This window comes from Podarcis vaucheri, assembly GCF_965113315.1.
Source record: "Podarcis vaucheri genome assembly, chromosome: 1".
Taxonomy (NCBI): Eukaryota; Metazoa; Chordata; class Lepidosauria; order Squamata; family Lacertidae; genus Podarcis; species Podarcis vaucheri.
This window is the reverse complement of record NC_138759.1, coordinates 132370448-132495435: the sequence shown is the minus strand read 5'-3', so window position 1 is coordinate 132495435 and position 124988 is coordinate 132370448. Positions and strand designations below refer to the sequence as shown.

Below are 124988 nucleotides of genomic sequence, written 5' to 3'. Positions count from 1 at the left end.
ACCCTGTAGCTGGATAAACTCATATCTGCGCCCATTTCTTATGGACATGTTAGGAAAAGCACAGCTTAAGTGAGGGCATAAGGTTGTAATACATAACAAATGAAACTCACAGACTTATATCCAACTTGTACATTACTGTCAGCAAACAGAAAGGTCATTCATATATTTTGTAATGTGCTTCTGAACACCATGATCTGACTGAGCTAAAGCTAGCTACAATTAAGTCCCATTGAAATCAATAGAACAAGTTGATTGCTACAGTGGTGCCTCGCAAGACGAAATTAATTCGTTCCGCAAGTTTTGCCGTCTAGCGAATTTTTCGTCTTGCGAAGCACAGTTTTAACGGTTTAACAAAGTCGCAAGACGTTTTCGTCTTGCGAAGCAAGCCCATAGGGAAATTCGTCTTGCGAGGCAAATCGCAAACGGAAAAACCTTTCGTCTAGCGAGTTTTTTGTCTTGCGAGGCATTCGTCTTGCGAGGTACCACTGTATCACCTTTAGCGCCATTGTTTTCAAAAGCACATAGCCACGACCAATTTTAGCTGTATCAAGACTTGTGAGTGATACACAATTGTGGTATCCACTTGCACAATGGACTTCCACTTGTTGGAACATGGCTTATCTTTCCTCATCTCCCCCTGCAGACCCCCATGCCTCCAAATCTGCTCCAGAAGGTTAAATGGAACTCCAGAGCAGACTGGGGGGCAGGCGCAGGGGGCTGCAGCGGGGAGGATAGGAAGTCCTGTCACAACCACTGGCATGACAATTGAATCTTGCCTTTTGTGCTTTGCTTTAAAAATGGCTTCCTGTTTAAGATAAAGAAATTAGAACTGTAATTCTCTGGGGTCCTCTGTGTTTGTGACACGGAAATATTACATAGTCATTCTACCAATGTGATTCTATTTTTCTCAATCAGGTAAGCTGGATGGAGGGGGAAATATTTTAGGCCTCTAAAGAAACAAGTAAACCATGGTTTGAACTTCAAGTTTTGTTCTGTGGTAGCAGTAATAATCCTTGAAATTTGACAAGGGTATTGTTACCTGCAAGGTCTCTTGGTATTTGAACCCTATTTTTTGACTGACGCATCTTTCAGACCCAAGAACTGTGCAGTGAATTCTGAAGCATTACAGACATGCTGAATAAACATTCTTAAAGTAAGACAATCCCTCAAGAGACATGACTATTTTGAGTCACAGTACTGTATTGCTTTTATTTATTTTTTAAAAAAACACCTTACCTTATTGTGTTTTTGCTGGTGCCTTGTCCTTGTATCCAAGACATGATAAGGACTTTCAGAGTCTCTATTGAGATAATATACAAGTCTTGAAGGCAATGTGATTTCTTTCTGGAATGCACTGCTTCGACTGTTATTTTTGTAGCTACTGCTGTTAGTCTGTTGAAATGCAGTATCTTCGTCTGCCTGGCTTTTTTCTATTTCTTCTGCAGTTTCATTCCAATGCAGAGCTGGGGAAGACAGACAAACCTACCATGAATTCACAGAGGAACAGAACACTTTTTGTAATATGTTTTGCATCTTGCTAATTTGCTAAAATAAATATACAGTAACCCTCATGAAACCAATTTATTTGATTAGATTTTGTACTTATTTGTACATATAATTCCTTATTTGATTTTATATAGTTTTGCATCATGAAATTCAAAATGCAGGGATCTGAACCCTTGAAACAAGTTCTTTTAAGGACAATCCAGCCATTCATGACCCTATTTCTGCCACTTTTCCACATAAATTTGGCTATGTACAAATCAGTGATTCTACTGGAAGCAACTCAAGCCATGAACCCATGTGTACTGAATGTTAATCAATTCCCTTTACATAAGGGCAACTTTTCACTCTTCCTTTAACTTTAGTGATGGACTCCTAAGCACACTTGCCAGAGAGAAAGTCTCAATAAACTCCCGTATAAACATGCTTCATGGGATAAGTAACAAGCACAGATATCCCTTTGCAGACAAAACCCCAGGGTTCTTTGAGAACACCGCAACCCCCTTCTGTTTGCAAAAGGTAGGCTCCCTCGGATAAGCAGTGCAAGAAAGGGCAGTATCCAAAACCCTCATTATCCTGCTTGTCTTGTTCTATTTTGCGTTAAGACCCTGCACAAAAACAGCACCCTTGAAAGCCTGCCAGCAGCGTTTTGCTGCATCAGAGGCTCCCGAAACCATTTCATGCCCATCCTTATAAACCAGTAAGCACCAGTCGCCGTAACACAGTAAATATACAGGTCTGCCATGTAAAAACAATTTCATATTCGCAAAGACAGACACACACATATATGATCTAGACGTGGGGGGGGTGGGGGGGAGAGCGATCAGAGGAGGAATCCGTCTGCAGTCACGATCAATTATTCCTACCCAAGACCAGGCAAGATGCCATGGAGGTAAGGAACTGCGTCAAGACCGAAACAAATCGGTGCGGACGGTGCGGAACGAGAACTTCTCGCCGGTTGTCACGAAGACTCCGCACGGCAAAAAGGTGATTTTTCTCCCCCCCCCTTCTTTTTCTGGTTCTGTTATTAACCAACATTAAAAAGCCAGGGCGGTGGGAGCCGCAGACTAAAACAGGCTCCGAGGTTCGTTATGTGTAGTTGCATTGCAACCACATGCCAATCCCCCCCCCCAAAAAAAGAGAACACCCCACCCCCGTTTATTTCTTAGCGCATTGGCACCACACACGAGCGCGCAAAAGAGAGAGAGAGAGCAAACGAAGGGCTGCGCGTGTAACGGAGATCCAGGATCTGTCCAAGCTCACGCGCACAGTACAGGATCCCTCCAGGATCTCCCCCCCACACACACACACCCTCAAGCGGGCACTCACCGGCGTCCGCAGCGACCCCACAGATCCTGGGGGACCCTGAGCAGGAGAAAAGCAGGAGCGCCAGAAAGAGGAGGGGGATGGAGCTGGGCAGCCGAGCCGGGCAAAGCAAGGCGGCGGCGGCGGCGGCGGAGCTCGAGAGGCGGCGGCGGCGGCCGGAGAAGGGCGGCTGCTGCTGCTTCTGCCGCCGGAGGGAAGTTCTGCCAGGCGGCTTCATGGCTCATAGCTTCCCCCGGGGTAGGACGGGCGGCGGCGGCGAGGGGGACGCCTCGCCCTGGAGGACGGTGAGGAAGCGGCCGAGCAGCTCACGGCGGCGACGGCGGCGCCTCTTCCCTCATGGTGCAGGGAGCGAGGAAGAAGGGGAGGAGGAGGAGGGCGGTGGTAAGGCGCGCCAGGGCGCAGCGGCGCTTCTCCCCTCAGGTGGACGCGGCTGCCACTGCCACCGCCGGCACCTGCCACACACACGCAGGCGCGTCCACGCGCAGGCGCGCTCCCTCTCGCCGGCGCGGCAGCCCCACCGCCCGCCCGCCCTCAGGCCCCGCGCGCCGCCGCCGCGCCGCGTGACGTCGAGAGCCGCCCACCCAGGCCACGCTCTCCTCAGCCCCGCGCGCGCGAGGCACCTGAGGCGAGGGGGGGGGGGAGAGAGGGCGCGCGCGCGCGCTCGAGGGAAATGGCGGGGCGGGGTTTTTTTGTGTGTGAGGGGTGGCGGTGGTGCTTCCGTGCCTTGCTTCTTCTGAGTGGCCGCCCAGTTGAGGGAGAGCACCTGAGGTGAACCTCAAAATGGGCCCGCCCTCCCTGTCAGGGAGTAAAAGGGGTGAATTACGTCAGTGACGGGGAGGGGGTCCTCCTGCTGCTGCTGCCGCCGCCGCCCCTGTGGATCCTGCCGCCTGAGGCAGCAGCTTCATATTGCCTCATGGGTGGGCTGGCGCTAAATAAAGAGGGCATCATCAGGGTCTGCTGCCCCAGTGGATCTTCCTGTCTGAGTGGGCTGCCTCATGAGGAGGGGGGTCCTCCTCCTGCTGCTGTTCCTGTGGATCCTGCTGCCCGAGGCAGCAGATTCAGATTGCCTCATGGGTGGGCCGGCGCTAAATAAAGAGCTGCGTCATCGGGGTCTGCTTCTCCTGTGGATCCTGCCGCCTGAGGCAGCAGCTTCAGATTGCCTCATGGGTGGGCCTACCGCAAATAAAGAGGGCATCATCAGGGTCTGCTACCCCAGTGGATCCTCCTGTCTGAGTGGGCTGCCTCATGAGGAGGGGGGTCCTCCTGCTGCTGCTGCCGCCGCCGCCCCTGTGGATCCTGCCGCCTGAGGCAGCAGCTTCAGATTGCCTCATGGGTGGGCCGGCGCTAAAAGCGCTAAAAGCCACGTCATTGGAGTCTGCCGCCCTTGTGGATCCTGCCACTTGAAGCAGCCGCTTCACCTTGCCTCATAGATGGGCCGACCCTAAATAAAGAGACACATCATCAGGGTCTGCTGCTCCTGTGGATCCTGCTGCCTGAGTGGGCTGCCTCACCTTTCCTCATGGCTGGGCCGGCCCTAAATAAAGAGCCACATCATTGGGGTCTGCTGCCGCTGTGGATCCTGCTGCCCGAGGCAGCAGCTTCATATTGCCTCATGGCTGGGCCGGCCCCAAATAAAGAGCCACATCATCGGGGTCTCCTGCCCCTGTGGATCCAGCTGCCTGAGTGGGCTGCCTCACCTTGCCTCATGGCTGGGCTGGCCCCAAATAAAGAGCTACATCATTGGGGTCTGCTGCTCCTGTGGATGCTGGTACCCAAGGTGGTGGCATCGCTTTACCTCATGGATGGGCCAGCCCTGAATAAAGAGCTTAATCATGGGGACCTGCTGCTTCTGTGGATCCTGCTGCCCATGTGGGCTGCCTCACCTTGCCTCATGGGTGGGCCGGCCCCAAATAAAGAGCCACATCATCGGGGTCTGCTGCCCCTGTGGATCCTGCTGCCTGAGTGGGCTGCCTCACTTTGCCTCATGGCTGGGCCGGAACCAAATAAAGAGCTACATCATCGGGACCTGCTGCTTCTGTGGATGCTGGTACCCAAGGTGGTGGCCTCGCTTTGCCTCATGGATGGGCCAGCCCTGAATAAAGAGCTACATCATGGGGACCTGCTGCTTCTGTGGATCCTGCTGCCCATGTGGGCTGCCTCACCTTGCCTCATGGGTGGGCCGGCCCCAAATAAAGAGCCACATCATCGGGGTCTGCTGCCCCTGTGGATCCTGCCGCCCATGTGGGCTGCCTCACCTTGCCTCATGGCTGGGCCGGCCCCAAATAAAGAGCTACATCTTCGGGACCTGCTGCTTCTGTGGATGCTGGTACCCAAGGTGGTGGCCTTGCTTTGCCTCATGGATGGGCCAGCCCTGAATAAAGAGCTACATCATGGGGACCTGCTGCTTCTGTGGATCCTGCTGCCCATGTGGGCTGCCTCACCTTGCCTCATGGGTGGGCCGGCCCCAAATAAAGAGCCACATCATCGGGGTCTGCTGCCCCTGTGGATCCTGCCGCCCATGTGGGCTGCCTCACCTTGCCTCATGGCTGGGCCGGCCCCAAATAAAGAGCTACATCTTCGGGACCTGCTGCTTCTGTGGATGCTGGTACCCAAGGTGGTGGCCTCGCTTTGCCTCATGGATGGGCCAGCCCTGAATAAAGAGCTACATCGGGATCTGCTGCCCCTGTGGATCCTGCCACCCGAGGCAGCCGCCTCACCTTGCCTCATGGGTGGGCCGCTCTGTGAGAGAGGGAGGCGGGGAAGAGAGAGAGAGATGCTGGTATGTACTGAACTCCAAAGCTACAGCAGCGCCCTGCAAAATACAGGCAAGCAGGGCCCATGAGCTTCCTCCCTTCCCAATAATGGAACAGAGGTAGCCAGCAGGTGCCGTGATGCAGCATCTCAGCCTCAGAGAGAGGCGGGGGGAGCGCGAGAGCAATTGCAGAGGGAGGGGGGGCTGTTAGGCAGCAAAATCCTGCATGCGGGATTTCCCCCGCTCTCTCGTGCCTATGCAATTCCTGCCCTTCTCCCTTCCCCCTTGAGATTTGCTGCAGAGACAAGCAAATGAAGAAGAAAGGGAAGAGTATTAGCTGACATGTCCCCAGATCCCATGGAAAGCACCACAGATTTATTGGCTTACCAGCTCTTTTTATTTTAAGTTGGCTTCAAACCTGTAATTGTGTAGGTGTGTGTATGTATACATGTACACACATAAATATTCGTATCTCTTCCCTCTCACCTTCCTTTCACCCAGTTTCTCTGGCACTGGTTTATAAATGCTGCTATGTAGAAATGATGAGAAAGTTGCACCAGCAGGAGGAATGGATATGTGCTGTTAGTAAAAAGAGAGGGAGTTGAACTGCAGGGAGGGACAGACACTTTCCTATGTATTAATTTGTATAATGCCCTCTATACACATGGTGCTTTGCAAAAAACAGATATGAGAGGTACAGTACCATACCCCTCTTTGCTATCTGAAATAGACCCAGGGAAAAGAGAGAGAATGGGGGAAGGGGAAGAATGTGTGGCTATTTCAATTTGGCTTAGAGTAAATTATAGGGACTAGAGGGATTACCCAAAATCTTCCAGAAAAAGAATGACGCTGGTAAGACTGTAAAATATTGTGTAGGGAGTAGAAACAATTTATTCTAGGGTACTGGTCAACATACTGGTTCCACTCCCAGTGTAAAAGGTGCAGAAAAATTGGGTGAAGCTGTAAGCCATGGGAGTTAAGTTAGATGAAAAGATCTCTTGAACATCTTTTCTCATACAGTGGTGCCCCGCAAGACGAATGTCTCGCAAGACGAAAAACTCGCTAGACGAAAGGGTTTTGCGGTTTTTGAGCTGCTTCGCAAGACGAATTTCCCTATGGGCTTGCTTCGCAAGACGAAAACGTCTTGCAAGTTTGTTTCCTTTTTCTTAACACCGTTAATACAGTTGCGACTTGACTTCGAGGAGCAACTCATAGAACGCGGTGTGGTAGCCATTTTTGAGTTTTTTGGTGATTTTTGAAGCTTTTCCAAAACTTTTCCGACACCGTGCTTTGCAAGACGAAAAATTTGCTAGACGAAAAAACTCGCGGAACAAATTAATTCCGTCTTGCGAGGCACCACTGTATTGCTGTTGCTGTAGGAGAAGCGGCATCTGCTGAAATTCTATGCAATTAGAAAAGATGAGGGAGCAAAGTGCTTTATAATACTTAGATCACTTCTAGACAACTTACTTATTAAGCATTCCATTCTGTTTTGTTTGCACAAAGTTTACAGGGACATTAGACCAAATCAGCTGTGTTCACACTCCTGCTTGCTGGTCACTTGCTTTGTTTCCAGTGCTGGGTTTTTAATCTGTGTTGACATGACATTAGGCAAAATGCATATGTATCCTGTACTGGGAAAATCCCAGCTTGGAAGAAAGGCAGGATATAAATACATTAAATAAATAAAATACTTTGTTTAGAAGATGCTACCATTTGATGTGTTGTTTCTCAAACCAGCTTCACACCAAATGGAGTCCTTAAGCCATTCCTAATTTGACTCTAGCCAAGGTATGAACACCTTGCATGGGGTAAAACTATCCCTTACCAGACAGTGCCCCCTGGTTGTGTACAAAGCTAGTGGAAAGAGCTATGAAATGTGGGGGGAACTTCTTTACTTCACTCTAATGTAGTAATCTCCTTCATGGATGGCAGAAAGTGAGGAGCAATTAAAGAACCTCTTAATGAGGGTGAAAGAGGAGAGCACAAAATATGGTCTCAACATCAAAAAAAATTAAGATCATGGTGACCGGTCCCATCACCTCCTGGCAAATAGAAGGGGAAGAAATGGAGGCAGTGAGAGATTTTACTTTCTTGTGCTTCGTGATCACTGCAGATGGTGACAGCAGCCACGAAATTAAAAGACGCCTGCTTCTTGGGAGAAAAGCAATGACAAACCTAGACAATATCTTAAAAAGCAGAGACATCACCTTGCCGACAAAGGTCTGTATAGTTAAAGCTATGGTTTTCCCAGTAGTGATGAATGGAAGTGAGAGCTGGACCATAAAGAAGGCTGATCGCCGAAGAATTGATGCTTTTGAATTATGGTGCTGGAGAGTCCCATGGACTGCAAGAAGATCAGACCAATCCATTCATAAGGAATTCATCTCTGAGTGCTCACTGGAAGGGCAGATCCTGAAGCTGAGGCTCCAGTACTTTGGCCACCTCATGAGAAGAGAAGACTCCCTGGAAAAGACCCTAATGTTGGGTAAGATTGAGGGCAGAAGGAGAAGGGGACGACAGAGGACAAGATGGCTGGACAGTGTTCTCGAAGCTACGAACATGAGTGTGACCAAACTGCGGGAGGCAGTGGAAGACAGAAGTGCCTGGCATGCTCTGGTCCATGGGGTCACAAAGAGTCGGACACGACTAAACGACTAAACAACAACAAAGGTGGTAATGCGAACATAAGCAATGTATTGAGCCAGGGCCGTCTTAAGCATATCCAGCACCATGGTGCAAAGCTCCCTCTGGTGCCCCCCCCCATTTTCCCAGAGTTTTTTAGGGAGGACGGTGCTGCCGGTGGGGCTGAAGGAGGCGGGCAGCGGCTGGAGGATGGCTCCCCCGGCGGGGAAGAGGCAGAGGCTGGACGCAGCGCCTCCCGGCTCAGCTGGTGGCTTCGTGCAGATGGCAGATGGAGGCTCCGGGTGCGACGCTGCTTTGGCATGGCAGAGGCGGGTAAGAGTGGCGAACTGATGCCGGGAGGGGCCGCGTCCAGCCTCCGCCTCTTCCCTAGCACCCTCCAGAACTTGGTGCCCCACACCACTAGCCTCTATGGGTAAGATGCCCCTGTATTGAGCATTTGTTTGCAGGGAGGTTAGACAATATTACATCAAGCAAATGTTTCCTTGTCACAAAATGTCCAATGGGGGGATTATGGGATTGTTGTGGAGCAACTCCAGATCACCCTCCATTTGCTGGTATGTGATTGAATCCCACCCCAAAATAGTAACAGCCTGCAAGTGCCCTTAATGTTCATTCTTCCTACAAACTGCACAGGTAGGCGAGGATGTTCTCTGTTTACAGACAGGGAAACTGAAGAGCAGAATGTATACCTTGCCCAGCATTGCACAACGAATCTATGACAGGTGGATCTTGAACCCAAAGAGATCCAGGTTTCCCTCTTTCTGGAGACTGAACCACAGAACAGATGAAAGCTGTGGAATTCTTGTGCCTTTCATTCCCACACTAAACACCAGCCTTTACTGACACAATTAATGACTAGCACATTTCCAAAATTCCACACAGCTTGGTAATCGTGCATGAAATTAGTTTAAATATTATATTAATCAGTATGTAACAGGAGGGGATGGGAGAAAGAGAGAAGGTCATATGCAGGCATACAAAACCATGTGTCCTATCTTCACCCCTCACCCCAACTTTGTGTTAGACTTCCAATCTACTCAATTGCAATTTCTTTCCACTTCTATTACTTTCTTTCACGCACCTTTAACCTAATTTCATGCTTCTTTTTCTATTACACATTGTTATCCTTATTTAGTATTTCAGTATTTAAAACTGAACTTGTTTATTCTAATAGTTCTGATTTTTCAATATGGTTTTGCAAGTATCCTTTAAACACCTTCCAGTCCCTGTCTATCTTCTCTTTTGAGATCCTTCCAATTTCTCCCATTGTTTTGGATATATTGTAATACTCCAATAATTTGGCAAGCCACTCTGTTTTTGTCGGTATAATACCACTTTTCCAATTTTTCGCAGTCAATAGCGTTGTGGCTACTGTTGCATATAAATATAATGCCTTGTCTTCTTTCTTTAGACTTCCTGGTACTATTCCCAATAAAAAACCTTCTGGTGTTTTCCTAAATGAATATCTGAACATTTTTTTCATTTCGTTATATCTTGTTTTCCAAAATTATTTGATGTTAAAACAATTCCACCATATATGCATCATAGTACCTTTTCCAGTGTTGCATCGCCAGCAGACATCACTACAATTTTTATTCCTTTCTGCTATTCTTTCAGGTGTTAAATACCATCTATGTTGTATTTTGAGGTAATTTTCTTTCAATATATAACACATAGTGAATTTCGTATCTTCTTTCCACAATTTTTCCCATTGTTCAAACATAATATTCTTCCCAATATCTTGCGCCCATTTAATCATGGATGTTTTAACCAATTCATCCTTTGTTTCCCACTCTAAGATCAGCTTATACAGTTTAGATTTTTTTTTATTTTTCTTGTATTAAGTATTTATCGAATTTTGATATTTCTTTTTCAAATCCTAACTTTTTGTCTTTCGCTAATCTATATTTAATTTGAATATATTGGAACCAGTCACTAATATGAGCTTTAACTTCTGTAAAATCCTTTAATTCCAATTCTCCGTTTTCTTCCTTTAATACAATTTTATAAGTAGCCCAATTTTCTTTCATATTAAATTTTTCCACTGCGACAATTTCTGCCGGCGATGGGAAAAGGAATTATCTGTGGGATTAAGTGTAGGTATGTTTGAACATTTTTAAGGATTGTATGAAAGGTATGTTTGTATGCTTGTATATTCGCAATATGTGTGTATTAATGCTGAATTATTTTAATAATAAAAACTTTTCAAAACAAAAAAAAAAGCCATGTGTCTACTGGTATATGTTACAGTATTCTACCTTTGGAGTTCCCTTCATACTTACTGGCATGAATTGCATCCAACTGCATTTCCAAGTGATACCTCCTTGTACAGTTTGCTCATGCTTGAGATCTGGGCTAATCACCTAGTTTTAGGTCAAGAATGTCCAGTGGCCCTGGAGGCAAGGAGCCACGTGTCCTTTTAGCGTATGGCTTGGTTTGATTAGTGGAGTAACCATTAGCTGTGTGATTAGCTAGCTCCTACTTCCTGTACACACGTAACATCCACATTTTACAGATGGAGCTGAAGATGATTCTGCCTTTTGGGCAAAGAGCTTCTACTTTGTGCTAGGAGGCCTTTGGGAGAATATTGCTAGACTGTGCTGGATTCAAGCTGTATGCAGCTATTCTAGTCGTCATTGCTATGCAGAAAATCTTCAAAGCATGTGGCACAAATATCTCCTAAAGGCTCATGAGCCAGAAATAAAAGCACCCCAAAACTTTGGTTATGGAAACAAGTATTTCATAGTGTGTGTTTACATGTGAGATGAGTTATATGCCACAAATATGAATCTGCTCAGCAGACCTCAACAGGTATGGCTTCATCAAAGGTGCCAACTGAGCGCAGGAATGTTCACTGTCAGTTCCATATAGTTCCTTTGAAGTATTCCTCAGTCTTCGTACAGCAACCCAGCTCATTCTCAGAAACAGCTACCAATGTAATGAATATTTTAAAAGATAAATTTAGCTTCAAAGAAACACTGCAAGCAACCTCTTTTTGTGCTCCTTCTATTGCTACAGATATCAGGAAACATGTAGGTACCGCCTCCTTTGGAGAGAAAAAATAGAGTAAACACTTCTACAGTATCTGAAAATAGATATTCCTGGCTCAGGGTGGATTTCATTATATGGGTGGCATAATAATTCTCTACTATCCTCACAGGGCCATCCAGCAAAACTTTTTACAAATAGTACATGGGCTTTCCCAGTTTGGCCAACAAGATAATACTGTAAGCCCCTTGAACGCCCAATATGGTTTGCTTGTAAAACATTTCAAAGATATATAGAAAAAAAATGCTTGCATCCATTATGATTTGGAGTCTGCTTTGTTGGTACGTTTTAGTGTCTACATCCTCTGAGCATCATCTAGCATAGCTGTCAACTTACAGATTTGAAAATAAGGGACCAGCAGCCTTGAAAATAAGGGACCAGCAGCCAAAATAAGGGACCTGCAGCCTCACCTGTTCCAGGCACTCCAGTCTTCCTGTCCTCCTGCAGTCTGGTCAAACTCATGCTGGTAGCTTCGAGAACACTGTCCAACCAACTTTGTAACCAGAGGTTCAACTGAAGAGAATCTGAATCACATGCACCACAAGGCCTATGCAGCCTCAACTTAAGATGGCTCCCCGGCCTGGCTTTGCACTGCAAAGTTTGCAGCAGCACATGCAACAAAATGGCGTCCAGCATTCAAAAAACCCTTCAGCTTGCATTAACTAGCCACACACAAGGCATGCAAGCTCCACCCACCAGTCGTTCTTAGACTTCTTATAGGGTGAGCAACACAGCCAAGCAACACAGTTGGAGCCTCCCTCCTCCCTGGCTGGCACGGAGGGAGGGAGAGGAGCTGCTTCCTTTGAAATTTAAGGGACATCATTTAAGGGACATTTAAGGGACATCCATCAATAAGGGAAAGCAGCGGGACATGGCGCTGGAATAAGGGACTGTCCCTTCAAATAAGGGACACTTGACAGCTATGTCATCTAGTCCTGTGTTGTCTGCTTTGTTGGTACATTTTAGTGACTACACCCTGAGCATCATCTAGTCCTGTGTTGTGTAATGTTTCGTTGTTTATAATGAGGAATGTGGTCAAGGCATTTAGAGAAGTGCAGCCTACCACCTGCCTGCCTGATCCCTGCCCTTCCTGGCTCATAAAATCAAACATCAAATATATAATTGGCTGAGCTGGGAAGTCATAATATCCCTCTGCAAAAAGGGATGGTGCCTGCCAACCATCTTAAAAGAAGCAGTCAAAAAGCCATTCCCAGAGATTATGCCCTTTATAGATAACCATGTTTAAGCAGTTGGTTACTGGATAATTCCTGATTCTCTTGGATGCTCATTTTCTGAATTTATTCTGGTTTGGGGTCAGGATTTGGCAGTAAAACAGCTTTGGTTCCCCTGGCGGATGACTTACAATGGGAGAATGGCGTTCTAGATCAGAGATAATGAGTTCTCAAGGTGCCAGACTGCTTTATTATGCCCACCATGTTTCAGAATGAAGAAATTCCTTCAACAAGGGCAACACTTCTCACCAGCAACTGCAAATATAAGCTTCTGTAGCTTTGTTGTTTGCTGAATTCACTGGTAAGAAGTGTTTCCCCTGATGAGAGAACTTCTTAATTCTGAAATGCTTCAAGCGCATTAATTTTGGGGGCACTTTGCAAACTTGTTCTCTGTTTGGCTTTTTCTGCATCCAGTGCAATCCCCCCTTTTTTGGTGGTGAGTAGGCTTTCAATACCATGTGAAGCAGCTATCTGGGATGGGGATTAAGTGCATTGTATTATTTTTTTTTAATGATATTTATTACTTTTTCAACATTTTCAACACAACACTACAAACAAAAAAGAAAAGAGAAAAAACAATACAAATACAATACAAAAACGCTACATGGACTAACAAAACAAAGCAAAAACAAACAAAAACAATTTAAAAACACCTCAAACATTTTCAATATCTTATATTTCATTCACTCATTGCATCCAGTGCAATCCCCCCTTTTTTGGTGGTGAGTAGGCTTTCAATACCATGTGAAGCAGCTATCTGGGATGGGGATTAAGTGCATTGTATTCCTTTCCTGTCTCAGTGGCTTTTCCCAGAAGGTAGTGCTATCCAACTTCTACTGTGCCGTGACCGGTTAGCTATATGATATTCTGCATCTTTGTTTCTCTCCTCCATGCTGTTTAAAATCTATATGGCATTTTAGGTGTGATGACATTTGTTATGGACTGAGCTGAATAGGATCCAAAATGCAGCAGTCTGATTGGTCCTAGAACAATAGGATTCAGAATGCAGCTGTGCTGGTCCCGAGGACTAACCGAGAGGCGAGGTCTGAGTCCAGTCCGAGGTCGAGGGTGCAGTATGGAGGCAGTCCGTCAAAGCTGGTGCCGGGTCCAAGCAGGGAGTCGGGTGAGGTCAGGAGCTCCGGCAGAAAAGCAGGACAGGGTGCAGGCAGGAACAGGCTACCAACAATGTTGCTCCTGCAACCTGGGACTGGGGCTGGCTGGCTTTTATCTGCCCCGAGGCATAGGGCGGCTCCGGTCCACAGGTGACTTGCCTCTCCTGGCCAGGAGGTGAGCACTCCTTCTGCGGGAACTTAGTTCCCCCGCCTCTCTGCCCTGAGCCTCTGCAGCTCAGGAGAGGCTGGAGGGTTACCGGACCCAGAGGTAACCTTAGCCTCCTCTGACGGGGCTGAGAGTGGAGCACCTGCAGGCAATGGGTCCTCCATCCCCTCAGGAGCCAGAGCAGACTCAGCTGGTGCCTGCACCTGAGGATCCAGCACAGGTGAGGACCCTTCAGGCTCAAGTCCCATCCCCGGCTCAGCTGGTTCTGGAGGTGGGGAATCCTGTGCAGGCTGGAATTCCTCAGGTTCAGCCTCCGAGTCCAAATCCCAGGCCATCACAGCAGCAGTCTGATTGGTCCTTGAACAATAGGATTCAGATTGCAGCAGTCTGATTGGTCCTAGAAAAATAGGATCCAGAATGCAGCAGTCTGATTGGTCCACAGGAGCCGCCCAATCCAGCTCCAGGTGGAAGTGAATCCGCAACCTGGTTGGCCTACAGGAGAATCCCAGAATTAGCCAATCATGTGGGGCCCATTGTGTAAATAATGTATATAAAGCAGACATTCTGGGGGAACTTCCATTTCCTCCTCACCACTATGAGCTGAATAAAGAGCATGAAATCCACTCTCGACTCTGAGTATATTTCAACATTAGTACATTAATAACACCCAAGACTACTGCTCTTTTTGTGTGTCAGACTCAGGAGATTCTGTGGAAGTACTATGACTGGAATTGAACTAGATGGTTGACAGTGAGCTACAGCTGAATCCTGAGAAGGCAGAGATGCTGATGGCAGGTGCTTGGACTTTGTCTGTTTTGGTTGGAGCTGCAATCTCCCTGAGGGAGCAGCTTTACACTCTGGGGCTGCTATTCAATCCAGGCCTATATTTGGAAGCCCAAGTGACTTTGGTAGCACGTCACATCTCCCAGCTGCTAAAGCTGGCACACCAGCTGCATCCTCTCCTAGGCAAATATTGTTTGGCCAGAGTTAGGCATGCTGTAGTAATGTTTCCTTCCAGAAACATTACTGTGTGAGGGTGCCCTTCAAGAGCCCTTGTTTTGGAAACTTAAAGGTAAAGGTAAAGGTACCCCTGCCCGAACGGGCCAGTCTTGACAGACTCTGGGGTTTGTGCGCCCATCTCACATCTATTGGCCGGGGGCCAGCGCTGTCCGGGGACACTTCCGGGTCACGTGGCCAGCGTGACAACGCTGCTCTGGCGAGCCAGAGCCGCACACGGAACGCCGTTTACCTTCCCACTGGTAAGCGGTACCTATTTATCTACTTGCCCCCGGGGGTGCTTTCGAACTGCTAGGTGGGCAGGCGCTGGGACCGAGCAGCGGGAGCGCACCCCGCCGCGGGGATTCGAACCGCCGACCTTTCGATCGGCAAGCCCTAGGCGCTGAGGCTTTAGCCCACAGCGCCACCCGCGTCCCTTTGGAAACTTAGGTTAGTACAAAATCCAGCAGCAAAACTACTTACTGGAACTGTAAGGCATCTTGTAAATCGTAAAAAACAACTTTACTATCTTCTGGTCTGTTTCCAGATCTAGGTCAAGGTTCCACTTTTAATCTTTGAAGCCCCAAATAGCTTGGGACTAAAGTATCACAAAGATAAAGTATCACAAAGATACATATTCTCCCACTTTAAGGTTGCCACATGGCCTATTTTGCACTGGATGGCGCAGTATTTGAAGTGTCGGCTGGGATGGTGGCCAGCTTCTCTGTCCAGTTAAATCAGCCAGGATGACTTCCTTTGATGAAGATCCCAAAAAACATAACAAAAAACACTCCAGCTCTACCTGAGGCACATCTTTTGCATCTCCAGATAAGCAACGGTCAACCCATCTGTATCAGAGGACCAAGAAGAGCTAATGGACAAGGTGTTTGGGATATCAAGGAGGCAATGGAACGGGAGATGGGGAATAAACCAAGCCTTCACAAAACAAATTGTTTGCTTGATCATCTCCAGGCTAACCCATCAATTCATGGTTTGTTAAACAAACCATGGGTTAGCAAGCATCAGAAATTCTTCTGGCAGCAGCATTTTGCATGAACTGTAGTTTCCAAACATCTTTAAAGTGCAGCCCCACATGCTCTGAATGTGAGTACCGTATTTTGCGCCCCATAGGACGCTCCGGCCCATAGGACGCACCTAGTTTTTTTGGGGGGAAATAAAGAAAAAAAATTTATTCCCCCCCCAGGTGCGGGGCTGGAAGAACCAGGTCGGGGAACAGTGGGAAGGCACGCTCTGCCTCCCCGCTGTCCCCCGAGCTTGTGGGGCTGGCGATGGGGAGAAGTGCGCTGATCCCGGGACGGCAGGCAGCTCTGCGCGGCCACCGGGAGCGGGGCGGAGCTTTGCCCCCCGGCTCCCGGTGGCCGCGCAGAGCTGCGCTGATCCCGGGACTGCAGGCAGCTCTGCGCAACCCTCGGAGCCGGTCTCCCGAGGGTTGCACAGAGCTTCCTGAAGCCTGGAGAGCGAGAGGGGTCGGTGCGCACCGACCCCTCTCGCTCTCCAGGCTTCAGCGAAAGCCTGCATTCGCCCCATAAGACGCACCCACATTTCCCCTTCATTTTTGGAGGGGGGGAAGTGCGTCCTATGGGGCGAAAAATACGGTATATTATCGGTACTATATAATCTAACTTGATATGACTAAGGCAGGTGTGGCTGACTAGTTCCAGGAAAGGATGCAGCTGGCACACAGATCCTGGAGCACTTCCAAATTGAAAACGTAGTCTTGAAAACTGAGTGCAGCCCCATCCAAAACAGGTTGTACTTCCAATCTCAGGTGAGCATTTCCACTAACCAATAGTTCTTCTGCCTTGTCTGGATTAAGCCACAGTTTGTTATCCTACATCCCAAACTCCTAAGGCAGGAGAGGTATTGCAGTCTAGAAAGCAGGCCTTAAAAACTGGCATTGCATTAATCTGGGGAGTTTGCAGCTACTGTGGCAGTATCTGACAAAACCTCAGACATGTCGCTGCCAGCACTTATCATATATAAACATTTGGAAGGCCACCAAGCGACATGCTTTATCCATTACTCAGAGGTTGTCCCCTAACATAGTTTTTTGTGTGTGTTTTTGTAAACATATTTAGGAAGAATTTTCCTGGAAATGAGGCATATTGTGTTTATTTACCAATATATCTGATTTACCGACAAGTAAATTTATCTAGGTGAAGAAACTACTCTTAGCTGAACATGTACTGATTAGCCCAAAGTGGACAGATCCAGACCTCAAGTTTAATTAGTGAAAGGTCAGATGGGATGTTTATCCAGATGTCCTCCCAAAGACAGGCATGAGGGGTTATATAACTTGTTTATCAGTGTCCAGAAAGATAACCAGAAAACCCATTCTCCAGAAATGTTGTTTATTAGAGAAGTGGACATAAACAAATACAGATGACCAGGCCTACGCTGGGTGAGCAAACCCTACCACACAACCTAGGACCCCCCTTCTTCTTCTGCCCACTCACTGATCTTCTGGAGCAGCAGAGATTTAGTCTGCTCCATCTTTTCCATGACAGCCCTTCAGATGTTTGAAGACCACTGTCACATCTCCCAGTCTTTGTGAAGAGGGTTTCCGTCAAGACCGCTTTATATATTGGCTTTTAAAACCAGGAATAATTAAACAAAATTCCTTGGAGAAGCTCTTGCCATACAACAGACACACAGTGAGGGGTTTCTGCTTTTGGCAATAAAACACAAGTTACTATCCATGCACTGGCTGCTCTCCAGAGTATTCAAACCATGACCAGTATGAACACACTGGCCAGCTAGGCTACCTGGAATGCTCAGCACCATAATTCCCAGAGTAGAATGGGGACAGGAACTGGTACAGTTTCTTGCTTGGCAACCATTGGTTGAATTGCTCTGAAGTCATAGAATCATAGAATCCTAGAGTTGGAAGAGACCACAAGGGCCATCGAGTCCAACCCCCTGCCAAGCAGGAAACACCATCAGAGCACTCCTGACATATGGTTGTCAAGCCTCTGCTTAGAGACCTCCAAAGTAGGAGACTCCACCACACTCCTTGGCAGCAAATTCCACTGTCGAACAGCTCTTACTGTCAGGAAGTTCTTCCTAATGTTTAGGTGGAATCTTCTTTCTTGTAGTTTGGATCCATTGCTCCGTGTCCGCTTCTCTGGAGCAGCAGAAAACAACCTTTCTCCCTCCTCTATGTGACATCCTTTTATATATTTGAACATGGCTATCATATCACCCCTTAACCTCCTCTTCTCCAGGCTAAACATGCCCAGCTCCCTTAGCCGTTCCTCATAAGGCATCGTTTCCAGGCCTTTGACCATTTTGGTTGCCCTCCTCTGGACACATTCCAGTTTGTCAGTGTCCTTCTTGAATTGTGGTGCCCAGAACTGGACACAGTACTCCAAGTGAGGTCTGACCAGAGCAGAATACAGTGGCACTATTACTTCCCTTGATCTAGATGCTATACTCCTATTGATGCAGCCCAGAATTGCATTGGCTTTTTTAGCTGCCGCGTCACACTGTTGGCTCATGTCAAGTTTGTGGTCAACCAAGACTCCTAGATCCTTTTCACATGTACTGCTCTCAAGCCAGGTGTCACCCATCTTGTATTTGTGCCTCTCATTTTTTCCCCCCAAGTGCAATACTTTACATTTCTCCCTGTTAAAATTCATCTTGTTTGTTTTTGCCCAGTTCTCTAATTTGTCAGGGTCATTTTGAAGTGTGATCCTGTCCTCTGGGGTGTTAGTCACCCCTCATACAGAAGCTGGGAAGTCATACAGAAGCTGGGAAGGCTATAGCTGTTGAGGGTAGCTTTGGGTCAAAGAAGGAAGAGGCAAAGAGAGCAGAGGGCCTAGTAAAGGGAAAGAGACACAAAGTTGAGGGAAGTGGCCGCTAGAGTCTGTGGCGCAAGAACTTCCTGGAGCCTCTGGCCTAATTACATGCAGCTGGCAAGAAGAGAGAACATGTGGAGGGGTGGCAGAGAGGGAAGGGGTGAATGACCCACTTTGAGCTCTGCTCCCACCTACCACTTGACTGCAGTCCCACCCACCACCACCAGCCAGTAGCCCTTAACAGATTATTCCCAAGGGAATACAGCCCAAGGTCACCCTGCCTGAATTCCTTTATCTACTTACCTGGGAGTAAGTCCCATTGAACTCAGTGGACTTACTTCCAAGTACACAGGTATTAGATTGCACTGTGAGGGACTTACCAGTACAGAGGTCTCACATCTCTGAACCTAACATTCTAGTTATTGCACCATATGGCCAATTGCACCATATGGCCAGTATGTAGACAGTAAAACTCTGAATATGCTACTTCAGTAACCTACAGATTCCATAGGATGCTCCCAAGAAATCTTATCTATATAAAATACCGGTAACTTCCTGCCAATAGGTTGGAGTTTCTTTAAAGATCATATCCAAATTCTGACAGGCTGATTCATCAGTTCCAGTCAGGTGGGAAGAAAGAAGAATGCCCATTAAATATTTACACTCAACTGGGGCGAAATGGAAGTTCTCCGTTTAATGGTAATGAGCTTTCGTGTCCTGCAGGAATTGGGATCAATAAGCTTTCTTGTTGCTTTAGAAGACAGAGGTCAAAATAAGCAGATAAAAGACCTGCTCTTTAAAAATTAAACAAAAACCCCCCCTCCCATTTGTGACTATTCTGATCAAGAACCCCCTGTCACTTTTCTTGTTTTAAAGGTTTAATGCTTAACTTGTATCCTAAACGTAAAAGTTTGGGAAAGTGGCCAGCCTTAAAATTGTAGCCACCACCTGCTGGTGGGAAACTGCCAGGAGAATGGACCGTATAGGATGGACTGAGTCTGCAATGCTGGGTAGCGTTTGTTTTTATTTGCACGTTTAGTGGCAGAGCTGATGTCGTTAAATGCAGGGACAATACAATAAACTGGTAATGCAAGAATGATGCTTGTAATAATTGCAGTTGTGCAATTGTGGAAGTTGTGGAAGGTGCTGTATGTCCTTGCAGGCACTGCCTGCCTTAACCTTGAATGGAATGTTCAAGGTGTCAAAGGCGGTTTATTTATTTAAAGAATTCAGACCCTCCATGTCTCAAAGTGGCTTATGGGGAATGCAACATCCATATGTGAGAGCTACAGATTTGTGATCTGGGCGATGCCACACCAAATACATGTCTTAATTCAAAATGGCGGCCGTCAGCGTAATCCTCTTCCCCCACTTCAGGAACCCTCATGGTAATTTGTCAGTGGTATCTTAAGAGGCAGGTAGACCTATACACCCCCCCCCCCAAAAAAAAAAACAACCCCAGACAAAGTCACACCAACGTGATGTTTTGCCCTGCTATCTTGATTCAAAATGCCTGTGGTGGCACAATGACAATGAAAACTGCCATGCCACATTGGAAGCCCTCACACCAAGTCTGTGGATGATCTCTCAAGAGGCATCCAGACACATAACAGAACAAGCAAACAGACAGACAGACAAACCATTTCCCAAAATATAGAGTAGATCTTGTTCTTATGTCTCAGGTGTGTTGCATCGCATATGCTGCCAATGTATACATTGAGGTTCTAGGTTCCCAGAGTGAGGGGTCTTAAACCAGGAGGTCTAGCACAGGCATAGGCAAACTTGGCTCTCCAGATGTTTTGGGACCCAAACTCCCATGATCCTTAGCTAACAGGACCAGTGGCCAGGGATGATGGGAGTTGTAGTCCCAAAACATCTGGAGGGCCGAGTTTGCCTATGCCTGGTTTAGCAGAATAAATGTAACCCATAGACCTAGGAACCTGATCAATGGTTCTAATATAATTGGTGTTATATAAATAGCCTCAGAAACGCTATCCTTACCTGCACTTGTCCATCGACCTTGTTTTGTGCTGCATAGTGCTTTCTTTTTTGCTTCCTTCCTGTGATAAATATACCCCATGGAAGTGGAAGAAGTTTCTGAGCTGCCGCTCCGTGCTCTATCAGTCTGACGACTTCAGTTGCAGCGGCAGCAGTTTTCTTGTGCTACCTAAGACTTGCTCAGCTAGATGAGGAGAAGAGGCAATTTCTACTAACCTATAACTAAAAGAAGGATAATCTCTCTAAAGATGTAAGAATGTCACTGCGCAGCCCTCGCTGGGGGATTTGCAGTGCTTTATCACAATCCTGGATTTGCATGAAGTCAGGGTGGGGAGAGGGGAGCAAACGTGAAAGAGGCTTGTGCAACAGCAGTAGCCATGGCACAGAAGCGGGAAGGGAGACACACCGAGAGGGGGAAAGGGGTGGTTTAAACTTTAAAGCAGCAGCAGAGGGTTGAGCAAAGTAGGGGTGGAGGTATGCTGAGAGGCAAAAAGTGGTGATTTAAAACAGTGGGTGGTGCTGTGGGTTAAACAGAGCCTAGGACTTGCCGATCAGAAGGTCGGCGGTTCGAATCCCCACGACGGGGTGAGCTCCCGTTGCTCGGTCCCTGCTCCTGACAACCTAGCAGTTCGAAAGCATGTCAGAGTTCAAGTAGATAAATAGGTACCGCTCCAGCGGGAAGGTAAATGGCGTTTCTGTGCACTGCTCTGCTTCGCCAGAAGCGGCTTAGTCCTGCTGGCCACATGACCCGTAAGCTGTACACCGGCTCCCTCGGCCAATAAAGCGAGATGAACGCCGCAACCCCAGAATCGGTCACGACTGGACCTAATGGTCAGGGGTCCCTTTACCTTTACCTAAAACAGTGGTAGAAGTTTGCGTGCCAGTGGGTATTTCACAATAGAAGGGGGAGGCATGGACATTGGGGTGAAGTTGCAACGGGGGTGCAAAGCAGGGCTGCCGAATAGAAGGGAGGTGGCTTCAGAAATGGGTTTGGAACATGGGGTGGGAACAGAAAGCTCAGTCTATGGGGTTAATGTGCAGGAAATGGCGGGAGGCTGGAGAATGGAGTGAGCAGGAGTACAGCCCCTAGTAATATTACATAAGCCTGGGTTTTGAGGGGTGGGTGTGTGGAATCTAGCTGTGGACACTTGCTCTTACACTGCTTCAGAAAAAGCTTAACGTTTTCTGCCTACATGTCCTCAGCCTGTAAACCGGCTCTAACCAAACCCTGTGGGTGAGAAAGCAAAGCTACTGTATTTTTCGCGCTATAAGACGCACTTTTTCCCTCCTAAAAAGTAAGGGGGGACGTATGTGCGTCTTATGGAGCGAATGCAGGCTGCGCAGCTATCGCTGAAGCCAGAACAGCAAGAGGGGGTGCTGCGCAGCAATCCCTCTTGCTATTCTGGCTTCAGGGATAGACTCGCAAAGCTTCTTCAACAACATTTGATTCAGAATATTTTTTTCTTGTTTTCCTCCTCTAAAAACTAGGTGCGTCTTATGGTTGGGTACGTCTTATAGAGCGAAAAACACAGTGATTTCCCAGCTCTCCTTTTCAACCCTGGCGTTGCAGAACAGTTACATGAGCCTTGTCCACCTACACAGTTGTCTGAGATGTTCTGCTTTCGCTTTCGCTGAGAACAACACGCTCCCCTAGCATTTCTTGTTCAGCAGATTGCAAATTACTAACTCATCAGAAGATAAGATATGTGCGTGGCATTCGGTCAGATGCAGCCTGTCCCCTGCTGTTACCCATAATCCTGTTATCAAACTGGGCAGCTCCTAGCCTCATTTGTGTAGACCAGCCTTTGCCAACCTGGTGACCTCCAAATGTTTGGGACTATCACTCCCATCAGATCCAGCCCAGCCCTTTTGGCTTCCCATTCTCCTTTCTCCCACCTTGAAGAAAGGAACAGAGTCGTCTTCTCTTGTTCTTCTTCTTTGCTGAAAGGGAGAAACTGTGAGTATAAGAAGAGGGCACATGCTGTGCACAGGAGAGCAAGTAGTTTGCCAGAGTAAGCATCCATGTGTTCCCCGTGCACATATGTGTATGCGCATGGCCTATCTTGTTTATTTATTAAATTTATCTCCCATCCTTCCTCCCAATGAATTTGGTCTCCCCGTCAAACATCCCTCTCTGTATTAAGAATCTCAGGAGGAGACAAGGGCTAGATCAGGGGTCTGCAACCCGCGGCTCCGGAGCCGCATGTGGCTCTTTTACACCTTTGCCGCGGCTCCGGGGTGGATACTAGCGAGGGGAGGAGGCGCATTGTGCGCCCCGACACTCCCCACTGTGGCGGGCGCTGTACTGGCTGTGACGTCGCATGGGGGCGGTGCGTGCGTTAGTCACGCACCGTCCCGACATCACCTTCCCGCCCGCCCGCTACATTGCATGGGGCATGTACGCTGGTCACTGCATTGAAAGGGGGCATGTACGCTGGTCACTGTTTTGAAGGGGAGTGAAGAACACACACAAACAAAAAGGTAACTTGTAAATTTAACGTTTATTTGTATGAGGAGGAGTAATTCTGAGGGGTCAAACAAAGAAATAATAAAAAGTGACAAAAAATTTATTTTTATAATGACGAGTTTTGCGGCTCCCAGGTTTTTTTTCTTCGGAAATGGGTCCAAGTGGCTCTTTTTGTCTTAAAGGTTGCAGACCCCTGATCTACACACATGAAAAAAACCCAAGCCATTAGATTGTTATAACAAAAGAAAAGAAACCTACGTAAAATTGCATAAAGTTTTTTTGCTCTACAGCACCATTAGGTGTCACATTTCTACAACGGAGTTACAAGTCCAAAAATTCCATAACTAAAAGATGACCAGAGTTATCAAAAGCTATTGTTTATCTGCATTCACTATGTTTCCAGATATGTGGTTTCCACTGTCCCATTTGGACAGAGGCACTGAAAAAGGATCAGTGGCCACACTTGCCAACCTGCCCTTTTCCAACACACACACACACCCTGACAATGATTTCTGCACAAAAGATACCATGTTTGCATAAGAGCCTACACATGTAGATCCTAACCCATACAGACCCCACATGAGCAGTACATGTGAAAAGGATCTAGGAGTCTTGGTTGACCACAAACTTGACATGAGCCAACAGTGTGACGCGGCAGCTAAAAAAGCCAATGCAATTCTGGACTGCATCAATAGGAGTATAGCATCTAGATCAAGGGAAGTAATAGTGTCACTGTATTCTGCTCTGGTCAGACCTCACCTGGAGTACTGTGTCCAGTTCTGGGCACCACAATTCAAGAAGGACACTGACAAACTGGAACGTGTCCAGAGGAGGGCAACCAAAATGGTCAAAGGCCTGGAAACAATGCCTTATGAGGAACGGCTAAGGGAGCTGGGCATGTTTAGCCTGGAGAAGAGGAGGTTAAGGGGTGATATGATAGCCATGTTCAAATATATAAAAGGATGTCACATAGAGGAGGGAGAAAGGTTGTTTTCTGCTGCTCCAGAGAAGCGGACACAGAGCAATGGATCCAAACTACAAGAAATAAGATTCCATCTAAACATTAGGAAGAACTTCCTGACAGTAAGAGCTGTTCGACAGTGGGATTTGCTGCCAAGGAGTGTGGTGGAGTCTCCTACTTTGGAGGTCTTTAAGCAGAGGCTTGACAACCAATGTCAGGAGTGCTCTGATGGTGTTTCCTGCTTGGCAGGGGGTTGGACTCGATGGCCCTTGTGGTCTCTTCCAACTCTATGATTCTATGATTCTATGAATTTTGGGGTGCTCATTCATTTAGTTCTGCACATGGAGGTGATTACTTGGCAACAGAGGCAGATTTAGTGGAATGTGACCAGTTTGCCTGCACTGGGTGCCAAATCAAGGGGACACTGCAACAATGACTTAGAACGGAAGGCGAGGGGCAGGGGCGCACACCGATCTTCAGCATCACTGAAATTTGAAAGCCCAAAGCCCACCACTGTTCCACAACCGTTACATCCAGCGCACAGGGCGAACCCACTGGAGTGTGTTGGAGAAGTGGGTTTACTCCCCAACGCCCCCGGCACAAAGATGACTTGGGATTTTGGAGCAGAACAAATGCCTTTGCAGCATGCAGCTATAACGCCTCTTTACCCAGATCCCTGCTTATGTGATTGCTTGGAGCAGTGCCATGTGAATTAATGTGTGACCTTATCCATTGGATAACTTCATCCTCCGTGTGTGTGAGGATGGATTTGCAAAAAGAGAAACCATGTGGTTTCAGGGTAGGGGTAGGGAGCCGGATGCCACCCGCAGACAGATTCATCTGGCTCCCGTTCACCAGCTGTTTAGCAAGGAGCAGCTGGGTGGAGAGAGGGCTTTGTTCTTGTACAGGGTGTTCCAATTGCAGCACCTTCCTCTGCAAGAAGATCAAAGCCAAGGGAGATGTGTCAAAGCAGGCTTGTGTTCCACTCCTGGGCAATTCCAACCCCAAACTGCAAAAATATGGCCCTTTGTTGAATTCTCCAAACTCTTCATTGGGCATAATACTGGAAGACACAATATTTGCCCACCCTGGAAGAATGGCAGATGCAAGTGATAGACTACATGGAGTTGGCAGAAATGACTGGCAGAATCCGAGACCTGGGAGAAGAGTTAGTGGAAGAGGACTGGAAGAAGTTTAAAGACTACTTGCAAAAACATTGTAAAATGTTGGAATGTTAAAATGTTGGAATGTTAAAAGGATGCAAGATATAAAGACAATGTGGCATTAGTGATATAAGTAAAAGGAGTATGTAACAAATGTCTCAAAAGATAAGGGCAAAAAAATTAGAGTACACTGTGTCAAACGTAATCAAAAGGATATAAAGGGAAAAATTGGAGACACAATGGGTTGAAATGCATAATATAGACTAAGATTTGAAAGAGGGTAAGATATTGCTGAATATGATTGTGTAAAAAGGAACACAGAAAAGGGAGATGTGAGGAAGTCAGGAAGAAGGGTTATGAAAACAATAAGTAAAAATTTGGATTTTTATGTCTTTTTTATGTTTTTTCTCTTTTCTCTTTGTTTCTTACCTTTTATATGTTTTTATTGTATTTATCTGTTTTGCTTTGAGTGTGATAATGTTGTTTCCTTTTTGGTTTGATTGGAAGGTTGGTTTTACTGTTTAAAATTTCAATAAATATTTTTTTTTAAAAAAACAAACTCTTCATTGGGCACAATGTTACCTGGAGCAAGGGGTATAGTGGAGCAAAACGAAAAGGAGAAACGCTCATCTGGATGTTGTAGATCCAGTGTGCACACTCAGTTCAAATATATAGTGCTAGCTGAGTAAGCTCCTCCCAGGTGCTACAAAACCGGCAGGTTTTATTTGCTCAAACAATGGGGTAAGTCGCCACTGCTTCTTTATCTTGGAATCCTAAGCATGTAACCCAGTCTCTCTGGTACTGGGGAGAGGTTGACTCAACTTGCAATCCCCATTTAAGAACTTAGGTTTGCTAGCCGACCTCACCAGGATGTGGCCCCCTCCACATGCAAACCTTCCTCGCCCCTCTTGCAGAGTATACTTGAAATATACTCCGAGTCGAGAGTGGATTTCATGCTCTTTATTCAGCTCATAGCGGTGAGGAGGAATGAAGTCCCCTCAAAGTATCTGCTTTACATACATTATTTACACAATGGGCCCCACGTGATTTACTAATTCCGGAATTCTCCTGTAGGCCAATCAGGTTGTGGATTCACTTCCATCTGGAGCCGGATTGGGTGGCTCCTGCCAACCAATCATACTGCTGCATTGTTCTAGGACCAATCAGACTGCTGCATTCTGAATCCTATTGTTCTAGAACCAATCAGACTGCTGCATTTTGGATCCTATTGTTCTAGGACCAATCAGACTGCTGCATTTTGGATCCTATTCAACTCAGTACATAACAATACTTTACAGGCTCTTGCCCAGGTCTCAGGCTCTGCTTTTCGTTGTTTGCCCTGCCCCTCAAATGGCATTGCCAGAGAGGCCAAAACAGGACCAATCAATAGATGACATTGAATATGCAGTTTGGAGCTATATATGCGGTTGTGGTTTTTTTAAAAGGCTACATAGCAGCCACCACAGGTCCCAGTCAGGATTAGGCCTTTTGCACTGCTATCCCTAAGGAAACCCCTTTCCCTCGGGCGAAAATAGTTTTAAGAAGTGAATCCGACAAAGTTGTCCTGCCTGCATAATGACTTCCAGTTCCATGGCAGACCTTCCCCTCCTCCCCAGATGCCGCTCAGATCTGCTCTCAGGGTTTCCTCAACCCAGCACAGTGGTTTGGGGGAGATGAGAGGGAAAAGAAGTTCGCCTGCACAAGCAGAAGTCCTTGCACAGGCATAACAACTTCATTAGATACCATGCAGATTTATTAAAACAAACAAGCAAACAGGTAAAACACAAGTATAAAAATAAGTGCAACGACCCCAACCAAAACAGAACGGGATAAACTCAACAAAAGAGATGGGTTGCACAAAAGAAAGTACCTTAACTGCCCAAAGGTCCTGGAGGAATAGCACATAGGAAGTACTCAAGTTGAAAACTACATTAAATAATTTTCCGCCTTCTCATGAAAAGAGTATGAGACGGGCTGAACATCCCACATAATGGACAGGGTATGAACCAAGAAGCCAAGAGGAGTTCATTTATTAATCAGATCAGGGCAAACTGTTTAAAACTTCAGGTACATGGATTTGACTTCCAACCATGAAGCTCCCAAGAATTATTAGAACTTTTCCGGCTATGCCATTTGAGTCGACGAGAGACATCATTCTTGCATGATTTCCTGCGCGCTAATGTCTGCTGCCTCACTTGTGATTTTGGTTGGGGGAAGTCCATTGCCTCAGTGATTCCTTGTCTTCTTAGGTGGACACGGAGCGCTTCTGCCTGCAATTGGGATGCGGGGAGCAGGCGAGGAATAGTTCTGTTTTTACAGCTTATGTAACATGTGGGTTACCTTTTCCATTGAAATGAATAGGCATTTATCAGCAAAAAGTTATTGGCATGTTTCCTCTAACCTGGAACCACAAGTTGAGCTGTGGCCAAAGTGAATACTGCTCAGTGTCGATGCTTGGGTGCACAATCTGTGTAGTTTTATTGTGACATCTTGCTTTTCCTTTGCAATTAGACAAGCACCTCCCATCAGACCACATTCATGGACAGCTTGAAACCTTGGTGCAGATTAAACCATAACGCAGCGGTCAGAAGCTCTGCGGTAATTAGGGAACCCTCATTTTAGTGGAAGCAATTTAAAAAGAGACAAACAAAATGATAGAGGCAGTAATTATAATACCATGACCTTGCGTATCATGAAAGTCTATTGAAAGCAACAAATTGACTGGGTTGTTTGGAGATTTATGGACAGCCGTTGCAGAGATCTGAATGAGGTGTCAAAGCACACAAGGCATAGGTTTTTCAGGAAAATGCAGCTTTTCCCATTTGCCAAACAAAAGGTAACAGGAACTCGAAATATGCACTTATCTGAAATTTGCAATGCAGTTTCCCAGCCAAGTAATGTGTACAAAAATGCATATAGTGGGGTAAATTGTGCATACAACTGTGAAAATAAACCACAAAGATGCATACGCACTTTGCAAAAATGCATATATTGAGAATATGGCATGCAAAAATGCATATATTAGGAGTGAAAGTCTCCCTAAAATGTTGGTGAATTCTTATGAGGACCTGTTTTTAAAAAGGAATTGCAGACTGGAAATGTGGAGTACTGAATTTAAGCTTGGAGGGTCTGGGAGGAAACTAAGAGAAACCCAAATTGACAGACTGGACCATTCCACACTGCTGGCTTCTGGACTCAACTCTCACCTTTCCTCTTGGTCCGTTGTTATGACGTGAGAATCCAGAGACCTAGAGCTTGCAAGCAAGGGTACCAGAATGGTTGCAACTCCCCCTTCCCTGTTGTTTCATCGAGCACCAGGCCTCTGTAAGGAGCATCCCCTTTCACCACTGGCATTGTTTAAATACCGTATTTTTCGCTCTATAAGACGCACCAGACCATAAGACACACCTAGTTTTTAGAGGAGGAAAACAAAAAAAATATTCTGAATCTCAGAAGCCAGAACAGCAAGAGGGATCGCTGCGCAGCGAAAGCAGCGATCCCTCTTGCTGTTCTGGCTTCTGGGATAGCTGCGCAGCCTGCATTCGCCCCTTAAGATGCACACACATTTCCCCTTACTTTTTAGGAGGGAAAAAGTGAGTCTTATAGAGCAAAAAATATGGTACTTATATAGCAGCCAAAATGGTTATAGTGCTGTACAGGTATAAAAAGAAAGAAAAACCAATCCCTGCATTGCCTGCAATCTAACCAATAATAGCAGAAGGAATGGCTTGCTCTGTTGTCCTTAACCACTGCATTAGTTTGATGATGTATTCTAGTATATATTGTTGATTGTTTTGTGGTTTGGTGGGCTGAGCTTATTTTATACTCAGTACCCTGCCCTGGTGTCTGTATTGATGAAGAGCAAGTTATAAATATTTTTCAATGACCTGATCAAAGCAGGAGAGAAGAGGTAAGCCAACCTTGGGGCCGTTGCTCCTTCCCTGGCCCCAACAGAAGGGGCTAGGCTTTCCACGGTGTTCTTCCAGAGAGGCAGGCAAAGGGGGTCCCTTGCTAGAAGCTGGCATGTGCCTTCCACCATCACTGCCCAGTCCCATCTCTGAATCAGCACTTCATCTCCATTGGTTGTGGACCGACCTCTTAAGAGATCCATTTCCGCACACCTTGGTGTTCTTTTGCCTGCGGAATCAATAGGATTTATTGTTAAGCAAAGGTCTTTAGGGGTTGACAGTCCTGGAAGGAGGCAGTTTGCATCAGGACTTCCTGCATAAGTAATGACAGCGAGATGGAACCTTAATCGATTATCTAAATGTCCCCTTCGTGATGTGCTCAAATTGGAAAAGACGCAGAGAGGGACTCCAGAAGGAAAGCATGCTCTGGCTTCTGTCATTGGCCGGGGGGGGGGGGTGGAGTGGTCCTTAGGTCTCCCAGGACTGCAGAGCAGAAAGGGAGCACAACAATCTTCCTGGGGACGCAGGGCAAAAGAGGAAAAAACAAAGGATATGATTCCAACGTTTGTAGGGTTGTTGTTGTTTAGCCATTTAGTTGTGTCCGACTCTTCGTGACCCCATGGACCAGAGCACGCCAGGCACTCCTGTCTTCCACTGCCTCCCACAGTTTGGTCAAACTCATGCTGGTAGCTTCGAGAACACTGTCCAGCCATCTCGTCCTCTGTCGTCCCCTTCTCCTTGTGCCCTCCATCTTTCCCAGCATCAGGGTCTTTTCCAGGGAGCCTTCTCTTCTCATGAGGTGGCCAAAGTATTGCAGCCTCAGCTTCAGGATCTGTCCTTCCAGTGAGCACTCAGGGCTGATTTTCATAAGAATGGATAGGTTTCTAGTCACTTTCCACCCCTCAGAATTTGCCGCCTGAGGCAGCTGCCTCACTTTGCCTCACTTTAGAGCTGGCCCTGGGCAAGGGTTGTGATCAAAAATGCTCAAGCCAGGCATGGGAAGAATGCTGGGGAGAGCCTGGGCAGAATGTGGAGGTACAGAGAAAAAATAACTAGTTTTTCTTCTTTTGCCCTCACCCCAGGCAAATGCTCATTCAACGTGAAGAAAATGAAGATGTATCCCTATCCAGGAAATCCTTCGCTCACCCACTGCTGCCATTCTTTCCTCTCCATTTTCCCCCACTTTCTGCCTGGATTTCTAGGCTTCACGGATCAGGGTTCCTTTCCTCCACGTCATGAGAATCTTTTCTTATTACAAGAGAGTTCCAAGTCGGTCCAGCCATGTGACGGATTTCAAAGATGTCTACCCAAGCGGTGATCTGAGACACACACTGGCAACAAGGAGGAACGCACAACACTGAGCGACGCCGTACAGAGGCGGTGGCTGGAGTGCTGATTCTTTTTAATTCCCACTTCTCATTTCCGAGACTCCATTAAAAATCCAGAGTGCCGCTAGTTGCTCCACCAGCCTTTGGTAGCCCTGTCAGGGGCAGAAATCCTTCAGACTGATGTGTTTTATAAATAACCAGTGAATAAGAGATCCCGTTCCCTTTTCTATAAAAATTCTCCTGCAGATGATAAAAAGAGCGATAAATAATTGAACAAAGTGATCTGACAGTACTAAATGCAGTACAGTGGCATTTATTTTTAAAGAGCCTGCTTATTTATAGGGCAGATTAGTCTACCAGTCTGGGCTGTGTTTAATGAAGAAAACAGTTAAATTGCTGGCATAGCCTATAGGCTCTCTAGAAAAGGAACTTGGTTTACTTAATGGGTAAAGGGGGATTTGGGATTTGCACAACAGCAAAATAGGGGGCACATCTCTGTCTCTCTCCTTTTGTATACAGACCCAGCGGATCATTTCTGTTGAAAAATAAATTAAAAGCCACAGGGACGTCTTGCCTTTCACAATTGTCATTGGTATACTGCTCAGAACAATATCAAAGGGGGAAGGGTAGCCACGGCAAAAAGAACAAAAGCTCGTGTGGCACCTTAAAGACAAACAAACACATTTGCTCGATGTAAGCTTTTGTGCGCTACAGTCTGCTATAGTCCACTTCATCAGATGAGCTTGGGTATAGAGTTGGCAGATGTGGGGGAAGTACCGTATTTTTCGCTCCATAAGGCACACCCGACCATAAGACGCACCTAGATTTTAGAGGAGGAAAACAAGAAAAAAAATATTCTGAACGAAACTGTGGGTGTATGATTTTTGTGGTTCATGCTGTGGCCAAAGACATGATATGTGATTTGACGGCGAGTTTTGGGTAGCCCAATGCAAAAATCCTGAGGATCCATGTGGATCCATGCTTTGTAGCCACGTTTTTGCGCCATTGCGTCCCCATGAAACAGTGGATGCGGTTTTTTCTGTGTGCAGGCTGTAGCCATGGACATGCTATGTGATCTGATGGGGAATTTGGAGTGACCCAATGCAAAAATCCCGAGGATCCATGTGCTTTTATCTCCCCTCTCCCAGGCAGCCTCCTTTATTGCTAGCGTCCCTTATCTCTCTCCCGATCCCATCGATCAGCTGCTTCCTTTCAACACCTCCTTCCCTCTTGTTTGCCTTAGCGTCTTTTCCTTAGCTGGAGCAGTTTTTTGCTCCTCCTTTTATTCTAATTTCTCTCCTCATTGCTTGTTTTAGTATTCCTGTCTCCTCTCCTTGCAAGTTCGCTGTCTTTACCTCCCCACTCCCAGGCAGCCTCCTTTATCGCTAGTGTCCCTTATCTCCCTCCCAACCGCTTGCCAATCAGCTGCTCAGTGGCTTCATTTCAACACCCCCTTTCCTCTTTATATATATAAAAAGAGCAAAATCTGCTTTTCGCCCCTTGGGCAATTCGGCTCCAGGGACCACGCATTCGCTCCATAAGACGCACAGACTTTCCCCCTTACTTTTTAGGAGGAAAAAAGTGCGTCTTATGGAGCAAAAAATACAGTAAATTGTGACATTGGTAGGAAGGGAAATGCAGAAAATGGCAGATAATGATAATTGCATTCAGTGGCTCTTCACAAAAACAGTTGTGTTGGCCTTCCACCCTGCCAGCCTCAACCAGACACCACTGTGGGAAATCCATGGCCACTCAGTGGTGGGAAAAGAGGTCTCCCTACAACTCTCAATGCCCTTAACAAACAACAGTTCCCTGGATTCTTTGAGAAAAGCCATGACTGTTTAAAATGGGATGACCCAGCCCTATTATAAGCTGCGTCATTTTAGAAGAAGAAGAAGAAGAGTTTGGATTTGATATCCCGCCTTTCACTCCCCTTCAGGAGTCTCAAAGCGGCTAACATTCTCCTTTTCCCTTCCTCCCCCACAACAAACACTCTGTGAGGTGAGTGGGGCTGAGAGACTTCAAAGAAGTGTGACTGGCCCAAGGTCACCCAGCAGCTGCATCTGGAGGAGTGGAGACGCGAACCCGGTTACCCAGATTACGTGACTACCGCTCTTAACCACTACACCACACTGGAGTGAAACTTAATTTTTCCATCTTTCTTTAAAAAAAGCTTTTCGGCACCCCTGATTTTTGGAATTTGAAAATTGAAAAATTCAACACACCCTACTACCATAAACCGATAGTGCAGATGAGGGCACATAATGGCAAGCCGCCTTATTCTCCGAATTGTTCAGTAGTAGTTATGTCTCAAACAATTGTCAAAGGTGAAAGCTTTGTTATCACCTCATTCTCTTGCCAGTGCACAGAGAGTCCATCAATCACCATCAATTACCTGGACTCTCTGGCAGACGACATCGTTATTCCTGGTCGGGGAAAAGATAGTCCTGGAGCTGTGCTCCCCTGTATACTCTGCCGGGCCCTGGGGGAACCCGAGTAACGCAGTCCAGGTCCGGTCCCGAATCCAAGAGTTCCACAAAGAGTCAGTCCGACAGGGCCAAGGCAGGACACGAGGCAGGAAACCAGGTGAGGTCAGGCACAGGATCACAGGCAGGTTCTGGCAAACAGCAACATTGCTCCCAATGAACCTGGGGCGGGGTCCAGCAGCCTTTTATCTCTGTCGGGGTAACGGCCGGTCCTGATCCCCCGGCGACTCAGCTCCCTGTTTTGCCCGAAGGCGAGCACTCCTCCTGCGAGTACTCAGGTCTCTCCTTCTCTCAGACCTCAGTCTCTGCAGCTTGGGAGATGTCAGTGGGTTACTAGACCCAGAGGCCACCTCAGCCTCTCCTGACCCAACTGGTAGTGGAGCAGCTGTAAATGATGGCCCAGCTGGAGGCAACAAAGTAATCCCCGCATCTGGAGCCAGGGCAGGCTCAGGCCCCTGACTCGGCCCAGCTGGTGCTTGTTGCAGGGGAACCTGTGCAGACTGGGGCTCTTCAGAATCAGGCCCCAGACTAGGTTCAGATGCTGCCTGAGGCAGAGGATCCGGTGCGGACTGAGACTCCTTTGACTCTGAGTCCGAGCCCAAGGCCCAGGCTATCACACCTTCCCACTATCACACTCTTTGATTCTGATACACATCCAAAGAAATCCTGGAGGCTTCTGGACTAACTGGGTAAATGGAAGACTGCTGGCAATCCTGCCAGTATAATATCACAATATATTAACTAGCAAACTCTTCTGGGAGAATTATGAATCCTAGCGGGCCAAGCCAGCACTGCTGGCTATGGAAGATGAGCTCAGGTCATTCTGTTGCTAGCCAATGGCGCTCACAGTATTCATTCACTCGATGGCAGCCAACTGTGATGGCAGCTACAGAAGTTCGACGCCGCTGCAAATTCCTGTGCCAAGGTAGCATCTGATCTTTAAAAAAATTTGAACTAGTCAGCAGGGTAAGGAATGGAAAGCCTTCACTGCCATGGTGAGAAAGCAGCCAGATGAGATGATGGAGATGGAGGGGGAGACAGGAGGAGACAGGCTTACCCAACTAAAGAGGCAGCATGTCTTGGGGTGGCCTGGGAAGAGATGTAGGAGTCATCAAAACTCACATCTGTGTGCTTTTTTTGGCGAGTTATTCCTAAAAACCCAAAAGCAACAATTATTTATTTCAAATATCTTTATTGTGGTCCATAGACCCACGAAACAGTTTCAAAACAATATAATAATAATAATAATAATAATAATAATAATAATAATAATAATAATACTTTATTAATTATACCCCGCCCATCTGGCTGGGTTTCCCCAGCCACTCTGGGTGGCTTCCAACAAAACACTAAAATATAATAACCTATTAAACATTAAAAGCTTCCCTGAACAGGGCTGCCTTCAGACGTCTTCTAAAAGTTTGGTAGTTATTTTTCTCTTTGACATCTGGTGGGAGGGCGTTCCACAGGGCGGGCGCCACTACCGAGAAGGCCCTCTGCCTGGTTCCCTGTAACTTGGCTTCTCGCAGTGAGGGAACCGCCAGAAGGCCCTCGGCGCTGGACCTCGGCGTCCGGGCAGATACAGTTAAAACAACCAAACAACAGGCGAAAGAGACCGGGTAGTCATTTTGTTATGTCTAGAGCATGATGGTCTTTGTTTCTTGTGACGTCCGAAAGAAACTGCCACGGTCACTGTAATCTCATTTGACCTATCCTCCAGAAGGTATTTAATATGGGAGGCTTCAGATGTTCCCAGCAGATTTGCTGGTAAGGGTTTGATCAGTTGATCCCTTGCTTTCTTGTACTGCCCACAATGTAGTAGGATATGCTTCGTGCAATCGACGTCCTGGGAACATAAACAAAGCCTATTCTGGTAGGGGATGCCTCTCAGTCTACCATTTTGCACTTCCGAAGGAAATACATTTAATCTAGCTTTGGTAAATAAACGCCGGTAGGTGGGTACGGACAAATTCCTAAGATATGAGGCTAACTGAAAGTCGTGCCTGTATTGGATTACAATTACAGTGGTATCTCGGGTTACATACGCTTCAGGTTACAGACTCTGCTAACCCAGAAATATTACCTCGGGTTAAGAACTTTGCTTCAGGATAAGAACAGAAATCGTGCTTTGGCGGCGCGGCGGCAGCAGCAGCAGCAGGAGGCCCCATTAGCTAAAGTGGTGCTTCAGGTAAAGAGGTTTCAGGTGAAGAACAGACCTCCGGAACGAATTAAGTTCTTAACCCAAGGTACCACTGTAATAATAAATAATAATAATAATAATAATAATAATAATAATAATAATAATAATAATTTTATTATATTTATTTATACCGCGCCTTTTCCCCTGACAGGGACTCAAGGCAGCTTACAGATAAAATAAGAACGGCGATACTTTTGTCCTGAATTCCCTGTGGGATTTCTTGCCTTTTCTCTTTTGCTAGTCTCTCCTTCACAGCTGCCTGTCTCTTTAAATTCCTCTGCTCACAGACTTGTCTCCCATTAGTCAGGGAGAAGACTCCTTAATGTCATCACCCTCAGAAGAGCATTAGGCAGGGGCAGTTACTGTTTAGAAGAAGAAAATAAAGAGAGTAACATTTAAAAGGCGGGGTGGGGGGCAGTTGCATTCAACGCACTCTATCAAAACTAGCATGGAAGCCTTCTAAAAATAGCATGCTTCACTCCAGAGCCAAGTAGGATGTCAGAAATCACCTTCTGTATCATCATTTATGTGCACAATACTAATAATATTGTGGTTTTAATTCTGGGGGGTGATAAAGCAAACGAAGCGCGAAGGCGGTTTGAGAATCCCAACACTTCTCACTACTTAAAAAGTCCTTTATGTCCTCAAGGCGGCTGTGAACATTAACTAATTACAGTGGGGAGAGGGGTAAAATATGCTGACTTTGGCTGCAATGTTATCTGGACTGCAGACTCCATAAAACAAAACAAAAAAAAGCACACGGTTCTGGCAGGAGCTCAGAAACGGCCATGTTCTGGAACAAGATGATATGCAGCCTGCAGTTAAGAGACACAGGCACACGTTGAAAAGGGACAAGTTATACAAAAAGTGACTTTTTTATTAAAAAAAGAAGCTACTGAAAAGACACAAAGTCTGATTATGGGGCTGACTGAAACCCACTTACTCCCCACTTGAAATATGCTCTGCCAAGTCTGAGCATGGCTGGTGGGTGAATGCCTTCAGCTCAGACAGTTCCTTCCCTAATAACATATGGTGTAGCCTTATGAGGCTTTGCCCTCGGGTGGGAAAAATATTGCGCCTGGGAAAGGGAAGTGGGAGTCAACAGACACTCAAGGAATAGTTTCGGAGAAAAAGCTTTTACAGTGGTGCTTCGCAAGACGAAAAGAATCCGTTCTGTGATTCTCTTTGTCTAGCGGTTTTTTCGTCTTGCGAAGCAAGCCCATTGAAGGATTAGCGGCTTAGCGCTATTAGAGGCTTTTAGCTGCTTATCTGCTGATCGGATCAGCTGATAAGCGGCTTAGCGGCTTAGAAAAAAGGGGGGGAACCAGCAGGAACTCGCAAGACATTGTCGTCTTGCGAAGCAAGCCCATAGGAGATTCGTTTTGCGAAGCACCTCCAAAACAGAAAACTCTTTTGTCTAGCGGGTTTTCCGTCTTGCGAGGCATTCGTCTTGCGGGGCACCACTGTATTTCTACCACCCATGAACTGGTAGAAGGAGCAAGTGTGATAACTCACAAAAGCATGCACGAGTTCACAGTCATGTGCACAGAGTATATATTCCCCTTCTATTTCCCTCCCCTTTCTCCTCCCTCAGGAGTCCTGCCCCATGAGTTCCTGAGCATGTACAGAAAGCTCCTGTCTTGGGACCCTTCCCAGGAAAGGGTGTGTGTGTGAGAAACCAAGGGGGTCGAGGAGTTTCGCGATTCAGCACGTCCAAAGATGTTGCAACTAGAATGAGATAAAAGTCAGTTCTCAGGCCTGCTCTGTCAGAGTCTATTCATTAGCTTTTTGTTTTGTTTTGTTTTATAATATTTTATTAGGTTTTATCAATAAGGAGATTCAAAAGAATACAGAAACAGAAAAATACAAAGTTACAAAATACAAAAATACAAACATTAAACACAAAAAAGACAAGAAAAAAGGGGGGGAAAGAAGCACATAAAAAAGAAGAAAAAATTCCCTTTTTAAAATTTCTCTTTAGTTAACTTATTTTCCTGACTTCCTCACGCCTCCCTTTTTTGTATCCCTTTTTTAAAAAATTTAGTTCAGCAAATTCATATCCAATTTAACTTATCTATTATTAATCCCCTCTTACATTTTACCTTGGTGCTAGAACCCCATCAGTTCATTTCAACGTCAACAGCATTCAAAAAATTTACATTGTTTCTGTAAATAAATTTTTAATTTCCTCCAATCTTCCTCCACGAGCTCTTCTCCCTGATCTCGAATTCTGCCAGTCATTTCCGCCATTTCCATATAGTCTATTAGTTGCATTTGCCATTCTTCCAGGGTGGGTAGATCTTGTGTCTTCCAGTGCTTTGCAATGAGAATTCTTGCTGCTGCTGTAGCGTACATAAAGAAAGTTCTATCCTTCTTTAACACCGATTGGCCAACTATGCCCAGGAGAAAGGCCTCAGGTTTCTTCAGATATTCATTAGCTTTTTGAAGCCTTCTTGTGCTGCTAAAAGTAACGGTTTGTCCTTGCACAGCATCTTGTGAGAAAACAGAGGAAAGCTTTAGCTGTGGATTTTTAGAAGACAAACGGAATTTTGGACAGTTTGAGGCCTGGTTGGGAGGGGGTGACTTTGGGCCTAGGTGGGGTACCTCTCCTCACCTTCCCCCAAAGTGCTCAAAGGTGCAAAAGAAGGAATGGTGCCTAAATCTTCCATCCTGCCATTTGAACTAATTGCCTTAACCTGCCAAGAGCTACAAAACATGACCACACGAAGCATCGCTGCTCCCTCTACCATTTCCCTTTAGTGATGTGTTGTATCCATCCCACATCCTTCAGTGCAAAAAAAAGTCTCTCCAAGACAAGTCACTTCTGTTACTCATGTGGCCACCCCACATAGCTGTCAACTTTTCCCTTTTCTTGCGAGGAATCCTATTCGGAATAAAGGGAATTTCCCTTTAAAAAAAGGGAAACGTTGACAGCTATGACCCCACAGCAGCAAGAATATTATTGGCCCAAAAATGGAAGCAAGAAGAACTACCAACATTAGAAGAATGGAGGATGAAATTGATGGACTACGCAGAACTAGATAAGCTAACAGGAAGGATCCGAGACCGGCGAGACCAGAGGTTTACCAAAGACTGGACTAAATTTACTGAGTATCTGAAAAGTATTTGCGATGATCAAATTACATTTGTAGGACTACAAGAAGTTGTGTGAGGAGTAACTTAAGAAATAATGTAAAAATGGAAAGGAAGAAATGATTTGTTAGAAAATGTAAAGGCAATATTAAGAATTGCAGGAGAAATAATTAAGACGGAAGGCTATCAGAGTTGCTGAAGGAAGTCCAAATAAGGATATATGTATAATAATTTGTGTGGTATGTCTTAAAATTTTTGTATGCTAAAATTAATACAAAATATTACACACACACACACAAAAAGGGAAACGTTGACAGCTATGACCCCAACCCTTCAGGATCTCACCAGGAGCTAGTCACTTCAGCTGAAGTGAGCATGAACAACAACTCAATCGTTTTTATGTTTTTTAGAATGAAAATCAGCTATGGGAAACTGCAAGTTTAAGCAAAGGGTGGTGAATGGGGCAGCTTAACACCCTCCTCACAGCCTTGTTCTGCTCAAATAACCTTCCCCTTCTGCTTCTCTACAGGGTGGTAGGATGCATGGGTGGTAGTTGCATGTAGCAACTTGGCTACGATTTTTGGCTGGAAGAGAAAGGGTGAAGCAGCCCCCCCCATTCCATTTCTGCACTCAAATTGGGAGCTTCTTGCAGCTTTTCATGGGGAAACACCATCAGAACACAGTTAAAGGCATTTGGGCTTTATACGTCCCACGAATGCCTGAGAGCAAGGAAGCAAAATGATACCAAACCTTATCTCAGGCAATGCTCTCCTCACCCTTTAGAAGCCCATCAGATGTGCTAGAAGAGGGCCACCTGCACCCATTTTGGAAGATTTACACCAACCTGCTCATGATAATTTTCCCTGTTCCAAACAGCGTATTCTACCTTGATAAAGGTAAAGGGACCCTTGACCATTAGGTCCAGTCGCGGATGACTCTGGGGTTGCAGTGCTCATCTCGCTTTATTGGCCGAGGGAGCCGGCGTACAGCTTCCAGGTCATGTGGCCAGCATGACTAAGCCGCTTCTGGTGAACCAGAGCAGCGCATGGAAACACCGTTTACCTTCCCACCGGAGCAGTACCTATTTATCTACTTGCACCTTGAGCTTTCGAACTGCTAGGTTGGCAGGAGCAGGGACCGAGCAACGGCAGCTCACCCCGTTGCGGGGATTCGAACCGCCAACCTTCTGATCGGCAGGCCCTAGGCTCTGTGGTTTAACCCACAGCGCCACCCGTGTCCCTGTTCTACCTTGATACACAAGGCAATTGTTCTGTGGCAGGAAATTACTAGAGAGGTCTCTCATAGGGACGTGTTTCTAGTTATAACAAAGTTGAGAGGATGCTCAAATCAAGAAAGGCCTTGCAGTTCAGCTTGCAGAAATTTGCTAGTGGTTCAGTTCTATTTGACAGAACGCAAGTCAAATGAAATTCCCACTTCATAAAGTCAATCCTGCCCAATTTTTTTTTTGTTTTTGTTTACATTAGTGGCAGGCCCCTCCAAAGAAGTCCCTAACTGATAGCTTAAGGCCTATTGTGAGTACTTACAGAATAAACTGATTTCCTAGCATCTAGCCCAGGAGTCTGCAACCTTTAAGAAAAAAAGAGCCACTTGGACCCGTTTCCGAAGAAAAAAAACCTGGCAGCCGCAAAACTCGTCATTATAAAAATAACTTTTTTGTCACTTTTTAAAATTATTTCTTTGTTTGACCCCTCAGAATTACTCCTCATAGAAATAAACATTAAATTAACAAGTTACCTTTTGGTGTGTGTGTTCTTCACTCCCCTTCAAAACAGTGACCAGCGTACATGCCCCCTTTCAATGCAGTGACCAGCGTACATGCCCCTTACAATGTAGCCGGCGGGCGGGAAGGTGACGTCGGGACGGTGTGTGACTAACACACGCACCGCCCCCATGCGACGTCACAGCCAGTACAGCGCCTGCCACAGTGGGGAGTGTTGGGGCGCACAATGCGCCTCCTCCCCTCGCTAGTATCCGCCCCGGAGCCGCGGCAAAGGTGTAAAAGAGCCACATGCGGCTCCGGAGCCGCGGGTTGCAGACCCCTGATCTAGCCCAATTGGGTGGGTGGGGATCATTTGAAAGAGCTAGAAATTTGTCTGTATTTCCCCATGATAGTTTCTTACAAGAACTGCTACCATTCCAAGGGTATTATGCAGTTGTAATGGGAGGGGAATTGACCTAATTATAGCAGTATGTTCCCCGTGGAACAACTTGTTCTAAGGTAGGCACTATTCTAAACAAAGCTTAAATAAATGGCATGGATTTCTGCCAAACAGGTAGCAACAACAGGAAACATACAACACATTTCTGGGATTTTAAAAATAAAACATAAAACCAACTACACAATACCAACTTTGATCTTTATTTTATTCAAAGAAAAATGATTTTTCTTCCACATTTTGTGAAAGAAATGAACAAGAACAGTAAACTATTACAAGTAAAGGAGAAATAATAACCTTTGATTCTGCATACGCTTGCTTATCAGTGAGACAAATGTATGACTTGAAGCAAACTTTTCATATAAAATGTGAAGTTCAGCTTACCCTACGAATTGGGTACTTTTAAATATCCAGCCTATCTTTTATCAATTAGCATTCAAAAGTTAGCAATCATATTACAGTCTGGAACAATTAGTTGTTTAGACGGTCCTGTTCATTGGAGCAGTGGAAAAAAAAGGACTCCTAATGATCCCATAAAGTTGCTTTTAATTAAGTGTGAAATTGAAGATCCTGAAAGTAAGGTTTTATCCTTCTTCTCTGTCTCATTGTTATAGGTGATTGCAGTCAAAGACTGAATTTGGCAACCCCAATAATCTTTAGGAAGTACCTCATTGAGCACATGTTGAAATATGGGAAACTAAACAAGTTTCACAGCCTGGGACCCTCAACCCAAAATATATTTAGCTATCTTCATTTAAACGTTTGGTACCAAAGTAACTGAGTTGGAAGTGTTAAACATCTACATATATGTGCACAGATGGGTTCTCTTGCAATAAACAGAAATCCCAAGCAGAAAGAATTGAGCTCCAACTCCTGTGCTCAGTACAGTGAAATTTAGCTACAATTGGCAATACTGCTAATGTACTTTGTTCAAGAAATCTTTTGCACCAAAATTCAGAATAAAGGTTTAACCTACCCACCCACACACACAAAAAGTCTTAACACTTTTAATAGTGAACACAAGAGGCAAATTTGGACAAAAGAAATGAAAGGGGGGTAATAAAACAAGGAAGGTTAGAAGTACATTAAAACACCGCTGGAGAGGAAGAGGGAACCTTTATTTTAAATGTTGGAGGAAGCAGGGATTTCTCAACTCTCATAAAGAACATTTGTTTTTCAACATGATTGTGGGTGCTGGGGTGGGGAGCTGGTTCTATCCAGAGATCTGCAGTAATTGCATATTAAATCTGCCTGAAAGCTCTCTTGCTGCAACTCTGATAGCACAGCATGAGAATCATGACATTACTGCCACAAATATGGAGTTTCACCTCTCTGGATGCGCCATCTACTGCACTTATTTTGGAAGGGTATCAGTATTTCTATTATCCCGACAGGTTTCATTTTGCTCCCACATTTGTCTCGGTGGCAAGTGACCTGAAACATTTAAGCTTCTCTCTGCAGACTTGAGTACAAAGATATCACCAGACAAGATTTTGCTACCATAGCCTTTTCCCAACTAAATGACACATAGCATAGGGGAACGTTTACTGTAAAGACAGCGAAATCTGGAAAGCCATTACGGCAGGGTGGGTCTTGGAACTAGCGGCAGTGCTTCGGGGAAGTAAGTTTTTCACGCATAATAATTCTGCCCCAACTTCCTAGGGATTCCTCTTAAAACCTTGATTCTGACATTTAACACAATTTCTCAGGAAGCGGTGATAAAATATTTATCACACACACGTTTCCTTCCCTCCCCGTTTCAAAAACGTTACTCATTTAATTTTTATGGCCAACATACAAAGGGAAGCTTTTGCATGCCCACTAGGACTCCTGAGCCAGCTGTCCTTAATTTTCATCTCACAGCACTCACTCCAAGGCCTCCAAAAGCTGCTGCCAGTGGAAAGACCTGCAGTCTCATGATACATTGCCTGATCTTCTGTGACTCAGGTCCAGAGATGAAGGGCCTGGCAGAACTGGCATTGGGTTGGGGTTGGGAAAGGGAACGGCACCTGGGAAGGGAAGGGAAGGGAAGTGTCTGGTGGACGAGCCAGGTGGACCTGTGACAGGTGTGGGATGGGGAGAGAGATGTCATAAGCCAAGGAGAAAACAGCTTGCATTTTTTATCCAGAGCTTTCAACCTGAGATTTTTCTCCTAGCAAACCTCAGGAAGTGCGTAAAACTTTCACATCTCGAAACCTGAAACCTGGCAGTCCTCATCAGAACTTGAACTGAAAACTGGGCTCACCTTTAGAACTGAAAATAGGTATATCCAAGAGAAAATGCTTAGCCAGCATGTCTTTGGATTCTGACCGATCTATTCAAATTGTTGAGTTTGCTCTACTCCATGTGCCTAGGCTGGAGAATAATAAGTTAAACACATACACATAAAATCCACTTAATGGATAAAATGAGTCCATAACCAAAATGTCATGGTCACCCCAACTTTCATGTGCATCAAGCATACATAGAGATATTTTAACAGACATGGGGGAGGCATATACACATGTAAGAACCGTAGATGTTTTTAAACATTGAACAGCTTTCCCAAGACTTACACTCTAAGCCCTTTACCTTACAAAAAATAAGATGTTAATCTTCATTCTGTTTTTAAAGAAAAAATATATCGTTACTGGAAAAATTTCCTTAAATATAGCCATTTTCTTTTTTTAAAAAATTGCTCTGGTTGAAGACCCTATTTACAAAGGAAAATCATGCAAATATTCAAAAGTTTTAGAAGTTAGATAAACTCTGCCCAGTGCATCTTGCTTGAGGTTGTGAGGAAAAATGAGTGTCGTAGAAGAGCACAACTTACGAATATGTGGAACTCTTTAGTGATAGTCAAAATCAAGCCAATGCACTAAAAACAAAAAGTTAATAAAATGTTATGAACAAACAGAACTATGTATACCTGTATTCATACATCATTTTGTTTTTTTTAAAAAACCCAAATTGGCACATTAGGTAGAAAGGACACTCTTATCAATAAAACGAGGCTAACTTGAAATTTGTAAGTGATAACCGTAAAATTTGGTTTAACACATAAACTTGACTTTGAAAAAGAAACCTTTGCATTATAAGCTTTTTTTATTTATAAAGTAACTTTGTTATAAAAATTATCAGTGAAAGAACTTCTGTTTTAAAAATTACTTTTCTGTTAGTCAGAATTATCAAATGACTGAGGCACTAATACTGAACGGTGCTGTACTTCACATGGAAACAATGTCCTAACAGCCAGGGGTGTCAAAGACAGCGTCAACATTCAGTCTCATGTCAATTCCTGCTTGGAAAGTCTCTTCCCAGAAAACAGACTTGTCGACTAAAACAAATCCAGGTGGGTCATATGTAGAGAAGGGAAGCTAATCTAAAAAAATGTTTTGCATAACCACAATAGCCTAAGAGCAGCATTCAATGCCATGTGAGGCTTTGACTTCCTCTCTTCCTCCCAAGTAACACACACACAAACACACCCCTGCTCTGGAATATCCACCAACCTTCTGGGACAAATTTCTGCAGCACACCTAAGCAGATCTGGGGTGAATCTGTTTCATCAATTCTGTCTGTCCCACAGGTGGAAGGACACTACTGGATTTAACTCTCTATCTCCAGGGATATGCACTTTTTTTAAAAAAAAGCTTTTAAATGAAATAAAAGCCAAACAAAAATCCCTGTCCATTATTTTCTTAGGCAAACCTACATTTCTTCCTCAACCGATATCTGTAGATCTGTTTGGACTTAAAATGCGAAGGAGCATCTTTCAGAACTTTTGTCTGCGGCAGCTTTATTTTAATTCATTCCCAATATTTTCACAACTATGCTGTGGGGTGACAGAGAAACCAGGCATAAGAGATCTATTCCATTCTAAAATCCCTGTGTAGTTTTAATTTCAATGAGGGGACAGAAATATTGCTGGTGTGCAGCATTCTGGATGAACGGTTCGGTGTGGCCCTGGGAAGCCGTAGATTAATCTGCTTTCAAAGGGGTAGAGGTGGGGAGGGGGGACAGCACGAACGAGTGCACATCAGCAGAGATAAAACCAACACAATTGGGGGTGGGTGGGTTAGAGAGTAATTTCGCAAACCTTCTACTTAGTCTTATACTTCTTCCCATAATTTACAGTGTACAGTGGTGCCTCGCAAGACGAAAAGAATCCGTTCTGTGATTCTCTTCGTCTAGCGGTTTTTCGTCTTGCGAAGCAAGCCCATTGATGGATTAGCGGATTATCGGCTTAGCTGATAAGCGGCTTAGAAAAAGGGGGGAGGGAAAAAACCCGCAGGAACTCGCAAGACATTTTCATCTTGCGAAGCAAGCCCATAGGAGATTCGTTTTGCGAAGCACCTCCAAAACGGAAAACTCTTTCGTCTAGCGAGTTTTCCGTCTTGTGAGGCATTCGTCTTGCGGGGCACCACTGTCATCCCGTGCATGCTTATTCAGAAGCAAGTCCCGTTGTGTTCAGTGGGAATTACCCCAAGGAAAGTGCGCGTGGTCCAGGACAGCAAAATCCTATATGCATACTTACCTGAGAATAAGCCCCACTGAAAACAACGGGAATTTACTTTGGAGTATGCAGGTCCTACTGTGACAGTCTCACTGATTTTCCCCCCTGTGTTATATGGCTTGTCACAGATTACACTGAAATACAATTCCGTTTAATTTTTTGATCATAGCTCTTGGGCTTGGATCCAAAGACCACACATTACAAGCTGAAGGCACTTCTGCTAACGTCGTGAGGGTGTCCAGTTTCCCAACTGCAGTCCCCCCCCCCAAACTGACTCCAGATGTTTGGGGATCCTCCAGAGCAGCAGGGTGCCTGTGTAGAGCTGTAGACAAGGAAGGGGGGAGGACCGGTGAGCCTCGCACACACATGCAAGGGATGTCTTCTGCTCAAGGGACGCAAGCCATTGTGGAGTAAAGTTTTGGTGGGTTTCTTGTCAGCTAGGTATGAAAAGCTGAGTCTTATGTACAAGGCAAATGTATTCACTTCCGAAACTTAGTGCACTACATTCCCTTCAGGTAGAATAATGTACAACTCAAGTTCAATATTTCTCTGCTGTGGCAAAGATGCAAGGGAGCCTATTAAACAGGACCTTTTAGTGCTTTCAAACAAACAAATACACATATATATATATTTGTAACTTTTACATAATAGAACAGTGCAATGTGCAGCATGCCACCAGAGCAGCAACGTGAACAGTTTGTAGGCATGTTGGCTTGTTGTCGGACCTTGAACTTGTTCAGTTTCTAGCTCTGGCGCAGCAAAAGGTTTCTGAAAAGCCCTCCCACTTTCCACCTCTTCGGCCTGTTCTCGAGTGCCTCTTAGTAGGGAAAATCAACATCCATGTCGGTGTGGTTTGGGAAACACTTCACAGTGCAAAGCAGATTCTTGCCTCCAGTAACTTCCTTTATTTTTTACTTTGGAAGAAGCCCTTGAGTGGTTTCCTGCCTCTCTTCAGAAATGTCCACGCCCACAATGGCTGCGTCATTCAAAAGTGTCCCCTTGGGTTTGCTTGTCACCTTTAACTTTTTAGCATCAAGCTTTTCTTTCTTAAGGTGCTTTGCTACAGTAGCTTTCTTTGTTTGATGCCTGGAAATGGACAAGCCAGAGGATTTCGCAGCACAATAAATCTTTCTCATCCTCCCCTCCCTTGCCTGAGTTGTAGTCCTGGGTGGCTGCTTCCGGATCCCTCTCCGAATGAGGCAACGCCTTACAATGGCTAGTCCTGCAGCTTTTTTGGAAAACCCTGGCTCTCGACTACTGTCCTTTCTCCTCTGCCTATTGAAGGGAGTTAACCTAAAGTCACCGTCCCGCTGGGATCGGTGGGAGTTCAGGGGTGAAAGAACTAGGTGCTTATAGGATTTCTCTGAACTGCTACATACCAGACACTCAGACTTCTCCGGGGAAACAGAAGAGTCATCCGTCTTATGACTTGAATTCTCATCTTTCTCCTTAACTGGATCCAACGCGAGAGGTGTTGACGAACCATTGAAATCTGGCGAATTGAAGGACTTTGGTGCTATGCATTCATACTGCGCATCGGCTCGCTTCTTCCCGTTTGCATCAAGGCTAAGACTCCTGAATAGCTGCCGGACATGTGAAGCCTTCTTTGCCTTTTCCCCAGCGACACTCCTGGGAGGAGTTTTTAAAACTCGGTTCGTCAGTGGGTCATAATACTTAATAGAAGTCTGTTTGTATTTGTACCTTATGGAGTCCTTACTATCTGTGGAGTTGTAGCATCTTCTCGTTCTGGGAATGTCTTCAGTGTTGCTCCTAGACAATTTCATCTCTGGACAGGAAAGAACATAGACTGTGGTTTGGGGCTGTAAAGGGTTCAGAATTTTGGTGTAAGACTCAGGAAGCTTGAGGGCACAGAGTCTAGTTTTCATGGTGGGTGTCTTCTCATTCTCTGACCATACAAAGTAACCTTTCGGATCTGGCTGCTCATGGTCTCTTCTAATGGTTTTGTGTTTCACTATGGGATAGTTCAGCAAGCTAGTTTGTGTGCCACGGCTAACCTTGACTACTTGGCATCTTGAGGCAAGGCGCCAAGTCCTTTTTTGAGGCTTCTTTACTGTTTCTGGAATGTGTTGTGTTTCTGAGGCAGCAGGAGAGTTGAAGTCAGAGCCAAATTCCGGAAGGCCTTTATCTGACACAGCCTCCAATTCCTCTGCTGCAATTGCACCGATTTTCCTTTCTTCTTCTTCCTTCTTCTTCCTTGTTGTTGCACCATTAGCCAAGGACTTGGAATTAAAGTGGCAGCGGAAGCGACCTTCCCTGAAATCCCGCACAAGGGCTTCAATTTTCCTATCATCTTCGTACATGATCTGGGACCACGTCTTTCCTACAAAGGAAGGAGGCACATGGGGCAAAGCTGGGAGAACTGGTTCTTGATGATGAATGGACACATCTGGTTCTGGTTCTGTTGTCTGCTGCACAGAGTTATTTTGAAGAATGGAACTGAGCTGGGAGCCATATTTCTCATCTTGTAAATTTACTTGAACCTCTTTGAGCAATTCTAGATTTTTAACAGCTGCCTTAGGCAGGTGTCTTCCTGACTGAGCATTTGCATCACAATCAAAGCTTACATCGGATCCATGAACACTGTTGTGGTCCAGAAGCGACAGGAGATTTACGCATGGGTCCGTCTCTTCGTCTCTGAGAGGCGACTCTTTGGGAGAAGTTTCACAGCAGTGTCTCAGAATGACTTTGTCAATGATTTCATCTACAGAAGTTTCCGCGCTTCCGCTCAGCTGGTTTCCTTTCCCCCCTGAAAACTGGGGAACTGCTGGAAAACTCAGCGAGTTACCGGTACCCACGGGGTTGCTGGTGTCCCTGAGACAGAAGTCGGCGATCTGAGTTTCATCCTGAGCCTGTAAGCCACCTTGTTTTAAAAAAACCTGACCTGAGATTAAAGAGTTGCCTTGATTACACACAGGACTCTCTTGTGAATGGGAAACAGTTCTTGGGGGAGACTGCAAAACGGGGCTCAAATTTGGAATCGGTAATTCATCTTGTGAATGTGAAACAGTTCTTGGGGGAGACTGCAAAACGGGGCTCAATTTTGGAATCAGTAATCCATCTTGTGAATGGGAAACAGTTCTTGGGGGAGACCGCAAAACGGGGCTCAATTTTGGAATCGGTAACTCATCTTGTGAATGTGAAACAGTTCTTGGGGGAGACTGCAAAACGGGGCTCAATTTTGGAATCGGTAATCCATCTTGTGAATGTGAAACAGTTCTTGGGGGAGACTGCAAAACGGGGCTCAATTTTGGAATCAGTAATCCATCTTGATCGCATATGCTCTGCTTGGTTTGCTCACACCTGTTCTGTGAAGCCGAATCTGGTATTACTGAATGCCTCACAATTTTTGCAAGCGTTGGAGGGGGTGGTGAGTGGCTAATGGATGATGGGCAAGGTAAGGGGTTCACTGCTGCAAGTGGGGTTTTATGGCTACTACTTTCAGTCGGAATTCCATCTGCTGCAACATGATTTCTTGTACTGCTGGAGATGTCTATAGTTTGCTGTGAAGTTCCTTGGCTGTGCACTTTTCCCCTTTCTTCTAGCGTATGGAGAAGTGTGACTGGTCCAGGAGCCTTCTTCAGTTCCTCGTGTGACCTCTGGGAAGTGAAGCAGCCTAACTCTGCAGTCAATGCACTGTTGGTGCTCGGTTCTTCTCCCTTGCTAATGGCACTTTCCTTCTCCAGCACTTCCACCGGCAAAAGAGCCTCATTCCTGGGAAGAGGTTGGGAGCTGCCGATAGGTATGTCGTCGTGAGTCGGTCTGGGGAAGGGAGAAGAAAACTCACGTAAACGTTGTAAATACACTTAGCACAAAACTGGGGTTTGCAGCTATGGGATTAAGAGCCCCAAGAGTTAATAAAACAAGAACTGCTCTAATAGTAGTCACCTCCAGGCTTGACTACTGTAATTCGCTCTACGCAGGGCTGCCCTTGAAGCTGTCCCAGAAATTCCAGTGGGTGCAGAATGCAGCAGCGAGGCTCCTCACAGGGTCTCTGCCATGGGAGCATATTCACCCAGTGCTTTTCAAACTGCACTGGCTCCCAGTGGAGTACAGGGTCAGATTTAAGGTGCTGGCTTTGACCTTTAAAGCCCTTCACGGCCTAGGACCCTCGTACCTACGGGACCACCTCTCCCGGTGTGCCCCACGGAGAGCCTCAAGGTCCATAAATAGCAACACCCTAGAGGTCCTGGGCCCTAAGTTAGATTAGCTTCAACCAGAGCCAGGGCCTTTTCAACACTGGCTCCGGCCTGGTGGAACGCTCTGCCTCATGAGACCAGGGCCCTGCAGGATCTGATTTCTTTCCGCACAGTTGTTCCGCCTGGCCTTTGGCTTGGAGCCAATTTGATTCCCTCCCGCTCTTTCTTTTTTCTTTTCCTTTCTCCTCCTGCGATGAGGCTACATTTTAATATTTTAATGTTTCAATATTTTAATGTTGTATTTTAATTTTGTTTTTGAGTTGTATTCATTCAACTTGATTTTATTATTGCTTGTTAGCTGCCCTGAGCCCGGCCTTGGCTGGGGAGGGCGGGGTACAAATAAAAATTATTATTAAAATTATTATTATTATTATCATCAGTACAATCAGAACTTCAGCTGCAAGTCAAATTGGGCCACCAACAAAAACACTCCTTAATAACTGCCCCATAACTTACAGGTTTGAATTCTGAATTTCATGGACGGTAATGTTTTATTTAAAGCCCATTAATGTTACTGTACTGTTAATGGTCAGGGGTACCTTTACCTTTTAATGTTACTGTATAATGGTGAGGGAAGAACTGAGATTCTGCTGCATAGGAAAAACTGCAGCACTGTTCCCAGAACTACTACTAGTGCCAAAACTCTCTGCCACAATGATTAACACTCTTCTGAGCTACTGGAGCGCTGGGGAAGGATATGTTGGGACAATAAAAATAAAAGAAAGAATATGAGCCTTCAGCTGGGCAGCCTTTGTTATAGCAGACACTCTTTGAGGCAGGGAAGCTTAATGTAATAATGCAGTTAATGGCTGCCTATGAGGACCAGAGCACAGAAGCAATGCATACACATTGTAGAATTAGAAATGCTACTTTGATAGGTTTCAATTTAAAGAAAGACAGATTTTTTTAAAGTGTATCAACAAGAATATAAATAAGCTATACCCAGTATCAGTTTATACACAGACATGAACTGCATTAGACGCCTAAGACAGCACGAATTTCTATTCTGAATAATCTTCCTGTGACAAAAACATGAATATTCCTGTATTGTGTGTATCTTATTGTACAGCCACTGGTTAGGATCCTAATTCTCTTATTCCATGAGCAGAAGGAGCTTCTGTTTACAGAATGAAAAATTAGGATCCAAGCCACTGTGCCTGTAAAACCCGCATAAACTTAATCCACAGCTGTGTAGATGAATTCTTCTCACCCCTTGTCCTTGCCCTTTCTGTAAACTAACCCGGAGTGTTCTTGTCATTGCAGCCAATATTCGCAATGATATGGGCTAATTTTTTAATGAGATTCTCAACTGATTACTAACCGTGCCCCCATTCAGTGACTAGGTACACAGGTCCATGGTTGCATTCAAATGTCAAAAGATCTGAGAGGGGAAATCCTACTTAAACAAAGGGTTGATATTTTCCTTCATACCGAACAGTTTACCTGAATAAAGGCCAGATGTTTCTGACCACGGATGCAGGCAGTTAACCATCAGTGTTGCTTTGCACTAATGGTTGAGAAAAGGTTTGTCTTTGCACTAATTATGCTCTCGTGTGCATTTTATATGTCTGAGTTTATATTCAGATAGCCCTGAAAGAAGCTTTTACAGCAGCTTCCTTGTCCTCATACTGTTCTAATACTAGCTAGAATCAAGATAGCCTTGCAAGATGCTGAAATTCCATTAAAATCAACACAGCAAAGGGGAGATGTGTTAAAAATTCAAACGCCTCTCAAGCAGAAAAATGAACAAAGGCAAAACAAAACGCATTCCTACGAGTGTGTGGGAGCACTCATAGCAGCCACGAACCATCTAAGTGGAATGAAAGGTTTAGATGCATGGCAGCTGCTCAGAATTGCGTTCTGGCAGAAAAGCTGGTTTTGTCCTGGACTTTTTGACGTTTTGTATCTTTTAATTTCAAGTCTTTGATAAACCATATCAGTGAATGAAATACTAGCTTCTCAACAGACACCAAAGAACATTCCTTATGTTCTGGTAGCATCCTGCAGTCTAAGAATTGATGCGCTGTCTTTTCAGAAAGGAAATAGCAGCAGCATGAAACAGCAGTCTTCAGAAATATCCTCCCTGCCATCAATACAGCACATAACATAAAAGTATGATGGATGAAACACCAAGGAATAAAACCTTCTACGCTAACTTTTATAAATAATATATCAGGTACCAGAGCAAAATACTATTTTAGTCTGCACTCATTAGAACAACCTATTCCCTGGCTCGTGGCTGCCACATGTGAGTGATGTGATTATAGCTAACCCAGAATAGTCAGGTGTTTATTTCACTCCAGGAGTTTATTATTAAGAAGTTCCAATGGTGGCCTCACAGCTGATGCCCAGATGGGATTTTGCTCTTGACATACTTTGAAAATCAAACGGAAAGAAGGAAAATGAAAGCACCGGATCCCAGGGCTGGGTCCATCACTGCAGCTCTGCTGGGGCAAGAGACTTCCTTCGGCACAATGGAAATCCCTCTTCCTTTCCTGCCCCCTGCTTGCCCTCAGAACATAGCTGTCAACTTACAGATTTGAAAATAAGGGACCAGCAGCCTCGGAAATAAGGGATCAGCAGCCAAAATAAGGGATTTTAGTCAACCAGCTGAAATACGAAGTTAAAAGGGACCAGATAATTTGGGAGAGCAGCGCCGGTTTTTAGCCCTTCGTTTCCAGAGGTTGCTGCTCAAGACACCAGCTGATGAAACACTGCAATTAAATAACTACAAGCAGCAACCACTTTTCGCACAAAACAAAGTCCAAGCTACGAAGATGCTGCTGCAGTTCTGTATCTTTCTCTCGTGCTCCATCTGCAGCTCTCAGTTCCATCAGGCGGGGCGGGAGGAAGGGGGGGGGGAATAGCGCCCGAAGTAAACCCACAGATCAGACCATCTATGCTAGTCTACCACTACAAATCTATGGGAGAAGCACATGCAGTCCTTCCTCCGCTTTCCCCCTCTATGGTTAGCTCTTGGAACACCTGCCCGCGCCTCCACCGCCTCCTCCTCTCTCGGAACTGCTTTCTCTATCGTTGCCCTCGCTCTCCTCTCAAGGCTCCTCAGCAATTCATAGGCCGCGCCAGGCTGCCCATCTCATCCGGGTCCTTCGGCGGCACAGCCGCAGTACGGCTTAGCGGGAGCGGCAGCAGCAGGCAGAGGGGAGGCCCCAGGCAGAGACATTCAGTTTGGCAGCTGCGAGGAGGGTGGTGGCGGAAGAGCCTTAGGCTCCCGCCAGTCCCGGTGGGGAGGGGCTCCCGGGGGCCGAGGCTGGTGAGAGGAGGCCGGAGGGGGGCGGGCCAGGCAGCCAAGCAACCCAGTTGGAGCCTAGCCGGCAGGGAGGGAGGGAGAGGAGCTGCTTCCTTTGAAACCCGGGAAATTTAAGGGACATCATTAATCCGGGACAGCAGTGGGACACAGCGCTGGGATAAGGGAGTTTCCCGCCAAATAAGGGACGGTTGGCAGCTATGCCTCAGAACCAGCTTTTTTTTTGGGGGGTGGAAGACCCTCACTGGATATAGCCCACTGTTTTCAATACAGCATCCCTCAAAAAGATGGGATAGCTTTGTTTGGGCTCCGCTTCAGGGCCTGCACAACTGGTTCCCTACTGTGCTAAACGCAGCCCACGAGGCACATTTTGTGCCAGCTGCTTGATGGGGAATCCTGATAGGACTCAGCAGAGAACACTGGGTTTGGGGCTCAGGATCCCCACTCAGGCCCCAGGCAGAAAAGATACTCCTGGGGGGGGGGAGACAGATACAAATAAGATAGAGAGACCTATGCATTTCCTTCACTTTTCTGGATGTCTGTTGCAGCTCCGTTTATAGTGGTGAAATTACACAAAGAAATGGGGATGAGCTGTAGTGAGCCTCAGGTTTGCGCAGTTCTCCCACCCAGTTAAATAAATGCCTCCGTAATTATGGTTCCAAGCTGATTCGTTTCAAACAAATCACAGGTAGCATGAAAAAAATGTGGTTAAGCAAAAGCAGATGCCAATGCTTCCAAACTCCTTCTCCTTAACCACACAGAAGGAGGAGATGGGAGACCAAGGCTCACTGCAGCTTGTTCCAGCTTGTATTACACTCAACTATGGTTTAGTGTGATGCCAAACTGCAGCCATTGTGCACTTCCCTCACACACCCATAATTCATTTTTGCATTCTCATCAATTCATCAAAAATGGCAGAACCTAGTTCACAGCAGACAGAATAAATTTTCACAATTCAGTTTTCCGAAACAGAATCAGGATTAATTTTTGGTCCCTTGTCACTTCTCACAGCAAAATTCCTACATTATACCTTTGCTGGCCTTGATCTGGACATTCAGCTTTCTCTGCCAAGATATTCCTTCCAGGTATCATTTGAAATAACACCATCCAGATAAATTGAAAGACCCCAGAAAATAAATGCGGGGATCTGGAGCCAAATTTGCACACAACATCTCTTTGAGTAGAATTCAATCTCATGCTATTGCAATCATTCTGTCTGTGCAAGCACTGCACCCTACCAGACAGAATGCCCCCCCCCCCGTGCTGTTCTAAAGGGTTCTTCTGAGTCCAACTCCCCCTAAGTCAAATTGGGGGGTAGGGTGGAGAGGGGTAAGCCCTTTTGCACAAATGCTTCCGTGGATGTGGTTTGTTGCATGACTGTATCATGCGACGATTGCACAACCATAGAATTGTGCTGATTTATTCTACCAATTAAATTTAAAAGCTCTGTAATTAGTGCAGTTATATGAAACAATCCATTAAGCTAAATACATGTTTTGTATGAAGCGAGGGTCTCCAGGTAAATGTTCCCTCTCCAGAGGACCAAACCTGCTGCAAATTCCATAATTTAAGAAGTTTAACACACTACCTTGCATATATATTATAAAAGTTAGACAAGCCAAAAAAAACCTGGGTATTTTACCTGTTATCATGGTATCTATAGGGATGGTGCCGCAAAACATCTTGCAAGAAACGCTCCATCAGGCTAGTTGTGCCCGTACGATTCCTGCGGTAAGTGGCAAAGTGCCTGTGCTGGGTACTGTACACGTGCTGAACGAGGGAAGAAGAGGATGCTTTATATTAATCAGCTATCAAAACTTAACAACTGTTTTCATTACAATATACAAGATAAGGGTAACTCCCAAAAAAATGAACAGAAAAAGATGCCAGTTGAACACATGTGATAAAGTTGCCACAGAGCTACCCATCTCTCCTTTCCCCCTCCCAACCAAACACTAGAATGGGTTGGCAAATTAAGGCCCGCAGGCCGGATCAGGCCCAACTGCTTTCTGGATCCGGCCCACGGACGGTCCAGGAATCGCTGTGTGGATCTCCCTCTCCCTCACATGGCGGTGGCGCCTCCTCCTGGCTTCTCCCTGCCCTGCCTAGAGGAGGAAGGGGGCTGGGCTTTGTTGGTGCCACAGCAGCAGCAGCGCTCGAGCGGTCGCCATTTTAAGCAGCCCCTCTCCGGAGCTCTTTCGCAGGCCGCTCATCGTCCCTCCACCGCCGCCACCAGCCCCTGCCGCTCGCAAGACACAGGTAAGCAGCCACCGGGGCTCGTGATGCTCTTGCATCATATTTTTTTTTCAAAATATAGTCTGGCCCCCCACAAGGTCTGAGGGACAGTGGACCGGCCCCCTGCTGAAAAAGTTTGCTGACCCCTGCACTAGAAGCAAAGAAACCTGGGTGGGAGGAGGCAGTTGCAGCAGAGGATGGGGGACAAAAGAAAGAGACTGCACATAACTGGGGGAAACAAGGGTGAGGTGTGGAAGTGGCCAAAATTAAGGAGTAAGAAATGGTAATAGAAAGACAGTTGAATGGGTACTGGAGAAACAGCAGGAGGAGGTTCTGCATCTCTGCCCTTTAGGCCAATGGAATTTCCCTCCTAAGGTTTAAGGAAGTTTTTCCACTTCTCAGATGTATTTAACCTCTCTACCCCCAGCTTCCAAGGCACAAGTTTTCCTTGCCTAAATGTTCTACTAGCCACACGAGCATCTTCTTCCATGGTATCCTGTGCAGTGGAATGCAAGTTCTCTCAACAGTTCAAGCCCAGCCCAAGAATTGTAATGATAGCAGTGAGAAATACAGTGGTACCTCGGGTTATATATGCTTCAGGTTACAGACTCCGCTAACCCAGAAATAATACCTCAGGTTAAGAACTTTGCTTCAGGATGAGAACAGAAATCGCGCGGTGGCGGCGGCAGCAGCGGGAGGCCCCATTAGCTAATGCTTCAGGTTAAGAACAGTTTCAGGTTAAGAACAGACCTCCGGAACGAATTAAGTACGAAACCAGAGGTACCACTGTAGGTGATAGCGCTAAGGAAGATGAAGAAAAGTGGGACTTGCTGGACAGAGGGGCTGTTCTCTACACCTAGTGCACATATTGAACTCTACTCGTTTTCACAAACACCCTTTTCTTAAGTTGCAGTGAATGTGGGAGTGAGCCACTGTTTACAGATCTATTACCTAAATTTTTTTTTAGTGCAAACACCATCAAGCTGAAGATTAAAAATGAAACTGGCTGTGTCAAACAATGTTCTCATTCTTTATTTTTAAACTTTTAGATCCAATCGAGTAAAACTAACAGCTGATCAAGCCCTTTGACAGATAATGGAAAACCAAGGTTCCCATAATGGCAGTTGGAGTTAAGTCCTTACCTGTTCAAGATTACTGTAGTGTACATGGCAACAGTTGCAATAGCCTTGCCGGTTCTGTACGACAGGTACTCCAGGCCCAGCCAGCTCTGGTGCTTGCGTGCTTAAAATGAAAAATAGAAATTTTCATATAACCAGCTGTTTTCAGAGGGAGAGAGAAGTTAGACTCCTACCCAGATGAGGGCTGCTATTAAAACAACATTCATGTTACTTTTTCCACACTCAGTCAAAATGAACCACACATAAGTAAAATTCAGTATGGCCTCACCTCTACGTATATAAAATTTTCTGACCCAAGAAATATTCATCCCTATATTAGATGAGTGAAAAAGTAATGGTTCAGAATCATTACACTTTTGAAGCGGTTAAAATATGTTATTGCATTGAACAAGCATTCCTAAACCTCATCTCGACCATGGGGGAGGTAGAAAGCACTTAGCATTTTTTCTAACGACTCTGTGGAACATACACATTTTTCAGATTGTTATGAACTGGTAACATATCGAGATGCATTACAGCTACACTACATTATTCATATACAGCACTTGTCAAGGATTTCAGAGACCCAAAGAGATGGGCTCTTAAAATTAATTCACAAAAATCATTTATCAATGCTGATCAACATCACAGGCCATTAAGACGCTTCCAGCTAAGTGGATTGTTAATGAAAGTAGCTTAAGCTAATCCTGCATTATTTCCTAGGATAGAAGTGTCAAGAAAGTAGCTTTGAGTCAGAACTGTAACAAATGCAGAACAGCAAAATTTCAGTCACAGAGTGGGGAAGCTTCCAAGCAGTGCAAGCAAGTCAACCGGATTGGGAGAAAGGCTTCAAGAACAATTCACTGTTGACTGCATACAATCATCCATTTTTTTGCGGACTGCAAAAGCAGTCATGGAATATGCAAAAGCAGTCATGGAATATGCATGCAAACAAAAAGAATTCTATCAAATACCGTATTTTTCGCTCTATAAGACACGCATTTCCCCCTCCAAAAATTAAGGGGAAATGTGTGTGCTTCTTATGGAGCAAATGCAGGCTCCTTGGCTTCAGCGATAGCAACGTGAAGCCTCCGAAGCGCAGTAGGAGCGCTCCCGCCGCGCTCCGGAGGCTTTGGGTTGCCTTCAGTGAAGCCTGGAGAGCAAGAGGGGTCAGTGCGCACCGACCCCTTTCGCTTTCCAGGCTTCAATGAGAGCTGCCTGAAGCCTCTAGAGCACGGCAGGAGTCCCCGCTGCGCTCCGGAGGCTTCGGGTTCCTTTCGCTGAAGGGTAGTCGGCCCTTCAGCTAAGCGGGAGGAGAAATGGAAGGGGCTCCGTTTCTCCTGCCGCTTCGCTGACGGGGCGCTGTGCAGAGAGGGGGAGATTATTTTTTTTCTTGTTCTCCCCCTCTATGGTTCTCCCCCCGTCCTATGGTTGGGTGCGTCCTATAGAGCGAAAAATACGGTAATTCTTTTCCATTCTGCTCCCTATTCCCACTGCTATATTTTAAACAGTGCCGTCTCCCTCTGCCTCCCCATACTCCAAATGCCTTGCTATAAAATACAGGCAGAACCTGCAACAAAATGTTGCAGTGTGGAGTGCTCCTGTTCAGTATTCCAGAGAGGCAGCTAGACATACCTTCTTCCATGACACTCCATCCCATTCCCCTCTCCCACCCAGTTTTCTGCTTTTATTTTTCTCCCCCAGCCATAACAGTCAGTCATCATTCTATGGCCTCTGAGCATCCAGGTCAAATGGGGCTGTTTCAAGGAGGCCCCACCTGCACACAATTTGGGTTGCTTTCAATGTAGTGCTAAGGAAAAAGTTCCATCAGTGCAATTTTCTCCTCCTCCCTTCACACCCACTAAATCTGATCTGGAGGTTCCCTTGAATGTACATACTGGAGCAGTTTAGGGGATGCTGTAAGGGACCCAAGGGGGGAGGGAGTCCCACTGTGCTAGTGCAAATATTTAATTACAGTGGTACCTCTGGATACGAATGGGATCCGTTCCGGAGCCCCATTCACACCTGGAAGTACAGTGGTGCCCCGCAAGACGAATGCCTCGCAAGACGGAAAACTCGCTAGACGAAAGAGTTTTCCGTTTTGGAGGTGCTTCGCAAAACAAATTTCCTATGAGCTTGCTTCGCAAGACGACAATGTCTTGCGAGTTCCTGCTGGTTTTTTTTTCTCCCCCCCTTTTTCTAAGCTGCTAAGCCGCTTATCAGCTGATCCGATCAGCAGATAAGCCGCTAAAAGCCTCTAATAGCGCTAATCCTTCAATGGGCTTGCTTTGCAAGACGCAAAAACCGCTAGACGGAGAGAATCACAGAAAGGATTCTTTTCGTCTAGCGAGGCACCACTGTAAACGTAAGACGCGTCTGCGCAAGGGGCGAAACCCGGAAGTAACGCGCTCCATTACTTCTGGGTCGCCGTGGAGCGCAACCCGGAAATATTCATCCCGAAGCTACTTCAACCCGAGGGATGACTGTGCAGTCCATACCTCAGGTTAAATATGCTTCAGGTTGAGCGTTCTCAGGTTACGCTCCGCAGCGACCCGGAAGTAACGGAACACGTTACTTCTGGATTTTGCTTCTCGCGCACACGCAGGCGCTCAAAATGACGTCATGCGTATGCGCAGCGAATCACGACCCATGCACACGCAGACCCGGGTTGCGTTCGCTTCAGGATGCGAAAGGGGCTCCAGAATGGATCCCGTTCGCATCCAGAGGTGCCACTGTCTTTTTTTAACTCAACAGAACAGAGTGTGAGAAGAGCCTGCTAGATCAGGCCATTCTAGATCGAGGGAAGTAATAGTGCCACTGTATTCTGCTCTGGTCCTGCCTCACCTGGAGTACTGTGTCCGGTTCTGGGCACCACAGTTCAAGAAGGACACTGACAAACTGGAACGTGTCCAGAGGAGGGCAACCAAAATGGTCAAAGGCCTGGAAACGATGCCTTATGAGGAACGGCTAAGGGAGCTGGGCATGTTTAGCCTGGAGAAGAGGAGGTTAAGGGGTGATATGATAGCCATGTTCAAATATATTAAAGGATGTCACATAGAGGAGGGAGAAAGGTTGTTTTCTGCTGCTCCAGAGAAGCGGACACGGAGCAATGGATCCAAACTACAAGAAAGAAGATTCCACCTAAACATTAGGAAGAACTTCCTGACAGTAAGAGCTGTTTGACAGTGGAATTTGCTGCCAAGGAGTGTGGTGGAGTCTCCTACTTTGGAGGTCTTTAAGCAGAGGCTTGACAACCATATGTCAGGAGTGCTCTGATGGTGTTTCCTGCTTGGCAGGGGGTTGGACTCGATGGCCCTTGTGGTCTCTTCCAACTCTAGGATTCTATGATTCTAGTCCAGCATCCTCAACGTGGTCAACCATATGTCGGTGGGTGACACTGACCACAAATGGGAAGTTCTAGTTAATGTATAAAGCAGGCATAGGCAAATCAGCCCCCCCAGATGTTTTGGGACTACAACTCCCACCATCCCTAGCTAACGGGACCAGTGGTCAGGGATGATGGGAGCTGTAGTCCGAAACATCTGGAGGGCCGAGTTTGCCTATGCCTGGTATAAAGTATAAAGAATACAGCTTCAATGTAATTCCACGTTAATCTTACTCACCTGCTACCTCTCTCCTGTTGCAAGGAGCCTTTGTTACCTCTTCTTTCTATATCTGTAAGAAGGAGGGTGGGGAAAAGATAATCTATAGAAAGGGAAACCGGCCAACAAATATCCCTCCTCCCCAAGTTTCATTAACTGTCAATGCAGTAAAGATACATTTCAAGCAGATGCTAATGATTTGATTATGTGGGTTTCCCCCATTAAATACGAGCCTTACCTTGTGCTGAAGCAGCAGAGGCTTCATCGGCTTGTTTATTTCGATCAAACATCTGTAAAATAAAATCGATGCAGAGAAAAGCTGAGCACACACAAAGGCACTTCCAAGATGTTTGCTCAGTAAAACATTGCCATATCAAGAACACTGCTGCAGATTAACTTTAAAATTGCCTCCAACGTTATTTTAAAAAGTTAAAATGAATTGCATTTTTAAGTTAGAAAATGAGCTTACTCACTCTATTTTTTGTTAAGACTCTTAAGACCTTTGCTGCCATGAGATATTACTGCTTTCATAAGGATTAGATCTTGGAAGGCAAGGAAAGCAAACAGTAAACTGATAGGCCATGCACACATCCAAATAAGGTATTTATAGGCTTAACTAAATTACAAACTGAGACATGAGTTGAGATTATAGCCTGTCAAAGACGGTTATGGGATCACTATAGGACTGAATCTATCACTGGTTCTTATTTTAAAATGGCAGCAAACCCTATTAAAAGGCACTAAGATTGTCTCTAGTGGGAATGGCCAAAAATCCCTTCTTGCTCGCCTTTGCAGGCACTATCCCCAAATCAGTACTGGGCCTAGACTATCCTAGAGTCTAGATGGAAGGTAATACCAAATTTCAGTTATACAAGGATGACCTGAAGTATTCCAATCTTTCTGTGATAAACGTAACTAAAATCACCATGCACTTGTGAATATTTACCCTTCTTGCTGTCCTTCACATCCACTTGAAGAGTAGGATTCAAACGCTATCTCTCACGTAAAAAGTTGTTTGCCGAGTAGGATTCGTCTTTCATTGTCATTGACAGCCTGTAAAAAAACCCAACAACATTTTTTTTAAAAAAAATGAAGCTGAAGATAGTTCATAAAGTTATAAAGCTGTTGAGAAATCGCTACCTTCCCTGTTGTCGTCAGAGGGTAAAGAGCATCAAGATTAAGTTGCAATAAGGAGCATCAAAACAAAACATTTGGATACAATGCAACTTTTATAATGTAAAAACTGCAATGACTTTGCTAGAACAGTTTTAACAGGAAAAATCCCAGTGGAAGAGACTGTTGGGTGGGAGTTAGGAAGTGAGGAATGTAAACATAAACTCGTTTTGTCTGGTTGAATGAGAAATGCAAAATGGAATCTGGCCCGGAAGGACTGTGGCTGGACTTACGGATCTGATCTACCAAAATTAAGAGAAAGCCAAGCAGTTTTATAGAGAAGAATGTTGGGGATGACTGGAATGTAAGGACTTGCTGTGGATTCGGGTGGAATGTCGGGGGCAGTGATGCTAAGTTAGAAAGTAATAAGGAAGATTCCCAACATGCTAACAACCGTTGAGAGGGAGGTTCCAAATAGGATGCAATAACTTGCAACTAGATCTTTGCACCCGCAGCAATGGAACGAAGGGGGAGGAAAAAGAGTTTTGATTAAAGATGGCTTTTAAAAGTAAAATTATATGAAAACAGTAAAGTAAAAGATTAAGACGAACTTTTTTAAGAGTGCAGCTCTTTTTTTGAGGTTTAATCAACGGAAGAAAGATTATAATAATGATTATCAGGTTGTGTAATAGAGAAGATCTCTTTGTAGGAAAGGGCAGGCATTAAAAACACCATGGAACGACAGGTGGGAATTCTTAAGGATATATTAAATTGGAAATTAATCTATTTTTTTTAATTGTTAATCTGAGATTTGTTAAATTTGTTGATTTATTTTTTTTAAAGACTTAATAAAAATTTATTGGCAAAAAAATGAAGGAGCACGTGTATTCTGTAAGGGAAATCACAACTTTAAAACTAAATGAATTTGAAAGCATCAACTTTTAACTTCTCAAAATCAAAACAATTATTACACATATCAAAGACTGGATTTATTGATATATATTCTGTACCCCAGAATTAATGTTAACAGTTTATCATCTTGCCACTTGAACCACTGAAGTTTTTTTTAATGGGTCAAAGTCAAAGCAGTTTAAGTGCTAACAGTATCTCGGAAAAGTAAGATAAATACCATCATTTCTACTGCACAGCAAACAGAGGTTACAGAGTAATGAGCCCAACTGGAAAGGAAGGTTTTGATCTATAAAGCCTTAAATGGCTCACGACCGCAACACCTCAACAACCACCTTTCCTCATATGAACCAAATTGAACCCTGTGATCATCATCTGAGGCCCTTCTTTGTGTGTCTCCTCCATGAGAGGTCTGGAGGGAGGCAACATGAGAACGGGCCTTCTCTGCAGTGGCTCCACGTTTGTGGAATGCTCTCCCCAAGGAGACTCGCCTGGCACCACCATCATTATATATCTTTAGGCGCCAGGGAAAAACTTTCCTCTAGAACCAGGTATTTGACCTTTAAGTATCTGTGGCCTATTAGAAGCGGGTGGAATGCTTTTAATGTATTTATTTTCCCTCTTGGTTTTCGTGTATCACTGTGGGGGTGGGGGTTGTCTGGCTGGCTGGCAATATAACGCAACTAACAAATTAATTAATTAATTGAATCCGGGTCCCTTTTGACAACCATCAGATTATCAGTCTGTTCTTTTAGTTGTCTAAAGCGTATTCAATGCTCAGTGTTGATATGGACGTAGTCAGATTCCACAATTCTAAGGTCTTCATCCCTCTCAACTTGTGTATTTTTTTTGCTTACGCTGTGAAGAACCATAAACATAGACTGCATGGTGTCTACCATCTGGACTCTATCTATCAATCCTGTGCTTCAATCCTATGCACACTCCCTTGGAAAGTAATCCCCACTGAATTCAGCAAGGCCCACTTCCAAGTAAATATTAATAGGCTTGGGCTGCAAATGAGACAAGTATCGTTAATTGCATGGTCTCATGTGGTCAATAAAAAACAAACCCAAAAAACCTGATGATACTAGAGCACGAGGCAGCTAAATTCCAGCTCATATTGAATGTGAGATAAATCACACCACAGGTATTATGGGGTACAAAATATTGGCAGACAAGAAACACAAACACTCACCAAAACATGGCAAATTTATTCATGTTTATATCAAATTGTAATTAATTGGATGAGGTTCAGTTTACACTCCCACAAAAAAGGGAAAAAGTCACCAGTTAAGCTACAGAAAAAAGAATGACTCAATTAGACTATCATTTGCTTTCTTTATTAGTCTCACTGTCTGTATCATTCTTTGTACGAGCAATACAAAAATTCTGGAGCAACTTTCCAGACAGTTACTCCTTCAACAATAAACTGACCTGTGAACGTAATTGAAAAAGCTGTAAACTGTTGCTCAAACGGTCAAATCAATCACTTCTGCTCTCAGCCAGCATTAGAAACTCAGATATACAAGCTAAGCACCAAAATGCTCCTTAAACCAGGGTTACAGTCACCAAAACAATGCCTAGTTGCCATTTTTGGAGCAGATGCCTCAAAAGTGGTATTTTTCAAAACAACGTTTTAGTTCTTGAAATTCATTCTCCTTGTGCAGATAAAATACAGTCAAACCTCTTCTTATGTCCACCTCAGCTCGCATCCATTTCACCCAACGTCTGCGGCAAACCCGGAAGTAACCGGCGGGTTTGCGTGCGCAGGAGTGGTGATTGCCGTTGCGCATGTGCAGAAGCGGGTGATAGCCGCTCGCGCACAACGGCGCCTCTCCCAGCGACCCGTTTCGACTTCCAGACAGGCCTCCGGAACGGATTGTGGTCGTGAGTAGAGGTTCCACTGTATAATGGATAGAATTCTACAGGATGTGTTGCTAGTGCGTGCACACAGTCAAGATCAAAGGATCCCCAGGCATGCACCTCCAGATGGTGGAGATGTCGGGTGCCACCCTGGAATCTTCATTTGGTTGCAAGTGGCTGAAAGCCAGGTGCAAAATGTGCCTGGTGAATTTCAAACACAGCTCTCAACATGTATAAAATTGGAAAGCGGGGGCTGAACATTACAGTGGCGCCCCGCAAGACGAACGCCTCGCAAGATGGAAAACTCGCTAGACGAAAGAGTTTTCAGTTTTGGAGGTGCTTCGTAAAACGAATTTCCTATGGGCTTGCTTCGCAAGACGACAATGTCTTGCGAGTTCCTGCTGGTTTTTTTCCCTCCCCCCCCTTTTTCTAAGCCTCTAAGCCGCTTATCAGCTGATCCGATCAGCAGTTAAGCCGCTAAAAGCCGCTAATAGCGCTAATCCATCAATGGGCTTGCTTCGCAAGACGAAAAAACCGCTAGACGAAGAGAATCACAGAACGGATTATTTTCGTCTTGCGAGGCACCACTGTACAAGCAAAAGGGACTGACTTCCCCAAGCTATTACCTGAACTCCCACCTCCAGATTCTGAAACTGAGTTCACCGGAAAGAAATATGCCTAGAAGGGGAGAATAGTGGGGGCAAGTCACAGGAGCACAGACAGTTCAGCTCCTCTTACCCATATCCCCCTTTTGCTTTCAAAAACAATCCCCACTCCTTCTGTATACATTATTGGGGCAGCCTTGAATTTAAGCAAACAGGCCTGTTACAGTCACTCATTGTGCCTTACCCACTGCCAGTAACATAATCTGGTTTCACAGTATGAAGATGATAGCTGCCAGAAAGCATATTGGTGATATTCCTATATCACTCAAATCAGCCAAGTGCTTCCGCAACACCAGTCCCACCATGAGGTTTGATAACAGTTGAAAACACATACATCTTAATAGAGTAGGTCAGAGTGTTGCTTTCACCAAATAAGCAGCTAACAACAGTAAAAATAAGACAGTTTACATAAAATCATAATCAGTTAACTGTAATACATTCTAGAATCAATTCATTCTAAAATCAGTTCAGAGTCAAATTAATGGCAACCATTGGGCTAGAGTTCTATGAGGATTACTGAAGGAGGGGATCAGACTGTGCCTCAGCCAAAGGCCTGGTGGAACAGCTGTGTCTTGCAGGCCCTGGGGAAAGATGTCAAGTCCCGCAGGGCCCTAGTCTCTTGTGACAGAGCGTTCCACTACGTCGGGGCCATGGCCGGAAAAGCCCTGGCTCTGGTTGAGGCCAGCTTAACCGCCATGTGGCCCGAGACCTCCAAGATGTTTTTATTTGAAGACCGTAAGGTCCTCTGTGGGACTTACTGTACCAGGAGAGGCGGTCCCATAGGTATGAGGGTCCTAGGCCGTGAAGGGCTTTAAAGGTCAAAGCCAGCCCCTTAAACCTGACCCTGTACTCCACCGGGAGCCAGTGCAGCTGGTAAAGCACCGGGTGAATGTGATCCTGTGGCAAGGACCCCATAAGTAGCCTCGCCGCGGCATTCTGCACCCACTGGAGTTTCTGGATCAGTCTCAAGGGCAGCCCCACGTAGAGTGAGTTGCAATAATCAAGTCTGAAGGTGACCGCCGCGTGGATCACAGTGGCTAGGTCAGGGCGAGAGAGGTAAGGAGCCAACTGCTTAATTTGGCGGAGATGAAAAAATGCCACCTTTGTTGTAGCTGCAATCTGTGCCTCCATGGAAAGGGAGGTGTCAAAGATTACACCCAAAATCCTAACAGACGGTGCTGGCACTAATTGCGCCCCCGTAAGAGATGGGAGTTGCCCCCCCAATCCCATATAGTCCCGACCCAGCCAAAGGACCTCCGTCTTCGAAGGATTTAACTTCAACCGGCTCCCACATAACCATCCCGCCACAGCTTCCAGACATCTGATCAGTGTGTCTGGGGCCGAGTCAGGATGGCCGTCCATCAACAGATAGAGTTGGGTGTCATCAGCATACTGATGGCAGCCCAAACCAAAACTCCGGATAAGCTGGGCGAGGGGGCACATAAAGATGTTGAAAAGCATCGGGGAGAGTATCGCACCCTGCGGCACTCCACACACCAAGGAGTGGCGCAACGACAGTTCCCCCCCCCCAGCGCCATCCTCTGTCCCCGACCAGAACAGACCCATACAACTTGTTGACTCACTACGCCAAATGTATCTCAGTAGTATCCGTATTGTAATCTTTCCTTCCAACTCTTCCCTCCAATATCAGTCTTGGATGGTTAAGTGCCTGACAGCTAGAAAGTCAAAATGGGACACCTGATATAAATGGTTCCTACAGATTCAGGGGGGTTTCTCAGATGTGTGTTAGTGTATTATTTTGTAAATCAAAAGGGGGGGGGGGGAAACGGTTTTTAAAATCCACAAAAAGGACCAGATAAGGACCTTACAAAATACAGTATTGAGGGCTTCAGTTTGTCTGCTTTTTTTAATAAGGAAAATGGTGGAGAAAAAGGATCAGCTTCTGTGTTCTCAAAGGTGGGATTAAGATGGGGAAGATTTAATGCCATGAGGTTAAAAAACTCCCCTCACCAGGTTTCATGAAAAAACACTTCCCATTGAGCTTTTACCAGAAACTGCCCCTCCCCATGTAGCAGTATAGCTTTCTGCTCATATGGCTTGGGGCTCACAGCCAGCAGCTGAGCCTGGAATCTGCAACATGGCATACAGTGGTCATGCCTATCCCAATTAAAGGGGGGGGGGAATCGGGGGCATCCTCTTTTACTTCAGGTGGTGCCCTTGACAGTTTCTCAATTTTCCTTATGTCTGAAAAGAATGGGAGCCCCTGACTTAACTGTATGCTCTTAAGACAGGCAGGGAAGTAAAAAATATATTCAAAGATCACTTCTAAAAATTGGAGACACATTGAAGCATTTTGTTGCAGAATCCCCACTTGTATACGTAATACAGTATATTTTTGAGTTGCCTTCCTTTTCTGCACTAGAATATGCCACACAGGCTCTTTGCCACTGAACAAAACCGGTGAAAGATATTTCATAAAAACAAAAAATATCTTTTTCTAGCACCAGCTTGAGGCGCATCTTTCTTCACTGTCCTCCTGCCCATATTAGTCTCTTATGCTAAAAGCTGTGTCAACTTCTACACAAACTTCACCAACTGAACAACGAAAAAGAACAGCTAGTTTGGGCAAACTATGGTGACAGCTAGAGATACCGTGTCTGGGTGCTTCACGCAAGCCACACATAGCTGTTTCTTCACACACAGCATAGCCCCACAGGCTTCCTTCCCTTTGGAGGGTTGTGCGTAACATATGCAACACACTAATGCACAAGGGAGGGCGGTATTGTTTTCTTCAGACCTCCCAGGGCACTCAGCCTGTGTGTCCCACTTCACCCTGAAGGCTGGAGCTCAGTAACAGAATGACCCTACCATGGAAAGACAGACAGACAGAAGGATCCTCCAGTGCAGTGGTTCCCAACTGGTGGACAGAGGCTGGATCACCAACTGTCAACTATCCGGGACATCCCATTTTGGGCCCCGTGCTCTCACACAGAAGCGCAGCTACGCATCATGGTTTTGTGCTGTGACATGCTGGAGGGTATGGTGGCATCTTTCACATAACAAAAACTACCACAGATATCACATTTTCAAAATATCCATAGCTTGGCTTTTGAAAAACAGAGGGTCTGCATTACTTAGCTAACTGGGAACCACTGTTCCAGTGGAAGGATAGAATGATCTTCTAGTGAAAGGAAGAAAGGAAAAGAATGATCCTCCAGTGAAAGGATAGAAGGAACTCCAGTGGAAAGAAGGAAGAAGGAAAGATCCTTCAGTTGAGGGAAGGATAGAATGAGCTGCAGAAGGAAAGCAGCAACTTCCATTGTAAGGAAGGAAGGAAGGTAATAACTAACGAATTTCCAGTGGAAGGATAGAATGATCTTCTAGTGGAAAGAAAGAAATACAGTGGTACCTCTAGTTACGTACTTAATTCGTTCCGGAGGTCCGTTCTTAACCCGAAACTGTGCTTAACCTAAAGCACTACTTTAGCTAATGGGGCCTCCGGCTGCACGATTTCTGTTGTCATCCTGAAGCAAGTTCTTAACCCGAGGTACTATTTCTGGGTTAGCAGAGTCTGCAACCTGAAGCGTATGTAACCCAAGGTACCACTGTATTCTCCAGGTACAAAAAGACAAAATGATAGGTACAAAAGACAAAAAGAATGATACAGTGGTACCTCGGGTTAAGAACTTAATTCATTCCGGAGGTCCGTTTTTAACCTGAAACTGTACTTAACCTGAAGCACTTTAGCTAATTGGGCCTCCCGCTGCTGCTGTGCGATTTCTGTTCTCATCCTGAAGCAAAGTTCTTAACCTGAGGTAATATTTCTGGGTTAGCAGAGTCTGTAACCTGAAGCGTATGTAACCTGAAGCGTATGTAACCCGAGGTACCACTGTACTCCAGTGGAAGTTAAGAATGATCCTCCAGTAGAATTAAGGCTAGGGAAGGAAGACCATAGTTCCTACAACATGGACACAAGCCAGTCAGGGCCAAGGCTGGTTAGCCCGATTGCTTTATGTGCTTTATATATATAAATCATTTTATTCTGAGCTGGGTGGCGGGGTGCACATGGCCACGTGAGCCTCCCCCTCCACACGCGGCCTGAAGCAGGGCAGCCTCGCGCGGCTTCTCCTTCCTCCTCCTCCTCCTCCGCAGCAGCGGCGGCGGCGGGACCCCTCCTCAGAGGGGAGGCGCACCCAAACGGGGGCCCGCGCCTCCCGCGCAGCTGTTCAGAGGACGCCCGGCGGGTTTCCCCTCCCCCCACCCCACCTGGTCTCTTGAAAGAACCGCGAAGGGGGGGATTTTTGAGGAATAAAAGATAAAAAGAGCAAACGGGGGTTCGGTTGAAGGCGCGCTCCGGAAGCAGCCAGGAGGCCCCGCCTCCCCCTGCGCGCGCGCGCGCGCACGGGGATTAAGACCGCGGCCTGCGCGTAATCTGCGCGCCCTTCCTTCCATGCCGGCTTCGGCTCCCTCCCCTTCCCCGCCGCCCCATCTGCCCACCTTCTTTCCGGGGTTCCTTCCTCGCCTCCGTCGCGACTTTGCCTTTTTTCCTCCCCCTCCCCCACTCCGCTAAGAACTGGGTCAAAGGGCGCGGCCGCCGCTTCCTCTTCCGGGTTACCACAGAAAGAGAGGGAGGGTGGGGCCCTGGCTTGGGTGTTTCCTAGAGAGGCCTGGCGGAGGCTGAGGGAAGCGTGAAGGGAGGGAAACGCGTTCCACGTCCCCGGCTGGTTAGGGGGCGGCCGGGAGCGCGCATTGCAGAGTCGCAAACGGTGGGGTGGGAGTGCGCGTGCGCGCCAGTTCCCTCCGTCAGACCAGGATGACGACGTCGGTGACGTCCACGACGCACGACCACGCCTCCCCCCCATTCTCCTCCTGAGCCTTTGGCGCGGTTGGTCGCCCGGCCAGAAAGGCGGGAATTAGCGTCGCGCGAGGTCTTCGCTGAGGGAGGGGCAAAGGACCGTTTTTTACCTCAGGCCTCGGGAAGCCGTTAAAGGCGGGCGCCTGCGTCGTTGGGGAGCAGTTGCTCTACCCCTGTGTGAACCATAAACCTCAGATTCCCCAGCCTTTCAGTAAAAAAACAACAACACAAGTTTTTCACATTTGTAGACCCTGAGGGGCAAAAAGGTTTCCTCATTTGTCAAACATGAGACGGGGAGTTTTTAGCCTTTGCAGAACATGAGAGGAAATCTAGCAAGGACTATATTGCTGGCTGTTTCGTGTGCGTGAGGAATTAGTCCTGCTCCCGCCTTTTTTCTTTGCCTCTCCTATCATCAATAAACTAGTTTTACAGTGGTGCCCCGCAAGATGAACGCCTCGCAAGACGGAAAGCCCGCTAGACGAAAGGGTTTTCCGTTTTGGAGGCGCTTCGCAAAACAAATCTCCTATGGGCTTGCTTCGCAAGACAAAAGCCCATAGGGAAATCTCCGGGGACCTCTTTTAAATGCTAGCGGTGGGGAGCAAAGCCTTTCCCCCCCCCCTCCGGCCTTCAGAAGAGGTCCAGGAAGGCTGGCGGGGGCCGAAAGGCTTTGCTCCCCACCGCCAGCATTTTAAAAGCAGTCCGGGATAGCTTCCCGCTATCCCAGACGGCTTTTGAAGGCAGGAGAGGTCCGCGAAGCCTTGGCCGGACAGCTTTTGAAGGCAGGCGGGGGGGACAAAGACTTTCGCCCCCCCGCCAGCCTTCAGAAGAGGCGGGGGGCAAAAGTCTTTGTCCCCCCTGCCTGCCTTCCCAGGGGCTTTTAAATCGCCCCGGACAGCGGAGAAGTCCTCCGCTGTCCCGGGGCGATTTTAAAATGCCGCCCGCCAGCATTTTAAGATCGCCCCAGACAGCGGAGAAGTCCTCCGCTGTCCCGGGTTTTTTTAAAATGCTGGGGGTGGGAAGAAAAGCCCTTGTCCCCCCCCCCAGCCTTCAGAAGAGGTCCGGGGACAGACTGTCCCCGGACCTGGTCTGAAGGCGGTTTCCCTAGGAACGCATTAATTGATTTTCAATGCATTCCTATGGGAAACCGTGCATCGCAAGACGAAAAACTCGCAAGAAGAAAAAACTTGCGGAACGAATTAATTTCGTCTTGCGAGGCACCACTGTATTTGTGTGCTAGCTTTCCATGGCGGCTTAACAACGTGAGGAGGTTTACTGTAGTAGCCTGTAAGGAAAGGGTTATCTCTGGCCTCTTGACCATGCATTATTCCCTGTTCTTAAGGAAGGAGCTGGTCAGCACATTTCTGCAATCCCAAATAGCCACCACAAATTATATACGCCTGTCGCCATAAGACTCTCCTTTTAAGATGCCAAACCCTGGATCAAAGTGGAGTGGTTTTTTGTTTTGCACAAGGCTGTCTCAGGCATGATTTCCCTCATTGCCAGTGTCCGTGAGTGAGGTGCTAGCAATGTTTGTGACCCCTGTCATCCCAAAGAGCTGTAAAATTCAGCTATAAATCAGAATTAGAACATAAGGCAACCACTATGATTCCGCTCTTACACGTCCTAATTATTGAATGGAATTTTGACCAAGTGAGGTTTATCTTATTTGTGTAGGCAAACAGCAGATTCAAAACCTGCTTTTTCTATAACACCCCCCGGACATATCCTAATATTCCTTTAAGAAGCCTTCAAATGCTTCAAACTCCAAGTTACTTATATTGTGGGACAATGGTCCTAAAATACTAGCAGAAATCCATCTAAGAAGGCAGTCGGACCCTTGGATGACAAGGGAGTCGAAGGAGTGCTAAAGGAGAATAAGAAGATTGTGAAAAAGCAGAATTAATTCTTTGCATCTCACAGAGGAAGATAATAGGGCCGTTTGCAGCAGCAATCTTGAGAACACAAGCAGATAGTGGCAACAAGAGTTCTAGGCCTAATAGACAAAATAAAAACTGACAAATTGCAAGGTCTGGACAGCATCCGCCCAAGAGTCCTTGAATAACTCAAATGTGAAGTTGCTAATCTAACAAAAATATGTAACTTGCCCCTCAGATCAACCTCCATACCCGAGGAACTGGAATGTAGGCAATTTAACAACAGTTTTTAAAAGGGAATCCAGGAAACTGCAGACTGGTTAGCTTAACATCTGTCCTGGAAAACTGGTGGAGAATATTGTTAAAAATAAAATAACCAAGCATATAGAAGGACAAGCCTTACTGAGGCAGAGCCAGCATGGCTGCTGTCTTATGAACCTATTAGAGGTCTTTGAGAGTGTCAACAAGCATGTACGGTTGATGAAGTATACTTGGATTTACAGAAAGCTTTCAAGCACCTCACCAAAGATTCCTGAGTAAGCTTAGCACTTGAGGAATAAAAGGAGAGATCATGAATTGGTTAAGTTGCCGGAAGCAAAGAGTAGGAATAAATGGATCGTTCTCTGAATGGAGATATCTAGAAAGTGGAGTCCCCCAAGGATTGGTAGTGGGATCTGTGCTTCTTGTTCATAAATGAGCAGGTTTGCTGATGATACTAAATTGTGCAGGGTTGTTAAAACAAAAGGAGATTGTGAAGAGCTCTAAAACGACCTCTCCAAACTGAGTAAATGGGCAGTAAAATGGAATGTGCAATTAAGTGTAAACAAGCGTAAAGTGATGCATGTCGGGGCAAAAAAGGACTTAATTTCACATATACGCTCATGGGGTCTGAACTGAACTGGGAACGAGACCTTGGGGTCATAGCAGATAGCTCCATGAAGATGGTGACCCACTGGGCGGCAGCTGTGGAATAGGAAAATTTAATGCTAGGATCATTAGGAAAGGAAAGGAAAATAAAACTGCTGATATCATAATGCTGTTATACGAATCTATGGCGCAACTGCATTTGGAATACTGTGTGCAGTTCCGATTGCCTCACCTCAAGGATTCTGCAGCATTGGAAAGGTTTCAGGGAAAGGCTGTAAAAATGATGACGGGATGGCGTGACTCCTATGAATAAAGTATTCTGGCCTAACATCCTGATTCTAGCCATTTGTGCAAGCATATTTGCCTTGCAACAACTGAGACATTTTTCTGTGACGTCAGCATTAGGTTGCTGGCCCAGCATGACTGATTCCTCAACTAAATCAAGGGTGCGTGCAATTTGCATCCACCAGGGGGCCACCAGCTGTAATTGAGAGAGGCAAGCCCTGTATTTGAAGGGCTGCCCAGTCCTAGTCTGATTTAAAGAGTTAGAACCACTATTTTATTTTATTCCATTTATGGATTGCTTCCCATAACTTACCTCAAAACAATTTTGCAATGAAAAGAAATACACACACACACACACACACACACACACACACACACTATTCCATAGGTAAAAAGATTCCACCTACAAAAAACAATGAAACAACTTTAAATTGAATGCAGACTGGGATGAAGATACCAACTTTAAAAGTTTGTTGGAAAAGAAAGGCCTTCAGCTGGTGCAGAAAATACAATAAAGACAATAACCTGCCTGATATGTACTGGGGTGAGATTCCAAAGGATAGGTGACACAACACTAAAGGCCCAATTCGTATACTGTGCAGTCCTAATGATATGGTATCTGTAGGCGGACCTCTCCTGCAGAGCACAGTGATCAAATGGGTATATAAGGGATGAAGAAGGTTTTTAGGTAAGAAAGGAGAGTAGGAGGGATGCTGGATTTGCCAACCCACAGTTAGCACCTGTAACGGAACAACTAACAGCATACATTTCCCCTAGTATATTAGCAGGTTGGAATAAAGTTCATAGGCACCAGTCCCAGGCAGTAGGGCAGGATCTTGTGGCCATCAGGTGGGCAAAAGCATACAAGGAAGAGCTGGGCTGGAAAATAAGAAGAAACCCCACCCCCCCTCCGGTAAAATGGTTCTCATAACACCTTTCATGTTGATCTGGAATTCTAGCAGAAGGATAGACTTGTCCAACTTCTGCATTACTTTCATTATTTACACGGGCAGACCCACTAAAGATATAGACAACGAATTCCATAATCTATCTGAGAAGGGGATGGGTGTAGCTGGGATCCTTGTTTCATCAGCAGTTCTTCATGCAGGTCACTTCAACATGTTCCACCAGACTTTCTAAAATATGTTATGGTTTCACCTTCGTTTTGGCTTCATGTTTACTGCCTTTATCCCATAGGCAACATCTCATTTGTGTGAGGTTTCTTTTAATCTTATCATTCCTTCAGAATGCCAAGGTCTCATATATCAAGCAGCGAAGTTGAGGACAATATGTCCCATGCATTTCTTGCACAGAAATGACACAGAGTTGTACATCTCACCCATTTTTGATCCTTTGTGGGTGCTTAACACAGTGTGCTTGAGGTTTGCTGCAGTTGCTGGTTCTGCAGGCCTAGCAAAGTCCAGATTAACAAATGGTTGTGGACATATGTTTCTCCCCCACCCCCATTTTATTCTAACAACCTTGTCAGACTGATAGGCAGTGTGACAAGGAGCTTTGAAGCTGAACAGAGATTTGAGTCTGAGTCTCCCCAATGCTGCCCCAGTACTCTTAACAACTACAGCAAATCCTTCTTAAAGCACTGGCAGGCCCAATCTGCCAGGTGCCCTCCTAGCAAGGAGGCGAGAGAGACCCCAAACCAAGAAGAAACATCTCTTTTCAGGGTTTTCATTTTGGCATGGAGAAGGACACCCCCTCTACAAACAGTTGGAAATTACATCACACACAAGGTGGGGTTACTGTGGCTCAGGCAGGCCAAGGTGTGATATTCCTGAGGATTTAGCAAGTTTCGCATAGTTCCACACACAGTTTACACAAAACATTAGCATTTGATAAGACCATCAGGATGCCCGTCGGACATCCCTCAATGCAGAGCATCTGGGCAAACCATGACAATTAATACAAAGGAGGTTCATAGATATAGGAGAGGAATTCCTTCAGGAACTTCCCCTGATTGCTGTCTGCCTACCTGTTCTCAGGTAAGGGGGATTAAGAAGGCAGAGGAAATATTGAGAGTCTTTAGAAAAGCCAAGATGGCTTTTGGATTGCTCTCCTGTACTATTTTAGACATGTGGCTTATACACTTATGTATGTGTGTTGTTGTTTAGTCGTGTCCAACTCTTTGTGACCCCATGGACCAGAGCACGCCCGGCACTCCTGTCTTCCACTGCCTCCCGCAATTTGGTCAAACTCATGCTGGTAGCTTCGAGCACACTGTCCAACCATCTCGTCCTCTGTCATCCCCTTCTCCTTGTGTCCTCCATCTTTCCCAACATCAGGGTCTTTTCCAGGGAGTCTTCTCTTCTCATGAGGTGGCCAAAGTACTGGAGCCTCAGCTTCAGGATCTGTCCTTCCAGTGAGCACTCAGGGCTGATTTCCTTCAGAATGGATAGGTTTGATCTTCTTGCAGTCCATGGGACTCTCAAGAGTCTCCTCCAGCACCATAATTCAAAAGCATCAATTCTTCGGCGATCAGCCTTCTTTATGGTCCAGCTCTCACTTCCATACATCACTACTGGGATAACCATAGCTTTAACTATACAGACCTTTGTTGGCAAGATGTATGTGTGTTTACCTTGTGCAATTATCTATATTTTAGACCTTGGGATTCCTATAACAAACCCAAATCCTGGATAGGCACCTGCAACCTATCTATGATGGCGTGCCTCATCAATTTAAGTCCTAGTATCAGTTCACAAATCAATGTTCCCAACTGATTTATGGAGCTTCTCCCTACTACCTCCCTTAATTTTCAAACTGGCATGCTTCCCCCCCCCCCTGTCAATGTACAAGTCCTAAGATGCTGGAAAGTAGCTCATTTTTGCACTGATGTAAAAATGGAACTGGGCCAAAACACACCAGCTGAAGATCCTAGCCTATGTGGTAATTTCCCCAAGTCACAGTTTGTGCTACAGCTGGCCTTCTGAAACAGAAGATTAAAAGCAAAAACTACAAAAACACACCAAGAAACCACCACCACCCCACACACAATTTCCCAACTCGGCTCCTCTGCTGTATCTTAAAAACAGCTTATGGATGCCAAAAATGCTTCGCTTGACCTATAAAAATAAATAAATAGCAATGATGTGAATAAAGTTTTGGAACATCCACAAGGTGTGGTTTCTTTAATAAAGGACAGCTGGCAGAAAGGAGGAGGGTTAGATAACGAAAAATAAACAACAGCAGTTGGAGTACAGACCAATATATTCCGAGATGTTACAAAAGCATACATCTTTGATTTCATTTGTGCTGCCATAGATCTGATCTAAGGTAAAGGGTGTTCCAGGAGTTATGGTGTTAGGGATGGCTCTCCCTTTCACTCTTTCCCTTCCTTCCTACTTCGACAGAAGATGCTGTTATTTGTATATCTGAGGTCCAGGATTCCAGCCCCAGCATCTCCAAGGAAAGAATCACAAATGGGGAAACTGGGGAAAGATTATTCTTGCAACCCTGAGGAGCTTCTACTAAGCCTACACCTTGTCTTAGACCTCCTGCTAGCTGATATGTTAAACCACCTCAGACTGCAAGTGATGTTTCATTTAAATTATGGAAGGGCAGGGAGCCTCCTGTGGCCCTCCAGAACTTTTTGGACTCTATCTCCCATCATTCATTACCTTTGGCTATGCTAGCTGGGGCTGATGTGAGTTGGAGCCCAACGTCAACTGAGAGGTTGCAGGTTCCTCATTCCTAATGTAATGGAATGTTCCACAGTATTAAAAAATGTCCTATACAGAGAGAAGTAAGATAAAGGGAGACCTGACCATTAGGTCCAGTCGTGGCCGACTCTTGGGTTGCGGCGCTCATCTCGTTTTATCGGCCGAGGGAGCCGGCATACAGCTTCCGGGTCATGTGGCCAGCATGACTAAGCCGCTTCTGGCGAACCAGAGCAGCGCACGGAAACGCCATTTACCTTCCTGCCGGAGTGGTACCTATTTATCTGCTTGCACTTTGACGTGCTTTCGAACTGCTAGGTGGGCAGGAGCAGGGACTGAGCAACGGGAGCTCAATCCGTCGCGGGGATTCGAACCGCCGACCTTCTGATCGGCAAGTCCTAGGCTCTGTGGTTTAACCCACAGCGCCACCCGCGTCCCCTACAGAGAGAAGTAGCACACCATTTAAGGGTTCATCTCGCTAACGCTTGTCCCTTGAAAGCTGCTTTCTATATAGAAGAAAGAAAGAAAGAAAGAAAGAAAGAAAGAAAGAAAACAAACTGCTTTCTAGGTGCAACTGCATTTTTAATTATTATTTTTTTATGGAGGAGCACACTGTTATGTGAAACAGTTTAAAGTGCCGCCCAGCTGCCCCAGGTACAGATTTTACTATATTGGTAAGACAAGCCATGTACTTCAGGGTTTGTGACACAAAGGAACCGAAATTTGGGCCTGGGAGTGAGGTTGGGGGGACCTTTTGAAACTGATTGTGCTACTTGTTGCTTAGAAGAGAAAGCTGCCGTGATTGAGATGCTCCTTTGTTGAAAGCCGCGCCATGCCAGTTAAGTCGAGCCCATTCTTTGTCTCCAACTGTACATTGCCCACTCAAATACTACACAGCAGCGTGGCAGGGACAGAACTGTAACAAGCCTCCTGCGGATACTAATGAAAGGGACACTGGCAGTCATTACATATACCAATGGCGCACTCGTCAATTATCTGTGTGGATCTTTATGTAACGAGAACAGCATCCTACGCACAAGAGGGAGGGAGCAGCGGGCTCAGGAGAACCCTGAGGTTTGCAGAAGTACAAAATATACTATATCTTTGGGGAACCAAAGTCCCTGAGGAGCCCCAACCCTTCCCCCCGAAAAAGCACAATGAAGACGGAGCGTTTTCAGTGGCCCACTGACTGCTGAACACGGGAAGCAGAAAACTGGGAAGGAAGGGAAAGGAGTATACAGAACAGGAGCAGTCCACCCTGCAACAATTTGTTGCAGCAGGCCCCACTTTATTCTGTAGCAAAACTCTAAGCTTCTGAACTGTGTACGCTGCTTACAATGTGGGGTGTAAACTGAAGACGCAGGTGGAATACAGTACTGCTTAAATCATGGGTAGGCAAACTAAGGCCCAGGGGCCGGATCCAGCCCCAATCGCCTTCTAAATTCAGCCCGCAGACGGTCCGGGAATCAGCGTGTTTTTACATGTGTAGAATGTGTGCTTTTATTTAAAATGCATCTCTGGGTTATTTGTGGGGCATAGGAATTTGTTCATTTCCCCCCAAAATCTAGTCCGGCCCCCACAAGGTCTGAGGGACAGTGGACCGGCCCCCTGCTGAAAAGGTTTGCTAATACCTGGCTTAAATGTTCTCTTTAAAGGCGAGTCCCACTGGTTGAATTCCTGGTAGTGCAAGTGGGTTTAACAACCATCTTCCCTACGGTTGCTAGAGTGCAATTATCATCATTATTATTACATGAATTACTTCCCACGAGGGATCACAAAGCCATTTACATTCTAATCTAAGCCATTAATAACAATATAAAAGAACATCAGCACATACATACATAAAAGCAATTGAAATTCAAGTCAGATGGCTGCTAAAGCCTCCGTTTCTCTGGGGCAGGCGTGGGGAGCCATTTGCCCTCCAGATGTTGCTGTGAGCTGTGCTTTTTACTAGGGCTCACTGGCGTGTCATGATGTAATCAAACATGACTAGCGAGCTTAGGGCTAATTAATGCATGAAGAGGTCATGACCACAGAATTGTATTCCTAGACTCAGTTTGGTCATGCCCCTCACCTGGAATGAAGAAAATTAAGTTTCCTCCTTTGTTCATTCTCTTTCATTATGTGAATTCACTGAGGTAGGAAGTGCCTGAATTAGCTTGCTACAAGCTCAGGCTGTGTGCTTTTCCACTATATTTTGTCTTCCAAGCTTTCTACCTGTGTTCTTCTGGCTGCTGCATGGAATCACACATGAATCTGACCTTTGGCATTTGTAAGTAAAGCATTTAAACTTACTAATGGTGTGGTATGCTCGTTGTGAGATGGGAAGCACTGTAAGCGGACTAGAATGGGGTAGTTAAAGGGTCTAACAGCCTATATTCCTCACACTTCACTGTGTTGCATGATTTTGTGTCTTTGAACTCTGCTAGGGGTTCTCTCTTGCTGGAGAGTGTGTTTACCCCATGCTAGGGAGCCAGCCAATTCTTTTATTAACTACAGATACAGATCCATATTTACTATTTCGCCCAGCAACTGATTAGGCTGTCAACCACCTGGTTAATTTTAAGGCAAGATCCGTAGGCCAGTATCCTAAGGGCTTTCAAAATCTCAACCTAACATTAACTTAAAAGTTTACTTACGCTTGTATGTTGATCAAAAGTACAATTTATTTACTTGGATCTTCTTCAGAGTTGGTCATAGATTAGTCAGTTTATCAGTCTTGAAAAGATTGAATTGCATTAGTGGGATCAGACTTTGGGAGTGGACCCACAGCTTACTGACCCAAATTGCCTTTGTCAGCTGTTTTAGATTACTTGCCATTAGTCAGAGCCAAGGATGGTGTCACCTCGTTTATCCACGAATCAACTATTTAATGGGTACTTCAGCTGCTAATGCAAATACATTTCTTTTAAAACTCAGAATGTACTAGCACCAGTTTTCCTGGTGAGGATAGAAAGAGGAAATTAATCATTTCTTAGCTGCAAGTGCATTAGTACTGTGTTTATTTTACAGCTTTTGGATCGAGTTGTCAGAGCAGCAGGTCAGATTAATTTTCAACTACAGACACCAAGAAGTCACCTGTTCTCCCAGGTAAGTGTTGGCTTGGTTCCTTGTTCGATGGAGCAGACTCTCAAACAAAAGTGTGTTAGTAAGGCTTTGTTGTTGTTGTTGTTTAGTCATTTAGTCGTGTCCGCCTCTTCATGACCCCATGGACCAGAGCACGCCAGGCACTCCTGTCTTCCACTGCCTCCCGCAGTTTGGTCAAACTTTTGTTGGTAGCTTCGAGAACACTGTCCAACCACCTCGTCTTCTGTCGTCCCCTTCTCCTTGTGCCCTCCATCTTTCCCAACATCAGGGTCTTTTATTGGGAGTCTTCTCTTCTCATGAGGTGGCCAAAGTCTTGGAGCCTCAGCTTCACGATCTGTCCTTCCAGTGAGCACTCAGGGCTGATTTCCTTAAGGATGGATAGGTTTGATCTTCTTGCAGTCCATGGGACTCTCAAGAGTCTCCTCCAGCACCATAATTCAAAAGCATCAATTCTTCGGTGATCAGCCTTCTTTATGGTCCAGCTCTCGCTTCCATACATCACTACTGGGAAAACCATAGCTTTAACGATATGGACCTTTGTTGGCAAGGTGATGTCTCTGATTTTTAAGATGCTGTCTAGGTTTGCCATTGCTATGCCCCCAAGAAGCAGGCATCTTTTAATTTCGTGACTGCTGTTAGTAAGGCTACAATCCTCTAAATAATTACAGTACTTGGGAGGAAATCTCATTAAACCCTGAGTAAACTTGGATAGGAGCTATGCTTTAGTCCAGGGGTCCGCAATTTTTTTTTAGCCACGGGCCACCGGTCCACTGTCCCTCAGATCTTGTGGCGGGCAAGAGAAGCGGCACCAGGAGGAGGGGAGCTGGAAGAAGAGGCGAGGGGGGCAAATAGTCCTCCTTCCCACGCCCCAGCCGCTGTGCCGCCGCCGCCACTGCTTCTCGTGGGTAGGCAGAGTGAGCTCGTCCGCGCCGCTCTCTGGCCCACAGGAGCACCAGGGCAGCGGTGGTGGGAAGATGAGCGGCTCAAAAGGGCTGGCTCCGGAGAGGGGCTGCTTAAAATGGCTCTCAGCCAGCTCAGCCCAGCCCCCTTCCTCCTGTAGGCAGGGCGGGGAGAAGCCGGGAGGATGGAGGAGACGCCGCTGCAGTGTGTGTGTGTGGAAATGGAATGGCGCCAGAAAAAAATGGCGCAGCCCGAACGAACAGAATTCCCACGCCGATCCATGGACAGTCTGCGGGCTGGATTCTGAAGGCAATTGGGCCTGATCCGGCCCCTGCGCCTTAGTTTGCCGACCCATGCTTTAGTCACTCCCAACTGAAATGTAGCCTCCCACTGCTATTCTATATCTGTCAGCCTGTAAATAAGCCCAAGGTAAATGGAGCTGGACATGGGTGGCGCTGTGGTCTAAACCACTGAGCCTAGGGCTTGCCGATCAGAAGGTCAGTGGTTCATATCCCCGCGATGGGGTGAGCTCTCGTTGCTCAGTCCCTGCTCCTGCCAACCTAGCAGTTCAAAAGCACGTCAAAGTGCAAGTAGATAAATAGGTACCGCTCCGGCGGGAAGGTAAGCGGCATTTCCGTGTGCTGCTCTGGTTCACCAGAAGCGGCTTAGTCATGCTGGCCACATGACCCGGAAGATGTACACTGGCTCCCTCGGCCAATAAAGCGAGATGAGCGCCGCAACCCCAGAGTCAACCACGACTGGACCTAATGGTCAGGGGTCCCTTTACCTAAATGGAGCTAGGATTGCAGCTTAAGTATGTCACTGCGCTTGCAACATTCCTTCTCCCTCCTCTTTGTTGTTTCCTCCACTTTTAGCAGATTTAAGTTCTTCCAAGGCATGGACTTGGTTTTTGTGTGCTTATATTGTACTGTAAAATACTTTGTGTACTTATTTTATAAGGATAATGATGATAACAGAGTTCTGTTTGGTAAAATACAACTTTGGTTAGGATTTTGAATGTATTATTCCTCAGATTAATTCGTCACTTTTTCATTGCCCATGCTGTTTTGTTCAAAAATGGCAGCTCAGGAGTTATGCCAGTTGCAAACGGAGAGGCAGGGCTTAAGCACAGTGGTAGAGCATCTGTTCTGTATGCAGAATATCTCTCATTCAGTCTCTTGGTATCTCAAGGTAGGTCTGACCTTCCTGTGTTCCTGTGAATCGAAGGTGCATTATTTGAAGTTACAAGGTCATATAGCTAAAAAGGGCACCCCTTTTCCTTGGAAGGCTGTTTCCCCATCTGTGTTCTCTCTCTCTCATTTTACTTCAGGATATTGTGAGGAAAATAACCTAACAACTGACGCCTCCAAAGTAATTTGCTTTTCAATAGACCTCACTACCCAGCTGTCCTGGGTCTATCATTTGCATGGAAATATACTTTTTCATTTCCTTGCCACCTGCTATTTACTTGCTATTGTACTTTTGTATTTTTTAAAAGACCTATTCAATGTGGTTCAGGAATACAATGTATTTTTGGCCTACAAGACCCCCTTTTTTTGCATCGGAGGGTCACAGATGCCATGGCAAAACCCTTGAGTCTAAAAGTCGAAGGATGTGTACACACTATACCTTTGAGCATTACGGTGGTACCTCGGGTTACATACGCTTCAGGTTACAAACTCCGCTAACCCAGAAAAAGTACTTCGGGTTAAGAACTTTGCTTCAGGATGAGAACAGAAATCGCAGCGCGGCAGCGGGAGGCCCCATTAGCTAAAGTGGTGCTTCAGGTTAAGAACAGTTTCAGGTTAAGAACGGACCTCCAGAACGTATTACGTACGTAACCAGAGGTACCACTGTATTCACAGCTCATTCCTTCCCTCAAATAATTATGGGCACTGTACTTTGCGAGAGGTAAACTTTAAAGGTATAGCATGTACACATGACATTTTATTCTGGAATCAATGGAAACTGTGTGATTATTTTATTCTACACAGTGGTGTAGTGGTTAAGAGCGGTAGACTCGTAATCTGGGGAACCGGGTTTGATTCCCCGCTCCTCCACATGCAGCTGCTGGGTGACCTTGGGCCAGTCACACTTCTCTGAAATCTCTCAGCCCCACTCACCTCAGAGAGTGTTTTTTTGTGGGGGAGGAAGGGAAAGGAGAATGTTAGCCGCTTTGAGACTCCTTCGGGTAGTGATAAAGTGGGGTATCAAATCCAAACTCTTCTTTTTCTTCTCTTGCATCATATTTGCCCCAGAAAAGCACTTACTGACTTGAGAATCTGACTTCATTCTGATCGTAAAAGTTCGTTGCAGATTGATTCTGCATTACTCTGCAGTCTGTCCATTGGAAAATGCTTATAGGCGGTCCCAGCCAGTGGTGTAGCGTGGGGGGTGCAGGGGGGGCCAGCCGCACTGGGCGCAACATCTGGGGGGGGGCGGCGCGCTCACACTCTCAGCTCTCTGCCCCTACCTGGCTCACTCACTCTCTCTCACTGCAGTGCTGGCTGTGCGAATCCGATCTGAGCTGCCGGGTCGCCGCCCACTGTGGAGGGGGGGGGTGCCAGGCGTGCGGTGCAGAGAGAGAGCGAGGGACTGTGCAGCAGCCGCCCAGCGCAGCGCTGAGCGCGGGAGAGAACCACACCAGACCAGACCAGGCAGCAGCAAGAAGAAGCTGGCAGGTTAGAGGTTAGGGGGCGCAAATTACTCGCCTTGCCCTGGGTGCTGACAACCCACGCTACGTCACTGGTCCCAGCAACGTATGGGGTGTAGCCACACCTGCCAATAACCTCATAGGTAGGCGCACACCAAGCTCGCAAATCACAACCACGACTTCTTTCTTCATGTTACCTGGGGCGTGTGCAGGGGCAAAACAGTGCAGATAGGAGGTGTCTCAAGTAACCACACAGGTCCTTGTGGACAGCAAGACCTAGACTGAAAGCAGCATGCTGAGGAAGAAGAAGAAGAAGAGTTTGGATTTGATACCCCGCCTTTCACTCCACATTTTTGTGCTACAAATGGCTCACGGAGAGATCAGGTAGGATTACTGTTGTTGTTCTTTAGGGTGGATGCTGTTTGCTGAGCCATTCTGTTGTAAGAACATGCAGACTCTCAAGCTACACAGGAAGTAGACCTGAGCATGGGGAAAATACTGATCTCAGCTAGTTCTGCGGGATGCTTTCATGGAGCGAAATGCCAGATAAGAGCTTTGACTACTGGGTGCTATAATCTCCTTTGTTTCCAATGTTCAGGCTGTGAGTTTTGCTCCACATATAAGCAAAATGGCACCACCCATGAAGGAGAGGGTAGTAGGCTTGGGGAGTGAAATAAACTCAGAGTCGCAGAGTGATTTCATGCTCTTTATTCAGCTCATAGTGGTGAGGAGGAATGAATGAAAGTCCCCTCAAAGTATCTGCTTTATATACATTATTTACACAATGGGCTGCACATGATTGGTTAATTCTGGAATTCTACTGTAAGCCAATCAGGTTGTGGATTCACTTATATCTGGAGCATGATTGGGTGGTTCCTGCCAACCAATCATACTGCCGCATTGTTCTTGGACCAATCAGACTGCTGCATTCTGAATCCTATTGTTCTAGGACCAATCAGACTGCTGCAATTTGGATCCTATTCAACTCAGTACATAACAGGGAAACTTGGAAGTCTGCAAAAATCTTTTTTTGGGGGGTGGGAGGTGGGGCCTTAAAGCAGGAATGGGGGCAAAACAGCAAAGGACTGAGCATGCTCAGTGGCCAGGGAATCCAGAACAAGAAGCCCTCCATGTTGCAGCATTTTGTCTTGGGACTCCTGCAGATCTTTGCATTGTGGTTGCTGCCCTGGCATTTTGTGTGAGGAGGCAAGGCAGAACTGGACAGCTTCTGCTTTGCTTTGCCTCAGAGGATTCCTGCAGGCGATAATCTTCTAGCAAATGTGCAGTTTTATTTACCATACTTTTCGCGCCATAAGACGCACCTAGTTCTTAGAGGGGGAATGCAAGAAAAAATAAAATAAAGGGAACGCTGAGCAGAGCCTGTCTGCATCCCAAGCTCTGCTCAGCGCTCCCTTTCACGAGCCTCGTGGAGCATGTATGCGGCTCTTGGGGGCTTTTCCCCAAGAAGGGAGAAGGGCAGCCTGTCACTGACGGGCTGCCCTTCTCCCTCCTCGGGGAAAAGCCCCCAAGAGCCGCACACACGCTCCACGCGGCTCTTTAAAGGGAGCGCGGATCTTGGGGGCTTTTCCAGGAGGTGGGGGAAGGGACAGAGGGGTTAAGCCAGAAGCTAGAACAGCAAGAGGGAGCGCTGCGCAGCGATCCCTCTCGCTGTTCTGGCTTCTGGGATAGCCACGCAGCCTGCATTCGCTCCATAAGATGCACACACATTTCCCCTTACTTTTTAGGAGGGAAAAAGCGAGTCTTATAGAGCAAAAAATACGGTACTTAAAGTACCCCATGCACTGACCCTTCACACTGATTTTGGTCACATCCATGCCATATATCTAAAGCACGTGGCTTCCCCCCAAGAATTCTGGGAGCTGTAGTTCACCCTTCACAGAGCTTCTGTTCCCAGCACCCTTAAACTACAGTTTCCGGGATTCTTTCGGCATATGCTTCAAATGTCAGAGTATTAAATCAGGAGATAGAGTGGAAAATTAAATTTACAAAACAAAAGTATTTTGAGTTGGCAAATAAAATGGGGAAGTTACTTGCCTGGCAGCTAAGAAAAAGAAAGAAACAAAATGTGATAAATAAAATAATACTGGAGGATAATATCATAGAAGATCCAGAGGAAATAGAAAACAGGTTTACCCAATTCTTTGAAAAGCTATATGAAAAAGGAGGGGAAAACAGTGCAGAGATTAAAAATTATTTGGAACAAAATGAAAATAAATATATATTAGAAGAGGATAGAATACAATTGAATAAGGAGATCACAGTAAATGAGATTAAGGAGGCCATTAGCAGAATGAAGACCGGGAAAGCCCCCGGGCCGGACGGTCTGTCCGCAAAATACTACAAAACATTAGGAGAACACCTAGCCCCGGTTTTAAAAGACGTGATCAATAACATCTTTCAGGGGGGGAAGATCCTGGCCTCGTGGAAGGAGGCTTATATAACTTTGATTCCAAAAACAGAGAAAGAAAAAACAGATATAAAAAATTACAGGCCAATCTCTTTGCTTAATAACGATTATAAGATCTTTGCCGACATTATGGCTGGTAGACTTAAGAAGCTTTTAATGAAATATATACACAAAGATCAAGTTGGCTTCCTCCCAAACAGACACCAGAAAGAAAATGTTCGCCACATATTAAACATCATTGAATACTTAGATATGAGAATAGATGTCCCTGCAGCACTAGTCTTCATAGATGCCGAAAAGGCCTTCGACAATGTCTCATGGGAATTTTTATTACAATGTTTGGGTAAGGCAGGCATTGAAGGTCCTTATATGAAAGGTATCAGGGCAATATACTCAGAACAACAGGCTAGGCTGATTATAAATGACAATCTGACGAAACCGTTCAAGATCAAGAAGGGCACAAGGCAGGGCTGCCCACTGTCCCCCCTGTTATTTATAATGGTTTTAGAAGTAATTGCAAACAGAATAAGGGAGGCAGTGAATGTGAGGGGGATAAAAATTGGGAAGAAAGAATTTAAGCTGAAGGCCTATGCTGACGACCTGGTTCTGTCTGTGGAGAACCCAGTGGATAGTGCAAGCAGAGTGGTTGAACTCTTGGAGGATTTTGGTAGGCTGTCCGGTTTCAGACTAAACAGGAAGAAAACAAAAATCCTAACAAAGAATATGACTGAACAGGAGAAAATTCAACTGGAGGAAAAGATTGGCATTAAAACTGTGAATAAAGTAAAATATCTGGGAATCTGGCTCTCACCTAAAAATATAAACCTGGTTGAGGACAATTATAGTAAGGTGTGGCAGGATATTAAAAAGGACTTAGATACCTGGCACAGATTAAAACTCTCATGGACAGGGAGGATGTCTGCCATCAAGATGTGCATCCTCCCGAGATTATTATTCCTCTTTCAAAACATTCCGATAATTAAAGGCATCTCCCTCCTTAAGAACTGGCAAAAAACCCTGACCAAGTTTATTTGGCAGGGGAAGAGGGCTAGAGTAAAGTTGAAATATCTAACAGACTTAAGAGAAAGGTGCGGATTCGCAGTCCCGAATATTAGGCTGTACTATGAAGCAGCCTGTATTTGTTGGATAAAGGAGTGGGCCACCCTCAGAAATACAGACCTCTTAGATTTAGAGGGTTTTAATATTAGATTCGGGTGGCATGCCTACCTATGGCAAGAGAAAGGGGAGGTCCACAGAGGATTTTCTAATCATATAATCAGAGGCCCATTATTGGAAGTGTGGAAGAGATATAAAAAACTGATTGAGAAAGGCTTCCCCTGGTGGCTCTCCCCAACCAACATCATTAAAATAAAAAAAATAAATATGGCGGACGAAAGATGCACGTATGAGGATCTTTTAGAAAAGACAGAAATAGGATGGAGGGTGAAGCCTTATGAGGAACTGAAAGACAAAATAAAAGAATGGCTCCACTTTCATCAGATTAACGCTTTATGGGGTGAGCATAAGAGATTGGGTATGAATGAAAAAAAATCGAGGTTTCAGGTTGAAATTCTGGAAAGTAATGATAAACTCCTTTCAAAAATGTATAAACAATTATTGGAATGGGACACCAAGGAAGATCGGGTGAAGGGGGTTATGGTAAAATGGGAGAAAGACCTCGGTCATAACATAGATTATAACAAATGGCAAACACTCTGGACGAAAGGCGTAAAATTTACAGCTTGCGTAGCCCTGCGGGAAAATTTAGAGAAAATGGTGTACCGCTGGTACTTGACCCCAGCAAAGCTGGGAAAAATGTATAAAACTGTTGATAACACCTGCTGGAGATGTAGAGACAAGGTTGGGACCTTCTTCCACATATGGTGGACCTGTGATGTAATAAAAGAATTCTGGAAGCAAATTCATGACGAAATGAAAAATTTTTTGAAGTATAACCTCCCTAAAACCCCAGAGTTGTTTCTCTTAGGGCTGATCGGTAAAGAAATAAAGAAAATAGACCAAACTTTTTTCCAATATGCCCTGGCTGCGGCGAGGATCCAAATAGCACAAAAATGGAAAACCTCTGATTTACCGACGGTGGGAGAGTGGCAATTGAAGTTATATCAATATATTGAACTAGCGAGATTAACACAAAAAATAAGACAAAATAACACAAGTAAATACAAAGACGAATGGAACAAATTTTTAATTTATTTTGAAAATACCCAGGGAATAAATAATTTATCAGTAGACGATAGTTAAAATCATCGATGTATAACTGTTTTATGAATACTGCAGAAGTAATATAAGAATTGGTAACTCCAAGACCGAGTTGGACGGAAGTTCTGTTATTTGTAATTGTATATGCGTCTTTTGTCTTTTTCCTTTTTCCTTGTTTCCCTTTTTCTTTTATTTTCCTTTCTTTTTTACTCTTTGGCTTTTTGATGGATTTTTTGGTATGTATATATTTGTAACATAATGTAAACTATGTATTTTCTCTTAATAAAATTTAAATATTAAAAAAAAACAAAAACAAAAAAACAAATGTCAGAGGTTTGTGCAGCCCCATCCACAGTCCAGAGAAGCTGGGCAAGGAAATCCTATTTGCTTGCCCGCGTGAGCTTCCCAGTGGATCGGGCCCACAGTGGAGCACGTGCGTCATGTGGGGTAAGCCGTGCCAATTGGGTGTCTTGATTTAAGTGACAGAGGGAAGGGAAGAGGTTATCCAAGCCAACATTATGCCATCAATGATGGCGCCAAAAAATGTCCTGGCAGTGGGAGAGGCCGGGAGTTGGAAGAAAGTTCTTGGCATATCAATGAGCATCCTGCCATTCTTCCATGAAACTATAGGTGTTTGTGGACAAGGGTTCCTCATATCTGACCAGACCTGCTTAGTGTTACCAAGATTGCTTCGTCCTGTGGCTTCGGGCAACAAAGAGTCTAATTGTTCTTTCCTCAAACTATTCATTTATTTGTTCCAGAATATTTTTAGCCTGCCCTGCATTCAAAATCTCAGAGTGGGTTACAGTATGTAAAACAACAACAATACTCCCAACAAAACAAATAAGAGCAGGTGAAAATTATAATTTTAAAATTACAGCACAAAACCGAGGAGTTTGACTTGCATCCCAGAAGAACGTAGGGCAAAATCATAGGTCTTATCTTAGCCTGGTACTGAAATGTCACAAGGGCGAGTGCCTAGTGTATTTCCAAGGAGAGGATGTTCTGGGGGCACATTTCAAATTCTGAGTGAGCGCTGAGGGCACCAGCCACAAAATTACTGCCCAGGGGTGGGGGTGGCATGACATAACACAGGAAGAATATAATCATTGCTGAATTTCCACTTTCTGCCCCTGGACAACCTCACACTTGCCAAGAGACCCAGGTGGAATCTTCACACATATTTTAAAAAGCTGTGAAAATGCTTTAAAAAAAAAAAAAAGTTTTGAAAAATACATTGAAATTTCCATAGCTCACTGTTGCCATCTAGTGTCAGATTTGTATATTGCACTTTACAACACACCTAAAACATTTTATTTGCAGCTGTATAGCTGATTCCCCAGTGTGGTATAGTGGTTAGAGTGCTGGGCTAGGACCTGGGAGACCAGGGTTCAAATCTTCACTCAGCCACAAACCTTGCTGGATGACCAGTGGACCAGTCATTGCCTCTCAGCTTAACTTACCTGGCAGGGATGTTGTGAAGAGAGGGAGACCCATGTTGTGACCCATGTAGGCCACCTTGAACTCCTTGGAGCAAAAGGTGAGATATAAATACAATGACTAAATAAATAAATAGGAAGGCAGCAGTGTGTTGCTGGTCCCGATGGCAAAGATAAAGGCACAAGAGTCTTGTTTTCCCCAGTGCCACTCCTAAACCAAAGTGCCTGCTTACCTGGGAGTGAGCCCCATTAAACACAAAGAGACTTACTTCTGAAATAGATAAGTGTAAGTTATCTATACAGCATAGCTGTCAACTTTCCCCTTTTCTTGCAAGGAATCCTATTCAAAATAAGGGAATTTCCCTTTAAAAAAGGAAACGTTGACAGTTATGCTATACAGTGAGTACTTGATGAGGGCCTGGGCATCAGCTCCTGCACAACTGGGGACATTACTAAGAATTTTTTGCAAATCTTAAACATCAACCTGCAACTACTGTACAGTAGTAGTATTTGCAGAAAATACAGTGGCACCTCGGGTTAAGTACTTAATTTGTTCCAGAGGTCCGTTCTTAACCTGAAGCTGTTCTTAACCTGAAGCACCACTTTAGCTAATGGGGCCTCCTGCTGCTGCCGCACCGCCGGAGCACGATTTCTGTTCTCATCCTGAAGCAAAGTTCTTCAGCTGAAGCACTATTTCTGGGTTAGCAGAGTCTGTAACCTGAAGCATATGTACCCTGAAGCGTATGTAACCTGAGGTACCACTGTAACTTCTAGGGAGTATCTAGTCACAGATGAGTCTACCATAGGAGAGATGGAGCCCAGTTGCTAGGAAGAAACAGAAGGGCAAACTATGGAGACTAGCAGGAAAAGTGCGCTTAAGGTCAGGGGGTAAGAAAAGAGTTTTGGGACCCCTGGGATCCCTATTGCAATCTGTCCAAACAATTCACTTGTCAATCATAACTCTGATTTCACTCATTGGCTAAACACCCCAACAGGAGTGAACAGCCAGGGCTGGCTCATTTCTCTTGGATTGCTTCGAAGGGTGCCTGCACAGTTTGCTTTGTAACTTTCTTCCTAGGCGGCCAAGAGCCTTACATTTTATTTTAAATGAAAGCTTAGACCCTGGGACACCTGCAAAGGCCTTCACAGGTGCCATGACACCCACAGTGCCAGGTTGACAACCCCCGAATTACACAGCAAGCCGTCCAAATGCAGCCTGGCTCTGTGCGCAGGTTTAGGAACAGCTGCGATGCTATAATAATTTACACCATCTGAACAAGTCTCTTGGGAGCTATTTTGGCCTGTCCATAATTGATGGTGTTCTATAGCATTCCAACACCCGCCCTAACCCCACCCACATGCCTCCTATGCCACAGTAGAAAGAAGAGTTTCCTCCAGAAAGACCAATCTTGGTGGACTAGAAACAGCTGTTCCTTTGCTGTTCAAGCAGCTGCTTCTGGACCTGCCGAAGACCTATAAAAATTTGCCCTGCCGTGACCTCAGCGCTGCAAGCAGGTATGTTTGCACTACCTTGCTTGTGCTGCGTGCCTTAGCTGAAACCCAGGAAAGAGCATCTGGGCTGCCTTTTAGAACTGAGATTGTTTCTGTGCATGGTCACTTCAAACACAGGGCAAGACAAATGACTGTGAGCTTGCCATACAGAAATAGGGCAACAGAGCCAGTACTGGGTAGTCCTAAAAGTATTCCTGTGGTTCTCTATGACGGGGTGCCTCTGTGGGTCCTTAATGGCTAGAGAGAGTTAATAATAATAATAATAATAATAATTAATAATTTATTATTTGTACCCCGCCCATCTGGCTGGGTTTCCCCAGCCACTCTGGGCGGCTTCCATAGAAACCAAAAAACACTAAAATATCATACATTAAAAACTTCCCTGAACAGGGCTGCCTTAAGATGTCTTCTGAATGTCTTTGACATCTGATGGGAGGGCGTTCCACAGGGCGGGCGCCACTACCGAGAAGGCCCTCTGCCTGGTTCCCTGTAGCTTTGCTTCTCGCAATGAGGGAACCGCCAGAAGGCCCTCGGCGCTGGACCTCAGCGTCCGGGCAGAACGATGGGGGTGGAGACGCTCCTTCAGGTATACTGGGCCGAGGCCGTTTAGGGCTTTAAAGGTTAGCACCAACACTTTGAATTGTGCTCAGAAACGTACTGGGAGCCAATGTAGGTCTTTCAAGACCGGTGTTATGTGGTCTCGGCGGCCGCTCCCAGTCACCAGTCTAGCTGCCGCATTCTGGATTAGCTGTAGTTTCCGAGTCACCTTCAAAGGTAGCCCCACGTAGAGTGCATTGCAGTAGTCCAAGCGGGAGATAACTAGAGCATGCACCACTCTGGCGAGACAGTCCACGGGCAGGTAGGGTCTCAGCCTGCGTACCAGGTGGAGTTGGTAGACAGCTGCCCTGGATACAGAATTGACCTGCGCCTTCATGGACAGCTGTGAGTCCAAAATGACTCCCAGGCTACGCACCTGGTCCTTCAGGGGCAGTTACCGTATTCAGGACCAGGGAGTCCTCCACACCAGCCCGCCCCCTGTCCCCCCAAAACAGTACTTCTGTCTTGTCAGGATTCAACCTCAATCCATTAGCCGCCATCCATCCTCCAACCGCCTCCAGGCACTCACACAGAACCTTCACTGCCTTCACTGGTTCTGATTTGAAAGAGAGGTAGAGAGGTAGAGTTAGGAGAGTGTCTAAGCCAGGCGCTATTTCCTCCAGGAGCAAAACTTCAGGCAAGTCCAAAGTCTGTTTTGGGGGCCTAATCCCTCAAATTCCTGGGATTGCTAAATTGTAAAATCCTTAAAAGAAGCTCAACAGCTTTGGTCGGCCCTCACACATGTTTACTTCATCTTTGAAAAAAGTTTGGACACCCCTGCTTTATATCGTTCATTGAAAGATGTTATTTGATAACATGACTGAAAGCCTAATGGGTTTCCTCAAGTCTATTTCAGTGCCTTTAAGCAGGCAGTGGGACGCGGGTGGCGCTGTGGGTTAAACCACAGAGCCTAGGGCTTGCCGATCAGAAGGTCGGCGGTTCGAATCCCCGCGACGGGGTGAGCTCCCGTTGCTCGGTCCCTGCTCCTGCCAACCTAGCAGTTCGAAAGCACGTCAGAGTGCAAGTAGATAAATAGGTACTGCTCTGGCGGTTAGGTAAACGGTGTTTCCATGCGCTGCTCTGGTTTGCCAGAAGCGGCTTAGTCATGCTGGCTACATGACCTGGAAGCTGTATGCCGGATCCCTCGGCCAATAAAGCAAGATGAGCGCCACAACCCCAGAGTCGTCCGCGACTGGACCTAATGGTCAGGGGTCAGTGGCGTAGCATGGGTTGTCAGCACCCGGGGCAAGGCAAGTAATTTGCGCCCCCTAACCTGTGGATTTGCGTCCCCTAACCCGTGGATTTGCACCCCCTAACCCGTGGATTTGCGCCCCCTAACCCGTGGATTTGCGCCCCCTAACCCGTGGATTTGCGCCCCCTAACCCGTGAACTTGCGCCCCCTAATCCTAATCCCCAGATGTTGCGCCCGGTGCGGCCGGCCCCCCCCTGCACCCCCCACGCTACGCCACTGTCAGGGGTCCCTTTACCTTTACCTTTAAGCAGGCAGTAGCCAAAGTATAATTTCAAAGCAGACCTAAAGATGTCTTTCTATAGCCTGGTTTGCTTTCAGGCTATCTGTTCATAGAACATTTATCCTGATTAATTTTTTCAGGAACATAGGAGCCAACTCCAGGGGGCTGTGGATGCTTGGGCACCCAGAATCATATAATTGTGGGGACGGGGGCACCCACAAAGTCAATGAGCACAGCAGGCAGGCAGGCAGCCACTGCAATGCTGCCTCCGAGAAAGTTCAGCTCTGTCCTCCGCAGCCAGCCAGTGAGGCACCCTGTCCGGGGGGGGGGGGCCTCAGACGTGGAGGCAGAATCTCTCTGCCTCCGAGCCCGAGCCCCTCCCTGCAGAAAATGGTGCCTCGCTGCCTGCAGAGTTGGGGAAGAAGAGCAGCAATGCAGGCATTCGACATCACATGCGCACACCTTTTTCTTTTCTTTTTTTGACAATAATATTTATTAATTTTCAACAGACATAACAAAAAAGAAAATATGCAACAACACAATAGACAAGTGAAAAAGAAGAAAAAAGAATAACAAACTTAAAATACCTAAACAGAAAAAAGAAACTCAATTAATTAATTAAAATCCATTTTCATAAACATTTTAGTTGACTTCGTCTAATCTCCTCCATCTGAATTTCCTCTTAATTTGAATGTAGCAGTTTCCAATATCATTATTTCATAAAACAATATTACAGTCGTATTCCAATTTCTTTACCTTTCTTATAGTACATTTTCTTATTTATATATTTAAGTCTAATTTAATCCTAGGCCTGATTGGTTCTTTCAAGTGGTTACATTTCTTTAATATTAGAATATTTGTTCAAACAGTCTTTAAATTTCTTCCAGTCTTCTTGGTAGTCCTCTTCTTTCTGGTCGCAGATGCTCCCGGTGAGATCAGCCAGCTCCATAAATTCCATCATCTTCATCTGCCTCACACACGCACACCTACACATCGAGTATGTGACACCACACTCACTACGTGCAACCGTGTGCATGTGATGTTGCACATCTGTATTATGGTGATAGGCACCCACAATTCTGAGGGAGAGAGGGCGCCCCTGTTCTGGGAGATTCAACAACTTTATTTATTTATTTATTCTGAATTACTTGTGAGGAGGTGCATCAAGCAAATGCTATTTCACACTTGGCCATTCCTTATGGCAAAAGGTCTGTATTATTTGGGGACGGAGGAGCAGGTTTGTCACACAAAAGTTCCAAGTCTACTTTAGTTGTGCAACCTGAATTTGCTGGCCTGTGATTGCATCACACCCGAAAACAGTGACCTCCTGGAAATGCTCCTCTTCTGTTTATGTGAAGCGATGTGTGGGCAGCTTCCTGATACATTTGGTGAAACACAACCTTGGCTATGAAAGCTATTGGAACGGAAGTATTTCGTTAGGAGAGCACAGACCCGTCTTCCGTTTCAAGGATGCCCTCTGGTTTCAGGAAAAACCATCAAGGAGCGTTCCTTTCATTCGGGAGAACTGCATATGTAGGTGAGCAAGTTGTGGAGGATATTCTTCATCATTTGCGAAGAGATGAATGTTTTGGAAGATCCAGAGGCCAACAATACCTGGAGAGCCATGACTACAGTCAAGTATGTCAAGGCAGGTGCTCCTGGTCAGGAAGGAGACGGGCTCTGAGTTAGCAACTCCCCTTGAAGAACTGGATTCTTCTGCTCCTGGACTTGGTTTTGCACTTGGATGACCGGGTGGCAGCTGTGGCCAGGAGCCCGATGGAGATACTAAATGCAGCTGCAAGGATGTGTTGGTGGCTACCTCCCTGTTTGCTTCTGGGCAAATAGATGATCACTTTGAAAACTCTATAAAGTGTTGATGACTACCTTTCAGACTCTAAATGGCTCATGTTATGTACTGAAGTTCTCACCCTGGGCCAGCAGGGGGATACTCTAGATAGTTCAGGTCCACATATGCAAATAAGGGATCGAAAGTGACGTTCAATGATTGGATAGTTACAGAAAATGGTTACTATTGCATTCTAGTGGAGCTCTATATAAGCAGGCTGGCTGAACCCTTCAGTTCAGTTCTGTTCTGGCCGGTGAATAAACAAGAGCTGTTTGAAGAATCGCTGTGTCGTCTGATATGTTCACCCACAACTTAACAGCTCAAGTCCAGGATAGATTGGTGATTGCCTCCTCCGATACTATGCTGTCCATTCCCTAAGATCAGAATGAGAAGTCCTTCTCTGTGTCCCATCAAGGGTTGAAGCATTCTTGGGTTGGAAGACAGAGGTTGCCCCAGATTATGGGACACTTTACACTGTGAAGTTGGGTTGGCTCTCTTTCTCCTTGATTATTATTTTTTGCACGTGAAGCCTGGTTTGTTTTTGCAACTGGGCAACTATATATTTATTTTTGGCTTTAATCGCCGATCCTCTTTCTTCGGTTGGTAAACGACAATGGTTTTTAATGTTTGAGGGGTTTTTTGTGTTTTAGTATTATGTTGGAAGCTGTCCGGAGTGGCTGGGGAAATCCAGTCAGATGGGCATCATATAAATAATAAAATTATTATTATTGTGCAAAAAAGAGTGATCATGTTGGGCTAAAGCAGTTACAGTGGTACCTCTGGTTTCGTACTTAATTCGATCCGGAGGTCTGTTCTTAACCTGAAACTGTTCTTAACCTGAAGCACCACTTTAGCTAATGGGGCCTGCCGCCATGCCGCCACCACGTGATTTCTGTTCTCATCCTGAAGCAAAGTACCCAGAGGTACTATTTCTGGGTTAGCGGAGTCTGTAACTTGAGGCGTATGCAACCTTGAAGCGTATGTAACCTGAGGTACCACTGTACTTTGGGAGCAGGGCTGGGCATAATAGCCCTCACAAATGGAAGATGATCTAGGGCATGGGTAGGCCCGGAGGCCAGATCCGGCCCAATCGCCTTCTAAATCTGGCCCGTGGACGGTCTTGGAATCAGCATGTTTTTACATGAGTAGAATGTGTGCTTTTATTTAAAATGCACCTCTGGGTTATTTGTGGGGCATAGAAATTTGTATAATTTCTCCCCCCCCCAAAAAAAAATAGTCTGGCCCCCCACAAGGTCAGAGATACAGTGGGCTGGCCCCCTGCTGAAAAAGTTTGCTGACCCCTGATCTAGGGGCATACATGTCAGATTGCAAATACAGTGGTACCTCGGGTCACATACGCTTCAGGTTACAAACTCCACTAACCCAGAAATAGTGCTTCAGGTTAAGAACTTTGCTTCAGGATGAAAACAGAAATTGTGCTTCAGTGGCGCAGCAGCAGCAGGAGGCCCCATTAGCTAAAGTGGTGCTTCAGGTTAAGAACAGTTTCAGGTTAAGAACGGACCTCCGGAACAAATTAAGTACTTAACCCGAGGTACCACTGTAGAGGCTCATACGATGAAATGTTATTCCACTGCATGTAGAAAAGAGGCTTATTAACAGAAAGCTATGCTTGATCGTTTCTCCCTGGCTTTCGGTGTTCAGACGGTTGCTCACATCTGTTGACAGAAGCAAGCCTTAGTGCTTATTACCTTTGGACAGCAATAGGGGGCACAGCCACTGAACCTTACCGAATGTCATGTTTTGTTAGGCTTCTATATTGCTGGATGCGGGGTGGGAGGGGACAAACTTCTCCGGTTCCTTCCCATACCTCTTGGGAGACCTCTACCTCCCAGCCCTAATTATGTAAAAGGATGCAACGTCGAATAGTCTGCCTGCCTCGCGGTTTCCTCTTCCACACCAGCGCTGACCCACACTCATCCTTGGGGCTGGGATGTGCTTGCACAGCTTTGTAAATTGCTAAGCAAGTGTTTCCATCCAGATTCCCTGCCGCTGCAGATTAACACGGCAGTTATTTCCCTTCTGTCTCCAGTATCATCTGAAAGAAGAAAGTGGTAGGAAAGCGCTCCTGCTGAGCCGAATCCAGAATTTCCATTTCCTTTTGGACTCGGGGGTGACCTCCAAGTGTAAGGTAGGGCTTTGGCTCAAGACAATTAAACAGCTCTAAGTGTGCTCTCTCGTCCCCCTTCTTCCTGCTCCTTTTCACCCTATTGCTTTGTCTTCTGTTCTCATGCTCACACTTTCTTCTCTTTCGGGCAAGAGAGCTTTGTAAGGTCCAGTCAACACATGCTTTGATAATTTTAATAATAATAATTTTTTTTTATACCCCACCCTACCCGGCCCAGAAGGGATGTGGGTGGCGCTGTGGGTTAAACCACAGAGCCTAGATCTTGCTGATCAGAAGGTTGGTGGTTCGAATCCCCGTGACAGGGTGAGCTCCCATTGCTCAGTCCCTGCTCCTGCCAACCTAGCAGTTTGAAAGCATGTCAAAGTGCAAGTAGATAAATAGGTACCGCTCCGGCGGGAAGGTAAACGGCATTTCTGTGTGCTGCTCTGGTTTGCCAGAAGCAGCTTAGTCATGCCAGCCACATGACCCGGAAGCTGTACGCCGGCTCCCTCGAGATGAGCGCCGCAACCCCAGAGTCGGTCACGACTGGACCTAATGGTCAGGGGTCCCTTTACCTCTTACTTTCCCGGCTCAGGGCGGCTAACAGCAAATATAAAACATTAAGATGCGACTTAAAAACCGCATAAAACAGCATAAAATACAATATAAAATGTAGCATCAATATCAATAAAATTCAAAAATTCAGGGGTCATTTGGGGCGGGAGGAAGGAAAAAAACACCACCCCAGTCAGCACACAAGTTGGTCCTACTACGGCCAGCAAGGAGACTAGGGAAGGATTTAAATGTGGGATCCCAGAAAGGGTTTCTTCATAGAAGAGGAACGGGAAAAAGGAATAGAGGAACAGGCTAATTAAAGGCCAGACGGAATAGCTCTTTCTTACAGGCCCTGTGGAAGGAGATCAAGTCCTGCAGGGCCCTAGTCTCGTGGGACAGAGCATTCCACCAGGTCGGAGCCATCACTGAAAAGGCCCTGGCCCTGGTGGAGGATAGTCCGGCTTCCTTAGGGCCCGGGACCTTTAAGCCATAATTATTCATGGACCTTAGGGTCCTCTGCGGGGCATACCAGGAGAGGCGGTCCCGTAAGTACGAGGGTCCTAGACCGCATACGGTAGAGAATGAGGTGACATTCTGAGGGCCACAAGTGCGGATGCCTATTGTCAATGCACACCCCAATATTCTCTGCAGATCAGAGATTTGCATGAACCATGTCGTTTTAGACTGTACCTAGAGGTTCACCTCTTTAAAGGCTTCCCTACGTTAAAAGTTCCCTGCGGGTAGAATGCTAGCACAGGTGGCACAGAGCTGATGTGCTAGTTTTCTCTTGCAAAGAGATTTCTTTTTCTTTGTTTACGTTGGACAAAAGGGGGAAATTCACCTGTAGACTGAAGTGGTGCAGTCCGTTCTGCCACATCCTCCTCCTCAACCAAAAATAGTAAAATAAATAAATAAATCCTAGGTTGCTCCTATAAGAAAATATCAAGGGCGCCAGATGTCTCCACCTTTATACAGTGGTCCCTTGGTTCTCAAACGCCTTGGGACTCAAACAACTTGGAACCCAAACACTGCAAATTCGGAAGTAAGTGTTCCGGTTTGCGAACTTTTTTTGGAAGCTGAACGTGCTCCGTTTTGAGTGTTATGCTTCCGATTTGAGTGCCACACTTCCGTTATGCTGAGGTCTGTCTGTTTTTGCTATTTATTTTTCTTTTCGCAGCTGTTTTTGTTTTGTTTTTGTGACTGTCTGGAACCCAGTTCAGCTACTGATTGATTGATTGATTGTGTGACTGGAGTACAATGTTTATCGCTTTCATTTTATGGATCACTGGTCTCGTTAGATAGTAAAATTCATGTTAAACTGCTGTTTTAGGGGTTGTTTTTAAAAGTCTGGAACCGATTTATCCATTTACATTACTTTCTATGGGAAAGCGTGCCTTGGTTTTGGAACGCTTTGGTTTTGGAACAGACTTCCGGAACGGATTGAGTTTGAGAACCAAGGTACCGCTGTATCTGAAGCCACTTCAGATGGTTTACTGAGCATTCATCCTGATTTGTCAGCAGGGAAAGGAGATAACATTGGACGCTTAATAAGCAGTCATTCTGAAAAATTTGAGGGAGGTTAGATGACGTTGCATCAAAGCAAATCCTATTTCCACTGAATATTCCCTGTCCCTTTATTGCAAAAGCTCTGATCTTTTGGGGGCAGCTTTCTTGTGCAAGAGCTCCAAATCCACTTTAAAATAGGGGAAGGCTGGATGTGCTGTGAATCAGGAAGCAAGGCAACACAGCCGTTCTCCTCTCCCTCTTCATCTTCCTTTTGCCTATTGTCCTCGTTTGCCTGTCATAACAAACAAGAATTCAAGTGTGCTGCAGATCAGGTAGCCGAGGTGACAAGGAGGAAACAGGAAACAGAAGCCCCAGCTGCCTTGTTTTCAGTTTTAGCGTTGGGTAAAGCTATGGTTTTCCCAGTAGTGATGTATGGAAGTAAGAGCTGGACCATAAAGAAGGCTGATCGCTAAAGAATTGATGCTTTTGAATTATGGTGCTGGAGGAGACTCTTGAGAGTCCCATGGACTGCAAGAAGATCAAACCTCTCAATTCTGAAGGAAATCAGCCCTGAGTGCTCACTGGAAGGACAGATCCTGAAGCTGAGGCTCCAATACTCTGGCCACCTCATGAGAAGAGAAGACTCCCTGGAAAAGACCCTGATGTTGGGAAAGATGGAGGGCACAAGGAGAAGGGGACGAGAGAGGACGAGATGGTTGGACCGTGTTCTCGAAGCTACCAGCATGAGTGTGACCAAACTGCGGGAGGCAGTGGAAGACAGGAGTGCCTGGCGTGCTCTGGTCCATGGGGTCACGAAGAGTCGGACACAACTAAACGACTAAACAACAACAACATCAAAGAGGGTAGGATTTCTGGAAATCAGATTGCAGAACTTTGGCGATAATCACACTGACTCTAATCCTTGCACGTCACGCATTGGTGGATCAGGCAGCCAAAGGCCCATCTGCTCCACTGACCAATCAGACCAAGTGGACAGCTCAGTTGGTTAGAGAAGGCTTCCTCCACCTCGGCCCTTTCTGGCCTACAACTCCCATGATCCCTAGCTACCAGGACCAGTGGTCAGGGATGCTGGGAATTGTAGTCTCAAAACACCTGGAGGGCAGAGGTTGAGGAAGCCTGGGTTAGAGCGTGGTGCTGACAACACCAAGGTTGCAGGTTTGATCCCCATAAGGGACAGCTGCATATTCCTCCATTGCAGAAGGGTTGGACTTGATAATCCTCAAGGTCCCTTCCAACTCTTTGATTCTAAGGGACTTTTTGGGAAGACCACACCAGCAGGACATGAGAACAATCACACTCTTCCATGCAGCTGGTGTCCTGAAGCATTCTGCCCGATCTGGGAAGCCACAGTGATCCATGCGACGGTCATCTCCAGGCTTGACTACTGTAATTCGCTCTACGTGGGGCTGCCCTTGAAGCTGTCCCAGAAACTCCAGCGGGTGCAGAATGCTGCAGCGAGGCTCCTCACGGGGTCTCTGCCATGGGAGCATATTCACCCAGTGCTTTTCCAGCTGCACTGGCTCCCGGTGGAGTACAGGGTCAGATTTAAGGTGCTGGCTTTGACCTTTAAAGCCCTTCACGGCCTAGGACCCTCGTACCTACGGGACCGCCTCTCCCGGTATGCCCCACGGAGAGCCTCAAGGTCCATAAATAGCAACACCCTAGAGGTCCCAGGCCCTAAGGAAGTTACATTAGCTTCAACCAGAGCCAGGGCCTTTTCAACACTGGCTCCCGCCTGGTGGAACGCTCTGCCTCATGAGACCAGGGCCCTGCAGGATCTGATTTCTTTCCGCAGGGCCTATAAGACAGAGTTGTTCCACCTGGCCTTTGGCTTGGAGCCAATTTGATTCCCTCCCTCCCTCTTTCTTTTTTCCTTTCCTTCTCCTCCTGCGATGAGGCTACATTTTAATATTTTAATGTTTCAATATTTTAATGTTGTATTTTAATTTTGTTTTTAAGTTGTAATCATTCAACTTGTTTTTATGATTGCTTGTAAGCCGCTCTGAGCCTGGCCTTGGCTGGGGAGGGCGAGGTATAAATAAAAAGTATTATTATTATTATTATTATTATTATTATTATTATCTTCACTAGTAGCCATTGAAAGCTATCTTCCGCTATGGAACTATGGAATGAAGGTATGAGGTTTACAGCGTGCTCTACCTTAAAAGAAAATGTAAAGAAAATGATGTACCGGTGGTATATTACCCCGGTTAAATTAGCAAAAATGTATAGAGTGAGCAACAAAACCTGCTGGAAATGTAAATTAAAAGATGGTGAACTTTTCCACATGTGGTGGACATGCGAAAAAATGAAAAAAAAAATTGGGGCAGGATATATAACGAAATGAAAAAACTGTTTAAATATACATTCCCAAAGAAACCAGAGGCTTTCTTGCTAGGGATAATAGGAGATGAAGTAAGAAAAAAGGATTCTAAGTTATTAATGTATGCTACGACTGCCGCTAGGATTCTCATGGCCCAGAAATGGAAAACCCAGGAGATCCTAACGTTAATGGAGTGGCAGATGAAAATGTTTGAATATGTTGAGTTGGTGAAAATGACTTATAAGATTAGTTACCAAAAAGTAACAAATTTTGAAGAGGAGTGGAGTAAATTTGTTGTGTATATATGGAATAATTGTAGAAGCTTAAAAACTGTAGCAGGGTTTACCTAAGTCTTGTGATGTGGATGGAGTGTAAATAAGAATCTGTAAGAGTGGATGTTAATTTGTGAAAGGCGAAGCAGGGAAGGAAGAAAGTCCGAGCGCGACAAAGCGCAGGGTAAATAAGAAAACATTAAGATGCTGGATGTAAGAGTTTATGTTTTATTTGACTTTGTTTTTGGAAATTTAATAAAGTATTTTTTTTAAAAAAATAAAGCTATCATCCACGAATTTGCCTAACCCCCCTTGGGGTTCACCATTACGTGAGTTCACCATTACAACTCAGGGTGCCAAATCCCATTGTTCATTTAAAAACAAACAAATGCAATACTTGACTTGGTTTCGTTGTTGTTGGTTTTTATGTAAGGAAGGAATGTTTGTTTCCTTTAAAAAAAATAATTCCTTAGAAAGCATCCCTTTCAGAGGGGTCCAAACTTTTTTCAAAGAGGGCCAGATTTTCTGAAGCGAACATGCGCGAGGGCCGAATAAAGGGCCGGCCATAAGTTGAGCTTTTTATTGGATTGAAGTTGTTGAGGTTTTTTTTGCATTTTACCCCAGGAAATAAACACGGATTAGGCCTCCGAAATGGACTTTGGACATGCCTGCTTTTACCGGAGCTTTGGTTTTTGTAGCCTAAGGTAAAAGGATTTGCAAGGGAATTGTACTCATGTCGAAGAACCAAAAGCCCTTGGCTTCAATATTCTGAATATTTCCCTTCCCGCAGAGACCGTTCTGCTGTCCCTGAACTCACCCTGGCTTCCCCACCCAACCTCTGGCTGCCAGCCAATAACTTTCTTCCAACTCCCGGCCTCTCCCACTGCCAGGACATTTTTTGGCGCCATCATCGATGGCATAATGTTGGCTTGGATAACCTCTTCCCTTCCCTCTGTCACTTAAATCAAGACACCCAATTGGCACGGCTTACCCCACATGACGCACGTGCTCCACTGTGGGCCCGATCCACTGGGAAGCTCACGCGGGCAAGCAAATAGGATTTCCTTGCCCAGCTTCTCTGGACTGCGAATGGGGCTGCACAAACCTCGGACATTTGAAGCGTATGCCGAAAGAATCCCGGAAACTGTAGTTTAAGGGTGCTGGGAACAGAAGCTCTGTGAAGGGTGAACTACAGCTCCCAGAATTATTGGGGGGAAGCCACATGCTTTAGATATACGGCGTGGATGTGACCAAAATCAGTGTGAAGGGTCAGTGCATGGGGTACTTTAAGTACCGTATTTTTTGCTCTATAAGACTCTCTTTTTCCCTCCTAAAAAGTAAGGGGAAATGTGTGTGCATCTTATGGAGTGAATGCAGGCTGCTCAGCTATCCCAGAAGCCAGAACAGCAAGAGGGATCGCTGCTTTCGCTGCGCAGCGATCCCTCTTGTTCTGGTTCTGAGATTCAGAATATTTTTTTTGCTTGTTTTCCTCCTCCAAAAACTAGGTGCGTCTTGTGGTCTGGTGCGTCTTATAGAGCGAAAAATACGGTATATGGTGTGTACACAGCCGAGGTTTGTGCAGAACATCCTCACATCTGCAGCTATTAATCCTGGGTTACCTAGATTCTGCATCCACGGTTGGAGACAATAAGTCCCTGAATGCTAGCTGCTGGGGACTGCAGGGAGATGGGGGGGGTGGCAGCTGGCCCACCCCAAATCAAGTCAATAAATAAAAATACTTAACTACCAGTAGAAATAATCAGAATATTTGAAACTGAAATGTGCTATGCTTATAGTGTGTGCACAGAAAAACTGCATTGGGGGAAAAGGAGGGATTTGAGAAGGAATGGCTGAAAAGGTTTCTCAGCAAATTGTGCACTTGGGGAAGGGAGTGAGCAAAATCATTGCACACCCCCCCCCCCATTTATTGCAACCATTTGAAACCCCACCTTTTTCACTCAAGGCAGTTCACAACGAATAGCAAAAAAATAATAGCAGATCCATAAAATTAAGAAAGCAACGTCATAAAAGAGGCTAACCTGTAACACTTAATTTGAGCAGGAATGTGCAAAGTCCGTTTTGGGGGCCCAATCTGGTTTGTTGGTCGATTTAATCCGGCCCCCGTGACTCAACAACTTTGGTTGGCCCTCATGCATGTTCACTTCATCAAATCTGGCCCTCTTTGAAAAAAGTTTGGGCCCCCCCTGCGGTAGAGGAGAGCACCCAAAGCAGAACAGATTTCACAAGCCAAAAAAGGCCATTCCAAACATATTCTGGTTTTGGGCTTTGCTCTTGCAAAGTCAGCACCCCAGTTCAGCCCAGAAAAAAAAATGGTTAGCTAGCTCTGTTATTAAGGATCAGAGCAATATAGTCCGATCTCCAAGCTTGTGCCAAATCCCTGGCAGCTGGAACTGTTATGTACTGAAGTTCTCACCCTGGGCCAGCAGGGGGATACTGTAGATAGTTATGCAAATGAAGGATCGAAAGTGACGTTCAGTGATTGGATAGTTTTAGAAAGTTGTTACAGTAACAAGGTACTGGAGCTCTATATAAGCAGGCTGACTGAGCCCTTCAGCTCAGTTCAGTTCTGGCCTCAGAATAAAGAAGAGCTGTTTGAAGAATCGCTGTGTCGTTTGATATGTTCGCCCACAGCTTAACAGGAACAATCATAGTTTCGGAACTGTCCTTACGCCCAGCCTCACCTAGAGCTCACTGCGCTTTGTAGTTAGTCTTAACCTTGACTTCTAATACAGCAGGTTTCCTCTCCTATCCTTTTATCTGCCGCAGGACCAGTTCCTGTGCAGGACTGCATATAGAGGTCATAAGGGCACTGAAAATCCACACAGACATCTCCATGAGCAAGGGCAAGTGTCATCCAATTCCTCTTCTGTTCTGGAAGTTTCCAGAAAAATGCATGTGGGGTCTGAGGGGCAGGCAGAGGGCAGGACCGCTCTGGGAGGGAAGAAAAAGCGAGTGGAGCAGAACACAAGGGGCCTTGTTTTGTTTTGCTTAATGCTTTCTGAAAATTTATTTATTGATGCGTGTTTTTCTTTTTGTAAATCTACCAAAGAATAAAATAAAACCAGGGATTGAATTTAATTCTAAATTATATTCTGGAAACATGGAAGATTACAAGGGGTAAAAGAAAATAATGGATGTACCATGCCATATTAGAAGCAAAAAAACTTGTTTTGATGGATTGGAAGAGCCGCAAAAAGATTCCATTGAGCACGTGGATTGATAATATGGACAGACTAGTTACCTACGAACAAATTGCATGTCGACGCAAATTAAGAATGGATAAATATGAAGAAATCTGGAAGGAATATTTAAGCGATAAGGCGGACAGTGGTGGGAAGTAGGGGGAGGAGAGGTGGGGAAATATTGTTAGAAAGGTGTAGTCATAGGTATATCAGTATTCAAATTTGAATTGTCAAATTGTGTTTTGTTGTTGTTGTTTAGTTGTTTAGTCGTGTCCAACTCTTTGTGACCCCATGGACCAGAGCATGCCAGGCACTCCTGTCTTCCACTGCCTCCTGCAGTTTGGTCAAACTCATGCTGGTAGCTTCAAGAACACTGTCCAACCATCTCGTCCTCTGTCATCCCCTTCTCCTTGTGCCCTCCATCTTTCCCAACATCAGGGTCTTTTCCAGGGAGTCTTCTCTTCTCATGAGGTGGCCAAAGTCTTCTCATGAGGTGGCCTCAGCTTCAGGATCTGTGCTTCCAGTGAGCACTCAGGGCTGATTTCCTTCAGAATGGAGAGGTTTTATCTTCTTGCAGTCCATGGGACTCTCAAGAGTCTCCTTCAGCACCATAATTCAAAAGCATCAATTCTTCGGCGATCAGCCTTCTTTATGGTCCAGCTCTCACTTCCATACATCACTACTGGGAAAACCATAGCTTTAACTATACGGACCTTTGTTGGCAAGGTGATGTCTCTGCTTTTTAAGATGCTGTCTAGGTTATTGTGTAATTGTGTTAGTAGTGTTATTATGGTTTTTGTTGTATGTGCCTTGTGCAGTTTTTGTTTGTATTGAAAAAATGATTAAATAAAAAACACACACACCAGGGATAAGGTTTTTTTCTTTAAGATGGCGGAGGGTCTGTTTGCTGCACCCCGTTAGTGTTGTAGTGGTGACACTTGCCCTTCTTCTGATAGAAAATGCTCTGCAGGGGAGGACCAAGAAGAGAAATGTCCCTATTTTCATCTGAAGAATGTTGAAGGGTATGCAACAAGCTAGGAAAAACGGAATTTGGACGTTCATTTCAGGAGTGCAGCTCTGTCAAAATGCCTCACGTTTTCCCTTCCACGTTCTGTGTGGCAAGCCTTGGGTTGTGCAAGACAAAGTTTTGAAAAGTAGCCCAGAACTGATTGTTTCTCTCTTGGCTGCAGCATTAGAGATGGGATCATGTCTTGCTGCTTTTACACATTTTCCTTTCGCTCTCTTTGGGCCTTAAAACATGATGAACCCAGAGACCCTTGGGATACAGAAAGAAGTTTCTGTCTTCACTCTTCAGTCAAGGCAAGAGAGACTCTCGCTGTTCCTGTAGACTCGCCAACTCTTGAACCTCTTCCAAGGTCCACAAGTCCTTTCTATCTGTGATGATCTTTAGTACCTGGAATGGTGTGACTGATAGACCAGGAATCTTAGGGGAAGCTTTGGCAGTGCGGTTCAAGTCAGGAAGAAGACTAAGTTGTGCCAATGGAAATTATCTCTAAGAGAGTGCATGTTTAGAATGGAAGCTGTGTACAGTAGTACCTCTGGTTACGTACAGTGGTGCCCCGCAAGACGAATGCCTCGCAAGACGGAAAACTCGCTAGATGAAAGAGTTTTCCGTTTTGGAGGTGCTTCGCAAAACGAATCTCCTATGGGCTTGCTTCGCAAGACGAAAATGTCTTGCAAGTTCCTGCGGTTTTTTCCCCCTCCCCCTTTTTCTAAGCCACTAAGCCGCTTATCAGCTGATCCGATAAGCCGATAAGCCGCTAAAAGCCGCTAATAGCGCAAATCCGCTAATCCATCAATGGGCTTGCTTTGAAAGACGAAAAAACCGCTAGACGAAGAGAATCACAGAACGGATTCTTTTCGTCTTGCGAGGCACCACTGTACTTAATTCATTCTGGAGGTCTGTTCTTGTTGTAGTTTAGTCGTTTAATCGTGTCCGACTCTTTGTGACCCCATGGACCAGAGTCGTCTGTGACTGGACCTAATGGTCAGGGGTCCCCTTTACCTTTACCTAAGTCTAAGACAGCAGCAGCAACAGCAGCCCGTCTATAGGGCCATGCCTATATCTTTATTTAAGCTAGCTCTGAATTAAGTGGGCAAAAAGTCTATTTCCCTGATATATAATATTTTGAAGTCCACAGACAAATATAGTTATTTCCCCTCACTTTCCCTTTATATTCACCAAAAACTTCCCTTTATGCTCAAAATTGCTTTTTAACTGCAGCTGTTTAGAAGACTTCTTCATGTTTACAATATTTTTTAAAAAATGACTCATCTGGGTGGTGCTGTTATTTTGAGCAGAATTCACGCCCCCAAGGGAGAGATGATGACTTGCGTGTATCTCAATTAAATCTGGAACAGAAATATTTTGCAAATGTTGAATTTATCCAGAGCAGGGAGGGACCCAAACAAAATTATTTTAGCCGGGGCTTATTTTCAGCCAGAACTTCCGCCACCTCTCCGGTGGGGCACCATTGCCATTTATGAGAGAACAAGGGAGGCGTTCGTGGTGAGTTGTGGCACCTCTTTTTCTAGAAAAGGAAAGTGTCTTCTTCAATTTGGATGAGAAAGGCCAAATACAGCTCAATCATTCTTGATGCGTGTGTTTAGAGATGAATGGATTGGGGATGGGAGAACAGATAGATGGAAGGACAGACAAATATGAATGGGTAAAGTGGGACGCAGGTGGCGCTGTGGTCTAAGCCACAGAGCCCAGGGCTTGCCGATCAGAAGGACGGCGGTTTGAATCCCCGTGACAGGGTGAGCTCGCATTGTTCGGTCCCTGCTCCTGCCCACCTAGCAGCTCGAAAGCACGTCCAAGTGCAAGTAGATAAATAGGTACTGCTCCAGCGGGAAGGTAAACAGTGTTTCCGTGCACTGCTCTGGTTCGCCAGAAGCGGCTTTGTCATGCTGGCTCATAAAGCGAGATGAGCGCCGCAACCCCAGAGTCGGCAATGACTGGACCTAATGGTCAGGGGTGCCTCTACCTTTTTATATAAATATAAGTATATAGTTGATAGGTCATTTTAGGATTGATCAAGGGGAAATCTAGAAGGTTCAAGATTATGGGGGCATGGAATCATGAGTCCAACAGCATCTCATAGCTAAAAGCAGACAGGAACTTACAACAGAAGCAAAGCTAGGCACACCAAGCATGCTCTGGCAATAGGTCTAAATAGAAAGCTGATGAATGCAAGGGTTTGGGTAAGGGCAGCATGTGACAAATGTCCAAACGAGGAACCAAATTTGCTGATCGAGCTGGAACAGCAAGATGAGGAACTAGGTGAGAGATTATCAGCAAGGCAAGGAGCAGACAAAACTCTGGAGAGCTATTCAGAAAGAGGCACCCCAAATTGGATGGAGATAGAGAAAAGTGATGAAAAATGCTATGGTCCAATAGATGCAAGCAGCAGAGAGATGGGTAAAATCTGGAATGGCGGGACTAAATAACGAAGAGCAGGAAAGAAGGGAGGCACGCAAGAAATCTTGGTATGTGTTGTTTGTCTTCTGTTGCTTCTTATTCATTCTTTATTCCGACAAAGTTATTAAAGCACAATCAGTCTTTGAAATAATTTGAACTTGTCTGATCTATCACAGCTTGGGTCAGAAGGTGAGGAGACTTCAGCAAACTTACTACCCAGATTTGCTGGGTAGTAAGATGGGACGCGGGTGGTGCTGTGGTCTAAACTACTGAGCCTAGGGCTTGCTGATCAGAAGGTCGGTGGTTCGAATCCCCGCAATGGGGTGAGCTCCCGTTGCTTGGTCCCTGCTCCTGCCAACCTAGCAGTTCGAAAGCACGTCAAAGTGCAAGTAGATAAATAGGTGGGAAGGTAAACGGCGTTTCCGTGCGCTGCTTTGGTTCGCCAGAAGCAGCTTAGTCATTCTGGCCACATGACCCGGAAACTGTAAGCCGGCTCCCTTGGCCAGTGAAGCGAGATGACTGCCGCAACCCCAGAGTCGGTCACGATTGGACCTCATGGTCAGGGGTCCCTTTACCTTTTAAGATCCCTATGGGTGGTATTGGGTCACATTATAAAATACCTCATAAAATGAAAGTCCCATCCAACATCGTTGATGGATGACTTTGAAAACTCCTGCCTGGCTTTCGCCCTTCTTAGGATTCTTAATCTCAAAACTGGATTTCAGCGGGGTAGCCATGCAAGCAGAGAAGCAGAAGGCTGCCTTCTGTAAAGTTCAGCACATGGGGGCCACCCTGATAAAACTCGTACAGTGTCTGTGGCTTAGATACTTTTCTCAGGAGGGTGGCAGAGATCAGTGGCGTAGCGTGGGTTGTCAGCACCCGGGGCAAGGCAAGTACCGTATTTTTTGCTCCATAACACTCACTTTTTTCCTCCTAGAAAGTAAGGGGAAATGTCTGTGCGTGTTATGGAGGGAATGCCTACGGGTGGCATGCCTACGGATTTTCCTCCTCTAAAAACTATGTGTGTGTTATGGTCAGGTGCGTGTTATAGAGCGAAAAATACGGTAATTTGCGCCCCCTAACCCGTGGAGCCAGGTAGGAGCAGAGAGCTGCGAGTGCGAGCGCGCCCCCCCAGATGTTGTGCCCAGTGCGGCCGGCCCCCCCTGCACCCCCCACACTACGCCACTGGCAGAGATTCTCATTCCTAATACATGCTCTGCACAAGCTGTTTACCACAGGTTTCATTCAGAGGTTTCCGTCGCTGCAGAGACTAGTGTAAACACTAAACACCTAGGAATGAAACATTCCCCGCTGTGAACAGAATGAATCTTTAGTTATCTCAAGCTGGGTTTGATCATCAACATTTTTTAACATTAATTTGCAGAATGGCCCCATCAATTGCTCCTATATGCATAATCCAACGTACCGCTCTTGCACATGCTGTTCAAAGAAGATTTGCACGGCGTGTTTTGATTTCATTAGAAATGAAGTTAATTAAAGTTAATGATGTTGAGTTGCATGTGGAAAATCGATGTAGAGTGAATCTAGATGCTTGAATGGGATGCACGAAATCTCTAAAGTTGTGTTTTATTTGGTTTGGGCTTGATCTGTGGGCCACACTTAAAGCGTTTCGGGTGATGTCTTGGGTGCTTACCTTTTACACTCCAGTCCTAAGCATATTTAATTCCAGCGGGTGCAGAATGCAGCGGCGAGACTCCTTACGGGGTTCTCGCTGCGAGATCGCATTCACCCGGTGCTATACCAGCTGCACTGGCTCCCAGTGGAGTACAGGATCAGGTTTAAGGTGCTGGTTTTGACCTTTAAAGCCCTATACGGCCTAGGACCCTCGTACCTATGGGACTGCCTCTCCTGGTATGTCCCACGGAGGACCTTATGGTCTTCAAATAAAAACATCTTGGAGGTCCCAGGCCACAGAGAGGTTAGGCTGGCCTCAACTAGAGCCAGGGCTTTTTCGGCTGTGGCTCCGATCTGGTGGAACGCTCTGTCACAAGAGACCAGGGCCCTGCGGGACTTGACATCTTTCCGCAGGGCTTGCAAGACAGAGCTGTTCCACCAAGCCTTTGGCCAGGGCACAGCCTGACTCCCTCCTTTGGCAATCTTCACAGAACTCTAGCCCAATGGTTGCCATCAATTTGATTTTAGAATGAAATGATTTTAGAATGTTGTATTATTTTATTGTTGTTAGCTGCCCTGAGCCTGACTTCGGCTGGGGAGGGCGGGATATAAATAAAATTTATTATGATTATTATTATTATTATTTATTATAAATCTCTTTTCTTTGAATCCAGTATACTTCCAAATGGGCGCGCTTGAGAAACAATTTATTGACTAAAAGGGGAGGTGGTAGTACCTGTCTGTATTTGCATGCAGGTATTGAACAGAGCTGTCCTTTACCTCCACAGGTAAAGTGGGAGACTGTCAGAGGCTGATACTCACAATATACAGTGGTACCTCGAGTTACAAACTTAATTCGTTCCGGAGGTCTGTTCTTAACTCAAAACCGTTCTTAACCTGAGGCACGCTTTTGCTAATGGGGCCTCCCGCTGCTGCCAGCACACGATTTCCATTCTCATCCTGGGGCAAAGTAGCCAGTGTGGTGTAGTGGTTAAGAGCGATAAACTCGTAATCTGGTGAACCGGGTTCGATTCCCCGCTCCTCCACATGCAGCTGCTGGGTGACCTTGGGCTAGTCACACTTCTCTGAAGTCTCTCAGCCCCACTCACCTCACAGAGTGTTTGTTGTGGGGGAGGAAGGGAAAGGAGAATGTTAGCTGCTTTGAGACTCCTTCAGGTAGTGATAAAGCGGGATATCAAATCCAAACTACTCCTCCTCCTCCTCCTCTTCTTCTTCTTCTTCTTCTTCTTCTTCTTCTTCAACCTGAGGTACTACTTCCAGGTTAGTGGAGTTTGTAACCCGAGGTGTTTGTAACCCGAGGTACCACCGTATTACACTTACAGTCAAATCACAGCCATGACCTATTCCCCCCACCAAATTATGCCTTTTTAACGGGGCTACATTGAGTTTCCCAGAACAATTCTGTCTCACAAACCATTCATACCAAGCTTCCAGAAAGACTCCAATTCTTAATTTGATGATGATTGATAGTGATGTGTTTTCACATGCTGTTGCTTTCTGACATTCCAGTTATGTTTTCCATCCTGCATTCACGCTATTTACTTTCCTTTTCTTTGTCTCTGATTTCTGTTTTAGACTTCATTAGCAAAGTGCCCGGCCAGAGCTGCTGACTCAAAACTTTGGACGGACAATAAGTAGCAAAGCTTCTCAGCCGTTCTGAAAGGTAGGAAGGTCTTGCCCTTTCCATATTGCCATTTTTACTGAATTAAATTTATTTTTGAAACGTTTTTACTTTTCCAGAGGAGATAACATATAAGAAAAGAAAGAAAGAAAGAAAGAAAGAAAGAGGTGATTAATTTGATCATTCTAGGCCAGGGGTTAGCAACCTTTTTCAGCCGTGGGCCAGTCCACTGTTCCTCAGACCATGTGGTAGGCCGGACTATATTTTGGAAAAAAAATAATGAATGAATTCCTATGCCCCACAAATAACCCAGTGATGCACTTTAAATGAAAGGACACATTCTACTTATGTAAAAACACGCTGATTCCTGGACCATCCATGGGCTGGAATGAGAAGGCGAATGGGCCGCATCTGGCTCCCGCGCCTTAGGTTGCCTACCCCCGTTCTAGGCAGTAAGGCAAGGAACGTTAGGGAGGTACAGGGCCTTTTCCCATCCAACCCCAAATCTCCATATCCCACAAATCAATTTGAACTGTCTTCCCTGCCCTGGGCAAAGCACCAGTTATTTATGAGCTTGTTGGAGGGCACTGCTAGACCACATCTTGCACAACCATAGTTCTCCAACTAGCCCATCCCAACACTGGCCATTTGCACTGATTTGGGTCACATCCACACAATACATTTAAACCACCTGCCTTCCCCCTAAGATTCATGGGAATTGTAGTTTACCCCTCACAGAGCTACAATGCCCAGCACCCTTAGTAAACTACAGTTCCCATAATACTTTGAGGGAACCCAAGGTGCTTTAAATTTATGGTGTGGGTGAAACTAAAGCACCCGAAAGTCTCGGTTTGGAAAGCAACATTTTAATGGGTAAAATAGTTTATGCATCGCTGGGTCTTTGATCGGGACAGATGGCAGATCGGTGCTGGCAGGTTGCTATAAAAGGCCATTGCTATGCGCATTCAAGGGGAAATTAATTATTTTGATGAGCGCTAGTTTTCCCCTCTTGTTTTCCCCACCCTTTTTTCACTCCCCTTCCTTTCAGCAAATAGCAACCGTGGCATCTGCAGATCTCATGGATTACGAGGACAACTTCACGGAATACTTTGGAACTTATGAAGAGGACGAGCCCCCCGTGTCCCACCTCACTCACGCACAGGTGGCGTCGCTTGTGTTCCACGGCGTGGCTTTTCTCCTGGGGGTGCCTGGCAATGCAATCGTCATCTGGATTATGGGCTTTAAATGGGACAAGACCGTCACTTCCCTCTGGTTCCTCAACCTGGCTATTGCGGACTTCATCTTCGTCCTTTTCCTTCCTCTCTACATCACCTACGTGGCCACGGGCTTCCACTGGCCCTTTGGGAAGTGGCTGTGCAAAGCCAACTCCTTCATTGCTCTCTTCAACATGTTTGCCAGTGTCTTCTTCCTGACAGCCATCAGCCTTGACCGTTACGTCCATCTGATCCACCCTGTCTTCTCCTACCGGCATCGGACTCTCAAAAACACCTTCTTTATGATTGCTTTCATCTGGGTTTTGGCCACGCTCATTGGAAGCCCGGCGCTGTATTTCAGAGATACCCTTACGCTACACAACAATGTCACCATTTGCTACAACAACTTCCATCCCACGGACGTCAATCTTATTATCCTCAGACACCATGTTCTGACCTGGGTAAGGTTCATTTGCGGCTACCTCTTTCCTCTGCTGACCATGATTGTTTGCTACTCTCTTCTGGTATGCCAGGTGAAGAAAACTGCCACGCTGACCTCCAGCAGGCTTTTCTGGACTGTTCTGGCTGTGGTGGTGGTATTTTTCGTTTGCTGGACCCCATACCAAATATTCAGCATCCTTGAGCTCTCTGCTCACCACGATAACTACTGGCACGACTTGCTCCGCGACGCCATTCCTCTTTCCGTCAGCTTTGCTTTCATCAACAGCTGCCTTAACCCCATTCTTTACGTCCTCCTCAGCAAGAAACTCCAGTCCTGTTTCAGTGTGACGTTTTCAGAACTGGTGAAGCACACCCTCTGGGAAGTCAGCCGGTCTGGGACAGTCAGCGAACAAGTCTGGAATTCTTTGAGTCTACAGCAGGGCGAAGCCTCTGAGCTGGAGACTTCTCTGGGTGAAATCTCTCCCTGACCGGCACTCACTCTGCAATATGCCCACCTTATTAAGATCTAGACATCAGAAGTGTTTGTAACCCAGCCGTCACTACACAAGAGTAGCAAAGGTGGCGCTCCCCAGGTGGAACTCCTTTTGCTTTGACCCCATTCAGCTACCATGAGCTTCATATTTTTTCTGGTAAAACTTCTTTAGTAAAAGGACGCATGTTTAGTAGCCACTGCGATGTCATCCGCATGTTGCGTACAGCCACTCTCCTCATCCTTGACCATTGGCCACAAATGATAGAAGTTGGAAGTCTGAATGAGGTCAAAACAGCAGAAGTTCATAAGCAACTTCAATTGTTCGTAGGGTTGCCAAACTTTCAGGTCTCCAAAATTCACATGCTTGTGAGGAGCCATCATTAAAATGTTGTGATCTTTATCCCCATGCCATTTAAAGCTTATCTGCCAATTTCTGCACATCAAGCTACTGTTAAAAGACACAATAGAAGGTCTGATAATCTCCCCCGCCCCAAAATCAAGCTACTGAGGGAGGAAAGATGTTTGTGCAGGGACTTAGGTTCATGGAAGACAGTGTGTGTGTCATGGAGGCTTCTTATTTTATAGTTCTTCAGTATTAAAACATTGTCCTTCAAGGGCTCTAAACAAAGACATTGATTCTCCCTTGAAGTAACCGCATAGGGAAATGTCACACAAAACAACACGCAAATGCACTTTTTGATGTGCTTTTAAAAACATAGTACCTTTGCAATCTTGTAGTCAAGTATACTTTATTATATATATATATTTGGCACAGAGCCTTGCTGAACAAAACTGACAGTTTCTCTTCCCCTTTGCTTATGGTTTTTTTGCTTAGTTTCTGCTGAAGATGTCTAAGATTATATATATTAAATGCAAGGATTGCACTGCTTCCAATGAGGCAGGTTAATTTATAAGCCTGCTAGCAAGCTTTATCAACATTTTCAGTAAACCTGGCTCCTTAATCCTATAGGTCGTATCCAACAATAATCCTCCTCAGGGTCAACACATTGGAATTAAGAGGCAGAACTAATTAAACCCATTAATTTCAGTAGGTCTACTCCGAGTAGGACCAGTCCCAGTTATAGAATTTGGCAGAGCAGGACATTTGCACGTGAGGTTTCTGGTCCACTGAAATGATTTGCACAGAGACACATTGATATGGGTATTTTGCACTTCCAGAGGGTTTAGGCAAACAGTTTTGTTCTACAAAAGAAGCAAAGCAATACATTCACTAAGAATGGCTTTCAGACATCAAGCCGCTTTACCTGATTTCACTTAATCTCAGTCGGATATTAGTCTAGCTGCCTTATATTTAGTGGTAGCACCACTATATTCCTTTCAAATTATAGCATACTGCCTGTTCTGACCTTAAATATGGTGGTTTCTTCAGCACTGCCACCCCAGTCAATTGATCTCTTCTTGCTTTACTACTGCGCAAGTCTTTTTTAAACGCACCTTTTTCTCAGGTTTTTGTTTTCCCCTTTGCTTCGTGTGCCCCATCCTGTCTTCCTCTGAGCTTCCTATCCCTTGCCTTGTCTCCTGAAAGGTCTTCCCAGTCTTTTGCATCACCGGAAAGCTCCCCTTGCAATGTTTTCATCTACGAAACCCCTCTAGATTAACGTTTCACCTCGAAATCCCAACTTCCCCTCCTCTTGCAAACTCTGGACGGAAAACATGCTGACAGCTTTCTCCCCTGAGCAGGGAGGGACACTTGTGGATATCATAGCAGCTCGGAAAGGTGTGAGGGGCTTCGCCACTGCAGTAGCGATCCATGAAAGGAGGACAGAATGTATATTTCCATTGGGACTTGTTTGTAAAAGCATGCTTGGATCCTGTTTGTAGAAAACAATTTACATGTAATTGGCTGTGCATTATATTTCTTTGCGACGTATGGTAGAAATTATTTACATTGATGTAGGCTGCAAATGTGTTGCAGCCATATTTTTAAAAATCATAATATTGCCAAAGCAAGGAAACAGCATTTGAAATAAATACTTCAGATTAATTTTGTTTGGTTTGGCTTTGACTCATAATGCCATTACAAATGTGGTGAGCTGGGAAGATTTGCCAGCTGTGTCTGTTTCAGGAAGAGAAGGGAGAAGACTGTCTTTTCTGAATCTCTCTGGGTAGGAAATAATGGTGTTTGTATGTATGGCGAGGAATGTGAAATGAGCAAAAGCTTTCTAGACGCTTAATTCCTTGGCACATTATACTAAATTGCTTTGCTTTCTCGAGCAATCAGCTCTGTACATGTTTTGTGTTCCTTGCCTCTGTAATAAACGAAAATCTGCCCTTATTTCCTTATGGGGGACACAAGAGCCCTTACAGAGTCCTTTGTAGGTTCTCCCGTCGGTCAGAGAATATTGAGAAGCAAAGCAGCTTGTAAGTCTGATCTTTATTGAACTGTTGCAACAGGGTACTCCCTTCACACTGTAGCAGGAACCCCCCACCCCAATCATTCAGTTTGTACAAACTTCACACACTCACACTCACACACTACATATGCCACACTTCTGTTATAAATTCATAGAAAAATCAACCATACATTGGATTTGCACTGTTCCATTTTTGTTTTACTCCATATGACAAGGACTATCAAAGGGGGGTGGCTTGGTTCTGGTCAGCCATAATCCCTTCACCATCCCAGCACATCCACAGGAGCCCTGCCCAGTTGCTATGCCAACCCTGATGGTCCTAGACAGAAGACCATCAAGATCACAAAGAACTTGCATATGGGAGTGGATTCAGCATGGACTGAAACAAAGGACAATGATCAGATCTTCCCTCAGGGGGCATGAAACTGCCAACTCCCCTTTGTCTCCTGGAAGTGACTCATGGGCAGGGGGAAAGGAAGAACCAGCCAGGTGACAGGACACTCAGGTTACCACCACAACTCCTCCCTCAACCCCTCATTTCTGTAATGTATGCATGATGTTTCTGGGGGTGGGCTTGACCTAGAGGATGGGAATTTCAAAAGTTTTTATAAGGTCTTGCACACCATCTTTCTGGGTCTTTCCTCTCTCTTGCAAGTGAGGGGAACACCCTGTTGCAACAGTTCAATAAAGGCCAAGCCTACAGGCTGCTGTTTTGCTCCACGTTATCCTGGTTCGTGTCTTTGTTTTTGTCCAAGGGAGCCCTCGGATTTTTCCGGTAACAACACGCAGGAGAAGGAGGAGGACCCAGAACCAAGGTGTGTCTGCCCTTTCAAAAATTTTAAATTGCCAGCCCTGGAGTCCAAGACCACCCCAGAAACATCATACCTACATCACAGAAAGGGCAGGCTAAAGCAGAAATCTGAGTGGGTTGTTTACCTCCTGGCAAGTTACCTGTTAATGCTTACTGGATTGATACCCTGGGGAGCCTGGCCAGTCTTTTGTAATGATAAATACTTAGTTCCTGAGCCAAGTCACAGGCTCACCCTATTCATATACAGACATACCCTTAAGACAAGATTTGTGAAGGAAAAGACAATGGGGAGGCTTTTCCCTTTGACTTTGCAGAGAAAACACCTGGTCAGCCTGGGAGTCAAAATAACTTCATGGCTGTTCTCCTGTGCTGCTTCAGACATGTGGTTTATATATGTGTGTGTTTGCTTGGTACATTTATGAACATTTATTATATAGATAAGACCTTATTTTATTATTTCACCATGCATTCTCATGTGGCTTAGCTCATTTCTTCATGGGTTCTGTATTGGTTGGGACAGATGACTTTCCTCCATAAATTCAATGAATTTGTTGTAGTCATGGTGCGGGTTGCTTTGTGTTTTGAATTAATTGTCCTAGATTTAGTGATCTGTTCTCTTGATCGGAGTTTCTAGCTTTCAGTTGTTTCCCATCTGTAAAATGGGCTTCAAGAATGTCTTCTAAATGGAATTGCCTCGTGTGTTGCATGTTGTCGTGTGCTGTGCAGCCAGGCTCATCTGCTTTGAGCTGCATTTAAGCTCTTGCTTTGTGCCTGTGAATATCCGCCCTCCCTTCCCCACAGGTGGGCAGGGTTTGCGGCACCGAGCAAGGCTCACCTGGGCAGGTGCCACTCACCTGCTTGAGCTGGCCTTTGACCCGCCCTCGGCCAGGGAGGACAATGGACGGCCGGCCAGGGGCGGGCCTAAGGCCAAAAGAAAAGAGACTGACTCCTGGGCTCAAGCCTCTTTTATAATAATAATAATAATAATAATAATAATAATAATAATAATAATAATAATTTATTATTTATACCCCGCCCATCTGGCTGAGTTTCCCCAGCCACTCTGGGTGGCTCCCAATCAGTGTTAAAAACAGTACAGCGTTACATATTAAAAACTTCCCTGAACAGGGCTGCCTTAAGATGTCTTCTGAATGTCAGGTAATTATTTATCTCTTTGACATCTGATGGGAGGGCGTTCCACAGGGCGGGCGCCACTACCGAGAAGGCCCTCTGTCTGGTTCCCTGTAACCTCACTTCTCGCAATGAGGGAACCGCCAGAAGGCCCTCGGCGCTGGATCTCAGTGTCCGGGCTGAACGATGGGGGTGGAGACGCTCCTTCAGGTATACAGGACCGAATCGTGCTCGGAAACGTACTGGGAGCCAATGCAGATCTCTGAGAACCGGTGTTATGTGGTCCCGGCGGCCACTCCCAGTCACCAGTCTAGCTGCCGCATTCTGGATTAATTGCAGTTTCTGGGTCACCTTCAAAGGTAGCCCCACATAGAGCGCGTTGCAGTAGTCCAAGCGTGAGATAACTAGAGCATGCACCACTCTGGCGAGACAGTTCGCGGGCAGGTAGGGTCTTAGCCTGCGTACCAGGTGGAGCTGGTAGACAGCTGCCCTGACACAGAATTGACCTGCACCTCCATGGACAGCTGTGAGTCCAAAATGACTCCCAGGCTGTGCACCTGGTCCTTCAGGGGCACAAGTTACCCCATTCAAGACTAGGGAATCCCCCACACCAACCCGCTCCCTGTCCCCCAAAAACAGTACTTCTGTCTTGTCAGGATTCAACCTCAATCTGTTAGCCGTTCTTCCTTCCAGGATCAATGACTTCTGGCTCCACAACTTGTGACGAGCCCTTGGGGACTGGATAGATGGCGGGGTTTGATTGGTCCTCGGTTGTGGGACTTGGCAGCGAGGCGCCTTAGGGCCTTGAGTGGTGGTTTTAGGCCTTGGCAAGGTAGCCTTTAGTCTAACATCAAGTTGGTGAGGATGCATTCATGCTCCCTCCCCATGCGGCGGCGCTTGCAGGGCCTGTTAAAGGGCAAAACCGGGAATCAAGCCTTTATCAGGAGAAACTGGCCACTCTCCAGGCACCCGGCTTGATCTCCAGTTGACCTCCCTGTCTGCATTCCCCGGCAGGATACAGGCTAGGTCGCGATAGGCAATACTTCTCAGCGTGAGAAGAACACCCCCCCTTTCCTGCCCCCCCGGGCACGGGAAAGAGATAGACAGAAATGTATTTACATGCCTTTATTTCTGTCTTTGCAGCGTTATAGAAAACACGTCTGCTCTCTTCAAACTCCAGCAGCCGAGAAACACAAACTCCTCCTCCTGTACTTCCTGTACAGCTCATATTACACTCTGAGCTAATTCCGGTGCCCTCTGCACTGTGAATAGACTGTCCCTCTGTTTCCCATGGAACAGTCCCAACATTCCCATTATGTTTTGCTTTCCAGCTAGCAGCTCGCGGCCGCATTGCTTCTATATCGTAACAGTCACTGGCCCTAGAGTGGCAGCATGTAGGTCAAACTCCCTGGACAAGGTCGGTGGAAGGGCATGCTATGTAAGTTTGCGCTTTGCAGTCCCCTCTCCCTGGGCCTCAACTGCCTGCATATCCTTAGCCAGGTGGGCTGAGAGGGTTACCTGCCAAGGCCTGTGCCAAGTTTCCCACTTCTGAAGTTCAATAAAGTTGTGGCCAATTTGAACCCATACTCTGGTCTCTTGTCTTATCATTTGGGGAAAGGGGTAGGCACCACAGACAGGGTTTAGCGCGTGTGCCCGCAAATAGATTTGTATTAGGTTGATCTGTGTGGACAACCCACTTTTTTGGTAAGATTTCAGTCTCCGTGTTCAGACACACCTGCCTGTGTGTGTCACGTTCAGTTTGTCCTTCGCTCACAGCTTCCTCGCTCCTTTCTCCTTATGGGAGAAATAACACCAGCAAAATTTATGTACTGTGGAAAAGTTCTTTAGTGAAATATACGTGATTTGTTTCTGCAAGTGTGTGTGGGCTGCAAATGGCTGCAGAACAGCTGGCAATCGTGACTGAGCAACTGGCTTTGCAGAAAACAAAATGCATGCCAAACTTACTGTGGAGTGTTTGCAAAACTGGAATTGGGCTGTTTTGGGAGCTGGCCTGGCCTCCATGAAGGTTCGCCTAATAGATCACAGAATATGTTGCTAGTAAATTCCTAGGCAAGGTTATGCAATATCTGAAGATGGAGGCACACATTATCAAAGTCACCCCTCCAATGCACACAAAACACCCTATTGCATGGTGGTTCTAGGGCGCATTCTTTGAAAGCTGTGTGGGACCTCAGATGCCCTGGCCGCCTGCCACTTTGGATGATCTTATTCTTCTGGAGGCGTGGCTAACCTGTGCCCCCCCCCGATGTTGTCGGTCTCTGCCCCAGGCAGTACAGACCATGGTCAGGGATGATGGGACTTGAGAGCCAGAAATTCCTCCACCCCTTATCTATCGTTATTTGGTGTGCTGGTGTGAAGGTCTCAGTTTCAGATGCTGTGAACAAAGACTCTTGGATCATCCTTAAAGTAAAGGTAAAGGGACCCCTGACCATTAGGTCCTGTCGTGGCCGACTCTGGGGTTACGGCGCTCATCTCGCTTTACTGGCCGAGGGAGCCGGCGTACAGCTTCTGGGTCATGTGGCCAGCATGACTAAGCTGCATCTGGCGAACCAGAGCAGCGCACGGAAGTGCCGTTTAACTTCCCGCCGGAGCGGTACCTATTTATCTACTTGCACTTTGATGTGCTTTCGAACTGCTAGGTTGGCAGGAGCAGGAACCGAGCAATGGGAGCTCACCCTGTTGCGGGGATTCGAACCGCCGACTTTATGATCGGCAAGTCCTAGGCTCTGGGGTTTAACCCACAGCGCCACTCGCGTCCCCGGATCATCCTTAGACATGCTTTAATTTTTGGCTCAAGCTAATTTCAGTAACCCTTTTCAGCTTGGTTCATCATCTGCCATGCTTTTTAAAAAACATTTTGGTGTGAGCTACATGTCAAGGGGTGGAAGGAAGAGACGGCCCAATACAGGCCAAAGCTAAAAATTCCAAACGTCCCCAGCATGCATATTTTTCATCTCCGCCGAGCTAAGCAGTTGGTTCCTTACCTCTCTCACCCTGACCTTGCCACTGTGATCCATGTGACGGTCACCTCCAGGCTTGATTAATTGTAACTCGCTCTACGTGGGGCTGCCCTTGAGACTGACCCAGAAACTCCAGTGGGTGCAGAATGCCACGTTGAGACTCCTTATGGGGTCCTTGCCGCGGGATCACATTCTCCCAGTGCTATACCAGCTGCACTGGCTCCTGGTGGAGTACAGGATCAGGTTTAAGGTGCTGGTTTTAACCTTTAAAGCCCTATACGGCCTAGGACCCTTGTACCTACCGGACCGCCTCTCCTGGTATGCCCCGTGGAGGACCTTATGGTCTGCTAACAGCACCACCTTGAAGATCCCAGGCCCCAGGGAAATTAGACTGGCCTCAACTAGAGCCAGGGCCTTTTGGGTCATGGCCCTGGCCTGCTAGAACGCCCTCCCACAAGAGACCAGGGCCCTACGGGATTTGTCATCTTTCCGTGGGGCCTGCAAGACGGAGCTGTTCCGCCAGGAGTTTGGGGAGGATGCAGTTTGACTTACTTTCCTGTGTATAAAACAAGCCCGAAGGATGCCCCCAACCCGCTCACAGGTCCTTGTATGATCAGTGGAAACAGTTGGTCCTGGCAAGTATCAGCCACTCTCAATTCCAACCTGATAACTGCCACCTGCCCAGATTTTAACTTGTCTGAATTAATTTTAAGATGTATTTTTATTAATTGATGTCTGTTTTTATGCATATTGTGTTGTTTTTATGTTAGCTGCTCTGAGCCCAGCCTCGGCCAGGGAGGGATGGATACAAATAAAAATTTACTATTATATTTAGTAACAGTAATACTTTGCCGCTTATAGAGGATCAAAAGCTACTAGTCATAGCCATAGCTGTCAACCGTCCCTTATTTGGCGGGAAATTCCCTTATCCCAGCGCCGTGTCCCACTGCTGTCCCTGATTGATGATGTCCCTTAAATTTCCCGGGTTTCAAAGGAAGCAGCTCCTCTCCCTCCCTGCCGGCCAGGGAGGAGGGAGGCTCCAACTGTGTTGCTTGGCTGCGTTGCTCACCCAATAAAGAGTCTAAGAACGACTGGGGGTGGAGCTTGCATGCCTTGTGCCGATCAAATCGGCCACATTGCCTGGGGACTCGCCTTTGCTCAGCGCTTCCCAGCGGAGAGGCGACGGTGGTTTTCCTTGCTGCATCCCCTTTGCCGGGTTGCTGCGCTGTGGGAACCACCACTTGAGGCTTCGTTTGGCTGCTGGCTGGGCTTTCTGCCTTTGGCTCCGAGGGGCTCAGAAGATGAATATACCTGTGCCCCTTGGAAAATCCCTTCTTTTGGCTGCTGATCCCTTATTTTCGAGGCTGCTGGTCCCTTCTTTTCAAATCTAAGTTGACAGCTATGATGATAACTATGTGCACTGCTCAGCTGCTGAGCAATAGATCAAGGGCCATTGCCTCTATGCCAGGTGTATAGAACCTTTGCTCCTCCAGATGTTTCTGAACTACATCTCCCAAGAGTCAAGGCTGATGGGAGTTCACAGATCCTAGAACAGGAGGGGACCACAAGGATCATCTATTCCAACCCTGTGCAATGCTGGAATCTTTTGCCCAACGTGAAGTACAACAGCTGGAGGACCACTGGCTCCCCCAATCCCTGTTATAGGCTGTGACGTGTAAAGGCCTGTAAAGGATACTCATTTTCACGTTTTGTTCATTTCTGGGAGGTTAAAAGAAGCCACTGATGTCAAAGGAAGATTTTGAAAGCATTTTTCCCCAGTGCAGTCCTATGCATTTGGACTGCAAAGTAAGAGCCATTGAGGTGAGCAGCACTTCCTTCAAACAAGTATTTGTTTCCTGCAAAGCCACATTCATTAAAATGCTATTTGTTTTGTATGCTTTTCCGTTATACTGATCCACGAAGCTTATGCAACAGGGCAGTTGCTTAAGCAAATTGCTGGAATATGTCTTTTCCTTTCCCCCTAGTTGGTGTTTGAGAAACTGTTTACTGGTGCTTGAAAAGGAGAACTGCTGAGGCAGACACCTTGCACCTGGCTCCTCACGTGCCTCAACTCAGCACCTTTCTCAGGAGGACATTTTCACTACTTATCGGGACTTAAAAAGAAACACCGAGTTTTGCAGCAGCATGCAAGTAATTAAAACAAAAGCCAAAGATAAGCTGTTCAAAAAATATGTTTTGACACATGGCAGTCACCTTGTTTAATGCATCGCCCCAGAACGTTCAGGCCTGCAAGGTCCATTAGAGATGGCTTGAATCAGTCAGAAAATGTTGGTGCAGAGGCAGAGCTCATCACAGAAGGAGTGTTTGGCAGTTACTGGCACCATTTTCCACCGAGATCTAATCCATAACCTTTGGGAACTGATGCAGTGTTTCGCTTGTGGCAAAGAGTTCCATAGCTCGGTTTCCCTCAGGTTAAGTGCAGACATTATAAGGTAAAGGGGCCCCTGAACATTAGATCCAGTCGTGACAGACTCTGGGGTTGCGGCGTTCATCTCGCTTTATTGGCCGAGGGAGCCGGCGTACAGCTTCCGGGTCATGCGGCCAGCATGACTAAGCCGCTTCTGGCGAACCAGAGCAGCGCACGGAAACGCCGTTTACCTTCCCGCCGGAGCGGTACCTATTTATCTACTTGCACTTTGACGTGCTTTCGAACTGCTAGGTTGGCAGGAGCTGGGACCGAGCAACGGGAGCTCACCCCGTCGCGGGGATTCGAACCGCTGAACTTCTGACCGGCAAGTCCTAGTGCCACCCGTGTCCTGCAGACATTATATTCAGGGCAATAAGCTACTTTCCACCGCCACTGTCAGAGGTACTAAGTCTCTGAATACCAGTTGGCATGAATCTCAGGTGGGCAGTTTTAGAATAGTGTTTTGTCATCATGCAGTTTCATACTTTTAGGTCAATTCACACTTCTCCCGGAGTTTGATACAATATTGTAAATGTACAATTGTTAGGACAGAGTTAAGGTTTAAGGTGCTGGTTTTAACCTTTAAAGCCCTATACGGCCTAGGACCCTCGTACCTACGGGACCGCCTCTCCTGGTATGCCCCACAGAGAAACTTACGGTCTTCAAATAAAAACATCTTGAAGGTCCCAGGCCACAGAGAAGTTAGGCTGGCCTCAACTAGAGCCAGGGCTTTTTCGGCTGTGGCTCCGATCTGGTGGAACACTCTGTCACAAGAGACCAGGGCCCTCCGGGACTTGACATCTTTCCGCAGGGCCTGCAAGACAGAGCTGTTCCACCAGGCCTTTGGCCAGGGCACAGCCTGACTCCCTCCCTCGGCAATCTTCGCGGAGCTCTGGCCCAATGGTTGCCAGTGGCCTGAATTAATTAATTTATAATGAATGATTTTAGAATGTTGTTTATGCTATACTTTTATACTGTTTTATTGTTGTTAGCCGCCCTGAGCCCGGCTTCAGCTGGGGAGGGCGGGATATAAATAAAATTTATTATTATTATTAAGGGGAGAAAACATGGACTACACCACACCAATCCAAACTATAAATGGGGTATTACATTTCAGCTGCTCCCCTGCATAAAACAGAATACAAGGAGAAAGCCAATACAACAGAGGGCTAGAATTTCCTTGGCTTCTCCCAATGTGCTAGCGTTTCTCTCGTCTTCCTCTCATTGTTTACACGAAGGAAGCACTGAAAAGGACTACAAATCCCATCATCTCTGACCATCAGCCATGTTGGCTAGGACTCAGAGCCAACGTTTGGAAGGCCAAAGGTCTCACACCCCTACAGAATAAGTACACAGATAAAAAAAAATAAAAATAAAAGATCAACCTTTCCATATCTTACATTCATATCCTTGTTTCCCTGACCACCTCATACCTCCCTTTTTTGTATTCCAATTCAATTAATTAATTCAGCAATTTCTTTCCCTCCTTATTATCCTGATCTTTGATCTTAATATATTATAACATTAAATTTTTACCTATTTAAAAATCCAATTTTCCATATTCTTTTATGTCATTACAGCTAGAAACCGAGCTTCATTCAAACATCATTCTAACATTCATTAATTTTGCAATACTTCTGTAAATAGTCTTTAAATTTCTTCCAATCTTCTTCCACCGACTCTTCTCCCTGGTCTCGGATTCTACCAGTCATTTCCGCCAATTCCATGTAGTCCATCACCTTCATCTGCCATTCTTCCAGGGTGGGTAGATCTTGTGTCTTCCAATACTTTGCAATAAGTATTCTTGCTGCTGTTGTAGCATACATAAAGAAAGTTCTGTCCTTCTTTGGCACCAATTGGCCGACCATGCCCAGGAGAAAGGCCTCTGGTTTCTTCAGGAAGGTATATTTAAATACCTTTTTCAATTCATCTCACACCCCTACTCTAAGGTCATCCAAGGAATGTAATGGCCCGGCTGCCGAAGCATTTAAACCTGCCTTTCCTTGATGGTAATCGTTGTGTTCGCTCTCTCATGTAGTTGAGACAGGAAACACAACTGGCGGCCACAAAAGCAAAAGATAAAAGCGTGCAGTGGATATAACCAGGCTAATGAGCCATGACCAAACACTTACCGTTTCTCAACAGCTGAAGGCTAGGAAGCAAAAGGTTACGCACACGAACGTTTTGCTAATTTGCATCGACTGCGAGCTGGCAAGATTACAGTGCCTTCTTGCTTTCAAACAAAACCATCCCAGAGTAACACATGGAGATAGGAGAGTTTTGCTAAAACAAGCCAGCCACTGTGAATTCAGTATGTCCAGGATTCAACATTTAGCACCCCAATTCAAATGGACAAACCCTATTGTTCCCATCCTAGGGCTTCTAAGTTATCTTCACAGAACAGGCTACACAATTTTGTTAAGCAAACCATTACTCCACGATACCTGAATTACAGCATTATGGAGATTTACTGCCAATTGCTCAGTCCGCTTTCAAAACCAACTGTCAAAATCCCAGTGAGAGAGAGCTTTTCTCAACTCCTTTGCAACTTAAAAACCTATGTGCTGGTAAGAATCCATTTCTAGGGGACAGATTTCTGGTCTAACAAGGCACATTTATGACCCCCCCTTGCCACAATTGCCCATCAATCCAAGAGCAGCAGCATGTGCAGTATACCTACCTATTTAAAATGTAGATTCAGCTGTCCAATGACCCTCAAGACCCATTCAGCACTTAGTGATGCAGGAGGTCCTGTCGGTCTTTAGGTGATGTTGGGGCTACAGCTCCCATCGCCCTTGACCACAAAAGGTTGGCTTGGGGCTTATGAACATCTGCTACTCCCATGCGGTCTGAATCAG

The 124988-nt window shown here is 45.9% G+C and overlaps 3 protein-coding genes across 21 annotated transcripts in view; 1 reads left to right on the top strand and 2 right to left on the bottom strand.

Annotated features, from left to right (window-relative positions):
* ADAM23 (ADAM metallopeptidase domain 23) overlaps positions 1-3293 on the bottom strand; it is a gene marked incomplete at its 3' end in the record, with an annotated part of 74423 nt that extends 71130 nt beyond the window's left edge. For 6 of the 9 annotated variants that reach the window (XM_082235155.1, XM_082235151.1, XM_082235150.1 and 3 more), the window contains exons 1-2: positions 2833-3292; positions 1237-1463 (exon numbers count right to left, since the gene is read on the bottom strand). In XM_082235155.1, the coding sequence (XP_082091281.1) occupies positions 1237-1463; positions 2833-3046 (441 nt within the window). In that variant the 5' untranslated portion in view covers positions 3047-3292. Of the gene's footprint in view, positions 1-1236; positions 1464-2832 lie in introns of all 9 variants that reach the window. The other 3 variants (XM_082235153.1, XM_082235149.1, XM_082235148.1) reach the window with 3 other exon arrangements.
* Positions 3294-45010: 41717 nt separating this feature from the next.
* Positions 45011-68596, bottom strand: ZDBF2 (zinc finger DBF-type containing 2). The gene is made up of 7 exons (XM_082222538.1): positions 68324-68596; positions 60262-60368; positions 59554-59605; positions 59337-59388; positions 55738-55837; positions 54003-54130; positions 45011-48655 (listed from the first exon to the last, which is right to left on the bottom strand). The coding sequence occupies exons 3-7, from the start codon at positions 59603-59605 to the stop codon at positions 45787-45789; spliced, it is 3201 nt and encodes a 1066-aa protein (XP_082078664.1). The 5' UTR covers positions 60262-60368; positions 68324-68596; the 3' UTR covers positions 45011-45786.
* Positions 68597-77758: 9162 nt separating this feature from the next.
* CMKLR2 (chemerin chemokine-like receptor 2) lies at positions 77759-114409 on the top strand. Of its 11 annotated transcripts, none has more exons than XM_082209095.1 (4): positions 77764-78468; positions 95583-95681; positions 110211-110306; positions 111312-114409. In XM_082209095.1, exon 4 carries the CDS (start codon positions 111335-111337, stop codon positions 112397-112399), a length of 1065 nt encoding a protein of 354 aa, XP_082065221.1. In that variant the 5' UTR covers positions 77764-78468; positions 95583-95681; positions 110211-110306; positions 111312-111334; the 3' UTR covers positions 112400-114409. The 11 variants fall into 11 exon arrangements, with proteins under 11 accessions (XP_082065223.1, XP_082065229.1, XP_082065221.1 ...); XM_082209098.1 differs by having other exon boundaries at positions 95549-95681; XM_082209099.1 differs by lacking the exon at positions 77764-78468 and adding an exon at positions 89482-89620.
* Positions 114410-124988: the final 10579 nt, after the last annotated feature.

Bases quoted from the DNA above. Each gene is read 5' to 3' on its own strand.
- ZDBF2 (XM_082222538.1), bottom strand. From the start codon at position 59,605: ATGTTTGATCGAAATAAACAAGCCGATGAAGCCTCTGCTGCTTCAGCA. The intron at 55,838-59,336 runs GTGAGTAAGATT...TTTCATTTTAAG, and splicing joins CAACAGGAGAGAGGTAGCAG to CACGCAAGCACCAGAGCTGG. The intron at 48,656-54,002 runs GTAAAATACCCA...TCCCTTCCCCAG, and splicing joins TATAGATACCATGATAACAG to ACCGACTCACGACGACATAC.
- CMKLR2 (XM_082209097.1), top strand. From the start codon at position 111,335: ATGGATTACGAGGACAACTTCACGGAATACTTTGGAACTTATGAAGAG.